The sequence below is a fragment of the Cherax quadricarinatus genome, chromosome 91 (assembly GCF_038502225.1).
Source record: "Cherax quadricarinatus isolate ZL_2023a chromosome 91, ASM3850222v1, whole genome shotgun sequence".
In the NCBI taxonomy this organism is placed as follows: domain Eukaryota; kingdom Metazoa; phylum Arthropoda; class Malacostraca; order Decapoda; family Parastacidae; genus Cherax; species Cherax quadricarinatus.
The window spans coordinates 5,389,844-5,534,022 of NC_091382.1; the positions used below are offsets into that span (position 1 = coordinate 5,389,844).

The window sequence follows — 144,179 nt, forward strand, 5'->3', positions numbered from 1 at the left end:
GACAGACAGACAGAGACAGAGACAGACAGAGACAGAAACAGAGAGACAGACAGACAGACAGATTGACATAAAGAAGGGGAGAGAGACACACATACACACAGACAGAGACACAGAGAAGAGGAGAGAGAGACACACACAGACAGAGGCACAGAGAAGGAGAGAGAGAGAGAGAGAGAGAGAGAGAGAGAGAGAGAGAGAGAGAGAGAGAGAGAGACAGACAGACAGACAGACAGACAGACAGACAGACAGAGACAGAGACAGACAGAGACAGAAACAGAGAGACAGACAGAGAGACAGATTGACATAAAGAAGGGGAGAGAGACACACATACACACAGACAGAGACACAGAGAAGGGGAGAGAGAGAGAGAGAGAGAGAGAGAGAGAGAGAGAGAGAGAGAGAGAGAGAGAGAGAGAGAGAGAGAGAGAGAGAGAGAGACAGACAGACAGACAGACAGAGACAGAGACAGACAGAGACAGAAACAGAGAGACAGACAGACAGACAGATTGACATAAAGAAGGGGAGAGAGACACACATACACACAGACAGAGACACAGAGAAGGGGAGAGAGAGAGACACACAGACAGAGGCACAGAGAAGGAGAGAGAGAAAGAGAGAGAGAGAGAGAGAGAGAGAGAGAGACAGACAGACAGACAGACAGACAGACAGAGACAGAGACAGACAGAGACAGAAACAGAGAGAGAGACAGACAGACAGAGGCACAGAGAAGGAGAGAGAGAGAGAGAGAGAGAGAGAGAGAGAGAGAGAGAGAGAGAGAGAGAGAGAGAGAGAGAGAGAGAGAGAGAGAGAGAGTGGGAAAGACTCCCGGTAAAAATTTTAACTTTTTTTATTTTAGGGGAAAGAGTTCAAAGATATATACAAATGAAAATCCTTTCACACTACCAGAGGCAGTAGTGGAGACAAACTCAATACACAGCTTGACGAGTGGGTAGGATCAGCTCCAAGATGCCGATCAAAGCAGTCTAGGAGGCGGGGTCAGGAGCTGAGTCTCAACTCACAAGCAATTCGGCGTCAGAAAGCAGGACAAGTGTTTCCTAACATGGGTCTTAGTCAAATAACCCACAGCTGGAGCTTTTGGTCATCTGATCGAGGCCTTCCGCTGGCTTACCGGCCCATCCCTTTAAAAATTATGGTTACAGTTATAACCGTTTGTTCCTAATATTGAAAAAATTAAGTTCAAATCTGTGTAGAGCTTTATCAAGTTAGGTTTAAATCTGTGTAGAGCTTTATTAAGTTAGGTTTAAATCTGTGTAGAGCTTTATCAAGTTAGGTTTAAATCTGTGTAGAGCTTTATCAAGTTAGGTTTAAATCTGTGTAGAGCTTTATCAAGTTAGGTTTAAATCTGTGTAGAGCTTTATCAAGTTAGGTTTAAATCTGTGTAGAGCTTTATCAAGTTTTACTCTGTAGAGTTTAGTCATGTTTTACTCTGTGTTTAAAGCTCTGATCAAGCCATATTTTGCTCTGTGTAGAGCTTTATCAAGTGATCTTTCACTGTGTAGAGCTTTAATCAAGCCGTATTTCCCTCTGTTGTTTAAAGTTTTGTTGATAATAATAAGCATAAAAGGGACATTTAGAATTTAATGAAGACAGACGCTATTTTCCATCTATATCTTAAATATATTAAGTCGATAATAAAATGTACATAACACAAAATTTAGAAAAAAAATAGAGCCCATTCGGAATAGTAGAAATATTATAGTTATGCCTTAAATATTCCTTATTTTTTCCCCTGCATTTTCCCTATATTTTCCCTGTTTATTCTCTAAGTATTCCCTACACATTAAGGATAAACTATTTTAAGATGGTAATAAGCTCTTATAATTACTAGATTTGTGAAATACTATCATTTTATGAAACTAGAATGAGTTAGGAGGCAAGAGAGATATATAACATTCCTCTCGACATTCCAATATCAGTATATCTTAGCTCAGTCTAGCGTCAGTGATGGAGGGGAAATGTCTGCCCGTTTTACCCGAGAATTCTGTCTCCTGTCTTACGAACAGGAGACAGGGATGAGATGATGTATTTTTCGATGTAAAAGAAATGAACGTGCTTTATAAATGAGTAAGGTGATTAGAGTATTTATTATGTGAACGAATAGAATAATGTATTTAAGGAGGTGCTGGACAGGCCCCTGAAATCAGTACTTCATCAGTCCGGCTGTGGTTCATACGTCGGTTTGCGTGCGTCCAGCAGTGGCAACGTAGTTGATCAGGTTCTGATTCACCGCCAGGCCTCGTCATAGACCAAACCGCGGGGGCGTTGCTCCCCGAAACCCTCTTCAGATATAGCATCCTCTGGAGTGGAGTACACACTACGGGTAAGCCAGCCAGTGAAAGACTTGGTCAAATGACCTTTCCGTCCTTTGTAACTAGTTCAGCTATCATAACTTTGGGGTCCAGTCCCTGGACCCATTATGTACCTCTGTTATCTTTTGGCTACCGCCCACAGGATGGGTATGGGGTGCATAATAAAATATTAAACTAACGTTAGCCACAGTATGCTTTGCTTTTGAATAAGTAGCTGTACCTCCTTCCTAGGTTCCTCCAGGTAATCCTTCACCTGAAGGATCTGTTGCTCAAAACTTACAGAAGATATCCTGAGTATTTCAATATATTATAACCTTGCATAGCTTGTAATGGTAAAGTCCTACCTCAGTATGTTAGGTGGGTCCTAACGGCCCGTGTGAGGCAGATGGAACTGTCCCATCCTAGTTAGGCCTTACTGCCCAGACCGACCTGCGGGGGCGTTGACCCCCCGAAACCCTCTCCAGGTATAATCCAGGCATGCTACACAAGTAGTTTAGAAAATATTCTAGGCAGGTCCTACTGCCCATGTTACACAAGTCGTTAAGAAAACATTCTAGGCAGGTCCTACTGTCTATGCTACACAAGTCGTTAAGAAAACATTCTAGGCAGGTCCTACTGTCTATGCTACACAAGTCGTTAAGAAAATATTCTAGGCAGGTCCTACTGCCTATGCTACACAAGTCGTTTAGAAAACATTCTAGGCAGGTCCTACTGCCCATGTTACACAAGTCGTTTAGAAAACATTCTAGGCAGGTCCTACTGCCCCATGCTACACAAGTCGTTAAGAAAACATTCTAGACAGGTCCTACTGCCCCATGCTACACAGGTCTTTTGACACATTCTAGACAGCTCCTAATGCCTATGCTAACTCGTAGTCAAGTTCTATCCACAATCAAATATTTCCTCCCATATTCTCATTTATCTCTGAAGATTTTTAAGACAACTCGTTATACGAGGAGGCCTGGTCACAGACCGGGCCGCGGGGGCGTTGACCCCCGGAACTCTCTCCAGGTAATACGTTTAAAGTATACTATTGTGCAAGACAGGTATACAATACCGACAAGATGAAAGTTAAGACACATGTGCAACATCTGGTTATCTTCATTGTAGACGTTTCGCCATCCAGTGGCTTTATCAATACAAATTCTTGGACATAATAAGAAAACAGAAGAACTATATACAAAAGATGAGTAATCAGTCCCTCAGCCTTGTAAATTGTGAATTCATTACCTCTGTAACTTGCTCAGCTATCAAAACTTTGGAATCCAGTCCCTGGACCCATTATGTACCTCTTTAATCTTTTGACTACCGCCCACAGGATGGGTATGGGGTGCATAATAAACATATTAAACTAAAAACTAAGCCTTGAAGGTGGTGTTTAGAGCACCGTGGTTGTAGATATTAACCAGGTTACATTGTCCTGCTTCTAATTGCAGTAGAGATAATTATCAGAATAAAAATTTATCTTGATTGCTGAAAAAAAGTTATAATTAAGGCAGGAACTAACACTGTGGCCGGAATTTTTATAACAGGATTTTGGAGACATGTGGGTGGTAATGGTGCAGGGGAGGAGGGGAATTTTATTTTTGAAGTGGTGGTGGTAGTGGTGATAAACGGTAATGGTGGTAATGGCGTTAGTGATAGTTTCCCCCATGATGTATTGCTCTTCTGCTCTAAGATTTGCAACGTTTCACACACACACGAACGCACTATTACTATTACTAATATTGTTTGACAAAAGATGGTCAGTCCTTCAGCCTTGCTAGGAGGTGGTCAGTCCGTAAGCCTTGACATAAGATGGCCACTCTCTCAGGCTGAAGCATCTACGATCTCCTGACTAACAACCTCAAAACTTACACCTGCTACTGTCTCCAGCGTTATATTCAACAATGTTGGACTGAAGAAGCCAGTGACGGAGGCGAAACACGTCACCAACAATATACCCAAGTGTTACACGCATTTCTTACTTTATCATCACTATTCCCGACCTCGGTTGGGATCCAGCCAATGTGGTAAAAGCGAACAAAAGGTGAGAAAGTTTGCTGGTGTCGACACAAGGTGAGGCATTAGGAAAGTCACGAGTTGGGACTTTGTCTCTCAATAGCTGCTGGCGTTTGTCAATACCAGCCCTGGTGAAGAGAAGTGGTATACCAGTGTCCTGGTGGAGAAGAGTGGTATACCAGTGTCCTGGTGGTGAAGAGTGGTATACCAGTGTCCTGGTGGAGAAGAGTGGTATACCAGTGTCCTGGTGGTGAAGAGTGGTATACCAGTGTCCTGGTGGAGAAGAGTGGTATACCAGTGTCCTGGTGGTGAAGAGTGGTATACCAGTGTCCTGGTGGTGAAGAGTGATATACCAGTGTCCTGGTGGTGAAGAGAAGTGGTATACCAGTGTCCTGGTGGTGAAGAGTGGTATACCAGTGTCCTGGTGGTGAAGAGTGGTATACCAGTGTCCTGGTGGTGAAGAGTGGTATACCAGTGTCCTGGTGGTGAAGAGTGGTATACCAGTGTCCTGGTGAAGAGAAGTGGTATACCAGTGTCCTGGTGGTGAAGAGTGGTATACCAGTGTCCTGGTGAAGAGTGGTATACCAGTGTCCTGGTGGTGAAGAGTGGTATACCAGTGTCCTGGTGGTGAAGAGTGGTATACCAGTGTCCTGGTGGTGAAGAGAAGTGGTATACCAGTGTCCTGGTGGTGAAGAGTGGTATACTAGTGTCCTGGTGGTGAAGAGTGGTATACCAGTGTCCTGGTGGTGAAGAGAAGTGGTATACCAGTGTCCTGGTGGTGAAGAGTGGTATACTAGTGTCCTGGTGGTGAAGAGTGGTATACCAGTGTCCTGGTGGTGAAGAGAAGTGGTATACCAGTGTCCTGGTGGTGAAGAGTGATATACTAGTGTCCTGGTGGTGAAGAGTGGTATACCAGTGTCCTGGTGGTGAAGAGAAGTGGTATACCAGTGTCCTGGTGGTGAAGAGTGGTATACCAGTGTCCTGGTGGTGAAGAATAGTATACCAGTGTCCTGGTGGTGAAGAGTGGTATACCAGTGTCCTGGTGGTGAAGAATGGTATACCAGTGTCCTGGTGGTGAAGAGTGGTATACCAGTGTCCTGGTGGTGAAGAATGGTATACCAGTGTCCTGGTGGTGAAGAGTGGTATACCAGTGTCCTGGTGGAGAAGAGAAGTGGTATACCAGTGTCCTGGTGGTGAAGAGTGGTATACCAGTGTCCTGGTGGTGAAGAATGGTATACCAGTGTCCTGGTGGTGAAGAGTGGTATACCAGTGTCCTGGTGGTGAAGAATGGTATACCAGTGGCCTGGTGGTGAAGAGTGGTATACCAGTGTCCTGGTGGTGAAGAATGGTATACCAGTGTCCTGGTGGTGAAGAGTGGTATACCAGTGTCCTGGTGGAGAAGAGAAGTGGTATACCAGTGTCCTGGTGGTGAAGAGTGGTATACCAGTGTCCTGGTGGTGAAGAATGGTATACCAGTGTCCTGGTGGTGAAGAGTGGTATACCAGTGTCCTGGTGGTGAAGAGTGGTATACCAGTGTCCTGGTGGTGAAGAATGGTATACCAGTGTCCTGGTGGTGAAGAGTGGTATACCAGTGTCCTGGTGGTGAAGAGTGATATACCAGTGTCCTGGTGGTGAAGAGTGGTATACCAGTGTCCTGGTGGTGAAGAGTGGTATACCAGTGTCCTGGTGGAGAAGAGTGGTATACCAGTGTCCTGGTGGTGAAGAGAAGTGGTATACCAGTGTCCTGGTGGTGAAGAGAAGTGGTATACCAGTGTCCTGGTGGTGAAGAGAAGTGGTATACCAGTGTCCTGGTGGTGAAGAGAAGTGGTATACCAGTGTCCTGGTGAAGAGTGGTATACCAGTACCCTAATGATGAATAGTATAACAAGAGCCCTGGTGAAGAATGGTATACCAGTGCCCTGATGATGAGTGGTATAACCAGTGCCCTGGTGAAGGGTGGTATAACCAAAGTCCCGGTGCCTGGACTTATTAAGTGCGTGATCAACACCAGCCCGGCTGAAGAGAGACGATATAACCAGAGTGGGTATAAAAAACCCATAATCACGATATATACACACAGAGGTATATTTCTATCAGCGTATATACGCTGAGAATTTAAACCCTAATTTTTGAGATTAAGGTATTTTTGTCTGGTGGTGAGAAGGTCACGAGCAACCTTAATGACCTTACTATGGTAATAGGCAGTAAATTCTCATTAATTTGCTACCTACGTTATCATTAATTGTTTCTGACCTAAACCTTTTGTCTAATAGGTTGGTTAATAGGGCTTAAAGCCTGTCGATTACACTAGGGTTCCGTGGCCTGGTAGGTAACGCTCTAGCCTCACACACTGAGTGTCCGGGGTTCGTTCCCTGGCAAGGGTGGGAACACTGGGCGTGTTTCCTTATACCTGTTGTACCGTTCATCTAGCAGTAAGCAGGTACCTTGGCGTTATCCACCTTACACCTGCTGTCACTCCACCTACCAGTAAGTAGGCACCTGAGTGTTAATGAACTGGTGTAGGTCGCATCCTGGTGGACAAGACTGAAGGACCACAGTGGAAATAAGACAGACAGTTCTCGATGACGAACTAAGCCAGTGGAAGGCCTCGGTCAGATGACCAAAAGGTCCAGCTGTGGGTCATTATATGACTAAGACCCGAGTTACTTCTCCTGTTTCCTGACTAATCTTCGTTAACCTAACTTCTTGTGATGCCAGCCACAACACTCACCTAACACCCAGGCACCTATTGACTGGTAAGTAAACAGGAGGTAGCAGGTGTTAGGAACTTGTTTATACGTTCCGCCTCGCCCAGGAATCCATCCTGGGTGCTTTCAGTTGTGAGCTAAACCGTGTAGAAGTGACCTGCTTCCTCCACACGCATCTGATTTCCCCCATCACACCCCTCAGATTTCCCCCACCATACCTCTGATTTCCCCCACCACACCCCTCAGATTTCCCCCACCATACCTCTGATTTCCCCCACCACACCCCTCAGATTTCCCCCACCATACCTCTGATTTCCCCCACCACACCCCTCAGATTTCCCCCACCACACCTCTGATTTACCCCACCACACCCCTCAGATTTCCCCCACCACACCTCTGATTTTCCACACCACACCCCTCAGATTTCCCCCACCACACCTCTGATTTCCCCCACCACACCCCTCAGATTTCCCCCACCATACCTCTGATTTCCCCCACCACACCTCTCAGATTTCCCCCACCACACCTCTGATTTCCCCCACCACACCCCTCAGATTTCCCCACCACACCTCTGATTTTCCACACCACACCCCTCAGATTTCCCCCACCACACCCCTCAGATTTCCCCCACCACACCCCTCAGATTTCCCCCACAACACCTCTGATATCCCCACCACACACCTCAGATTTCCCCACCACATCTCTGATTTCCCCCACCACACGCCTCAAATTTCCCCCACCACACCTCTGATTCCACCACCACACCCCTCAGATTTCCCCCACCACACCCCTCAGATTCCCCCCACCACACCCCTCAGATTTCCCCCACCACACCCCTCAGATTTCCCCCACCACACCCCTCAGATTTCCCCCACCACACCTCTGATATCCCCACCACACACCTCAGATTTCCTCCACCACACATCTCTGATTTCCCCCACCACACCTCTGATTTCCCCCACACACCCCTCAGGTTTACCCCACCACACCTCAGATTTCCCCCACCACACTTCTGATATCCCCACCACACACCTCAGATTTCCTCCACCACACACCTCTGATTTCCCCCACCACACCCCTCAGGTTTCCCCCACCACACCTCAGATTTCCCCCACCACACCTCTGAATTTTCCCACCACACACTTATATAACTTTCTTTCCCCACCACATGCTTTTAAATTTCCCCAGGACGCACCAAATATATTGAGAGAAAGAGAGAGGGAGAATGAGAAGTGAGAAAGGAGAGAGAGAGAGAGAGGGGAGGAGAATGACGTGTGACAGATGGGAGGTATAAAGAAGAGAGACAGATGGTAGAGGGGAACAAAGAGAGAGAGAGAGAGAGAGAGAGAGAGAGAGAGAGAGAGAGAGAGAGAGAGAGAGAGAGAGAGAGAGAGAGAGAGAGAGAGAGAGAGAGAGAGAGAGAGAGAGAGAGAGAGAGATTAATAAAACATAAGAAAGCGAAGAATATAACCCACAATACCGTGGCTAGAAGAACCCACAATACCGTGGCTAGAACAACCCACAATACCGTGGCTAGAACAACCCACAATACCGTGGCTGGAACAACCCACAATACGGTGGCTGGAACAACCCACAATACCGTGGCTGGAACAACCCACAATACCGTGGCTGGAACAACCCACAATACGGTGGCTGAAACAACCCACAATACCGTGGCTGGAACAGCTCACAATACCGTGGCTGGAACAGCCCACAATACCGTGGCTGGAACAACCCACAATACGGTGGCTGGAACAACCCACAATACCGTGACTGGAACAAGTCACAATACCGTGGCTGGAACAACCCACAATACCGTGGCTGGAACAACCCACAATACGGTGGCTGGAACAACCCACAATACGGTGGCTGGAACAACCCACAATACGGTGGCTGGAACAACCCACAATACCGTGGCTGGAACAACCCACAATACGGTGGCTGGAACAACCCACAATACCGTGGCTGGAACAAGTCACAATACCGAGGCTGGAACAACCCACAATTCCGTGGCTGGAACAACCCACAATACGGTGGCTGGAACAACCCACACCCCTCAAGGAAGGTTCCTTGATGTTGGTGAGGGGCTCTTGATTTAGGGAATTGGATCTGTGCTCCAGTTCCCCGAATTAAGCCTGAATGCCTTCCACATCCCCCCCCAGGCGCTGTATAATCCTCCGGGTTTAGCGCTTCCCCCTTGATTATAATAAATAATAATAATGGAACAACCCACAATACCGTGGCTGGAACAACCCACAATACCGTGGCTGGAACAACCCACAATACCGTGGCTGGAACAACCCACAATACGGCGGCTGGAACAAGTCACGATGCCGTGGCTGGAACAAGTCACGATGCCGTGGCTGGAACAAGTCACGATGCCGTGGCTGGAACAAGTCACGATGCCGTGGCTGGAACAACCCACAATACCACAATACCGTGGCTGGAACAACCCACAATACCGTGGCTGGAACAACCCACAATACCGTGGCTGGAACAACCCACAATACCGCGGCTGGAACACAGTCCCAGGAAGACACAAACTCCAGACATATAACACACAACATCAAACCTAACAGTGTGCCTGCTGCCAACTCTGGCTGTTCCACAAGACTGTTGGTATCACCCACTGCAATAAACAATATCCTGCCGCAGCAGGAAACGAACAATAAACCAGATATTGCCGGAGTTTTTTAGGGCACCAACTTCGTCAAAAAAGGCGACTGGGAAGAACTGCAAGTCTCCAGAATAGCGAAAAAAAGTCCGCCAAAACCTGTTATTACAAAAAATAAGTTTCCCTTACTGATGACACTTTTTCCCTGCTATACGATACTTGAGCTGGCAGGGAAGAAAGTTTGTTTTGGTGGGGGAAAACTTGAAGGCTGGATGACCGGAGTCATGAGATACGACAGGAAGATGTCGAAAGCTTTTGGCAGGCAAGTTAAAGATGGATGATCTTGTTTAACAATTCGGAAACGAGCGGAATTATTTACAGGTGTCCCGTGGCCTGGTAGACAACGCTCTCGCCTCACACGCTGAGTGTCTGTGGTTCGATCCCCGGGAAGGGTGAAAATATTGGGCGTGTTTTTTTTTAAACCTGTTGTCCCCGTTCATCTAGCAAATAGGTACCTGGGTGTTAGTGGACTGGTGTGGGTGGCATTCTCTTCTCTTCTCTCTCTCTCTCTCTCTCTCTCTCTCTCTCTCTTGACATAATCTCTCAGTCCATAGCAGGATTCGAACCCGTAAACTCGGCATCAGAGTACACAGTACTTTGTGCAAGAATGGCATATAATACCGACAAGGTAAAAATTAAGACACATGTGCAACATCTGGGTATCTTCATTGTAGACGTTTCGCCATCCAGTGGCTTTATCAATACAGAATCTCCACGACTATGGTGCTCTTCGCACCTACTCCTAGGTTGAGGGACTGATTACCTCATCTTCTGTATATAGTCCTACTGTCTTCAAGTTATGTCCTAGAATTTGTATTGATAAAGCCACTGGATGGCGAAACGTCTACAATAAAGATACCCAGATGTTGCACATGTGTCTTAATTTTTACACAGTACTTTATCCACACGGACTCCAGACGCCAGGAGTCCGGAGTCTGTGTGGATAAATTACTCTGTACTCTGAAACTGAGTTTGCAGGATCGACTCCTGTCGTGGACCGAGGGATAATATTTATGAATGATCTCACTGGCAGCGACCTGCCTTTTTGTTGATGCTGGTGGTGTTTTGTTCGTCAGGAAACCGAGCAAATGGTCCCTGACCTAAGTGTCAGTCTTACGACGACCCACTCAACACGGGTGTTAATGTAATGACCCAACCAGTAGAGCTTTTGGTCACTTAACCGAAGCCTAACCCTGGCTTACCAGTCTCCAGATGCTGGTGCTAGTTACACGACGCCCCTGAAGGCTCTTAACCAATAGCAATGCTTCACGTATTTGCCTCATTTCTGCCTTGTTTGTTAACGCTAAATTGGAAACGCAAAAGAGGGCAAGACACCAATCAAAGAACAAGAATTCTGTCTTCCAGTTCTGGAAGGAAAAATTTACATGTAAATGAATGTGTATACCTCACACAGAACTGAGGACATTGCAAACAGATTTTCTGACTTGCTCTCATGCATGTTGATAGCTGCTGGAGTGTCTGGGTGTCTTGGTGATGCGACATCTTCATAGGTGAAGCATCCGGATGTATTGGTGACATCAGGTGGGGGTGATAGTTCCGCTCTCTATAGGAGCGTTACGATTTTATCAAATCCCATGGCTTGATAAAATCGTAATTTAATTAAATTACACAGAGTCATAAGTCAGTATAGTATCCCGTGTTGTTCCTTCGTAATAATAATAATAATAGTAATAATAATAATAATAATAATAATAATAATAATAATAATAATAATAATAATAATAATAATATCTTTATTTCTACCAGTACATGTACAAGGTATACAGACCATAGCTGACATCAATGACATACTACTATATAGAAAGACCGTTGTTATGCTGAGCATTTCCCGCAAATTAGATCAATTATGTCCCCAGGATGTGACCCACACCAGTCCACTAACACCCAGGTTCCTGTTTTACTGCTGGATGAACAGGTACGGCAGGTATCTTCAGAGCCACGGACTTCTGTGTGAGCTGAGTGCGCTACCAATCAAGCTACGGGACACATCATGATGGATTGTAAATTGACTGAACTGTAAACAGAGCGATAAGTTAGTAATGTACCCCGTTTTCCGTTTATCAAACTGTTTTTCTCCTCTATCATACCAGTTATACCTCACATGCAGACTACTCACTCCCAACCACTCCCACATATCCTCGTCCAAGCTATATTTAAAGCAAACTGCAGTTTTCGCCTCAGTGATGCTGCCTGGGAATCTTCCACTGGTCTCCCAGGCAGCTCTTGTGTCATATAATCTAGACTCCAGAACCGGGTCAAAGTTTTCTAAAACGTTTTAAGCACCAACATTGTTGAAATCTGTGAAGAATAAGACACAATATCGTAGCTGGAACACTTCACAGCCCACGAAGAGAATTACTATAAATACCGTGGCTGGAATAAATCACAACTATCCCACAAGGACAATTAGTAAGAATACCGTGGCTGGAACAAATCATAACTATCCCACAAGGACAATTAGTAAGAATACCGTGGCTGGAACAAATCACAACTATCCCACAAGGACAATTAGTAAGAATACCGTGGCTGGAACAAATCACAACTATCCCACAAGGACAATTAGTAAGAATACCGTGGCTGGAACAAATCACAACTATCCCACAAGGACAATTAGTAAGAATACCGTGGCTGGAACAAATCACAACTATCCCACAAGGACAATTAGTAAGAATACCGTGGCTGGAACAAATCACAACTATCCCACAAGGACAATTAGTTACAATACTGTGGCTGGATTATTATTATAATCATGTGGGAGCGCTAAACCCATAGGATAATACAGCGCATGTGGGGGGGATGGAAGGCACTGAGGCTCAATTAAAGGAACTGAAGCACAAATCCAATTCCCTAGATCAAGAGCCCCTCACCAGCGTCAAGGAACCTTCCTGCCTGAAGGTTATATACACTGAGAGGTGTATGTCTCTCAGTGTATACACTGAGAGGTGTATGTCTCTCAGTGTATACACTGAGAGGTGTATGTCTCTCAGTGTATACACTGAGAAGAGTATGTCTCTCAGTGTGTATACTGAGAAGAGTATGTCTCTCAGTGTGTATACTGAGAAGAGTATGTCTCTCAGTGTATAAATACTTCGAGTTCATTTTAAATTCTCTTTTAAGGATTCAAATTCCCTTAATTGCTGGTGAACAAATGACATACAGTGTTAATGACCCTCGTGTAGTCCATAGGTAGATTTGATTAATAGTTTTTATAAGCCTATCAACTACACGAGGGGTCGACTGCACATTACCTGTTCACGACCATTCAGGAATATTAATATACACACTGGGAGATATACACCTCGCGATGTGTATATCCTGCGTCTCTCCCGAGGGTATACTCGCTTGTCAAGGTACTACCAGTATACGACTCTAACTCCGACACATACACAGTCGTATAATCTGACTTATCAGATAACTCAACACTGCGGTAACCTTAATTGTAAGACATCTTTCTCCTGCCTCTAAATTATTATTATTATTATTATTATTATTATTATTATTATTATTATTATTATTATTATTATTATTATTATTGACAAGGAACTGACAAGGTGGACAGAGACAGGATGTTCCAGAGATGGGACACAGAAACAATGGGTCACAATTTAAAGTTGAAGATTCAGATGAGTCAAAGAGATGTTAGGAAGTATTTCTTTGGTCATAGATTTGTCAGTTGTCAGTCTGGCAAGTGATGTAGTGGAGGTAGGAACCATTCATAGTTTTAAGATGAGGTATGATAAAGCTCGCGGAACAGGGAGAGAGAGGACCTAGTAGCAATCAGTGAAGAGGTGGGACCAGGAGCTGTGAATCGACCCCTGCAACCACAAATAGGTCAGCACACACACACACACACACACACACACACACACACACACACACACACACACACACACACACACACACACACACACACACACACACACATACACACACACAGCCTGCACATTCACAATGGATTTCGGAGTTATGCTTTTCAAATTACCTTCGTTTTCGTCAGAGAAGAAATGACTTACAATAAGCGAGAGAGAGAGAGGGGGGAAAGAGAGAGAGAGAGAGAGAGAGAGAGAGAGAGAGAGAGAGAGAGAGAGAGAGAGAGAGAGAGAGAGAGAGAGAGAGAGAGATGACAAACTACAAACACAGCAAAATCCATACACAGCCTGAAGAAGAGGAACGATAAACCCCTTGGACCACAGAGAGTGGACCTAATAGCCACCAACAAAGTGGCGAGGACCAGGAGCTAGAACTCGATCCCTGCAATCATCACACCAACCATCATTCGCTAACACCAGAAAAGCAAAAAAAAAAAAAAAAATACGAACACTCATAAATTATCGAAACAGGTGGAACACAAGACGATAAAAAAAAATCATGAAATAAATCAAGAAATATTTCCTCTCTGTTTTGATTTACAACTTCGTAAATCATATTGACTCTCTCCTTTGTATTTACACGTTAAATGTCAAAGGTTAAATAATGTTGTAAACATAGGTATCAGAAGCCATTGTAACTAATGTTGAAATGTATATTCATGCTATGGATATTGAATGTGTGTTAAGAATGTGTATACACTCTGAGAGGTGTGTATGGTTATATGTATATAATACTGCTGCTGCTCCTGTTACTGCTACTGCTGCTATTACTGCTACTACTGGTAGTAATACTACTACTACTAGTAGTATTAGTAGTAATACTAACCCTCCCTACCCCGGGTTATCCTGGGTGGCTAACACTCCCTACCCCGGGTTATCCTGGGTGGCTAACCCTCCCTACCCTGGGTTATCCTGGGTGACTAACCCTCCCTACCCTGGGTTATCCTGGGTGACTAACCCTCCCTACCCCGGGTTATCCTGGGTGGCTAACACTCCCTACCCCGGGTTATCCTGGGTGGCTAACCCTCCCTACCCTGGGTTATCCTGGGTGACTAACCCTCCCTACCCCGGGTTATCCTGGGTGACTAACCCTCCCTACCCCGGGTTATCCTGGGTGGCTAACCCTCCCTACCCTGAGTAGTCCTGGGTGACTAACCCTCCCTACCCTTGGTAATCCTGGGTAACTAACCCTCCCTACCCTTGGTAATCCTGGGTGGCTAACCCTCCCTACCCTGGGTGACTAACCCTCCCTACCCCGGATTATCCTGGGTGGCTAACCCTCCCTACCCTGGGTAGTCCTGGGTGACTAACCCTCCCTACCCTTGGTAATCCTGGGTGACTAACCCTCCCTACCCCGGGTTATCCTGGGTGGCTAACCCTCCCTACCCTGGGTAGTCCTGGGTGACTAACCCTCCCTACCCTGGGTAGTCCTGGGTGATTAACCTTCCCTACCCTGGGTTATCCTGGGTGACTAACCCTCCCTACCCTGGGTTATCCTTGGTGACTAACCCTCCGTATCCTGGGTTATCCTGGGTGACTAACCCTCCCTACCTTGAATTATCATGGGTGACTAACCCTCCCTACCTTGGGTTATCATAAGTGACTAGCCTTCCCTACCCTGGGTAGTCATGGGTGGCTAACCATCCCTACCCTGGGTAGTCATGGGTGGCTAACCATCCCTACCCTACTAGTGGTACAACAGTAGTGGAGTTTAGCGCCTCTGGTGGTGAGAGTGGTGGTTTTGAGAGAGGTTCCTTGAAGGCGGTGGTGAGGGTCTCTTGATCCATGGAATGTGATCTATGTCACCTAGGAGTGAAGTTATCCTCCCAGGTGGTCCATGAACCCCACGGGTTGAGCGCTCCACTACGAGTAGTATTGATAGTGAGGGTGAAGTAGCGCTATCTAGTGATGGTAGTGGTGGTGTGTTAGTGCCATCTAGTGGTGGTAGTCAGAGTTAGTCAGGTTATCAGTGATGGTGTTATAGTGAGGGTCAGGACAGTGACCAACCTCAAGGTCACTAAAGGTCAGTTGAAATTCTGTGGTCGTACAGAAGAGACGTGTTGCTCCTCCTCCTGCCGCTCCGCCGGCTTTACCGCTTCCTCAGCCTTTTAATACACCTAAATAACGTAAGTATTGTCTGGTGACGTATTTGTCAGTACAACAGCGGAGTTGAGCTGCAGCTCCTGGTCCCCACCACCAGTTTGGTCACTAAATTAATATTTTAATAATCTTACTTTTCTTTGGGGTCTAATATATTAGAGGGAGGCCGGAGGGGGGGATGATTAACCTTAGTGGAAGGGTTTTGATGCGAGGAACTGGAGCTACTCCCCTTCCTCTGATCAAACGATAACTCTCACGTTACATAACTCATAATGATGTATCCAGTTCTGGGCTATTTAACATAGTGAAGGTCTCTTGATCCAAGGAACTTGCACCTTATGATCCAGATTTAGACTTCTGTTAACAAATTGTTAGTTATCAGGTTTATGTGAAATAAATATTAAAGAAAAAAATAACTTTACTATGTTAAACATTAATGTTTATATCAGTAATGTTACTAGTTTATATTAATGGTAATGTTTATATAAATGTGTGTAATGTTCAAGGTTATAATGTGAATGTTTTGTTGCAGGTGTGATAACTGAGGGGTGCTGTGCCTGGCTGTGTCTGCTGCAACATTGACCAGTCTGAGGGATGCTGTGCCTGGCTGTGTCTGCTGCAACATTGATCAATACAGCAACATTGACCAGTCTGAGGGGTGGAGACAGCCACATTTGTAAATGGTCTGACTCGTAACATTTAGTGTTATATGGAGATGCAGCAGTTGGAGGCGTCGTTAGAGGTGGGCAGGACCCACTTGTAAGGTATTTCCAGGTTACAAGTCCACTAAAGTTTGGTTACTGAAGCAGATAGTTATTGTATTGAGTGGGAAGGTGGTGGGGAGAGTATAGGAAAGACTAAAAAACTGATATCAAAAGTAACTTAGTGGGAAGAATTAACTTATCTCCCGACCAGAGATGAAATCTCTGGCCAGGAAATAATGAGGAATGTATTCAATAGGTTACCTTGAATGGGGTGGAAATAAAAATTGGAGAAATGGGTTGTAAAGTTTAGAATTGAAGTCTGATTAGATTTTAGGACGTTTTAGTTAGAGTAATATAATTATTATGTAGTTTATTATACCCATCCTGCAAGATTGTAGGAAGCAGAGATTAAATGTGTAAGTGATGTATCATGGCTCAGTCGGTAGTGGAATCAACTGAAGAACCGGGATTCGATCCCGGGCACAAGTGGGCATGTTCCCTTGTATCCATTGGCACTGTTCACACAAGAAAGGAAGAACATTGCAGCAGGCCTCCTGGTAGGGGTCGCATCCTGGGGAGTATAAATACCCTAATGAAAATGTCATTGTCATCCTAACTTGTGTAATTGTGTTAATCTACCGGGTTAATAATTATACTGAGATAGTTTAGTGAGGGTAATGGTAGAGGTCTTGATGCCGGGTGTAAGGAAACCCTGTTAAATCAGGCATATCCATTATTAAGACGAGAAAGGAATACTGAAGCAGGCCTATTGACCCATGTTAGGCAGGTCTAACTCTCAACCACTCGTTTGTCTAACCTATTTTTAAAACTAAAGAGCCAGAGTTTTAGCTTCACATGATGGGATAAATTTTACATAGACCCCTTGATCTTACCTTTACCTCCCTTGATCCTCCCTTGCGCCGCCATTGTTCTGCAAATTAGTAAGGCCTATACCTGGAGTATGCTGCAAAGGTGTATGGTTTGAGTCGTGTAATGAATATATAACACTTAGTAATTCTACAAATAATTAGTTTATACTATCAACATAGAATTATGTGGTGTTAAGTAGGATAAGGAAGGTTTAAAATTGGAGAATCTGCTATATGCATTATGAGTGCATATAGCAGGGGAGAGTAATCTCCCCTGAAGGCATAGATTACGTAGAACTGTTGGCCTGGGAACCCACCAACGACCTTCAGTAGCTGTCTGCAATCTGTTATTGCATGTGGTTTCCGTGGGGATTTTGGTGGGTTTCGGGCTTCGGGTAGTGGTTGTGGTGGGTGTTCTACGTTTTTTATGCCTTTGGCCAAACTGTACAAAGTTAAATATTGATTCACTTTGTTTACACAATTTCATCATTTTGTAAAATTTAAGCGGCGTTCAGGTTCCTATGAATATAAAAGTATTAGCGTTCAGAATTATAGTTCGTTTGATAGTTTGTAAGTAGTGAAGTCTAACGCTTCTGGCAGTAGTCGTTATTGATGAAAATAATAAAATAATGATCAAAAGTGAAGTGTTAGTCGGCAGAAATGATTCACTAACATCAGATGCTGATGAATATAGTTAGGGGGGTGATTTAGATTGGAATTAGTGAGAATAGGATTATTAATCCTGCTGGGTTAGAAACCCATAAAAATAGAGGGGTAGTGTGTGAGGGCTTGAACGTAGTGGTCCAGAGGTTGTGTCTAGGATCCTGGTTTACGGCAGGTCTCCAACTGGTTAGATAGCCCATAGTGTTGGTTATTAGCCTAGTGTGCTATGAGGGATGTGGAAGTGTAGGGGAAATACAATGTTGTCTTAATGATCGTAACTACCTTCATGTTAAACCTGGGTGCCCTTCAAGGGGTGTCTTCGTATTAGTGAAGGTATATTGATGCAAGCAGTTGCAAGTGCCCTCCCCTTCCTTGGATCAAACATGATTGCCTAACATTCCCCAAGCTGCGTATAACCCCTATGGATAATATATCTAGTTATTGGAAATTTTATTTGGGTAAATGTGCACATAGGTAAAATAAATTTTGAATGGGGGGGTAATCTCATGGGGGACAGGTCGATGAGAGTCAATCAGGCATGATTCACCGGAGAGTATTGCGAGTTGACTGTCTACATAGATTTTTTTTCCAGTTAAACGCCTGTATTTAAGAGATATTATGAGTAGGTTTGGGTAGTTTGTAATATGTCATGGAGTTTACCCTCCAACTTGCTTAAATGCAGCAGAATCCTCCTGTTGATTGATGGGTCTTACCCAGACCCCCTTGATCTTATCTAGACCCCCTTGATCTTACCGAGACCCCTTTGATATTATCTGGACCCCTTTAATCTTATTTATACCCCTTTGATCTTATTAATACCCCTTTGATCTTTCCTAGACCCTTTTGATCCTTCCTAGATCCCTTTGACCTTATCTAGACCCCTTTGATCTTGCCTAGACCACCCTTGATTTTACCTAATCCCCCTTGATCTTGCCTAGACCACCTTGATCTTACCTTTACCCCCTTTGATCTTTGCGCTACCACTTTTGCAATTTAGTAAGGCCTATACCTGTTGGATGCTGCAAAGGTGTTATGAATATGTAACACTTTGTAAGTCTACAATTATTTAGTTTCTACTATCAAAATAACTTAGAGAATTAGATGGTGGTAAGTAGGATAGGGAAGGTAAAGAAATGGAAAATCTGCTATATGCATTATGAGTGCATATAGCAGGGGAGAGTAATCTCCCCTGAAGGCATAGATTACGTAGAACTGTTGGCCTGGGAACCCACCAACGACCTTCAGTAGCTGTCTGCAATCTGTTATTGCATGTGGTTTCCGTGGGGATTTTGGTGGGTTTCGGGCTTCGGGTAGTGGTTGTGGTGGGTGTTCTACGTTTTTTATGCCTTTGGCCAAACTGTACAAAGTTAAATATTGATTCAGTTTGTTTACACAATTTCATCATTTTGTAAAATTTAAGCGGCGTTTAGGTTCCTATGAATAAAAGTATTAGCGTTCAGAATTATAGTTCGCTTGATAGTTTGTAAGTGAAGTCTAACGCTTCTGGCAGCAGCACGTTAATGATTATAACGAAAACCTCTCAGATCTGATCTGAAGTGAAGTGTTAGCAGAAAGGATTCACTAAATTCTGATGCTGATTATAGTTAGGGAGGATGGGGTGATTTAGATTGTTATTATTGAGAATAGGATTGTTAACCCTGCCTGGTTAGAAACCCATAAAAATAGAGGGGTAGAGTGTGGGGGGCTTGAATGTAGTGGTCCAGAGGTTGTCTAGGATGCCAACTATAACTGGCAAGTAAGGTAGGTTATGAATACAGGCTAGATCAGTAGTGTGTGTTAGGTAACTGATTTACGGCAGACATCCACCTGGTTAGATAGCCCATAGTGTTGGTTGTTAGTCTAGTGTGCTATGAGGGATGTGGAAGTGTAGGGGAAATACAATGTTGTCTTAATGATCGTAACTACCTTCATGTTAAACCTGGGTGCCCTTCAAGATGTGTCTTTGTATTAGTGAAGGTATATTGATACAGTTGCAAGTACCCTACCCTTCCTGGGATCACACATGATTGCCTAACATTCCCCCAAGCTGTGTATAACCCCTGTGGATAATATGTCTAGTTATGGGAAATTTTTATTTGGGTAAGTGTGCACACGTGTAAAATAAATTTTGAATAGGGGGGGGAGTGGTAATCTCTTGTGGAACAGATCGATAAAAGTCAATCAGGTATGATTCACAAGAGTAGTGAAAGTTGACTGTCTATATAGATTTTTTTTTCAGTTAGACGCCTGTATTTAAGGGATATTAGGAATAGGTTTGGGCAGGTTGTAATATGTTAAGGAATTTACTCTCCATCGTGTTTAAATGCCGCAGAATACTCCTGTTGATTGATTGGTCTTACCTAGACCCCCTTGATCTTAACTAGACCCTCTTGATCTTACCTAGATCCCCCTTGATCTTACCGAGACCCCTTGATCTTACCGAGACACCTTTGATATTATCTAGACCCCTTTAATCTTATTTATACCCCTTTGATCTTACCTAGACCCCGTCGATCTTACATAGACGCCCATGATCTTACCTAGACGCCCTTGATCTTATCTAGACCCCCTTGATCTTATCTAGACCCCCTTGATCTTATCTAGACCCCCTTGATCTTATCTAGACCCCCTTGATCTTATCTAGACCCACTTGATCTTATCTAGACCCACTTGATCTTACCTAGACCAACTTGATTTTACCTAGACCCCCTTGATTTTACGTAGACCTCCTTGGTCTTACCAAGACCCCTCTGATCTTCACGAACCCCTTGATCTTAGCTAGACCCCCTTGATCCTACCTAGACCCTCTTGAGCTTACCTAGACCCCTTTGATCTTACCTAGCCCCCTTTGATCTTACCTAGACTCCATTGATCTTACCTAGACCCCATAGATCTTACCTAGACCCCCTAGATCTTACCTAGACCCCCTTGATCCTACCTAGACCCTCTTGAGCTTACCTAGACCCCTTGATCTTACCTAGACGCCCTTGATCTTACCCAGACGCCCTTGATCTTACCTAGACCTCTTTGATCTTACCTAGACCTCTTTGATCTTACCTAGACCCCTTTGATCTTACCTAGACCCCTTTGATCTTACCTAGCCCCCTTTGATCTTACCTAGACTCCATTGATCTTACCTAGATCCCCTAGATCTTACCTAGACCCCCTTGATCCTACCTAGACCCCATTGATCCTACCTAGACCCCCTTGATCCTACCTAGACCTCATTGAGCTTACCTAGACCCCTTGATCTTACCTAGACGCCCTTGATCTTACCTAGACCTCTTTGATCTTACCTAGACCCCCTTGATCTTACCTAGACCCCTTTGATCTTACCTAGACCCCTTTGATCTTACCTAGATCCCTTTGATCTTACCTAGCCCCCTTTGATCTTACCTAGACTCCATTGATCTTTCCTAGACCCCCTTGATCTTACCTAGACCCCCTTGATCTTGCCTAGACCCCTTTGATCTTTCCTAGATCGCCCTTGATCTTACCTAGACCCCCTTGATCTTACCTGGACCACCTTGACCTTACTTATACCACTTTGATCTTACCTAGACCCCTTTAATCTTACCTAGACCCCTTTAATCTTACCTAGACCCCGTTGATCTTACCTAGACCCCGTTGATCTTACCTAGACCCCCTTGATCTTACCTAGACCCCCTTGATATTACCTAGACCCCCTTGATCTTACCTAGGCCTCCTTGATATTACCTAGACCCCCTTGATCTTACCTAGGCCTCCTTGATATTACCTAGACCCCCTTGATCTTACTTAGAGCCCTTTGATCTTACCTAGACCCCCTTGAGCTTACATTGACCCCCTTGATCTTACCTAGATCCCCTTGATCTTACCTAGACCCCCTTGATCTTACCAAGACCCCCTTGACCTTACCTAGACCCCATAATGTTACCTAGACCCCCTTGATTTTACCTAGGTCCCTTGATCTTACCAAGACCCCCTTGATCTTACCTAGACCCAATTGATCTTACCTAGATCCCTTGATCTTACCTAGACCCCCTTGTTCTTACCTAGACCTTGATCTTACCTAGACCCCTTTGATCTTATCTAGACCCATTTGATCATACCTAGACCCCTTTTATCTTTACAAGACCCCTTTTATCTTATCTAGACCCCTTTGGTCTTACCTTCACCCCTTTGATCTTGCCTAGATCCCCCTTGTTCTTACCTAGATCCCCCTTGATCTTACCTAGATCTCCCTTGATCTTACCTAGATCCCCCTTGATCCTACCTAGATCCTTTTGATCTTACCTAGGCCCCCTTGATCTTACCTACACCACCTTGATCTTACCTAGACACTTTTGATCCTACCTAGACCCCTTTGATCTTATCTAGACTCCTTTGATCATACCTAGACCCCTTCGATCTTTCCTTGACCCCTTTGGTCTTACCTTGACCCCCTTGATCTTTCCTAGACCCCCTTGATCTGGCCTAGAACCCCTTGATCTTACCTTTACCCCCTTTGATCTTTGCGCTGCCTCTCTTCTGCAATTTAGTAAGGCCTATACCTGGAGGATGCTGCAAAGGCGTTATGAATATGTAACACTTCGTAGATCTACAATTATTTAGTTTCTACTATCAAAATAACTTAGAGAATTAGGTGGTGGAAAGTAGGATAGGGAAGGTAAAGAAATGGAAAATCTGCTATATGCATTATGAGTGCATATAGCAGGGGAGAGTAATCTCCCCTGAAGGCATAGATTACGTAGAACTGTTGGCCTGGGAACCCACCAACGACCTTCAGTAGCTGTCTGCAATCTGTTATTGCATGTGGTTTCCGTGGGGATTTTGGTGGGTTTCGGGCTTCGGGTAGTGGTTGTGGTGGGTGTTCTACGTTTTTTATGCCTTTGGCCAAACTGTACAAAGTTAAATATTGATTCAGTTTGTTTACACAATTTCATCATTTTGTAAAATTTAAGCGGCGTTTAGGTTCCTATGAATAAAAGTATTAGCGTTCAGAATTATAGTTCGCTTGATAGTTTGTAAGTGAAGTCTAACGCTTCTGGCAGCAGCACGTTAATGATTATAACGAAAACCTCTCAGATCTGATCTGAAGTGAAGTGTTAGCAGAAAGGATTCACTAAATTCTGATGCTGATTATAGTTAGGGAGGATGGGGTGATTTAGATTGTTATTATTGAGAATAGGATTGTTAACCCTGCCTGGTTAGAAACCCATAAAAATAGAGGGGTAGAGTGTGGGGGGCTTGAATGTAGTGGTCCAGAGGTTGTCTAGGATGCCAACTATAACTGGCAAGTAAGGTAGGTTATGAATACAGGCTAGGACAGTAGTGTGTGTTAGGTAACTGATTTACGGCAGACATCCACCTGGTTAGATAGCCCATAGTGTTGGTTGTTAGTCTAGTGTGCTATGAGGGATGTGGAAGTGTAGGGGAAATACAATGTTGTCTTAATGATCGTAACTACCTTCAAGTTAAACCTGGGTGCCCTTCAAGATGTGTCTTTGTATTAGTGAAGGTATATTGATACAGTTGCAAGTACCCTCCCCTTCCTTGGATCACACATGATTGCCTAACATTCCCCCAAGCTGTGTATAACCCCTGTGGATAATATGTCTAGTTATGGGAAATTTTTATTTGGGTAAGTGTGCACACGTGTAAAATAAATTTTGAATATGGGGGGAGTGGTAATCTCTTGTGGAACAGATCGATAAAAGTCAATCAGGTATGATTCACAAGAGAGTAGTGAAAGTTGACTGTCTATATAGATTTTTTTTTTCAGTTAGACGCCTGTATTTAAGGGATATTAGGAGTAGGTTTGGGCAAGTTGTAATATGTTAAGGAATTTACCCTCCATCTTGTTTAAATGCCGCAGAATCCTCCTGTTGATTGATTGGTCTTACCTAGACCCCCTTGATCTTAACTAGACCCCCTTGATCTTACCTAGATCCCCCTTGATCTTACCTAGATCCCCCTTGATCTTACCGAGACCCCTTGATCTTACCGAGACACCTTTGATATTATCTAGACTCCTTTAATCTTATTTATACCCCTTTGATCTTACCTAGACCCCTTCGATCTTACCTAGACGCCCATGATCTTACCTAGACGCCCTTGATCTTATCTAGACCCCCTTGATCTTATCTAGACCCCCTTGATCTTATCTAGACCCCCTTGATCTTATCTAGACCCCCTTGATCTTATCTAGACCCCCTTGATCTTATCTAGACCCCTTGATCTTATCTAGACCCACTTGATCTTATCTAGACCCACTTGATCTTATCTAGACCCACTTGATCTTACCTAGACCAACTTGATTTTACCTAGACCCCCTTGATTTTACCTAGACCTCCTTGATCTTACCAAGACCCCTCTGATCTTCACTAAAACCCCTTGATCTTAGCTAGACCCCCTTGATCCAACCTAGACCCTCTTGAGCTTACCTAGACCCCTTTGATCTTACCTAGACTCCATTGATCTTACCTAGACCCCATAGATCTTACCTAGACCCCCTAGATCTTACCTAGACCCCTAGATCTTACCTAGACCCCCTAGATCTTGCCTAGACCCCCTAGATCTTACCTAGACCCTCTTGAGCTTACCTAGACCTCATTGAGCTTACCTAGACCCCTTGATCTTACCTAGACGCCCTTGATCTTACCTAGACCTCTTTGATCTTACCTAGACCCCTTTGATCTTACCTAACCACCTTGATCTTATCTAGACCCCTTTGAGCTTACCTAGACCCCTTTGATCTTACCTAGACCCCTTTGATCTTACCTAGCCCCCTTTGATCTTACCTAGACTCCATTGATCTTACCTAGACCCCCTAGATCTTACCTAGACCCCCTTGATCCCACCTAGACCCTCTTGAGCTTACCTAGACCTCATTGAGCTTACCTAGACCCCTTAATCTTACCTAGACGCCCTTTGATCTTACCTAGACCCCCTTGATCTTACCTAGACCCCCTTGATCTTACCTAGACCCCCTTGATCTTACCTAGACCATTTTGATCTTACCTAGACCCCTTTGATCTTACCTAGATCCCTTTGATCTTACCTAGCCCCCTTTGATCTTTCCTAGATCGCCCTTGATCTTACCTAGACCCCCTTGATCTTACCTGGACCACCTTGACCTTACTTATACCACTTTGATCTTACCTAGACCCCTTTAATCTTACCTAGACCCCGTTGATCTTACCTAGACCCACATGATCTTACCTAGACCCCCTTGATATTACCTAGACCCCCTTGATCTTACCTAGGCCTCCTTGATGTTACCTAGACCCCCTTGATCTTACCTAGACCCCTTTGATCTTACCTAGACCCCCTTGAGCTTATATTGACACCCTTGATCTTACCTAGGTCCCCTTGATCTTACCTAGACCCCCTTGACCTTACCTAGACCCCATAATGTTACCTAGACCCCCTTGAATTTACCTAGGTCCCTTGATCTTACCAAGACCCCCTTGATCTTACCTAGACCCCCTTGATCTTACCTAGACCCCCTTGTTCTTACCTAGACCTTGATCTTACCTAGACCCCTTTGATCTTATCTAGACCCATTTGATCATACCTAGACCCCTTTTATCTTTCCAAGACCCCTTTTATCTTATCTAGACCCCTTTGGTCTTACCTTCACCCCTTTGATCTTGCCTAGATCCCCCTTGTTCTTACCTAGATCCCCCTTGATCTTACCTAGATCCCCCTTGATCCTACCTAGATCCTTTTGATCTTACCTAGGCCCCCTTGATCTTACCTACACCACCTTGATCTTACCTAGACGCTTTTGATCCTACCTAGACCCCTTTGATCTTATCTAGACTCCTTTTATCATACCTAGACCCCTTCGATCTTTCCTTGGCCCCTTTGGTCTTACCTTGACCCCCTTGATCTTTCCTAGACCCCCCTTTGATCTTGCGCTGCCTCTCTTCTGCAACTTAGTAAGGCCTATACCTGGAGGATGCTGCAAAGGCGTTATGAATATGTAACACTTCGTAGGTCTACAATTATTTAGTTTCTACTATCAAAATAACTTAGAGAATTAGGTGGTGGAAAGTAGGATAGGGAAGGTAAAGAAATGGAAAATCTGCTATATGCAATATGAGTGCATATAGCAGGGGAGAGTAATCTCCCCTGAAGGCATAGATTACGTAGAACTGTTGGCCTGGGAACCCACCAACGACCTTCAGTAGCTGTCTGCAATCTGTTATTGCATGTGGTTTCCGTGGGGATTTTGGTGGGTTTCGGGCTTCGGGTAGTGGTTGTGGTGGGTGTTCTACGTTTTTTATGCCTTTGGCCAAACTGTACAAAGTTAAATATTGATTCACTTTGTTTACACAATTTCATCATTTTCTAAAATTTAAGCGGCGTTCACGTTCCTATGAATATAAAAGTATTAGCGTTCAGAATTATAGTTCGTTTGATAGTTTGTAAGTGAAGTCTAACGCTTATGGCAGCAGTCGTTATTGATGAAAATAATAAAATAATGATCAAAAGTGAAGTGTTAGTCGGCAGAAATGATTCACTAACATCAGATGCTGATGAATATAGTTAGGGGGGTGATTTAGATTGGAATTAGTGAGAATAGGATTATTAACCCTGCTGGGTTAGAAACCCATAAAAATAGAGGGGTAGTGTGTGAGGGCTTGAATGTAGTGGTCCAGAGGTTGTGTCTAGGATCCCAACTATAACTGGCAGGTAAGGTAGGCTATGAATTCAGGCTAGGACAGTAGTGTGTGTTAGGAAAGTGGTTTACGGCAGGTCTCCAACTGGTTAGATAGCCCATAGTGTTGGTTATTAGCCTAGTGTGCTATGAGGGATGTGGAAGTGTAGGGGAAATACAATGTTGTCTTAATGATCGTAACTACCTTCATGTTAAACCTGGGTGCCCTTCAAGGGGTGTCTTCGTATTAGTGAAGGTATATTAATGCAAACAGTTGCAAGTGCCCTCCCCTTCCTTGGATCAAACATGATTGCCTAACATTCCCCAAGCTGCGTATAACCCCTATGGATAATGTATCTAGTTATTGGAAATTTTATTTGGGTAAATGTGCACATCGGTAAAATAAATTTTGAATGGGGGGGGGCGGTAATCTCATGGGGGACAGGTCGATGAGAGTCAATCAGGTATGATTCATCGGAGAGCATTGCGAGTTGACTGTCTACATAGATTTTTTTCCAGTTAAACGCCTGTATTTAAGAGATATTATGAGTAGGTTTGGGTAGTTTGTAATATGTCATGGAGTTTACCCTCCAACTTGCTTAAATGCAGCAGAATCCTCCTGTTGATTGATTGGTCTTACCCAGATCCCCCTTGATCTTATCTAGACCCCCTTGATCTTACCGAGACCCCTTTGATATTATCTGGACCCCTTTAATCTTATTTATACCCCTTTGATCTTTCCTAGACCCCTTTGATCTTTCCTAGATCCCTTTGATCTTATCTAGACCCCTTTGATCTTGCCTAGACCACCCTTGATTTTACCTATTTCCCCTTGATCTTGCCTAGACCACCTTGATCTTACCTTTACCCCCTTTGATCTTTGCGCTACCACTTTTGCAATTTAGTAAGGCCTATACCTGTTGGATGCTGCAAAGGTGTTATGAATATGTAACACTTTGTAAGTCTACAATTATTTAGTTTCTACTATCAAAATAACTTAGAGAATTAGATGGTGGTAAGTAGGATAGGGAAGGTAAAGAAATGGAAAATCTGCTATATGCATTATGAGTGCATATAGCAGGGGAGAGTAATCTCCCCTGAAGGCATAGATTACGTAGAACTGTTGGCCTGGGAACCCACCAACGACCTTCAGTAGCTGTCTGCAATCTGTTATTGCATGTGGTTTCCGTGGGGATTTTGGTGGGTTTCGGGCTTCGGGTAGTGGTTGTGGTGGGTGTTCTACGTTTTTTATGCCTTTGGCCAAACTGTACAAAGTTAAATATTGATTCAGTTTGTTTACACAATTTCATCATTTTGTAAAATTTAAGCGGCGTTTAGGTTCCTATGAATATAAAAGTATTAGCGTTCAGAATTATAGTTGGTTTGATAGTTTGTAAGTGAAGTCTAACGCTTCTGGCAGCAGCACGTTAATGATTATAACGAAAACCTCTCAGATCTGATTTGAAGTGAAGTGTTAGCAGAAAGGATTCACTAAATTCTGATGCTGATTATAGTTAGGGAGGATGGGGTGATTTAGATTGGTATTATTGAGAATAGAATTATTAACCCTGCCTGGTTAGAAACCCATAAAAATAGAGGGGTAGAGTGTGGGGGGCTTGAATGTAGTGGTCCAGAGGTTGTCTAGGATGCCAACTATAACTGGCAGGTAAGGTAGGTTATGAATACAGGCTAGGACAGTAGTGTGTGTTAGGTAACTGATTTACGGCAGACATCCACCTGGTTAGGTAGCCCATAGTGTTGGTTGTTAGTCTAGTGTGCTATGAGGGATGTGGAAGTGTAGAGGGAATACAATGTTGTCTTAATGATCGTAACTACCTTCATGTTAAACCTGGGTGCCCTTCAAGATGTGTCTTTGTATTAGTGAAGGTATATTGATACAGTTGCAAGTACCCTCCCCTTCCTTGGATCACACATGATTGCCTAACATTCCCCCAAGCTGTGTATAACCCCTGTGGATAATATGTCTAGTTATGGGAAACTTTTATTTGGGTAAGTGTGCACACGTGTAAAATAAATTTTGAATAGGGGGGGGGGGAGTGGTAATCTCTTGTGGAACAGATCGATAAAAGTCAGTCAGGTATGATTCACAAGAGAGTAGTGAAAGTTGACTGTCTATATAGATTTTTTTTTTTCAGTTAGACGCCTGTATTTAAGGGATATTAGGAGTAGGTTTGGGCAGGTTGTAATATGTTAAGGAATTTACCCTCCATCTTGTTTAAATGCCGCAGAATCCTCCTGTTGATTGATAGGTCTTACCTAGACCTCCTTGATCTTAACTAGACCCCCTTGATCTTAACTAGACCCCCTTGATCTTACCGAGACCCCTTGATTCTACCGAGACCCCTTGATTCTACCGAGACCCCTTTGATATTATCTAGACCCCTTTAATCTTATTTATACCCCTTTGATCTTACCTAGACCCCTTCGATCTTACCTAGACGCCCATGATCTTACCTAGACGCCCTTGGTCTTATCTAGACCCCGTTGATCTTATCTAGAACCCCTTGATCTTATGTAGACCCCCTTGATCTTATCTAGACCCACTTGATCTTATCTAGACCCACTTGATCTTATCTAGACCCCCTTGATTTTACCTAGACCTCCTTGATCTTACCAAGACCCCTCTGATCTTCACTAGAACCCCTTGATCTTACCTAGACCCCCTTGATCCTACCTACACCCTCTTGAGCTTACCTAGACCCCTTGATCTTACCTAGACGCCCTTGATCTTACCTAGCCCCCTTTGATCTTACCTAGACCCCTTTGATCTTACCTAGACCCCTTTGATCTTACCTAGACCCCTTTGATCTTACCTAGACCCCTTTGATCTTACCTAGACCCCTTTGATCTTACCTAGCCCCCTTTGATCTTACCTAGACTCCATTGATCTTACCTACACCCCCTTGATCCTACCTAGACCCTCTTGAGCTTACCTAGACCCCATTGAGCTTACCTAGACCCCTTGATCTTACCTAACCACCTTGATCTTATCTAGACCCCTTTGATCTTACCTAGACCCCTTTGATCTTACCTAGACCCCTTTGATCTTACCTAGACCCCTTTGATCTTACCTAGCCCCCTTTGATCTTACCTAGCCCCCTTTGATCTTATCTAGACTCCATTGATCTTTCCTAGACCCCCTTGATCTTACCTAGATCCCTTTGATCTTACATAGACCCCTTTGGTCTTGCATAGACCCCTTTGATCTTACATAGACCCCTTTGATCTTACCTAGATCCCCCTTGATCTTACCTAGACCCCCTTGATCTTACCTGGACCACCTTGACCTTACTTAAACCACTTTGATCTTTCCTAGACCCCTTTAATCTTACCTAGACCCCGTTGATCTTACCTAGACCCCCATGATCTTACCTAGACCCCCTTGATCTTACCTAGACCCACTTGATCTTATCTAGACCCCCTTGATATTACCTAGACCCCCTTGATCTTACCTAGGTCTCCTTGATCTTACCTAGACGCCCTTGATCTTACTTAGAGCCCTTTAATTTTAACTAGACCCCCATGATCTTACCTAGACCCCTTTGATCTTACCTAGACCCCCTTGAGCTTACATTGACCCCCTTGACCTTACCTAGACCCCATAATCTTACCTAGACCCCCTTGAATTTACCTAGGTCCCTTGATGTTACCAAGACCCCCTTGATCTTACCTAGATCCCCTTGATCTTACCTAGACCCCCTTGATCTTACCAAGACCCCCTTGACCTTACCTAGACCCCATAATCTTACCTAGACCCCCTTGAATTTACCTAGGTCCCTTGATCTTACCAAGACCCCCTTGACCTTACCTAGACCCCCTTGTTCTTACCTAGACCTTGATCTTACCTAGACCCCTTTGATCTTATCTAGACCCATTTGATCATACCTAGACCCCTTTTATCTTTCCAAGACCCCTTTTATCTTATCTAGACCCCTTTGGTCTTACCTTCACCCCTTTGATCTTGCCTAGATCCCCCTTGTTCTTACCTAAATCCCCCTTGATCTTACCTAGATCCCCCTTGATCCTACCTAGATCCTTTTGATCTTACCTACACCACCTTGATCTTACCTAGACGCTTTTGATCCTACCTAGACCCCTTTGATCTTATCTAGACTCCTTTGATCATACCTAGACCCCTTTGATCTTTCCTTGACCCCTTTGGTCATGCCTTGACCCCCTTGATCTGGCCTAGAACCCCTTGATCTTACCTTTATATACTTTGATCCTTGCGCTGCCTCTCTTCTGCAATTTAGTAAGGCCTATACCTGGAGGATGCTGCAAAGGCGTTATGAATATGTAACACTTCGTAGGTCTACAATTATTTAGTTTCTACTATCAAAATAACTTAGAGAATTAGGTGGTGGTAAGTAGGATAGGGAAGGTAAAGAAATGGAAAATCTGCTATATGCATTATGAGTGCATATAGCAGGGGAGAGTAATCTCCCCTGAAGGCATAGATTACGTAGAACTGTTGGCCTGGGAACCCACCAACGACCTTCAGTAGCTGTCTGCAATCTGTTATTGCATGTGGTTTCCGTGGGGATTTTGGTGGGTTTCGGGCTTCGGGTAGTGGTTGTGGTGGGTGTTCTACGTTTTTTATGTCTTTGGCCAAACTGTGCGAAGTTAAATATTGATTCACTTTGTTTACACAATTTCATCATTTTGTAAAATTTAAGTGGCGTTCAGGTTCCTATGAATATAAAAGTATTAGCGTTCAGAATTATAGTTCGTTTGATAGTTTGTAAGTGAAGTCTAACGTTTCTGGCAGCAGACGTTATTGATGAAATTAACGAAAACCTCTGTGATCTGAAGTGAAGTGTTAGTCGGCAGAAATGATTCACTAACATCTGATGATAATGAGTATAATTAGGCAGGGGGGGAGGTGATTTAGACTGGTATTAGTGAGAATAGGATTATTAACCCTGCTGTTTTAGAAACCCATAAAAATAGAGGTAGAGTGGGGGCTTGAATGCAGTGGTCCTCAGGTTGTGCCTAGGATGCCAACTATAACTGGCAGGTAAGATAGGTTATGAATACAGGCTAGCACAGTATTGTGTTCGAAAACTGGCATACGGCAAGCCTCCAACTGGTTAGATAACCCACAGTATTGTTTGTTAGCCTAGTGTGCTATGATGGACGTGGAAGTGTAGGGGAAATACAATGTTGTCTTAATGATCTTAACCACCATGTTATATTGGACGTCCTTCAAGGGGTGTCTGTACTAGTTTAGGTATATTGATACAAGCAGCTGCAAGTACCCTCCCTTTCCTTGGATCTAACCTGATAGCTTGGGGAATGTTAGGCAGTGTATAACCCCTATGGATTACTACATATATTATGAGAAATTTTATTTGGGACATGTGCACGTTTGTAAAATTTTGAATGGGGGGGGGAGCAGTAATCTCTTGGGGGACAGTCGTTGAAAGTCTATCAGGTTTGATTCAACTTGCACTACTCTCCGGTGAATGTCTATATAGATTTTTTTTCTTCCAGCTAAATTTAGACGCCTAAGGGATATTAGGAGTAGGTTTGGGCAGGTTGTATTATGTTACCTAATAAGTTAGAGGGTAAACGCCGTAAGACGGATATGGAACAGTCGGGTATCTTCTGAACGTTTCGCCTGCTCAGTAGGCTTCTTCAGTCGAGTACAGGAAATTCGATCAGTCAATCAACCTTTTAGTTTTGAGGTGGTCAGTCCCTCAGACTACTCTTCTCCAGTCTGAGGGACTGACCACCACAAAATTTAAAGGGTGATGGACTGATCGACTTTTCTGTACTCGACTGAAGCTTACACAGTAAGCGAAACGCTCCGAAATAAAGATACCCAACTGTTGCATATGCGTCTTGCCTAATAACCTGTCGGTATTTTATACCATTTTAATGTTATGGGGTGAATTTGTTTAAATGCTTCAGAATCCTCCTGACAAACAAGACAACACTGGCTACAGTGTTGCAACACTACAACACTGCCCAGTGGACAGTACACTTCCTGACAAGACAAACAGCATCCTGAAATTTTGAAATGTATCATACCTCAAACTACTACTAATGGCAGTATTGAGGTTATCCGCCTCATTACTACTATTGTTAGTAGGGTTGGGGTAGGTATATATTTTTTTTTTCCCGAGCTTAAAGCTCCCGAATTGTGTGAATGTTGTCCTGCTGCTGACAAATACAGTAGTTGAGGCATATCTCAAAGTTTTCCTTTTTCTATTTATTTTGTGTTCTTTGAACACCTTTATGTGTGTGTTCCTTGACCATTGTGATAAAGAAATACAAGATCATTTTAATTTATTTATTGCATTAAGTTTATTGCATCTTGTAGGTTGAAAATATTCCGTATGTTGTGGGCAGCTGCTGTGTGGTGAAGTCAGTGTTGTGGGCAGCTGCTGTGTGGTGAAGTCAGTGTTGTGGGCAGCTGCTGTGTGGTGAAGTCAGTGTTGTGGGCAGCTGCTGTGTGGTGAAGTCAGTGTTGTGGGCAGCTGCAGGTCTTCAGAGATGCTATCACCAGGAGCAACACCCCAAAACAATGTCTGCAAAAATAAAAGTATGGACATTACTAGATTATCCATGAAACTACAGTAAGTAATAGTTTGAAGTTATGTATTTAGAATGTTTCCTTCAACATTTTGTAGAAATAAAAATTGCCAAAATATTTTCAAAGCTGATCTATCAAAGATTACCATGAAATTGAAATAATCCAAGTTTTTCTTTAAATTACCAGAAGTTGGTGGAACTGGAAGAGCTGGAGGTGCTGACGGTGTGGTGGCTGGCAGAGGAGTGACTAGTGGCGCCACTATTCTTGACCTCCATGGCTAAATGGCGCCATTGACCTGAAGGAGGGGTGATGACGTCAGTGGTTTGTGGGGAGGGGGAAGGTCGTTAGGGGAAGTGTCGGTGGTTGGCTGCTGGTGGAGGGGCGAGTAGTTGTTACTGGTGGGAGGGTGAAGGGGAGGGGGGTAGGGATGGTTGTCACTTGGTAATTACTAAGGAACTAACACAGTCTTGTTACTGTGTGTTAACATGGCTTGAACTTTGATATTTGAGACGCCCTGGACACTAGCCCAAACACATTCGTAATTCTAATGAACAATGTCCATGGACTCGTGTTGAAAACCGTCTCGATGTTGGGCTTAAGTGTTTGACATCTCTTGTTGGTTTAGTGCTTAGTTTTGATCAGGGCCGGATTTAGACCTTGGGGGGGCCCTGGGCACTTGAGGTTTGGGGGGCCCTAAACATGGACATTAAATTGAATTTCAAATATGAAATGAACTAAAATGAATAATAAACAGCAGTTACCCTGTGTGGCTAACCCTCCCTACCCTGGGTTATCCTAGGTGATTAACCTCTCTTATAATAATTCAAACAGAATATACTTCCTCTCTTTATTCCCCGTTTTCTGTTTATCTCCCGTTGCTCCTGCTTTCCCTACCCTTTTCCGTCCCGTTTTATCCTATTTGTCTTCCCTGTTTCTAATGGGACCTCTTCAAGGGGGGCCCCTTGGCGTGGTGAAGAGGCTCTTGGTCTGAGGAATTAGACCTGTCGGTCTCCTTCCTCAGACCGAACCTATTACCCCCCAATCCCCCGTTCCCTATCCCATCCTCCCCTTTTTCCTTTCCTCCTCCTCCCTGCCCCTCCCTTTTGCCCTTCCTTTTTGACCTTTGGGATTTTTTTTTTTTTTTCTTCTCCCACAGGCACACTAGTTCCTAGGTAGGGGAAAGGGTACCGGGGTCCATCCCATTCCGTTGAGGTTCTTGGCGGTGGCGTAGTTTGCCGTGGAATCTGGATTGCCTGGGGATGTCCCGATCCCTCTCCGGAGGGTGGCTTTGGGCGTCTCTCGGGCGACGGGTGTATCTCTGGAAGCCACCTTTCGGATTCCGGGAGTGGTGGCCGAAGGAGGTATGCTTTGTGGTGGATTTCTGGCCGCCCTCTCTTTTGTCCACCGAGGTAGCTCGGCAGATGTGAGGTTGCTATCCCGGATTGCCGGTTTACTGGCATGATGGGTAGGGTATGGCACGGGTTCCATGCTGCATCTGCGCTACTTGTGGTGCTGAGGTCCTCTTGGGCGCGGAGGGAGATTTCTGGCCCTTTCATTCCTCCTAGGAACTATCCCTCCCCAGTCCCCCCCTTTTTTATTCTTTTTTTTTTTTCTTTTTTATTTTCTTTCTTTTTTTTTCTTAAAAACAAAAAGAAAAGTAACCTAACCATGGCAGCCCTAGTCCATGAACCTGCTACCCCAGGACCCCTTCTTGATACTGCACCCCGTTCTGACCCCGCCTCATCTTTGGACCACTCTTCGGACACTCCTCATGCCTCTGTACCTCTTGCCAGTGCTGTTTCCTCACCCTCTTCAGGTACTGAGGCCTCGACTGACTCCTTCAATTTATCTGACCTTCGCTCTCCTCTGACTATGCTTCCGGCCTATCCCTCTACGGTGTGGCAATCTTCGAATCACCGGCCCGTTCCACGTCGGACCAACTCTGGTCCCACGCCTAAACGCCAATGACAATTACCTGCTGATGATACTTCTCCACCTTCTCGTTCTTCTCATAAAAGATCGACATGTACTTCACTACCTTTCCACGCTCAGTCCTCTTCAAGGGGGGCTCCTTGGCGTGGTGAAGAGGCTCTTGGTCTGAGGAATTAGACCTATCGGTCTTCTTCCTCAGACCGAACCTAATTACCCCCCAATCTCCCCTCCCCTATCCTCTTTTTGTCCTTTGGGATTTCTCCCACAGGCGCGCTAGTTCCTAGGTAGAGGAAAGGATACCGGGGTCCATCCCATTCCGTTGAGGTTCTTAGCGGTGCCGTAGTTTGCCGTGGAATCTGGATCGCCTGGGGATGTCCCGATCCCTCTCCGGTATCCCGGAGTAGCTTTGGGTGTCTTTCGGGCGACGAGTGTATCTCTGGAAGCCACCTTTCGGATTCCGGGGGTGGTGGCCGAAGGAGGTATGCTTTGTGGCGGATATCCGGCCGCCCTCTCTTTTGTCCACCGAGGTAGCTCGGCAGATGTGAGGTTGCTATCCCGGATTGCTAGTTTACTAGCATGATGGGTAGGGTATGGCACGGGTTCCATGCTGCATCTGCGCTACTTGCGGTGCTGAGGTCCTCTTGGGCGCGGAGGGAGATTTCTGGCCCTTTCATTCCTCCTAGGACCTATCCCTCCCCGGTCCCCCCTTTTTTTTTCTTTTTTTTATTTTTATTTTCTTTTCTTTTCTTTTTTTTTCTTAAAAACAAAAAGAAAGAAGTAACCTAACCATGGCAGCCCTAGTCCATGAACCTGGTACCCCCGGGCCCCTTCTTGATACCGCACCCCGTTCTGACCCCGCCTCATCTTTGGACCACTCTTCAGACATTCCTCATGCCTCTGTACCTATTGCTGGTGCTGTTTCCTCACCCGCTTCAGGTACTGAGGCCTCGACTGACTCCTTCGATTTATCGGACCTTCGCTCTCCTCTGACTATGCTTCCGGCCTCTCCCTCTACGGTGCGGCAATTTTCAAATTGCCGACCCGTTCCACATCGGACCAACTCTGGTCCCACGCCTAAACGCCAACGACAATTACCTGCTGATGATACTTCTCCACCTTCTCGTTCTTCTCAGAAACGATCGACACGTCCTTCACTACCTTTCCACGCTCAGTTTCAGACTGAACAGTGGACTAAATTCTTCACTTTACGACCAACTTCCTCTACTGCCTATCTTTCTGACCATAGTATTGGCAAGGCACTCCTACGCCATGTTGGTAAAGATATTTCTTTTCATGCTCTTAAGAGTGGTATGTGCATCATTACCGTACAGAATGCTACCCAGGCTCATGAGCTCTCTCGTCTTTCCCATATCGATACTGTTCCTGTCACTCTTGAAAAACATCATTCCCTCAATTCTTGTAGTGGTACCGTCATTCTGCCCCATACCATAGTTCAACAAAATTTCCAGACATGTGGCACTGACATTCTAGAACAGCTGGAACTCCAAGATCTCCCAATCCTCAAGGTAGACACTTACGTTCTTCCTGCCCGTGGGCGGAGATGATACCCTAGCAATGTGGCTCGTTTAACTTTTGACAGCCGAGAACTCCCATCCTCAGTTTATATAGCAGGACATCGGTTACAAGTTCGAAAGGTGATCCCTACACCACAACAGTGTAGAAATTGCTGGCGATTTGGCCATCCAGCGAAATATTGCAGATCTATCGCCGAATGCCCAGTCTGTGGTGCCGATGACCATTCTAATACGTCTTGCAATCGATCTCCCTCTTGCCTTAACTGTCATGAGGCTCACCCTTCGTACTCTCGCCGTTGTCAGGTCTATTTAAATGAGCAGGAAATCCGTTACCTCAAAGAGACAGAAGGTCTCCCTTATGCCATGGCAGTTTCTCATCTCCGCCTCCAAGGGAGACTCCCACGTGTTTCTTATTCCCGTGTTTCAAAACGTCCCCCCACTTCTGGTATCCCATCTTCTACACCCACCTCTGTGGTTACCTCTCGCATAATCACTCCTGTATCTAATCCTTTTGCTGTCCTCGGCTCAGACGTCCCTACTTCAACGCCTCAGTCTAATCTCGCTTCTTCGAGTTCTCTCTCACAAGCCTCAGTATCGACGAGACCTCGTACGACACCTCCTCCCAATCGTCCCTCTACTTCTCAAAAGTCAAAAAAAGGTCCGGTAACACCTCCTACCCATCTTCCCCCTCCTCATTTTACCCTCCCTGTCTCTGTCCCTAGTTCTTCCCCTCTCACTGGCTCAGTTACAAGTGCAGAGGTTCACCCTCCTCCTCGTAATGTACCTTCCTCCCCTGTTCCCTCCCAAGTTTCTTCCTCTTCTGCCACCTCCCAGGTTCCTGCCTCTTCTGTCCCCTGCCACGCTTCTCCAGTTCCCTCCACCCTACCTTGGTACAGTCCAATACAGTTCCAATCTTTACTCATCCTCCCCCTACCATTCCCAATATTGTCTCCCATACGACATCTCTGAATTCCGAAACACTTGAAGCAATCTCTGAATATATTGCAGAGACCAAACCATCAATGGACACTGATCCACCTTCCGCTCTTTCTCTCTCCTCTGCTCCATCTGCGCAACTCCTTTCTTCACAGCGCACCGTTCCTTCGCTGCTTGAACATTTTCCACTGCCTCCGCATGTGGACTTTTCTAACCCTTCTAGTCCGTAGGAACCCTTACCTGCGGATTTCAAGTATCTTTATCATTGCCAATCATGGCCTATTTACAGTGGAATATACGCGGCCTCAGGGGTAATCGGGGTGAGCTTCAGATGTTACTCTCCCAGTTTGCCCCTGTTGGTGTTTGCTTACAGGAACCAAAATTACACTCTGCTGTTATTTCTCACATCTCAGGCTATAATTTATTGTATTCTTCAGATCCTTTTCCTGATGGGACCTTTAATGAAAGTGCCCTTCTTCTCCGCACTGATATTCCGTACCATCAGCTATTTGTTCATACTTCGCTGCATTACACAGCAGCCCGTATCCACTTACATAGGTGGTATACGCTCTGTTCTTTATATCTCTCTCCTTCTCGGGCATTATCTATTCCGGATTTTGCCTTCCTTGTTTCGTCATTACCGCCACCGATTCTGTTACTTGGTGATTTTAATGCCCACCATTTCCTCTGGGGGGGGGTCTCACTGTGATTCCCGTGGAATTCAGTTAGAGGCTTTTCTTGCCACCCACCCCCTCCATGTTTTAAATACAGGTACTCACACCCATTTTGATCCTCGGACTCATACTCTCTCTTGCATCGATCTCTCAATCTGCTCTTCCTCCACCGCATTAGACTTCACTTGGTCTGTTCTCCCGGATTTACATGACAGTGATCATTTCCCAATCATTCTTACTTCCCCTTCATATTCGCCACCTCTTCGCACCCCACGCTGGCAATTTAATCGGGCAAATTGGAACCTTTACTCACACCTAACTGTTTTTAAAGAGGTTCCTTCTTCGTCCTCCATCGATGAGCTTTTACACCTCTTCTCGTCCTCCGTTTTCACCGCAGCTTCTCATTCTATACCCCAAACTTCGGGCAGGCATTCTCAGAAATGCGTGCCTTGGTGGTCTCCTGCTTGTGCTCGTGCAGTACGTTTGAAACGTGCTGCATGGGGCAGGTACCGGTACAATAGAACCACAGAGCGACTCCTTGATTTTAAACAGAAGCGTGCGATCGCTCGCCGTGTCATCCGTGACGCTAAACGCACTTGCTGGCGAGATTATGTCTCCACCATCACCTCTGCTTCCTCTATGAGTGCAGTCTGGAAAAAAGTACGAAAACTGAGTGGTAAATATTCTCCTGACCTGGCTCCTGTTCTGCGGGTTGCCGGTGTTGATACAGCAAACCCACTAGATGTTGCCAATGAAATTGGCAATCATCTGGTCCGTATTTCTCAGGGACTCCATCTATGCCCCTCATTTCTTTCCTCAGTGTCTGCCAGAGAGTTAGCACCCTTGGACTTTTCTTCTCTCAGAGAAGAACAGTATAATGTGCCTTTTACACTTCAAGAACTGGAGGCAACACTCTCAGCTTGTCGATCATCGGCAGCTGGGCATGACGACATTCATATTCGTATGCTACAACATTTACATCAGTCAGCCCTTGCAGTCCTATTACGCCTTTACAATCTTATTTGGTCACAAGGAGTTCTTCCACAGCTGTGGAAATCCGCCATTGTTCTCCCTTTCCGCAAACCAGGCACTACGGGACATGAAACCTCCCACTATCGTCCCATTGCTCTTACCAGTGCAGTTTGCAAAGTAATGGAACGCCTAGTAAATAGACGTTTAGTTATTGCCATATTTTTTGACCTTGAGAAGGCATATGACACAACTTGGAGGTATAATATTTTAGCCCAAGCCCACTCCTTAGGCCTTCGAGGCAATCTACCATCCTTCCTTAAGAACTTTTTAACTGACAGGCATTTCCGTGTTCGGGTTAATAATGTGCTCTCCCCGGACTTTATCCAAGCTGAAGGTGTCCCCCAGGGATGTGTTCTGAGCACAACACTTTTTCTCCTTGCTATTAATGATTTGGCCTCTAGTCTTCCATCAAATATTTGGTCATCACTCTATGTTGATGACTTCGCTAATGCCTGTGCAGGCGCTGACTGTCACCTCCTTACAGTTTCTCTCCAACATGCAGTCGACCGTGTTTCCAATTGGGCCACCACACGTGGGTTTAAATTTTCCAGCACTAAAACCCACCAAATCACTTTCACTAGACGCTCTGTCATCTCCGATCATCCTTTGTACCTCTATGGCTCCCGTATCCCTGAACGTGATACAGTCAAGTTTCTGGGCCTCCTCTTTGATCGTAGGTTATCCTGGAAATCTCACATTACCTCTCTGAAGGCAACTTGTCACAGCCAGCTGAACCTTCTTAAAACCCTTGCTCATCTTTCATGGGGAGCTGATCGTCGAACCCTCCTTCGCCTACATTCCACCCTTATTTTATCGAAACTTGATTATGGTGACCAGATCTATTCAGCGGCATCTCCTGCTACTCTCTCTAGCCTTAACCCCATTCATCACCAAGGATTACGTTTATGCCTTGGTGCTTTTCGCTCTTCCCCTGTCGAAAGCCTCTATGCAGAAGCGAACGTTCCATCCTTATCCGATCGCCGTGATGCCCATTGCCTGCGCTACTATGTACGCTCTCATGATCTCTGCAATCCTTCCATTTATAGAATGGTCACTGATATTAGTAGACATTCTTTATTTGTTCGCCGCCCCTGTTTACTCCGTCCCTTCTCTCTTCGCCTTCATTCGCTCTTGTCTTTTCTTCAACTACCACCTTTCTATGTACATGTAGCATCTCACTTTTTCCTACCCCCCTGGGAAGTTCCAGCTGTTCGAGTCTGTTCTTTCTCCCTCCCTTGCTCGAAAACCCAACTGTCTACGGCCGCTTCCCGCTCTCTTTTTCTTGACCACTTTCATTCTCATTCTCATGCCATTGCTGTGTACACAGATGGCTCTAAGTCTTCTGACGGCGTAGGATTCGCAGCAGTGTTTCCGGACAGCGTCGTACAAGGGCATTTACTATCTTCGGCTAGTATTTTTACTGCTGAATTATATGCCATCCTTACAGCACTTATCCGTATTGCATCTATGCCTGTGTCATCATTTGTGGTTGTCTCAGACTCCCTTAGTGCTTTACAGGCTATACAAAAATTTGATACACCTCACCCCTTAGTCCTCCGTATCCAACTTTGGCTACGCTGCATCTTTACCAAGCATAAAGATATTGTTTTTTGTTGGGTCCCTGGTCATGTTGACGTACAGGGCAATGAACAGGCAGACACTGCTGCGCGGTCAGCAGTACATGACCTACCAGTTTCTTATAGAGGTATTCCATTTACGGACTATTTTGCTGTAATATCTTCCCACCTTCACACCCGTTGGCAACAACGTTGGTCTACTATGCTCAGCAACAAACTTCAGTCTATTAAACCGAGTATAGGTTACTGGCCGTCTTCTTATCACCAGTGTCGAGGTTGGGAGACTACTCTCTCCCGTCTTCGCATTGGCCATACTCGTCTTACTCATGGATATCTCATGGAGAGGCGTCTTGCTCCTCTCTGTGAGAATTGCCAAGCTCCATTATCAGTCAGCCACATTATGTTGGACTGCCCACTTTATCAACGAGCACGCAGAATTTACCTCTGTCGTCGTCTTCGCTCCGCTGCTCTCTCTTTACCTTCCCTTCTCGCTGATGGACCCACCTTTCATCCGGACTCTCTCATTGACTTTTTGACAACGACTGACTGACTTCACAAATTCTGATACTTTCAGCCCTTTCTACTTCAATCTCTTGCTACCCTCTACCCCCGTACTATCCCCTGCCCCGCTGTTTTCTGTAACCTGCTGATCATCCCCCCTCCCTTCTGCCATCCAATTCCCTTGCTTCCTTCCCTACCCTACAGCGCTGTATAGCCCTTGTGGCTTAGCACTTCTTTTTGATTATAATAATAATATACGAAAATTTGATACATCTCACCCCCTAGTTCTCCGTATCCAACTTTGGCTACACCGTATCTCTACCAAGCATAAAGATATTATTTTTTGTTGGGTCCCTGGTCATGTCGACGTACAGGGCAATGAACAGGCAGACACTGCTGCCCGGTCAGCAGTACATGGCCTACCAATTTCCTATAGAGGTGTTCCATTTCTGGACTATTTTGCTGCAATAGCTACCCACCTTCACACCCATTGGCAACAACGTTGGTCAACTCTGCTTGGTAACAAGCTTCATTCTGTTAAACCGAGCATAGGTTACTGGCCGTCTTCTTGTCATCAGTGCCGTGGTTGGAAGACCACTCTCTCCTGCCTTCGCATTGGCCACACTCGTCTTACTCATGGGTATCTCATGGAGAGGCACCCTGTTCCTCTCTGTGAGCAGTGTCAAGTTCCAGTATCGATTTGCCACATTCTGTTAGACTGCCCTCTCTATCAACGAGCACGCAGAATTTACCTCCAACGCCGTCTTCGTTCTACTACGGTCTCTTTACCTTCCCTTCTTGCTGATGGACCCTCCTTTAATCCTGACTCTCTCATTGACTTCTTGACAACGACTGATTTACTCCACAAACTCTGATGATGATACCTTACGCACTCCCCTCAGCCCTTTCTAGCTCAGTTTCTTGCTGCCCTTTACCCTTTCACCATCCACTGCCCCGCTGTTATCCGTAACCTATTACTCATCCACCTCCCTTTTGCCACCTGATGCCCTCGCTTCCTTCCTGCCCTGCAGCGCTGTATAGCCCTTGTGGCTTAGCGCTTCTTTTTGATTATAATAATAATCTATTCAAAATACAGTTTAGAACAACAGTAATGCATTAATCATGTATATTTACATTATAAAAATATATACAGTATAATTATGGGAACTTATTTTCCACAAGGGGTATTGGCCTCTATATATGTACTTGGTATCAGCCGGTTGGATAGGAGTTAAAAATATACTTCAAAGTGGAAGGATCTTGATTCGAGTAAGTGGAGGAACTGTAGCTTGATGCCAATGAGGGCTCTTGATCCTAGAAACTGGAGCTGCCCATTTCTTCTTCCCTGGATCAGACCTGATTACCCTAATGAGGCAAATTGCAGTCGTTTTTCAGGCTAATTACCGTGTAAATTATCCATGGATAACTCGGTAGCCATGGATAAAGTGCCATTTTCCCCACAGGGTGACAAAAATATCCACTGGGTTCCCAAAAATATCAGTCCAATACCTCTCGACCTAAATAAAGGGGATATTTACCCTTTTGCTTAAATTTCATCCAGTCAGTCTATCCATTAAGTCAGTATGTTATCCATCAGATCTATCCATTAAATCGATCTATTGTCTTTCAGATCTATTCATTATCTATCAGATCTGTACATTAAATGAGTCCATTATCCATCAGATGTATCCATTAGATCAATCCATTTATCAGATCTGTCCATTAGATCAATCCATTTATCAGATCTGTCCATTAGATCAATCCATTTATCAGATCTGTCCATTAGATCAATCCATCTATCAGATCTGTCCATTAGATCAATCCATCTATCAGATCTGTCCATTAGATCAATCCATCTATCAGGTCTGTCCATTAGATCAATCCATCTATCAGGTCTATCCATTAGATCAATCCATCTATCAGGTCTATCCATTAGATCAATCCATCTATCAGGTCTATCCATTAGATCAATCCATCTATCAGATCTGTCCATTAGATCATTCCATCTATCAGATCTGTCCATTAGATCAATCCATCTATCAGATCTGTCCATTAGATCAATCCATCTATCAGATATGTCCATTAGATCAATCCATCTATCAGATATGTCCATTAGATCAATCCATCTATCAGATCTATCCATTAGATCAATCCATCTATCAGGTCTATCCATTAGATCAATCCATCTATCAGGTCTATCCATTAGATCAATCCATCTATCAGGCCTATCCATTAGATCAATCCATCTATCAGATCTGTCCATTAGATCATTCCATCTATCAGATCTGTCCATTAGATCAATCCATCTATCAGATCTATCCATTAGATCAATCCATCTATCAGATCTATCCATTAGATCAATCCATCTATCAGATCTATCCATTAGATCAATCCCTCTATCAGATCTGTCCATTAGATCATTCCATCTATCAGATCTGTCCATTAGATCAATCCATCTATCAGATCTGTCCATTAGATCAATCCATCTATCAGATATGTCCATTAGATCAATCCATCTATCAGATATGTCCATTAGATCAATCCATCTATCAGATCTATCCATTAGATCAATCCATCTATCAGGTCTATCCATTAGATCAATCCATCTATCAGGTCTATCCATTAGATCAATCCATCTATCAGGCCTATCCATTAGATCAATCCATCTATCAGATCTGTCCATTAGATCATTCCATCTATCAGATCTGTCCATTAGATCAATCCATCTATCAGATCTGTCCATTAGATCAATCCATCTATCAGATATGTCCATTAGATCAATCCATCTATCAGATATGTCCATTAGATCAATCCATCTATCAGATCTATCCATTAGATCAATCCATCTATCAGATCTATCCATTAGATCAATCCATCTATCAGATCTATCCATTAGATCAATCCATCTATCAGATCTATCCATTAGATCAATCCCTCTATCAGATCTATCCATTAGATCAATCCATCTATTAGATCTATCCATTAGATCAATCCATCTATCAGATTACCTGTGTACTACATCAATCCATCCATCAGATCAGTCATATCAGTTCGCCGCATCAGCCCATCTATCTAAATTCTGTCCAGTCGAGCTATCCATGCAGTCAATCCATCTATCCATCCATTTGCTCAATTCACTCGCCCATCTAATCAACCAGTCTATCGCCTTTACCTGATCATTCAATTCGCTGAACTCAGCATTTTACTACTAATACTAATTCTTGCTTTCAATAAAATTGATTTATTCTTATAGCTTTATTGCTAAGCTATTGTTTAGCTTCAATCTTGATTTATCCGTTTCTATCCTCAAATTGATTAGATCGCTCGTAGCAGTATAGAAAAATTTAATACACACTTACAATAGGTAAAGACAAGATGGGGCCCACTTTACAGCATTTTACTTTTGTTTCGCTAATACAGCAGTTTTCGGTTATACCCATTCTTCGTTTATTCAAACTTGCTACAATAAATAAATTCACCAATCACTATAAGCTAAAGACGAAAATATTTTAAGGTCTTCAAGAGGGAGCTGGTCAGGGCCAGCTCCCACTTGAAGACAGCCAGGGGTCTGTTGGTAATCCCCCTGATGTATGCTAGGAGGCAGTTGAACAGTCTTGGGCCCCTGACACTAATTGTGTTGTCTCTTAGTGTATTTGTGGCACCACTGCTTTTCATTGGGGGAATGTTGCACCGTCTACCCAGTCTTTTGCTTTCATTGGGAGTGATTTCTGTGGGAAGATTTGGGACTGGTCCCTCTAGGATTTTCTGAATGTGCATTATCATGTATCTTTCTCGCTTGTGTTCCAAGGAGTACAGGTCAATCCATTTTAACCGTTCCCAGGAATTTAGGTGCTTTATGGTATTTATATGTGCAGTGAAAGTTCTCTGTATATTCTCCAGGTCTGCAATTTTGCCTGCCTTAAAAGAGGCCATTATTGTACAACAATATTCCAGCCTAGAGAGAACAAGCAATTTGAAGAGAATCATCACTGGCTTGGCATCCCTAGTTTTGAAGGTTTTCATTATCCATCCTATCTTTTTCTTAGCATATAATGACATTGCTTTGATCTTTGAAAGTGAGATCCCTTGACATTACAGTACATCACTGCAAAAATTTTGATGTCTTGATGTTTACATTAATTTTTATTTCAGTAGCACTTGGCATAGCATTTCTTGTGTTGAGAACATTGTTATTAGTTAAGGATAATTGTTTAAAAAATATATGTTAAAAGCCACTTTATCAGTGATACATAGACATAATCTTTTAAAAATTATATCTTCAGTACTTGTGGTTGGGGATCAATGCTAAAGTGGGTAAAAATGTTATGGAGGGAGTAGTAGGTAAATTTGTGGTGCCAGGAGTAAATGTAAATTGGGAGCCTTTAATTGAGCTGTGTGTAGAAAGAGATTTGGTAATAAGTAATACATATTTTATGAAAAAGAGGATAAATATACAAGGTATGATGTAGCACGTAATGAAAGTAGTTTGTTAGATTATGTATTGGTGGATAAAAGGTTGATGGGTAGGCTCTAGGATGTACATGTTTATAGAGGGGCAACTGATATATCGGATCATTATTTAGTTGTAGCTACAGTTAGAGTAAGAGGTAGAAGGGACATAAGGAAAATGGCAACAGCAAGTAAGAGAGAGGTGAAAGTGTAAAAACTAAGGAAGGAGGAAGTTAGGGTGAGATATGAGCAACTACTGGCAGAAAGGTGGGCTAATGCAAGTACGAGTAGTGGGGGGTTGAAGAGGGTTGGGATAGTTTTAAAAATGCAGTATTAGAATGTGGGACAGAAGTTTGTGGCTATACGAAACTGGGTGCAGGAAGAAAGAAGAGTGATTGGTGGAATGAAGAAGTAAAGGGTGTGATAAAAGAGAAAAAGGTAGCTTATGAGAGGTTTTTACAAAACAGAAGTGATATAAGAAGGGCAGAGTATATGGAGAGTAAAAGAAAGGTGAAGAGAGTGGTGAGAGAGTGGAAAAGGGGAGCAGATGAAAGAGTGGGAGTGGCTCTGTCAAGAAATTTTGCTAAAAATAAGAAAAAATTTTGGAGTGAGATAAGCTAAGAAAGCCTAGGGAACAAATGGATTTGTCAGTTAAAAACAGAGTAGGGGAGTTAGTAGATGGGGAGATGGAGGTATTGGGTAGATGGCAGGATTATTTTGAGGAACTTATAAATGTCAATGAAGAAAGGGAGGCGGTAATTTCATGCACTGGCCAGGGAGGTATACCATCTTTTAGGAGTGAAGATGAGCAGAATGTAAGTGTGGGGGAGGTACGTTACGTGAGGCATTACGTAGAATGAAAGGGGGTAAAGGAGCTGGAACTGACAGGATCATGACAGAAATGTTAAAAGCAGGGGGAGACATATTGTTAGAGTGGTTGGTATTTTTGTTTAACCTTTAAACAGTCTTAACATATATATACATTCACCTGCGCAACACCCGAAATATTTTGAGAAAAAACAATCGTTTTTTTTTAATAGGAAAAAAGGGCATGTGTTACCAAGGCATCCCCAATTTTTTTCCATATGGTGCACACTGAATGCGCACACCCATTCTCTCGTGTCTAGGCGACTCAGGCCTATCGTGCCAATGTTGAATAAATGACAAATGAAACGTATATACGTTTGGGGCGCTACTCGAGAGAACATATATGTAGGTTTGGACCGTTTAAGGGTTAATAAGCTGTATAGCCCTTGTGGCTTAGCGCTTCTTTTTGATTATAATAATAATAATAATAAGGGTTAATAAATGTATGAAAGAGGGGAAGGTACCTAGGGATTGGCAGAGAGCATGTATAAAGAGAAGGGGACAAAAGAGAATGTAAAGATTGTAGGGGAATAAGTTTACTGAGTATACCAGGTAAAGTGTATGGTAGAGTTATTATTGAAAGAATTAGAGGTAAGACCGAGAGTAGGATTGCAGATGAACAAGGAGGCTTTAGTGGGTAGAGAATGTGTAGATCAAGTGTTTACATTGAAGCATATATGTGAACAGTATTTAGATAAAGGTAAGGAAGTTTTCATTGAATTTATGGATTTAGAAAAGGCATATGAAAGAGTGGATAGGGGAGCAATGTGGCAGATGTTGCAAGTACGTATATGGAATAGGTGGGAAGTTACTAAATGCTGTAAAGAGTTTTTATGAGGATAGTGAGGCTCAGGTTAGAGTGTGTAGAAGAAAGGGAAACTACTTCCCGGTAAAAGTAGGTCTTAGACAGGGACGTGTAATGTCACCATGGTTGTTTAATATATTTATAGATGGGGTTGTAAATGAAGTAAATGCTAGGGTGTTGGGAAGAGGGGTGGGATTGAATTATGGGGAATCAAGTACAAACAGGGAGTTGACTGTTACATTTTGCTGATGATACTGTGCTTATCGGAGATTCTAAAGAAAAGCCGCAAAGGTTAGTGGACAAGTTTGGGAGTGTGTGTAAAGGTAGAAAGTTGAAAGTGAAAATAGATAAGAGTAAGGTGATGAAGGTATCAAATGATTTAGATAAAGAAAAATTGGATATCACATTGGAGAGAGGGAGTATGGAAGTGAATGTTTTCAGATATTTGGGAGTTGACTTGCCAGAGGATGGGTTTATAAAGGATGAGGTTAGCCATAGAATTGATGAAGGAAAAAAGGTGAGTGGTGCATTGAGGTATATATGGAGACAAAAAAGTTACCTATGGAGGCAAAAAAGGGAATGTATGAAAGTATAGAGGTTCCAACACACTTCTATGGGTGTGAAGCTTGGGTTGTAAATGCTGCGGTGAGGAGGCGGCTGGAGGCAGTAGAGATGTCGTGTCTAAGGGCAGTTTGTGGTGTAAATATTATGCAGAGAATTCGGAGTGTGGAAATTAGAATGTGTGGAGTTAATAAAAGTATTGGTCAGAGGGTTGAAGAAGGATTGTTGAGGTAGTTTGGTCATCTAGATTGAATGGATCAAAGTAAAATAACTTGGAGAGTGTATAAATCTGTAGGGGAAGGAAGGAAGGTTAAGGGTCATCCTTGAGAAGATTGGAGGGAAGGGGTGACAGGTTTTGTGGACGAGGGGCTTGGACTTCCAACAAGTGTGTGTGAATGTGTTGGATAGGAGTGAATGGAGACGAATGGTTTTTGGGACCTGATGAGCTGTTGGAGAGTGAGCAGGGTAATATTTAGTGAAGGGATTTAGGGAAACTGGTTAGCCAGACTTGAGTTCTGGAAATGGGAAGTACAATGCCTGCACTTTAAAGATGGGGGGGAAGGGGGATATTGACAGTTTGGAGGGACTTCTAAACTGTCATATCTGAGTGCCTCTGCAAGGACAGTGATTATGTGAGAGTGAGGTGAAAGAGTTGAATGATGAAAGTATTTTCTTTTTGGGGATTTTCTCTCTTTTTGGGTCACCCTGCCTCGGTGGGAGATGACCGACTTGTTGGAAAAAAAAAACTTGAAAGCCAAAGTTTATCAACGTTACTTTGTCATAATCCTTTAAGAAATGTGTATCTGTTAAAAGCCAAATTTTATTAGTGTTACTTAGACATAATCCTTTAAAAAATATATCTGCACCGTATTTTACACAATGTTCTCATCAACAGGGTAACAACGGCAGGACTCAAGAAGTGTGTGATCTGCATGGGCGTTCTTGAAGAGTTCAGCAAGAAAGGTCACAATCTGCTTCCATTGAATTGTTAAAGGTATCTTATACTGTGCAGTATTTACACCTTCACTCTGCACTGAGGGGGACTTCCTAACAGCCTGATTGGTCAGGCTTCATTGGGGATGGAGGATGTAGCTTTCATAACTCCTTGCACTGAATGATGTGATGGGTTTAGGGCTGCCACAGTAACTTATTTAGCCCGTAAACGGTCCAACAGATCTACATTCACATGTACTCACCCGCCTCTGTAGTAGTGCTACAAAAGTAGATCTACGTTGTTTTTACATATTTTCAAATATAACAAAAAAAAAGATCAAACTTTTTTACACATTTTCAAATGTATAAAAACAAAAAGATCTATTTTTTTTTTTTACATACTTTCAAATGTTGAAAAAACGTATATATACGTTTGGACCGTTTACGGGTTAATACCATTGTCTCTTAAATAATTGTTCAAATGTACTGGTACGGAAGGTGCTTTATTATACTTTATAACACACTAGCCATCTCCCACCAAGGCAGGGTGACCTGAAAAAGAAACACTTTCACCATCACTCACACTCTTGCCAGAGGCACGCATGTACAACAGTTTAGACGTTACTCTAAACAGTATATATCTCAAACCCCTCCTTTAGAGTGCAGACACTGTACTTCCCACCTCCTGGACTCGAGTCCGGCTAACCGATAAAATGATTTATGTAAATTAGTCCCTGATTGGTTTATTTAATTTCTCCAGTCATATTAATGTCCACTTCTAGACGAGATAAGGTTTAAATAGGTTTATATTCCGTGAAGCTATCCCCAACTGGAAGTAATGTTATGACTAGTGAAACCTTAATGACACGATTGCAAACAATCTACGGAACAGGCGCTGTATAGCCCTTGTGGCTTCGCGCTTCTTTTTGATTATAATAATAATAATACGGAACAGGTGGGTGGGGTTTGAATCCATGTCAAGCAAGTTCTAAAATCCACAGGCTGAGTGGCTTATGCACTGGTCTGGAGTTTACAAATCTCTCACCACAGGTTCAAATCCCATCTGTTCCATGGTTTGGAAGTAATATTACTTAAATATCTCGTGTATCTTCCTTGACTTAAAGGAATTGGTCTTGTTTTACACTGATAATCACATGTGCAGGAAACCATGAGGGAGAAATGGTGTATTCAAATTCAAAGTTTATTCTCTATAAAGATTACAATGTTGAATTTACAGAATTTGGTTGTTGTGTGGTTTACATGTAGTTAAATAATGATTACAGAGTGTACCACTAGAACGCCTAGCATGGATAGGCATTTCGGGCAGACTTAGTTTAATTCTTTATTTTAAAATATTACAAATTATGAGGTAAGTTGGTATTATGGCTAAGTGACTAAATACTAGTTTGTGAGTTTAGCAATGTGAATGCTTTTGTTTTGGCACAGTACATAGTTTCAGTATTGGAGTATCATAGGATTCATTATTTTAAGATTGAGATTAATATTTCTGTTTGTGGTCAAATGGGCGAGTGAGTGTAAGTGTGAACCACCAGGTGGTATTCGTGTAGTTAGTTGATGGGGTTTATCAGGGAGATAAGATGTTTTCTAATGGTAGTTTTGAAGGTGATGAATGTGTCTGCAGTTCTAGAGTTCTCAGGTAGGGTGTTCCAGATTTTAGGGCCTTGGACATACATTGAATTTTTGTAAAGGTTTAGTCGGACATGGGGAATGTCGTAGAGATGTTTGTGTCTGGTGTTATGCCTGTGGGTTCTGTCACAACTATCAAGAAAGCGTTTGAGGTCAAGGTTGATATTGGAGTTTAAGGTCCTGTAGATGTAGATTGCACAGTAGTAAGTGTGGATGTACTGAACAGGGAGTAAGTTTAGATCTATGAAGAGTGGGGGTGTGTGTTGCCAGGGATGGGATTTAGTGATTATTCTTACTGCAGCTTTTTGTTGGGTTATTATTGGCTTTAGGTGTGTTGCTGCAGTTGATCCCCAAGCACAAATAGCATAGGTGAGGTATGGATAAATAAGTGAGTGGTATAGTGTGAGAAGGGCATTTTGCGGCACGTAGTATCGTATCTTGGAGAGGATCCCAACTGTTTTGGATACTTTTTTGGTTGTGTTGGATATGGGCGCTGAAATTCAGGTTGTTGTCAAGGTATAGGCCTAGGAATTTGCCCTCATTATGTCTGGTAATTAGAGTGTTGTCGATCTTAATGTTAATTTGTGCATCTCCTGCTCTGCTACCAAACATAATATAGTAGGTTTTTGTCAGTGTTAAGCGTAAGTTTATTGGCTGTCATTCAAGTCGATATTTTGATCAGCTCCTCGTTAACAATGGTGTTGAGGGTGGCAAGATTAGGGTGAGAGATGACATAAGTCGTGTCGTCAGCGAAGAGAATGTGTTTCAGGTATTGGGATACGTTTGGAAGATCATTGATGTATATGAGGAAGAGCAGGGGACCAAGGACACTTCCCTGCGGAACTCCAGTATCAAGTGGCCGTGTTGTAATAATAATACACTATTTCTACATGATACAACTTATACAGACCATAGCTGACATCAGTGACATAATATATAGAAAGTCTGTTTATGCAGAGCATTTCCTGCAACTTAGGTTAAGTTTGTCCCCCCAGGATGCAACCCACACCAGTTGGCTAAAATCCAGGTACCTTCTTACTGCTAGGTAAATAAGGACAGCAGGTGTAAGATGACTAACTTCCAGGTACATACCTACTTCCTGCTAGGTGAGCAGGTGTCTTAAGGAAATACCCCCAATGTTTCCACCTGTCCTGGGGATAGAACCATGGACCTCAGTGTGCTACCAACCCAGGAGTTTCCTTTGACTACAAGACTCTCCACCTCTGGAATGAAAGTTGACATAATTGCTGTCACCTTTGTGAATGATTTGAATGTGATCTTTAAGGTCCTTTGAGCGAGCTTTACCTGTACAGCTGAATATCTGAACTTTTATGGATTATTCCTCAGAGAATTTCACAGTTCTTTTCTGTACTCAGGGTGATTCTGATACAGGAAGGTCCTACATATAAAGCATCTACATTTTTGTTGCCTTCAGATTGAGTTATTGTTCATTATGTTCTACGTGCCAGCGATTGTCACCAGAGGGTGGAGCGATAGCTCAGTTGAAAATCAATTAAAACATGAAACTGAAAAGAGGTGCTGTATATGCATGACCCTCATGTACTCTGTACATGGCTTAGAGATCTGTCCAGTCATTGGCCTGCCAACAGCCCTATTAGGCTTATGTCCCATGTATGGGGATGTAGGCAAGTGCAACTTCAAGGCAGCTTTCTTAAACTCTCATCCCAAAAAAAGAATGAGAGAAATTTCTGAGCAGATTCAATTTGCCAAGACAGTTAATCTTTAAAAGAGACTGTGATATTTCTGCACTAAAGGGCAATCAAAGATAACTAAGTTCTATTTACGTACAGTTACACAATTATAATTATCATACATAATAATGCATGTTAATTACCTAAGAGAACTCAAAAAACTCGGCGACTTACAGCGGAACCTCGGTATACAACCAGCTTCCTACTCGAACAAGGCTCAGCACTCGACCAAACAAATACAGTGGTAACTTGAGTTACGAGCAGCTCCCAACTCGAACAATTATGCTAGTGTATTTTTGGGGGTCTGAAACGAATTAATCTAATTTTCATTATTCCTTATGGGAACAGATTCGTTCGGTATCAGCACTCAAACAGCCTTCTGGAATGACTTAAGCTCGTAACTCAAGGTACCACTGTATGACCTGCCAGAACTTTGTTGTACACAGGGCAACATGGGTTTAGAACAGGTCGCTCCTGTTTGTCTCAACTATTGGATCACTACGACAAGGTCCTAGATGCACTAAAGACGAAAAGAATGCAGATGTAGTATATACAGACTTTGCAAAAGCCTTCGACAAGTGTGACCATGGCGTAATAGTGCACAAAATGCATGCTAAAGGAATAACAGGAAAAGTCGGTCGATGGATCTATAATTTCCTCACTAACAGAACACAGAGTAGTAGTAGTCAAAGTCCGAGGCAGCTACGGTGAAAAGCTCTGTTCCACAAGGCACAGTACTCACTCCCATCTTGTTCCTCATCCTCATATCTGACATAGACAAGGATGTCAGCCACAGCACCGTGTCTTCCTTTGCAGATGACACCCGAATCTGCATGACAGTGTCTTCCATTGCAGACACTGCAAGGCTCCAGGCGGACATCAACCAAATCTTTCAGTGGGTTGCAGAAAACAATGTGAAGTTCAACGATGAGAAATTTCAATTACTCGGATATGTTTTTTTTTTTTTTTTATTTGCCGGTATTCTCCCGGCCCGGGTCTTTTCCAAGTAGTGGTGACCTGGCCTTGGCTCCCTATCTGGGGAGTGTCTCGAGACGTAAGTCTCCCATGGGAGGAGGTACAAGTACCCCCTCATCTTTGGGACCAAGTGTCCCCAGGCCTAGCCACATTCCCCGCCCTCACGGGGCTCGTAGGGAGAAGCTAGGCCTCTGGTCTGCCATCTACCCCGCCTCAAAGGGGCTCGTGGGGATGGCAGTCTTATGAGCTGCAGGTGGTAACAAGCTCAGGCTCCATCTTCTCTCAGATATGGTAAACACGAGGAAATTAAATCTTCATCAGAGTACAAAACAAATTCTGGCCACAAAATAGAGTGAAACACCAACGTCAAAGACCTGGGAGTGATCATGTCAGAGGATCTCACCTTCAAGGACCAAAACATTGTATCAATCGCATCTGCTAGAAAAATGACAGGATGGATAATGAGAACCTTCAAAACTAGGGAGGCCAAGCCCATGATGACACTCTTCAGGTCACTTGTTCTATCTAGGCTGGAATATTGCTGCACACTAACAGCACTTTTCAAGGCAGGTGAAATTGCTGACCTAGAAAATGTACAGAGAACCTTCACGGTGTGCATAACGGAGATAAAACACCTCAATTACTGGGAGCGCTTGAGGTTCCTAAACCTGTATTCCCTGGAACGCAGGCGGGAGAGATACATGATTATATACACCTGGAAAATCCTAGAGGGACTAGTACCGAACTTGCACACGAAAATCACTCACTATGAAAGCAAATGACTTGGCAGACAATGCAACATCCCCCCAATGAAAAGCAGGGATGTCACTAGCACGTTAAGAGACCATACAATAAGTATCAGGGCCCCGAGACTGTTCAACTGCCTCCCAGCATACATAAGGGGGATTACCAACAGACCCCTGGCAGTCTTCAAGCTGGCACTGGACAAGCACCTAAAGTCGGTTCCTGAGCAGCCAGGCTGTGGCTCGTACGTTGGTTTGCGTGCAGCCAGCAGTAACAGCCTGGTTGATCAGGCTCTGATCCACCAGGAGGCCTGGTCACAGACCGGGCCGCGGGGGCGTTGACCCCCCGGAACTCTCTCCAGGTAAACTCCAGGTAATTTTTTTTTATATGTATAAATAAATCGCCATGGGGCCTACGAAGATTAGTGATAACAGCCAACCAAGCAGAAAATTGGTTGGGAAGAACTTGTTCGATACTCAAACGGAGCGGCACTCGAACAGTCTTCCGGAATGAATTAACGCCGCATACCAAGGTTCCACTGTATTTCCATTTGGGATCCTTGTAATATCTTATTATTTAAGGTCCAAAAATTTTATTCTAAGTTGTTTTTGGAAATAAATTCACAGCAGGGTATGCTAATGGTTAATTGGGTTTAAAGCCTGTTTACTGCATTGTCATTAACGCTACTTGCAACTTGTTCACCCCCAATCAAGAATATGTACTTAATCCCTATAATATGAAATAGTTACACTTTGTTATACTGGCCCCCTTCCCTTCATGCTTTTGTATGACCAGTTAATGGTCCAAGTAGGACCAAAACATCGTCCTAAGTTTAATTCTTCTGCATGCGGGGTTATTTGTGTATTGTTCCAGTCATGGTATTGCGCTCTTTTATTCTTTAAGGATTAAAGTTAGATGTACATCAAGATATACACCTCTGAGTGTACACAGTAGTCTCCCTATATCCACGAGGAATATATTCCAAGACCTACCATGAATATCTGTAACCATGGATAGTGGCAAACCTTATATATGTCATTTTTCATTTACATACATACCTATGATAGTTTAATTTGATAAATTCTGCAAGGTAAGTCTAGAATTATTACTTTTTCACTGCTGGGAAACATTTTGCAGCTTCTCTTAGGCTTTGAAGAACTGTCAGCATCACTACTTTTGCACTTTGAGGACATTATTAAGCAAAATTAAGAGTTATTTTTAGGTCTCAGTAAACCTTGGATAACTGAAACTGCAGATAGTGAATCTGTGGATTAAGTAAGTTCTACTGTACAGTGGTACCCCAAGTTTCGTACATAATTCATTTGAGTGCCATCACTGAATGAATTTGTTCCCATAAGGAATAATGTAAATTAGTCCATTTCAGACCCCCAAAAACGCACTTTCAGTAATACACTTAATTGTTCAAGTTGAGAGCAGTACAAAACTCGGGGTACCACTGTATATTCAGTGGAAGGACAAGGTTGAAGTGTGCATTTATTGTTTCTGGGAAATGTGCTCTGAGTCCATACTACTGAGAAGTAGTCATGGTCAAACTGGTCATGGAGTCTTGATTTTTCTTTTCTTTCTTTCATTCTTTCAACACACCAGTCGTATCCCACAGAGGCGGGGTGACCCAAAAGGAAAAATTAAAGTTTCTCCTTTTATATTTAGTAATATATACAGGAGAAGGGGCTACTAGCCCCTTGCTCCCGGCATTTTAGTCGCCTCTTACGACACGCATGGCTTACGGAGGAAGAATTCTGTTCCACTTCCCCATGATTTTTCTTTTATAGATGCAAAATTCTCTATAGTTACCTAAGTTAATCAGAGTCTTGGGCGTTGGGAAATGTCCACAGTTAGAATTTCACAGTTCCTCGCATTTTTGGGGGATTTGTGCCCCAGTTCACAATCTTCTATTTCTATGTCAAGATGGACAGCTGTACTTCCACACGTGTGAAAGTACAACTATACCTGTACAGAAGTACTTTCCCGAGTGGAGTATTACAGCTGTGCCATTTGCCAGCGCCTACACACATTATTACATTTGCCTCGCCCATCTTTCTAAAAAAAAATTTTCTTCTGCTTCAGGTTATGAAAATAATGATTTTGAATGTACATATTTTTTTTGGTTTTACTGCCATTCTTGCTTTTGTTTTTGTATGGTTCATGAAAGTATATTTGTGCTTTTATGCATAATTGCATTTATGGGTGTAATATATATTATAATTAGATCTTTTTTTTAATTTTATTCTTGCATAGAATTAACTGCCTTAATTTGTAAAGCAAGTTTTTTTATTACCCATATAGAGTATACTGTACAGTTTACTTTTTCGAAATTATAAAAATTATTAATTTTTATCCTAGGTAGTAGGTTGGTAAAGAGCAACCGCCCAGGGAGGTACTACCGTCCTGCCAAGTGAGTGTAAAACGGAATCCTGTAATTGTTTTACATGATGGTAGGATTGCTGGTGTCCATTTTTCTGTCTCATAAAAATGCAAGGTTTCAGGTACGTCTTGCTACTTCTACTTACACTTAGGTCACACTACACATACATGTACAAGCATATATATACACACACCCCTCTGGGTTTTCTTCTGTTTTCTTACTAGTTCTTGTTCTTGTTTATTTTCTCTTACCTCCATGGGGAAGTGGAACAGAATTCTTCCTCCGCAAGCCATGCGTGCTGTAGGAGGTGACTAAAATGCCGGGAGCAAGGGGCTAGTAACCTCTTCTCCTGTACATATTACTAAATGTAAAAGGAGAAACTTTAGTTTTTCCTTTTGGGCCACCCTGCCTCGGTGGGATACTGCCGGTGTGTTGAAAGAAAGATTAATTTTTATTATTAAGCATTAGCACTGCATGTTGGATTCTTGGTATTTCTCGACCTTGTGTGGGCAGGTTTACATTTTATTGAACTTCACAGACAGTTTGTAGTGTATGACCCAAGTTCCGGCATACAGACTGGCTCGTCCACAACACATGCTGACACAAGCCTGCTGGATGTCTAAGCCCCTAGCACTCAAAACCACATTTACCTCTTCCCTTCAAGCAAATATCGTGTGAGAAACCATGTTTTTTATTAATGTTTAAAATTTCTTGTGGTTCAGTTCCCTGAAAATAATTGTATTATTTTATTAAAAATTTAGTATTATGGTTTCTTACTATAATACAGGTAGGCCCCACTTTACAGCATTTCACTAATACAGCAGGTTTCATTTATACCCATTCTTCATTTATTCAGACTTCCTACAATAAAAATATTCGCCACTCGCCATTAAGCTAAGGAAAATATTTTAAGTAATGTGTGTTCTGTATGTTTTTTTTTTTAGGCATAGCTCTATTGCTTACTTAATATGATAGCGTAAACATGTTATCAGGCTTTTATATGCATTTGAAAGTATAAAAAAAGAAAAAGGGCTATGTTTCATTCTACAGCAGTAGCCCAGAACCTAACTTGCTGTATAATTGAGGCCCTACAGGAGCCCAGAACCTAACCTGCTATATAAGCAGGGCCCTACAGGAGCCTGGAACCTAACCTGCTATTTAACCTGTAAACGGTCCAAACATATATATATGTTCTCTCCCGTAGTGCCCCAACTTTTTTGAGAATTTTTTTATAGGAAAAATGATCATATGGTACCCAGGCATCCCCAATTATTTTAATATGGTGCACAGTGAATGCGCACACCCATTCTCTCGTGTCTAGGCGACTCAGGCTTATTGTGGCAATATTGAATGTATCAAAAAAACGTATATATACGTTTGGGGCACTAGCGGTAAAAACATATATATATACATTTGGCCTGTTTACAGGTTAAGCGGGGCCCTACAGGAGCCCGGAACCTAACCTGCTATATAAGTGGAGACCAGAACCAAACATGATATACGTACAGCGAAACCTCGGTTTGCGACCTTAATTCATTCCAGAAGGCTATTCGAGTGCCGCTTCGTTTGAATATTGAATAAGTAAGTTTATTCAGGTATACACAAATACAGTTACACAGAGTATCATACATAGCAGCATGTGTGTAGAGAACCTGGGATAACCCAAAAAAGTCAGACAGTGACTTAATTCCATTGGGGTCCTTTTAATACCTTATTATTTTACTATGAAGGAAATCTTCTTCTTTCAACAAACCGGCCATGCCCCACCAAGGCGGGGTGGCCCAAAAAGAAAAACAAAAGTTTCTCTCTTTAAATTTAGTAATTTATACAGGAGAAAGGGTTACTAGCCCCTTGCTCCCGGCATTTTAGTCGCCTCTTACAACACGCATGGCTTATGGAGGAAGAATTCTGTTCCACTTCCCCATGGAAATAAGAGGAAATAAACAAGAACAAGAACTCGAAAGAAAATAGCAGAAAACCCAGAGGGGTGTGTGTATATATATGCTTGTACATGTATGTGTAGTGTGACCTAAATGTAAGTAGAAGTAGCAAGACGTACCTGAAATCTTGCATGTTTATGAGACAGAAAATAGGACACCAGCAATCCTACCATCATGTAAAACAATTACAGGCTTTCATTTTACACTCGCTTGGCAGGACGGTAGTACTTCCCTGGGCGGTTGCTGTCTACCAACCTACTACCTAGGATGAAGGAAATATCTTATCATTATATTTTAAAGGATATACAGCGGACCCTCGACCAACGATATTAATCCGTTCCTGAGAGCTGATCATTAATTGAAATTATCATTAGTCGAGTTAATTTTCCCCATAAGAAATAATGGAAATCAAATTAATCCGTGCAAGACACCCAAAAGTATTGAAAAAAAAAATTTACCACATGAAATATTAATTATAATACACACAAACTGAAGAAGACATGTACAATTACATGACACTTACCTTTATTGAAGATCTGGTGATCATTGATGGGATGGGAGGAGGGGAGACTGTGGATGGTATTAGTGTTTAGAAGGGAAATCCCCTTCCATTAGGACTTGAGGTGTCACATCCTTTTCCGGGGTTACTTCCCTTCTTCTTTTAATGCCACTAGGACCAGCTTGAGAGTCACTGGACCTCTGTCGCACACCATATCTGTCCATAGAGGCCTGTACCTCCCGTTCCTTTATGACATTCCTAAAGTGTTTCACAACATTGTCAGTGTCACAATTAAACACTTGTTCAGGTTTCAATTCTTCACTGTCTATGTACTCCTTGAATTCCTGCACATATTTTTCAGCTGCTTTTTGGTCCAAACTGGCAGCCTCACCATGCCTTATCACACTATGTATGCCATTACAATTCTTAAATCTCTCAAACCAACCTTTGCTGGCCTTAAATTCACTCACATCAACACTAGTTGCAGGCATTTTTCTAATTAAATCCTCATGCAACTTCCTAGCCTTTTCACATATAATCGCTTGAGAGATGCTATCTCCTGCTATCTGTTTTTCATTTATCCACACCAATAACAGTCTCTGAACATCCTCTATCACTTGGGATCTCAGTTTCGAAAACATAGTTGCACCTTTGGCAAGAACAGCTTCCTTGATTGCCGTTTTCTTGGCCACAATAGTAGCGATGGTTGATTGGGGTTTTGTGTACAACCTGGCCAGCTCGGAGACACACACTCCACTTTCATACTTAGCAATGATCTCTTTCTTCATATCCATAGTAATTCTCACCCTTTTTGCTGTAGGGTTGGCACTAGAAGCTTTCTTGGGGCCCATGGTGACTTATTTTGCAGGTGCAATCACTAAAAACGCTGTGATAATATGAAATGTTCCGATTGTATGTTTGGATGGGACCGCGGTGGCTAGCTGGCTTGTAAACACTGGCCACAAGTGGACGCCTCTCAGATGGAACGAATCGTGTTGGTCGAGTTTTTTAGCGCTAGTCTAGGCAAAATTTTTGCATTAAAATGTATCGCTAGTCGGATTTAACATTAGACCATGGCATCGTTGGTCGAGGGTCCACTGTAAATTTATTCATGTATACACAGTTACATTGATTATCATACATAGCAGCATATGTATAGAGAACCCAGGATAACCCAACAAAGTCAAAGTGACTTATTTCCATTGGTGTCCTTGTGATAAGTATTAATTATATTTGAAAGTTAAAAGCAGGTAAGTACCTTAGTTATGTAAAAGCAGTTACAATAAAAAGATATACCAGGGGAGAGGTAAAATTAGTTATTTTAATACAAGCAGTCACTCTCCTTATTTTCTGTAGCCTTATTCATGAGGTACATTTTGACTCTCTTCTTGAACTGGCTCATGCTATGACAGGCTTTGACATATTAAACATCTGTCAATCCACCCCTCAAGGGAGGTTCCTTGATGCTGGTGAGGGGTTTTTGATCTAGGGAATTGAATCTGTGCTCCAGTTCCCTGATCTGAGCCTGAATAGCTTCCATCCTCCCTACGTGTGCTGTATAATCCTACGGGTTTAGCGCTCCCCCATGATTATGATGATAATCATGGTACGACAGGCTTTGACATATTATATGACCTCTAGTCTGTTAAACATCTGCCAAACCATAAAATATTTCTGGTTTGAACCATTAATTGTAATGTTTTTATTGTGTGCAACTTCAAGATATTAAGATAAAATAAAGATTTATTAAAAAGTTAGTCACTCTTATCGTGTCTAGACTTAAGTAGTTATTATGTACTAGGATTAGTCTGCCCAAAATGCCCCGACGTGATAGTGACTTTGTTTATACTTAACAAATCAAACTTGTAATTATGTGTTGTAACCTTTGTAAATAAATAAAATCTTTATTCTTTATGTGCAGGCAATCTATTCCACGCTTTTATTGCTGTATAGAAAAATGTCTTTGAAGTCTGACTACTGACTCTAGGTACTACAAAATTGTTCTCCCTCACCCTAGCTCTGTAATTGCTCTGGTTCCCAGCCTTAATAAAATTGGCACTAAGATACTGAGGACATTGGTCGTGAGCAATTTTATAAATGTAATTTAGCTTTAGTTGATTTACTCTATCTTCAACATTCAGCATATCCCTTTGTTGTAATCCATCCTGGCCTACATGCTCTCCTGGACCATTCTCTTCAGGCTGATTTGTAGACTATCTTTCAGTTTTTTTCTTGTTAAGGCTGAGTACCATGAAGAGCAACAGTAGTCTATAATACATTGTATGAGAGCTAGACATAGGGTCCTGCAAGCCTCACTTGGTAGACACTGTGCCTGTATGTAGAGGAACTTTACTCTGGCAATTTTTAAGTTTAAGGACCCCAATAGAAACAAGTCATGATTTTTTTTTTTTGTGTGGGGGTCTTCTAGGTAATTTCACATGTTAAACCATGTATGATAATTGTACTTATGTGTACCTGTACCTAGGTAAACTTACATACTTAGTAGGATAGATTAACCCTTCCAGGGTCCAGCGGCTAAATTTCAAAGTGCACACCAGTGTCCAAGAATTTTTGAAAAGTAATTTTGCTATTTTTTTCTTATGAAATGGTAGAGAATCTTTTTCTGAAGGTAATAAAACAAAAAGTATGAAATTTGATGGAAAATTGATGAAATTATGCTCTTGCAAATTTTGATGTGTCAGCGATATTTACACATCGGCGATTTTGCCAACTTTGACTCCCATTTTAGGTCAATTAAGTTATTCCAGTCGACCAAATTCTTAGCTATTTCACTAGTATTACTTCTTCTATCGACTGAGCACAAGAAATCGCCAGCTCAACTGTTTCAACTACAAAATAAAGTGATTGGAAATTGGTAATTTGGCCAATTTAGTGCAAAGTTCAAAATATTCCAATTTCAAAATAGGGTCCGGAATAAACAATGCAGGCATTCCTGGAGGAAATTAACATTTCCTCTGTTAATATTTGTTTTCAGGTCCATTTTGATTTTTAATTCACATAATGATTTTTTATTCAAGCCAAAAAATATTAGATTTACTGTCATGCAGTATTGTAATGTATAAATATATCAGCTCATTTGTGAACGTATATTAGACCCACCAACTGGCGTGTATTAGACATGTGCGGTCATTTGTTTACTCTTGAACATCAGCAAAAATTTAACATTTTCGCTACTTTGAGCTCAGTTTCAAGCCATTTTCAGCACTAAAACCAATCAAAATCATCTCTGTTTCTGTAATATATCTAACATTCTATCAAATGAGACCAAGAAATCACAAATACAACTATAAAAAACATACGAAAAAACACTGCAAAGTTGCTGTTTTAATAGAAAATTACGGTCCCTTTTTTTTGTCTCTCATTATGCACTGTGTGCTGTAGGATTTGTTTTATGTGGTACACACACACCACATAGATGTATTCGCTCATATCTAGGTCCAAATTTACCGCTCGCAGCTTATCAGAGTGAGCTGAACTCATGGTGTAGATCTACGGTTTGGACCCTCAATGTAAAGCCGTAGATCTACGGCACGGACCCTGAAAGGGCTAGAGAGATGTAGGCTACATTCATCTGAAAAATGTGATTATCCTTTTAGTCAAATTAACAAAAACTTAAACTTATCCTTGCAGCAGAATTAACAAAAGCTTGAAATTGCTTCATATTATTTTATAGTCTTCCTAATCTCTCTCTTCTTTTCCAGCTCATCCTTTTATACACCTTCAAGAGTTTCAAGAGTTTTCTGACTCCTGCATCCTGACCCTGGACCAGGCTTGTCTGATCAACCTGGCTGTTGCTGTTGGCAGCTCTGGTCCACTTATCCACCACAGGCTATTTGATCCGACACTTGGCAAAGAACTGTACATACTACGCTAAGAGTAAGACCCATCCTGCATGTGTTCAGTGGTAATATTACATATATTCAATGGTAATACTACAAGTATTTAGTGGTAATACTTCTTACATTCAATGGTAATTCAGTGTCACAATGCACACAAGTGTCAGAGATGCAGTATTATTTCCTGTATTTTGGTCTTTCAAGGTTGCTTACAGAAATTTCCTTTAAAAAAAGCTTCTGAATTAGTGCAAATAGTTTTTTTAAATTTCATTGGGTCTAGTTCATTTAATAAAATGCTTGACTCGCATATATAACATGTGGGAGTATTTATAGGAGAAATACAATTTATGCTAGTGCTTTCTCATAAAAGAAAGTTCTTCAGTGTACCTACGAGCATTAGGCAGGTAAAAAATTTAATTTCACAGCCTATTACATGTAAAGAGCATGTTTGATATGCTCTAAATGCTTTGTAAAAATATTGTATTTGTATGGAGGAGGAAGCATGTTTGAGGTTTGTAGTGATACTGCTCCTGTGGGGAGCAGCAGCAGGATAATACTGCACCACCTCTCGGGGCCCTTAACAACAACAACAGTTTGGTGTGTGTCATGGGTGCCAACACATGGTGTGTGATTCTCTTCTCTTCTATCCCTATATTAGTGATGCAGATTACATGGTGAGTTTAAATATGTGGCCTGTAGTTATAACTCTTCTCTTGACATATGCAAGACATCACCATCCCTGTAGAAGCCGTTATTAGATGTACTAGTCATTATATTTTGTTGTTGCAGAAGTACTCTGAAGATTCTATGCACAATAAAGTCTAGAGATAAGGCCTGTGTTTCTATCACAACAAGGTTATTATTCAGAATTCAAATTCAAAATATTTTTTTCTTTGTGCAGTATACAAACTGTAGTTTACATGTAATAAAGTATTGTTAAGCACAAGAAAGCCACTAGCATGTACAAGCAGTTAGGAGTAGTCAACTTCACTAATGGATATGAGCCCTTGCCCTTCTCGGTTTCTGTTTTGTGCCACAGCTGCATGGCTTCCGTTTTCCAGAGGTGTAACGATAGTTTGTCTACTAACCATTTAATGCAGGACTCCAGTTCTTGTGTTATTACATTAGCTATATCTTGTGGATCTCTATCTGAACAGTCCTCAGCATGCAGTAGGAGTTTGCACTTGACACTGATAAGCATGCCGTTAACATAGAAATGATAAGGGACCCAGAATACTACCTTGGGGAACTCCACATGCTGTCAGCAGGGTTCTGATTCTGTTTTGTTGATTTTGACAATTTGTTTCCTATTGCTAAGATAGGACTTAAACCAGTCTATGGAACCTATGCTGATAGCTTGAAGTTTCTTACATGATATATTGTGATTGACAGTATTGAAGACCTTTTGCAGGTCTATGGTTACCATTCCTATGAGGTTCCCTATCAACATTTCAGTTCTCATGAAATGCATCAGATTAATTAGGGAGGTGTCGGTTGAGTAAGATCTCCTAAAGCCTGATTGGCAACTATGAATAATGTTGTCATCAATAAGATACTTAACTACTTGACAGTACACCGCCCTCTCTAGAATTTTGGATATTGCACTGAATGTATTAATAATTTTCTAAAAAAAACCCAATACCTCTATAACAAGCACTGCCCTAAAAAAACTAAACAGATGACAGCAAAGAGACTGAACAGTCCCTGGCTAACACCCAGCATTCTCAAATCCATAAATACAAAACACCAATATGAAAAACAGTATAGAATGGGTCACATAACCAGAGACCAAACAAAACGTTACTCGTCAATCCTAACCAGCCTGATAAGAAGGGCAAAAAAATTGTATTATGAGAACAGATTATCCAACTTACGAGGTGATATAAAAAAGACCTGGAAAACCCTATCAGAAATTCTGGGAACAAAAAAGATATCACGAAATAGCGAAATAAAATTAGCAAAATCAGATGAACCCCAACTCCCACCAACAGAAACAGCAAACAGACTCAATGATTTCTTCTTCACTATAGGACAAAACCTTGCCAATAAAATCCCAAGCTCAGATACCCCACCAAATGACTACCTCACCGGCAACTACCCGAACACACTGTTCCTAGCTCCGACTAACCCATATGAAGTCTCCCTTATTATCAACGCACTAAAAAACAAGGCAGGAGATTTAAATACCTTACCACCCTTTATATACAAAAAAGTGTCACAAGTGCTATCACCAATCATTGCAACACTCTTTAACAAATCCATTGAATCCTCCACCTTCCCTACAGTACTCAAAATAGCAAGGGTCACCCCGATCCACAAAGGAGGAGACCAAACAGAGTTGAATAACTATAGGCCAATATCCAACTTACACCCTCTCTCAAAAATCTTCGAAAAATTAATTCATAAACGAATCTACTCCTACCTTATCTCCCAAAACATACTCAACCCCTGCCAATTTGGATTCAGGCCTAATAAAAATACTAATGATGCTATTATACACATGCTAGAACATATATACACTGCAATAGAGAAAAAAGAAGTCCCACTGGGGATCTTCATTGACTTACGTAAAACTTTTGATACAGTTGACCATGACTTGCTCCACGTAAAATTGTCACACTATGGTATAAGAGGGCACTCCCTCAACTACCTCAAGTCATACCTCAGCAACAGAAGCCAATATGTGTACGCAAATGGGGCAAACTCTTCTGCGCAACCAATTACAGTTGGTGTCCCACAGGGAAGTGTCCTTGGCCCTCTTCTCTTTCTCCTATACATAAATGACCTTCCAAATGCTTCGCAATTACTCAAACCCACACTATTTGCAGATGACACTACATACGTCTTCTCTCACCCGAGCCCAGTCACGCTAGCCAATACTGTAAATACCGAATTACAGAAAATATCTACCTGGATGAAGACTAACAAACTTACACTAAACATAGACAAAACCTACTTCATTCAGTTTGGTAACAGAGCTACAGATGTCCCTCTTAACATAATGATAAACGGATCACCTATCACAAAACTAACAGAGGGAAAATTCTTAGGAATCCACCTTGATAATAGACTCAAATTTCATACACATATACATCAAATTTCTAAGAAGTATAGTAACAGGCCTGTAGTTGCCGACATCAGTCCTACTATTTTTCTTGAAGACAGGAGTAACTCTGGCTTCCTTGAACCCCTGTGGTATGGTATTAGTGGTTATGGACAAATTTGTTATATGGACAATGGGGGATTTGCAATTCAGAAGCACCATCTTTTAGAAACTTAGACGGGATGTTATTTGGGTTGGTGCTCTTAATTGGGTTTAACCTGATTAGTTCTTTGTACATGAATTCATGAGATACACTTACTAGTTGACAACTGTTTGGGGTTACCCCTTTACTGGTATAGTATGTTTGAAACTTATCAGAGTCTGTGTTGAAGGTATTTGATGCAGCTCGTAGTTTATTTACTAGTGTTAATGCAACAGTTGTGTAGTATGAATTAAAACAATTTGCCACTTTAGTTGTTTTGTGGCATACCTCATTATCAATATTTAGTACTAAGTTAGATCTATCTACGGGCTTATAGCTATAGTACCTCAGTTGTTTTAGCTGTTGCCAGAGCTTTCTATGGTTATTCTTGTACTCTTTGATTTTTGAGCAGTAGTGCCTTGCTGCTTTTACAAGCCTCTGCACTCTGTTCCTCACCCTCTGGTATTCATTTAGCACTGCAATATCCTGTCTGTCTGTTTTAAATGTTTTTAGCAACTGGTCTCTGAATTTCATATTATCTAATATCTCGGTAGTCATCCAGGGTTCGGTTTTCCGTTTAATCCTAACCTCTTTCACTGGTGCAGTATTATCAAGGATGGCAGTGAACGTTGTTTTGAATTTTTCCCAGGCATCATTTACATCTATGCAGCTTATCGCTGTCCAGTCACAATTGTGTAGCCTATTTACCAGTGTTTCTTTACTGTAGTTTGTAGTTGACCTCATTTTTATTGTGCTGTGTAGGCCTATCCATTCCGTAGTGATCACTAAGACCTGTGGTAATGATACCTGACTGACTGTTCTCAAAGCAGTTAAAAACTATGTGGTCAGTTAGGGTGGCTGAGAGCTGTGTGATCTGGGTTTGTGTATTAATTAGTAGTGTTACTATTTAAACCCAGAATTTGCTTATACCTTTTACATAGCCTGTTATTTTGCTGTTGAAAACAGATATTGTAGTCTCCCAGTATTACTGTCTAGCAATCGTTATCCAGGCTGGACAAGACCCAAAAAGTCCTCTAAGAACTGGTCATGGGTGGGAGGGCAGTAACTAGTTGCTACTAAGATGGGTTTGGTCTTGGGAAGCAACACTTCAAACCACAGAATCTCCAGTTTGTCATTTAAATTAGGTCATGGATTATAGGCTAAGTCATTTCTTATGTAGGCACATACCCCACCACCTTTTCTATTCCTATCTAAACATTTTATATTGTAACCTTTTATTTTAACCTCGTCATCATATCATCCAGCCAGGATTCATAGATGGATACAACTGCTGCCCTAGTTCTGTTAGCTAGAATCCTAATCTCTGCCAATTTTGGAAAAAGTGATGTTGTGTTGACATCAATAAAGTGAAGGCCTGTTTTCATAAAACAATCATAATCATCAATACATGGCAAGGGGTCATTTGTGTTAAAATTAGGTAAATCAATGTCACCAGTGCTAAAGGGTAACTGTGCCAAAGTGCATTTGTTACAAACAAAATGAAATCTGGCACCATTACCATAATCATACACATCCATTATGTACCCACCCCTTACACAATTTACATAAGGTATATTAATGATATTCTTTCATAACTTAGTACAGTGTATACATGTCTGGTGGTGTCTGAGATGATAAGAATGGTTCTGTTGTCACACATTGACCAATCTGTGCATTGTACATAGAGCTAAGGTTGTCATTCCTAGCTACTAGACTGCCATTATCACTGTCACTTATCTCTGTTTTGCACCTGTACCAGAGTTTGAGGTCCTGAATTAATTTGGATATCACCACTTAATAGTGCCACTGTAAGAGCTGTGCACCACTGTTTTTGTTTGGGTATGCAGTGTTGCCATACCTTGCGGCAATAGTGACATTTATGTTTCTGGTAAGATGGCAACTGCTGGGCTTTTACTGTCTAGGGTCCTATCACCTCATTTGCCTTTTCCAGTCCCCATGATCTATTTCCTTTTTCAGAGGATTGCAGGATAAGGATAAATATAATTATTGTAGCCTTTACCCCTCTAACGCCAGCCATGTTCACTCTTGACTACTGATCGCTATCAGTCACCTAGCAATGGCCTAGTAGGTACTCTAGCAATCACCACTGATTACTAGTTTATTTCCTGTTATCTTATTCACAAATCCCCTTTACTTCACAAACCCCTTTCACCTCTTCTTATCCCTTTATTTCACAAGCCCCCTTCACTCCTCACTTCACGGTCCGGCTTCACCTATCACAACTGTAGCTCATTTCCATCCTGTCGGTATTTTATACCATTTTAATGTTCACTCTGTCAGACACTGCAACACAAGGGTATCTTGGTACAGACTTGAAATCAACTTCGACAACCTCTACTAGTGAGAATGGCTGGATTTGAGAGGGGCCTGACCTCCCAACGTCTACGTTCTTACCTCTACTAGTGACCTACGTCTCGCCTCCTGGCGCTATATAAGGCCCCATCCTATCACTTCAACTCCATATTGTTTCAGACTATGGAACAATACTCTTCTCCAGACTGAGGGACTGACCACCTCAAAACTTTAAGGGTGATGGACTGATTACATCGTCTTCAAGTCTCTTCTGCTTCTATCAACTTTTCTGTACTCGACTGAAGAAGCCTACTGTGTAGGTGAAACGTTTCGAAATAAAGATACCTAACTGTTGCATATGTGTCTTACCTAACAACCTGTCGGTATTTTATACCATTTTAATGTTCAATTTTGTTCAAGTAAGGAGCTGGTCGTATACCGAGGTTCCACTGTATAAGCAGGGCCCTGCAGGAGCCTGGAGCCTAACCTGCTCAGTCAGCTTTTACAAGTTTCTCTGTACACAGTAACCTGCACTTAGGAGTGAAACTTATACCGATGTTTTGGTTTGACTTGGACATCAACAAACTGGTCAGAAATGTTGCCATAAGCTGCAGTCTCCTAAGTGATGGTTATTTGTGTATTGTTGCAGCTGTGGTATTATAACTATATATTCTTCAAGTTTATTTATACACAGCAAGTTTTTTTTTAAGGTGCGATTGAAAAAGTGTGTCTAAAATTGAATTGCTTGTGAAAATATTTCATAGTACAATAGAATCCTTGTATCCAACCCTTAATTTTACTTGCTTAATAATGGCCACAAAGGACAAAAGTAGTGATGCTGGCAGTTCTTCAAAGCATATGAGAAACTGCGAAATGCATCACATCAGTGACAAGTACTAGTTCTCGACTTGTTGTTCGTAACTTATCAATTAAACTATCGCAGGTATGCATGTAAATGGAAAACGACATATATAGGGTTTCCTCCTATCCACGGTAGTCTTGGAATGTATCACCCACAGATACTGCAGGGACTGCTGTATATGCCATTCAGTTTTGGATACACTTTTCTAATCGCATCTACAAAAATTGTCTGCTATTTTGACGTTTCAGATTAGCTGGAGTTGTTTTCTGACATGCTTCATTCTTTTTAGCTAAAAAACATTGATTGTCGCATTTCTAATTGAAACTGCTGATAATTTACAATTTTTGGGATTATTTCCTGGTTTCCAATAAAATTAAATTATTCTACAAGGGATCATAACATAGTCACATTAGTAATATGATTTTAAGTGAGAGTTTACAAAATGTGTACAGCCTCTCCTCGCTTAATGACGGGGTTCCATTCCTAAGACCACGTTGGTAAATGAATTCGTCACTAAATGAGGAGCACACTATAATGGTAGTGGATTTGTGTCAACCATCTTTGAAATTGTTTTAATGTCACCTTTGCACCATTTATAACATTTCTGGTATTTTTTAAATGTTTATACAGTAGTGTAGTGTACAGTGGAAAACTGAATATTGGCCAAATCAAATTTAGGCCGCTTTTTGGGCGGAAATTTTGCTCTGTATTTCGTGCTTTGCAAATCTGCTGTATTACACGCGTCAGCCGCAGGGACGCTGCGCGTGGGCGAGTCAGTCGCCCTGTGAAAGAGCATATACTCCGTGCATTTATCCAAACATTTCCTTAAAATCTGTTGGTTTTTGTGCTTGTTTATTAAGTGCAACTGTGAAATGAGCCACCGTGGGCCCAAAGTAAGTTCCTAGTAAAGCTCCTTTGGTAAAGAAAGTGAGAAACACGATAGAATTGAAGAAAAATACAAGAGTGGTGTGCTTGCCAGGATGTTTGACAAAAATAAATCAACAGTCACTTTTATCCTGGCAGAGAAAGAAATCAAGGAAGCTGATGTGGCGGAAGGGGTAAACATGTTAACGAAAAAGAGATCACAAACAATGGAAGATGTGGAGAGAGGCAGGGAGTGTGGAAGGGAGGGAGTGTAGCATGGAGGGAGGGAATGAGTGAGTGTAGCAGGGAAATGAGGGAAGTGGTAAGGAAACAGGGAGTGTAGCAGGCAGGATGAGAGAAGGAATGTAGTAGGGAAACAGGGATTGTGGAAGGGAGGCAGGGAAGTAACCCCAGAGAGAGTTTTGATTCCTGAAGTCCTTATGGAGGGGGATTCCTTTTCCCAACAATAATCAGTCCTCCCTCTCTCCTCCTCCGTGTCTTCCATAAGCCAATAAGAGTCTTCAGTAAAGGTATGTAATAGTGATATAAATATTCATTTATTTATTTTATTTAGTTCTCATTATTTTGTGTATGTAAAACTATAATTAATCTTTAAAAAATGTATTTTTTGTTAATATTTTTGGATGTCTGGAATGGATTAATTGTACAGTGGAACCTCAAAAATCAAACTGCTCCCAACTCAACCAATTATGTAAGTGTATTTTTGTAAGTGCTTTTATAAGTGTATTTTTGAGGGTTTGAAATGGACTAATCTAATTTACATTATTCCTGATGGGAATAAATTCATTCGGTAACGGCACTTGGACAGCCTTCTGGACTGAAGAAAGTTTGATATTTGAGGTTCCACTGTATTTACATTAAATCTTACGGGAAATATTGTTTCGAATTTAGGCCGACCTTCTGGAACGGATTACGGCCAATATTTGGGGTTCCACTGTATATTGTAATAAACAGAGTAGAGGAAATCAGCTCTAATATACAATATTTAGGCATGCATACTGGTCAGAGAGCCCGTCATAAGTCCGGGTTGTCAGTAAACAAGTACATCGCTAAGTGAGGAGAGGCGGTGTTTAATTTGACTTATTCTTGCAGTAATGGTATTGGCTCAGATTCCTTGTAACATGTTTTGCCCAAGGCTGGGTTTTTAGAAAGTGCATGTTAAAAGAGGGTGGGGATATATTGCAGGTTTTGAACTGTAGTGTAGGCACACCTCTGGCAAGACAGTGATGCTGAAAGTATTTCTTCTTTTTCAGGTCACCCAGCCTCGGTGGGAGACTGTTGTGTTAAACGATTTCTCTAATACCAGGGTCTAATTCCGCTGGTTGGAGTCTACCATTGCTGATGAACCTGACACTGACCACAGGTAGTGTTAATGCTGACCAAAGGTGCTGACAATGACCAGTATCTTCCTTTTCTTAAGGGACATGTTCTTGTAGCACACAAGAATGTTTCCCCCTAAGATAATCCTCAAAGACACTAACAGATAAATCCTGGGAAAAGGTCTGTACTATTCATGTCACCAGGATGAGTATTCTCACAAGTCAGTGATTTTATAACAGTGACTTGTGAGAGATTCCTTCATATACAGTAGTCCATCTGTTGTCTCTCAGAAATCTTCATATTATTCAGGAAACTCAAATTACTGGCATATAGTGGTACCTCAAGCTTTGAACAGCTCCCAACTCGAACAATTATGCAAGTGTATTTTTGGGGGGTCTGGAACGGACTAATCTAATTTGCATTATTCTTTATGGGAACAAATTCGTTTGGTATCTGTAACTAATTAAGTTCGTAACTCGAGGTTCCACTGTATTTTCATTTGTTTATAATCATGTTGTCAGTGTGTTCTGGAACTTAAAACACCATATTTTTAATGCTCTTTATTGGTTGAACTTCGGGATGGGAATTGTATGCTCTAAAGTTTTCTAGGTTGAGTTTTTATTTCAGATATCAGGAAAGGTTGACTAGGGTTAGTGGTCAACTTTATGCAAAGCTTCACACTTGAGAAGCCCCTCGTTCTGCAGCTCCTGGATTCATCTCGCTTAGTTCCAGCAGTGGATAGAATGTTGTACCTTCACACACTTCTACAGTTTTAAAAGTACATGCAGAAGTGTGTGATGGTACAGTTGCATTTCCCACTCATTCCTGCACCCTCTCATCACACTTGATTGAACCTCTGAAGCTGAAGTTCTGTCTCTGGACACATCCAAGTACAATATGCTTCAATGTAAACATTTGATCTACACATCCCCTACCCACTCTGAAACCTCCTTGCTCATCCGCAATCCTACATTCTGTCTTACCTCTAATTCTTTCAATTATAACCCTACCATACACTTTTTCCTGGTATACTTATTCCTCTATAAATTTTACAATCTCTTTTGTCCCCTTTCCCTTTATATAAAGGGACTATACATGCTCTCTGCCAATCCCTAGGTATCTTCCCCTCTTTCATACATTTATTAAACAAAAGTACCAACCACTCCAACACTATATCTCCCCCTGCTTTTAACATTTCTGTCATGATCCCATCAGTTCCAGCTGCTTTACCTCCTTTCATTCTATGTAATGCCTCACGTACCTCCCCCACACTTACATTCTTCACTCCTAAAAGATGGTATACCTCCCTGGCCAGTGCATGAAATAACCGCCTCCCTTTCTTCCTCAACATTTAAAAGTTCCTCAAAATATTCTCGCCATCTACCTAATACCTCCATCTCCCCTACTGTTTTTAACTGACAAATCCATACGTTCCTTAGGCTTGTTTAACTCACTCCAAAATTTTTTCTTATTTTCATTAAAATTTCTTGACAGTGCCTCTCCCACTCCATCATCTGCTCTCCTTTTGCACTCTCTCACCACTCTCTTCACCTTTCTTTTACTTTCCATATGCTTTGCTCTTCTTATAACACTTCTGCTTTGTAAAAACCTCTCATAAGCTAACTTTTTCTCTCTTATCACACACTTTACTTCATCATTCCACCAATCACTCCTCTTTCCTCCTGCCACCACCCTCCTATAACCACAAACTTCTGCCCCACATTCTAATACTGCATTTCTAAAACTATTCCAACCCTCTTCAACCCCCTCACTACTCATCTTTGCACTAGCCCACCTTTCTGCCAATAGTCACTTATATCTCACCCGAACTTCCTCCTCCCTTAGTTTATACACTTTCACCTTCCTCTTTTCCCATCTACCTCTTACTCTAACTGTAGCTACAACTAAATAATGATCCGATATATCAGTTGCCCCTCTATAAACATGTACATCCTAGAGCCTACCCATCAACCTTTTATCCACCAATACATAATCTAATAAACTACTTTCATTACGTGCTACATCATACCTTGTATATTTATCCTCTTTTTCATAAAATATGTATTACTTATTACCAAATCTCTTTCTACACATAGCTCAATTAAAGGCTCCCCATTTACATTTACCCCTGGAACCCCAAATTTACCTACTACTCCCTCCATAACATTTTTACCCACTTTAGCATTGAAATCCCCAACCACAAGTACTCTCACACTTGGGTCAAAACTCCCCACGCATTCACTCAACATTTCCCTCTCTCGTCTACACTTCTCTCTTCTCCAGGTGCATGTACGCTTACTATAACCCACTTTTCACATCTAACCTTTATTTTACTTCACATAATCCTTGAATTAATACATTTATAGTCCCTCTTTTCCTGCCATAGCTTATCCTTCAACATTATTGCTATTCCTTCTTTAGCTCTAACTCTATTTGCAGGAATTCAAGGTCTACATAGAGGCTGAAGGACTGAAACTTGAACAAGTGTTCATTTGTGACAAAACAGGCCTCTTTTGGAAGAAAATGCTAAAAAGAGAATGTACATTACTCAGTCATTACTAAGTCTGTTGAGTATACCTGGTAAAGTGTATGGTAGAGTTATAATTGAAAGAATTAAGAGTAAGACGGAAAATAGGATAGCAGATGAACAAGGAGGCTTTAGGAAAGGTAGGGGGTGTGTGGACCAGGTGTTTACAGTGAAACATATAAGTGAACAGTATTTAGATAAGGCTAAAGAGGTCTTTGTGGCATTTATGGATTTGGAAAAGGCGTATGACAGGGTGGATAGGGGGGCAATGTGGCAGATGTTGCAAGTGTATGGTGTAGGAGGTAGGTTACTGAAAGCAGTGAAGAGTTTTTACGAGGATAGTGAGGCTCAAGTTAGAGTATGTAGGAAAGAGGGAAATTTTTTCCCAGTAAAAGTAGGCCTTAGACAAGGATGTGTGATGTCACCGTGGTTGTTTAATATATTTATAGATGGGGTTGTAAGAGAAGTAAATGCGAGGGCCTTGGCAAGAGGCGTGGAGTTAAAAGATAAAGAATCACACATAAAGTGGGAGTTGCCACAGTTGCTCTTTGCTGATGACACTGTGCTCTTGGGAGATTCTGAAGAGAAGTTGCAGAGATTGGTGGATGAATTTGGTAGGGTGTGCAAAAGAAGAAAATTAAAGGTGAATACAGGAAAGAGTAAGGTTATGAGGATAACAAAAAGATTAGGTGATGAAAGATTGAATATCAGATTGGAGGGAGAGAGTATGGAGGAGGTGAACGTATTCAGATATTTGGGAGTGGACGTGTCAGCAGATGGGTCTATGAAAGATGAGGTGAATCATAGAATTGATGAGGGAAAAAGAGTGAGTGGTGCACTTAGGAGTCTGTGGAGACAAAGAACTTTGTCCTTGGAGGCAAAGAGGGGAATGTATGAGAGTATAGTTTTACCAACGCTCTTATATGGGTGATGAATGTTGCAGCGAGGAGAAGGCTGGAGGCAGTTTAGATGTCATGTCTGAGGGCAATGTGTGGTGTGAATATAATGCAGAGAATTCGTAGTTTGGAAGTTAGGAGGAGGTGCGGGATTACCAAAACTGTTGTCCACAGGGCTGAGGAAGGGTTGTTGAGGTGGTTCGGACATGTAGAGAGAATGGAGCGAAACAGAATGACTTCAAGAGTGTATCAGTCTGTAGTGGAAGGAAGGCGGGGTAGGGGTCGGCCTAGGAAAGGTTGGAGGGAGGGGGTAAAGGAAGTTTTGTGTGCGAGGGGCTTGGACTTCCAGCAGGCATGCGTGAGCGTGTTTGATAGGAGTGAATGGAGACAAATGGTTTTTAATACTTGACGTGCTGTTGGAGTGTGAGCAAAGTAACATTTATGAAGGGATTCAGGGAAACCGGCAGGCCGGACTTGAGTCCTGGAGATGGGAAGTACAGTGCCTGCACTCTGAAGGAGGGGTGTTAATGTTGCAGTTTAAAAACTGTAGTGTAAAGCACCCTTCTGGCAAGACAGTGATGGAGTGAATGATGGTGAAAGTTTTTCTTTTTCGGGCCACCCTGCCTTGGTGGGAATCGGCCAGTGTGATAATAAAAAAAAAATAATAACATTACTCAGGAAGAAAAGGCACTGCCAGGACACAAACCTATGAAAGACAGGCTGACGCTCATGTTCTGTACTAATGCTAGTGGGGATTTCCTCCTCCAGTCTTCCATACACTAAGAAGAATCGCCAATAAAGGTAAGTGTTATTCTGTTAATGTTTTATTCATCATGTCTCAATGTATTGTTTATGTACTACATCTATATTTCATGTAAAAAAAATTTTTGGTTTAATACTTCTGGGTGTCAGGAACGGATTAATTGTATTTACATTATTTCTTATGGGGAAAATTGATTCGAAAATCGTCTATTTTGATAATAGTCCCAGGAACGGATTAAGGACAATAATTGACGGACCACTGCATAAAAAAGCTGCACACGAGCTTTCACCCATTATTACAACATTAACGAATCTGTAGCGTCCTCAACCTTCCCATTCGTACTTTTTTTTTTTAGGTCTAAACCCAAACTGGCATGGGTTAATATGCTGTTGGATATAAGGTGTATTATTTTTTTTAATATTTTGTTAAGTTAGGGCAATTTGTCCAAGTCAGTTGTATCACCTCTTTTGTGGATGGGGGTGATACAACTTGCCCTTACTTAACAAAATATTCAAAAAAATAATATATCTTATATCCAACAGCATATTAACCCATGCCAGTTTGGGTTTACACCTAAAAAAAAGTACGAATGATGCTATTATACAAATGCTTGAACTAATATATACTGGTCTTGGAAAAAAAAAAAAACATCTGGGGCTCTTCATTGACCTAAGGAAAGCATTTGATACAGCCGACCACAATCCCCTGCACCTAAAATTAAACCATTATGTCATCAGAGGACATTCTCTTAATTACCTAAAATCCTACCTCAATGACAGACATCAGTATGTACGTGCAAATAGTCAACTCCACTATCCGGCCTGTAACTGTAGGAGTACCCCAGGCCCACACTTTCTCATCTACATCAATGATCTCCCAAATGCATCCCAACTTCTTAAATCAGTTCTGTTCACAGATGACACTACTTATGTCTACTCCCATTCAAACTCAGCTGTACTTAGAAACACTGTAAACGACGAGCTGCTAAAGATATAACTGGATGATGTCCAACAAACTCACTCTCAACATAGACGAAACATACTTCATGCTGTTTGGAAACAGAGCCTTAAATATCCAACTTAACATATCAATAAATGGTTCATTTATATCCTTACCTCACCTATGGTATTTGTGCCTGGGGATCAACCACCTTAAGCCTTTAATAACCCAACAAAAATTTGCTGTGCAGATGATTACCAGTTTCTGTGCTAGACAGCACACTGCAACTCTTTTCAAAAGCCTGAACTTGTTAAATATAATACAAGACATTCAATCATATTATTTTGCCTTCTGCATATATACAATATTAAATTCCACTATAAACCCTCCACTTTAATTACTACTTGACAGTTACAACACATGGCACTCTTCAACATCCCTTTTGTCAGTCTCCTGACTGCTTAAAAATTTAGGACTTTGCTAAAAATACATCTTATCTCTCAATACTAACTAGTTATTTTATGTGGCCTCTTTGACTACCTTGCATTAGTTTCCAAGGATAATCTTGAAGTTGTACATAAAAAATATTACAATTTATGGTTCATTCAGTAATATTTCATGGACTGGCAGACATTTAAAAGTATAGAGGCCACATAAAATAACTAGTCAGTATTGAGAGAAGATGAGCTTTTAGCAAAGTCCTAAATAGTCAGGGGATCCTTTACTGGATCTATGGAGTATCATCTTGTGTAGTTACTATGTATTAGGATTAATCTGCCCGAAATGCCCTGGCATGATAGTGGCTTTCTTTCTACTTAGTGAACCAAAATTGTAACCTTTAAAAAGAATAAACCTTTACAGGAGCCCCTGAAGCTGTGGAGTCGGGGACATACGCTTGGATCTGCACCTCAGTTCCAGCAGTGGATGAACAGTTGTACTTTCACACACTCCTACAGTTTGAGAATTGCATGCAGGTGCAGCTGTCTTGCCACGCACTCACCACTCAACAAAACGACCAAAATTGAAGTTTTCCTATGGATGCCAGATTAGTTTTGTTTAAAAGTTCAAAAACCCCACTGGAAATAGTCACTTTGACTATTTAATTTTTTTTAACACATTGGCCATTTCCCAGTGAGGTAGAAAGACTTGAAATTGAAACACTTTCACCATCACTGTTGTGTATGTAAATCTCCACCCTTTCTTCAGAGTGCAGGCATTGTACTTCCTATCTTCAGGACATGACTCCAGGTAACCAGTTTCCCTTTGTGGGATATCCTAGGTAATTTATACACGTTAATGTATGATATTTCGTGTACCTGTACTTAAAAATCTATTACACCCTTAATGGACCTTCATATTTTATTTACCTTGAGAGTGTTCCGGGGGTCAACGCCCCCGCAAGCCAGTCTGTTACTGCAATCAATCCAACGTATGAGCCACAGCCCGGCTGGTCAGGTACCGACTTAGGTGCTTGAAGACAGCTAGTACAGGGATATTGTTGGCACGCAGGACCCTCCATACGCAACTGCATTTAGGTACAGGTACACAAATTATCATCATAAGTGTAATTACCTAGGATAACCTAAAAAAGTCTAAGTGACTTTATATTTGGGCTCTTGATCTGAGGTGGGTCAGTTCAATGAGAATGGGTTCTATATCCAGATAAGGTTGATTAATGGGTTAATTTGACAGTTTGTGTATGAGTAGGGTTGTATAGCCTAGTACAAACACATTGAAATGTTAGGCAAGATCTACCACAATTTCTGTCTGGAGGGTGATGTACAAATATTGTTTGACGTCTATGGTGGAACCTTGCTGTTAATACCTTCATTGGAGTGTCCTAGTAGTGGTACAAGAATTTGTAGTCACCATAGGGCTGTGACTGGTGTGTTTGATTTCATCAGACATGGAGGACAATAGAGTAGACTCGAAACCCAATTAATCAGCCTTAATGACGCTTGTGTAGTAGATAGACTTTAAACCCCATTAACCAACTTTTAGGTTTCATTATGTTGTGATAGAAACACAGGCCTTATCTCTAGGCCTTATTGAACATAGAATCTTCATAATACTTCTGCAACAACAAAATATAATGACTAGTACATCTAATAACGGCTTCTACAGGGATGGTGATGTCTTGCATATGTCAAGAGAAAAGTTATAACTACAGGCCACATATTTAAACTCACCATGTAATCTGCATCACTAATATATTGATGTAAAAGAAGAGAATCACACCATGTGTTGGCACCCATGACACAAAATAAATTGTTATTGTTGTTAAGGGCCCCGAGAGGTGGTGCAATATTATCCTGTTGCTGCTCCCCACAGGAGCAGTATCACTACACATTATAAGTTGGTTTTGTGGCTTAGCGCTTCTTTTTTATTATAATAATAATACAAGTTGGTTAATGGGAATAAATAATGGAAGACCGGGAAAATCTGATATGAGTAGAGTTCTTTGACAAGGTGACATCTTTTAAAACTATTATAAAGGCTAGTGGTATGAGACCCATGTGGGTTTAGTGCCTAGTTATAATTATTTGTACAAGTATGTGATTTAATTTATACAGACCATAGCTGACATGATGTATACAATGCGTTTCAGGCTCTTTATCAATTCCAAGGCTGAGGGATTGATTACCTGGCCTTTGCATATAATTCTACATTCTTCCCACAGTGTTGTATGACCCAAGTAGGTTTAGAGCTTTGGTTAATAATATATTGTTCCCATTATATCCTTGAATTTGTATTGATAATCACTGTATAATGAAATGTCTATAAAATAAATATAACCAGATGCATGTTTGTCTGATTCTTCATCTTGTACCATATATGTTCAGTTCTGATAGACATGGCATAATATTCTCCTTGATCAAAGTTATATTTACCATATATATTGATTGTTAAAAGTTGCACTAATATAAATGTCTGGGAAAATAATATTCACTGCCATCCTTGATAATATTGTACTAGTTAGAGGTTAGAATTGAACCCTGGATGATGATTGAGATGTTAAATATGAAATTAAGAGATCAATTGTTAAAAAGATTATAGTGTTAAATAAATTCATAAGGGTGAAGAAGCAAGGAAAGATATTATTGTTGAAAAAAAGGAAAATAGTTGGGTAATGCCATATCTAATATCGTAAAAATCGATATGTAGGTAGGCCACAAAATAATTGGCAAATCATTTCAATTCATGTACACAACTGACTCATCAACATTAAACTATTAATGGCATCGAATACCTTTAACACATTATTATTATAATCAAGGGGGAAGCGCTAAACCCGGAGGATTATACAGCGCCTGGGGGGGGGGATGTGGAAGGCATTCAGGCTTAATTCGGGGAACTGGAGCACAGATCCAATTCTCTAAATCAAGAGCCCCTCACCAACATCAAGGAACCTTCCTTGAGGGGACCTTTAACACAGATTGAAAGTTTTAAACACTATACTAATAAATCTCTTATAAATTCGTTCAAAAAGATTTAAGAGCACTGGACCTGATAACCTCTTAGAAGATGGTGGCTCAATTGTGAATCCATTATTCATAATAGTCAATCTATTTATAATATATTAGAGGGGTTCAAATATTCTAGCCGCAACAAGGCTGATCCTATATCTTGCCGTCCCCTGGGCCTATCCGAACTCAAGTGATGGCCAGATTTCCAAATACTGCTGCAACATGAAAGGAACCTATAGTGACAAAAATTGATGACGACAATGAAATGGACTAAATATGACAAAAGAGGGACCGGCATTCAAGTACCAGACATGACACGTTTTCCACTATAATGAAATAAATGACCTCCATATCAAATGCACCAGTGTTTAAAGGGAAGACAACATGGCAGAAAACCTGATCAAATAAATCTCAAAGGAAATGACAGGTCTGTAGTACTTTTTTCTTCAGTGCCAAACGAGGGAAAGATTTGAGCATTTAAACATGGCTGACCGGCATCCATACAGCCGTTACTGCTATGTTTGTTAACTGCTCATTACTCTGTAATTTGTCTATGATTGTAATCATGTCATAACGTGTTTATCATTCATTACCTTTGAAACTTGTCATGATTTTGACCAGCTCATTACCTTTGTAAATTCTCATGATTAATGTGTTTATGATTCATTACCTTTGCAATTATTCATGAGTGTGACCAGCTCTACCTGGAGCTCATTACCTTTGTAACTTGGTCATGATTATGACCAGATCTAGTTCATTACCTTTGTAACTTGCTCAGCTATCAAAACTTTGGAGTCCAGTCCCTGGACCAATTATGTACCTCTGTAATCTTTTGACTACCGCCCACACCATGGGTATATATTAAACTAACTGCCAGACGTACAACTATTATTATTATTATAATCAAAAAGAAGCGCTAAGCCACAAGGGCTATACAGCAGACGTACAACTAGCGAAGTGAAATTCTCATCTTTACTGACGTTCATCTGTTGACAGTAGCATCATATCACCTGTACCAGTGCTAACGAGAGGGAAACACAGGAGACATCAACAGTACAAAACTCCAAGGTTATAGGTCAGATATCCCTCAATCCCAGTCGTGATTATCAAGGGGGAAGCGCTAAACCCGGAGGATTATACAGCGCCTGGGGGGAATGTGGAAGGTATTCGGGGAACTGGACCACAGGTCCAATTCCCTAAATCAAGAGCCCCTCACCAACATCAAGGAACCTTCCTTGAGGGGAGTCAGGTTGTAGGTGGCGTTACTCCCCTCTGTTTTAAAAATGGCTGAGTCAGCAGAACAGGTCAGGCAGACAACCCCCGATAAATGGAATTGAGGGGGATTTGGTAACCTAAGGCCTTCGATACTGTCAACCACAATATATTATGTAATAAACTTCAAGCTATCGGTATAGGTTCTGTACACTGGTTTAAGTCCTACCTTAGCAACAGGAGACAAAGACAGAATCAGAACCCCTGCCGATAACATGTGGAGTTCCCCAAGGTAGTATTCTGGGTCCCTTATTATTCTTATGTCAATGATATGCCTATCAGTGTCAAGTGCAAACTCCTACTGTATGCAGATGACAGTGCTCTGTTAGTGTCAGGTAAAGACCCACAAGATATTGCTAATGTTTTAACACTGGAACTGGAGTCCTACAACAAATTATCATTACACCTAGGGAAAACTGAAGCCATTGTCTTTGGCACGAAACATAAACTGAGAAGGGTAAATAATTTTAATGTTCAATGTAATGGGGAGCCCATCACTTTGGTTTCATTAATAAAATATTTGAGAATCCCCTTTGACCCATGCATGTCAGGAGAATTGATAGGGAACAGTGTAATAAAGAAAGCGAATGCCAGACTGAAGTTCCTGTATAGACAAGCACAGTGTACCTACTGAGGCTCGCAGGACCCTATGTCTAGCCCTTACACAATGCCATATGGATTACGCTTGCTCTTCTTGGTACTCTGCCTTGACAAAAAAACTGAAAGATAGACTGCAAATCACCCAGAACAAAATCGTAAGATTCATCCTGGGGCTGGGACCAAGAGAACATGTAGGCCAGGATGAATTACAGCAGTTGGATATGTTGAAGACAGTAAAACAACTGAAGCTAAATCATGTTTATAAAATTGCTCACAAACAATGTCCAGAATATCTTGCTGTCAAGGTTGGGAACCAAAGCAATCATAGTACTAGGGGGAGAGAGCACAACTTTGTAGAACCCACAGTAAGTGGCCAGGCTTCAAACACCTTTTATTGTACAGCAATAAAGGAATGGAACAGACTGCCCGCACATGTCAAAGCCAGTCATAGCATGAACCAGTTCAAGAGTGCCAAAAGGTGTCTGATGAATGTAGCTACAGAAACGGAGGGGAATGATTTTCTATTTTTTAGCTAACGTAAGTGTAAATTTTACCATATTCCTAGTAATGACCCTCGTATTGTAGATAGTCTTAATGACCTTGGTGTAGTAGTCTTTTTATGATAATAAGATGTTATCTTCATTGTAGAATAAGTTAAAAGGACCCCAATGGAAATAAGTCACTCTTTTGGGTTATCCTAGGTTCTCTACACATATGCTGCTATGTATGATAATTCTATATAACTGTATTTGTGTATACCTGAATAAACTTAATTATAAGCAACTGTGGGCTTGTTAGTATACTCATTCTTGAGTAGGTGGTGTACTTTTAAGTACTTCACTTTGGGTCACGCCATGTAGGGAAGGCTGGTGGCTCACCTTGCCCCATAATGCTCTAATGTTATTAGAGGGAAAATATAAAGGTTGTAGGGTGACAACGTACGTAGAGTACAAGCACTGTATTTCACACCTCTAGGAGTGAAGCGACTGTCTAGTCATGCTTCTGAAGTGTTGATTACAACATCAGAGCTATCATTCTGTTTTACATGTGGCTGGCCAGTCTAGTAGTAAGCTCTCATGGCACCTCTGCTTTTCATTCTGGGATGCATATACACCTCTAGGTATCGTAATGGGTTTAGCGCTTTTTTATGAATAATCTTGAAAATATAATTAAAGATGACAATGATATTACTATCAACGTGAAGATGATTAAAAGAAATTTATTATTTTATAATAATACACAAGTAGTGATCAACAGCAGATCATTAAACGTTAATATGTTGACCAACCATTATGAAGTCAACAATAACCAATCAGCACTCATCTTGCAAGTCCTTCAGGTACTCATGCTGCTAAAATACTTTACCCTCACTGATTGGCTACAATGACACATGTAAACAAAGTTCCTAGCAATGAAATGGGAATTTTTGAGTGAAGTCACGTGGTACTTAGCAACCTTCTCTTATGACTTAGTGGTCCATCTCACTTGATGGACCACCATAAATATGCACAAATTTACCTAATAACCTTTTATATATAGAAAAATAGCTAGCTAGCAAACAATGTACATACATGTAGACACCTGGCTACATAGTTTATAATTAAAGAGAATATGTGGATAGACATAAATGCATCTAAATAAGACAACTCGGATATTTCAATCCTCCATCTATAAGAAAGAACATTATTTACTTGGCGAAATAAAAAGATGCAATTTATGGTGTAATGACGAACGAAGCTTTGGCAGGTTTTCTGTGTATTTTTTAGAGTGCCATCTAGTGAGAGAATTTGTCACTAAGATGATCAACAGCAAGTCATAAGAGAAGGTTGCTAAGTTGAACAACTCCCACGTAACGTCACTCAAAAACTCGCATTTCATTGGTAGAAACTCTTTGTTTACATCTAGAATTATACCCAATCACAGTGAGTGTAAAGTACTCTAGCAGCATGAGTACCTGAAGGACTTGTAAGGTGAATGCTGATTGGTTAAATGACTCAGCTTTGTCATATTTAGCCCTTAGTAGTGATTATAATAATAATGTCATTAATTATCATCACTAATAGAGAAGCAGTGAGCAACAGCAGATCATAACAGAAAGTTAGTGTTGACCAACCATTATGACGTCAACAATCACCATTAACCTTACAAGTCCTTCAGTTACTCATGCTGCAAGAGTACTTTACTGTCATTGGCTATAATTCCAGATGTAAACAGAGTTGAGTGACATTACGTGGGAGTTGTTCAACTTAGCAACCTTCTCTTATGAATTGATCTTAATTCTCACTAGATGACACTCCACACAAAATGTGGTTTTATTTATATAGCTACCTAACACGATAGATAAATTACAGACATTAATCCTGATATAAATAGAATAAGCATGAGTGGTAGTAGTGTCGATGGTACCAGTGTTGTGAAAGCTACACAGGTAGAACTAGTGTTGCCAGTAGCACTGTTGTCAGAGATACAGTGGTTCCAGCATAGTCAATGGTGCAGTGTTATTAATGGCACAAAGGTACCAGCGTTTTCGATGGTTCAGGGGTACCAATGTTCTCCATTTTACCGTGGTAACACTTGTCACAGATGCAGTACTACCAGTGTTAATTAATGGTACACTTGTAGCATTGTTCTCAAATGACAGTGGTAGAAGTCTTGTGAATAGTACAGTGGTACCAGTCTTGTCAATGGAACAGTGTTTCCAATGATCCAGTGGTTGTAGTATCAACTCATATTTCAATCCTCCATCTATAAGAAAGAACATTATTTACTTGGCGAATTGAGATAAAATAAAAAGATGCAATTTATGGTGTAATGACGAAGCTTTGTCATGTTTTCTGTGTATTTTTATGGAGTGTCATCTAGTGAGAGAATTTGTCACTAAAATAATCAACAGCAAGTCATAAGAGAAGGTTGCTAAGCAGAATAAATCCCACGTGACGTCAATCAAAAACTCGCATTTCATTGGTAGAAACTCTTTGTTTACATCTAGAATTATAGCCAATCACAGTGAGCGTAAAGTACTCTAGCACCATGAGTACCTGACTTCTAAAGAGAATGGTGATTGGATATTTCTGATTAAATGACTCAGCTGTCATGTTTAGCCCTTAGTAGTGATTATAATAATAATCTGTCATTAATTAACTATGATCACTAATGCGCAACAGCAGTGTTGAGCAATCATTATGACGTCAACAACAACCATTAACCTTACAAGTCCTTCAGTTACTCATGCTGCTAGAGTACTTTACCCTGACTGTGACTGGCTATAATTCTAGATGTAAACACAATTTCTACCAATGAAATGCGAGTTTTTGAGTGACGTCACTTGTTAGTTCAGCTTAGCAACCTTCTCTTATGAGTTGCTGTTCATCATCTTAGTGACAAATTCTCTCACTATATGACAGACACTGCACAGAAAATGGGGTTTTATTTATATAGCTACCTAACACGATAGATAAATTACAGACATTAAAACCTGATATAGACAAAGAAAGAAAAATATGTAGATATAAATAAGCAACAGTGGTAGTAGTGTTGTCGATGGTACAGTGGTACCAGTACTGCCAATGATACAGTGGTACAAGTCTCGTGAAAGGTACAGTGGCACCAGTGTTGTCATTGGTACCAGTCTTTTCAAATTTAAAGTTTATTCTCTATAAGGATTACAATGCTGAGTTTACAGAACTTGGTTATTATGGAAAATTTTACAGGGGTGATCACTTGTACGTACCTCAACATCACATACATACGAGTAATCTCATTGGGAGACAATAACTATATCGTTTACCGCAGTCACCCCGTGTAGACGTGTGAGAAAACTTAACCACCTCTGGTCACTGCAGGTGGCCCCCTCGATCCTCACAATCTTATCCATATCTGTCCGAGTAACAAATCCACTATACCACAACTAAACAAGAAATGTAAAGCTAGGCTAAATGCTCTCAAAGCTGTTGCTGGCTACAATCCCAACTATGGTGCAAATGTGAGAATCGTGAGAATGATGTACATAGCCTATGTTAGGTCCTTAATTGATTATGCTGCTCCCATGTTGATATTAGCTAGAGAAAGTTCTCTCCGACCCTTGGAGTTAATGCAAAATGAAGCTCTCAGGATTATTCTTGGCTGTCCCAGATCTACAAAAGTTCTTAACATGAGGAAGGAGCTTGGTATTTCTAGTATCAGTGATAGGATTGTTGAAATTAACACTGTACTCGGTATTAGAATGTTGAGAAACGAACCAGACACTGTCACAGTGAATCTTACCAAGTGTCTAGAGGTAAATACACACAGATCTAAATGGATTGTGAAAACGTGCAGTTGCATTAAGTTTTATAACCTGCATGAACTGTATCACTGTAGGCAACAAGAGCATTTCACCCCTCCATGGAAGATGTGTTCATTTAATATCACATACCTACAAGTCCCTCCCAAGAAGCTCATTGCTAGTAATCCCTTCCTTAAATCTCTTGTTAGAGCAACTGCTCAAGAAGAAATTTCTCACCTAGCTGGTAGTAACAAGTTATCACAAGTTATATACACTGATGGATCTAAACAGGAGTCTTCTGGCAGGGCTGCATCTGCTCTTGTTGCCACCTCCCTAGTTAAGAACGATAATAAATTTGTTGAGTTAGGCATAAGAATTAACAACTGGGCGTCTACACTGCAAACTGAATTGTTTGCAATCCTAATGGCGCTAAAGCTAACCTATGACACTGAGCTTGACTCTATCATCATTACTGATTCTATGTCATCACTGAAGGCTCTTGACTCATATAATGACTCCAACAACATGCTCATTGGAGAACCCAGGTATAGATACTCAAAAATTAGGGACAAAGGAATTAATGTACAATTGCTATGGATCCCATCACACATTGGATTACTCCTTCATGATAAAGTTGATATATTAGCCAAGAAGAGTATCGAGAAGGAGAATGTAGAATATAACTTTGGTATAACTGTGTCTAGCATTAGGAATAATATTAGGAGAGAAGTAAATAATGAAAATGATTGTTATAGGAATGCAGTTAGAAGCCTGAGTAGATCTATAACCCACTATGATAACATGAACGTAGATAAGTATGTTTATGGAGCAACTTGCAATGTGAACAGACTGACTGATGTTGTAGTGGCCAGGCTTAGGCTTGGTTACAAGTACTTCTGGCAGTTTGGGAGACACACAGATGATGATCAAACTAAATGTAAATTATGTGATCAGGCATATGGTCACTCTCTTGAACACTATGTGCTTAATTGTCCACTTATTGAGGAATACAGAGACAGACAGTATAATAACCTATGTGACATGTCAAGATATCTTATTAATGAAAATAAGATACCAGATATACTAAGCAAATTTCCTAAATTTGCTTGTAACAGATAAGTGAACTATAGATATGTAGATATAAATCCATATGTATTCCTGTTAACCCTTTGGGGCCTAGTTCCTAGGCCTTTTGTGTATCCATATGCTCTCGCGCTACCGTCCACAGGATGGATATGGGGTGCACAATAAACTAGCCACTTCGGTGGCAAAATCTAATCTGTCCGAGTCCAGTATAAATTGGATAGCACGGCACTACTAATTAATTGTGGACTGTATAGATTTATTAGTTTAACTGAATGAAGGGAGGGGGGGGTAGGTTACACATGGATATTGTGTTAAATACTGTATATGTTTTCCAGAAATTCAGTATTTATATGTATATAGATGGCCATGCTGTATTCAATAACATTTGTCATAGAAAATGGGAAACTCAGCCTGGGGAGAAGGGACAGTGGCCATTGTTCTGTTTGAATTGGAGTAAGATAAGATAAGATTTCGTTCGGATTTTTAACCCCGGAGGGTTAGCCACCCAGGATAACCCAAGAAAGTCAGTGCGTCATCGAGGACTGTCTAACTTATTTCCATTGGGGTCCTTAATCCTGTCCCCCAGGATGCGACCCACACCAGTCGACTAACACCCAGGTACCTATTTGCTGCTAGGTGAACAGGACAACAGGTGTAAGGAAACGTGTCGAAATGTTTCCACCCGCCGGGAATCGAACCCGGGCCCTCCGTGTGTGAAGCGGGAGCTTTAGCCACCAGGCTCTAGAGGTTAAAATTGGGTTGACACCTCTCAAATAGGAGGCAAAATTGTTCGATGTGTATAACTTGAGATATCAGGCGACTGGACAAGACAGCTCCAGGAACCCCAGCTAAGTCATGTCTATATTATGTTTATAGTTCTCGCCAGTATTATCATCATGAATGTAGACAGGGGGGTTTTCTGAGTATGATACACCTTAATCTCCAGTCAAATTAGTGAGTTTTTAAGATATTCTCCTTTTATGTAAATGTGTTTATGTATAATTATTTTTTAATTTTAATATAGTCCACAAATTTACATATTTACCAGTATTCCTAGTGATGTATATTTCATTTAATTAATAGGTCCAGAGCAACTTGTGGATATGACAGTTGTAGGTATCGAAGGGGGACATTTTTTGCGACCTAGGTGTCCCAAATTCCTACTTGTCTAACTGATGAATAATAATTATCAATGTTCATTTACTGTTATGTACATAATTAGTTACATTCAGATAAATGCAATTTTCCACAGATATATCCATCAAGGAAAAACACTTGTACATAATCCCACCACTTACCAGATATTCTCTGGTGGTCACTTGATGTAGCTGGATCACCCATCCAATTACAACGTACCTAACTGGCCAGTATCAGTCTGCTATAACTAGAAAGGTTACTTAGCTGTGGGTGATTGATGTTCCTTATTTCCTCCATTCACCATCTCATTTCGATGTCCTGTTACACCGACATGGTTCTTATTCCAGCAGGACGAGGTATCCGTTGGTTTGTCCCGGTTTAGAAGTCGTGACTCCATAAAAACTTCACTATCCTCGAGACAGGAACGAGGTAAACATGTGCACACACACTGGGAATGGCAGCTCATATCGCTTCAACGATTCCTTAACTTAGTGTTATTATCACTGATTACATTACGATTTAATGTCTCATAATTATTATACACATTAGAGGTCACTCCATTAAGATCTGAGACCGATGAGTGACGATTAACTCACGGGTGATTTCCCCTGGACACATTCCATGGCGGCGCACCCGTCACCCCCGGTCCTACTATTATCCACTCATTTTACCACTTTATTACGGTGATCACGTTACCTCACTCTTCACCAGGAACAGTTACCACACTTCCTATTATGAAGTGAGGCCTATATTAATCCTTAGGCCTCTGTGAATGCCAATTTCCTGATCCCATGTTTTCACAGCCTCCTCACTACATTCAAAACACTGCCGTCGACCTGTGAACCCGGTTCACATTTCACCCAAATCAACACATTAAACACTTATTAGGCACTATAGATTCGGAAATTAAATAATTTCCACAGTTATTGTGTGGTTTACATGTAGTAAAATACTAATTACAGAGTGTACCACTAGAACACCTGGCATTTCGGGCAGACTTATATTAATTCTTAAATTTAAAATATTACAAATTATGAGGCAAGTTGGTATTGTGACTAAATACTAGTTTGTGAGTTGAGCAATGTGAATGCTTTTGTTTTGGCACAATACATAGTTTCAGTATTGGAGTATCACAGGCCAACTTATGACTAGTTAGGAATCATTATTTTAAGATTAAGATACGTATTTCTGTGCTTATATTCAAATGGGTGAGTGAGTTTAAGTGTGAACCACCAGGTGGTTTTTATGTAGTTAGTTGACGGGGTGTATCAGGGAGATAAGATGTTTTCTAACGGTAGTTTTGAAGGTGATAAATGTGTCTGCTATTCTAGAGTTTTCAGATAGGGTGTTCCAGATTTTAGGGCCTTTGACATACATTGAATTTTTGTATAGATTTAGTCGCACACGGGGAATGTCGTAGAGATGTTTGTGTCTGGTGTTATGCTTGTGGGTCCTGTCACAACTATCAAGAAAGCATTTTAGGTCAACGTTAATATTGGAATTTAGGGTCCTGTATAACTAGATTGCACAGTAGTAAGTGTGGATGTTCTGAACAGGGAGTAAGTTTAGATCTATGAAGAGTGGGGGGGGGGGGTGTAACAGTGGTAGCAGTATTGCCTAAGATAGTGTTTGCAGTATAGTCAATGGTGCACTGTTATTAATGGCACAAGAGTACCAGTGTTTTCGATGGTACACGGGTACCAGTGTTGTCCGTTTTACCGTGGTAACACTTGTCAGAGATGCAGGTGTACCAGTGTTAATGGTACAGTAGGCGTTGTGGAGGAAAGGCAACGTGAGGTGGAGCATGAGGGTGCTGTGAAGCAATTGAGGGTGTGGCGGACAAGGACGTAACGAATGATGTAGAAATTGACGTACTGCAGATGTTCCCTAAATAGGAGGAAACCCTGGCAGAGGTAAAGCGTGTCAGCGTGCCTCCTTGTGCTCCGGGTTTTCACGTTCGCTCTTACGTGCTAGAACTTTAATTTGTGCCATCAATCCTATACGATACATCCCTCTAGCGCCTTGAACCAATCATGGGCGGAAAACATTATATACTGAGTCAAAAAATGAGAATTAGTGTACACTACCTAGCAGAGTTTACTGCCAGAGGGGAATCATAGGCCTGTTCCGTGTGCAAAATAATAATAGAACTTTTCTTTGTCAGAGGAAAGAAAGTCTCCCTGATAACATTGTGTATACTACAGTGGCTCCCTAGTATATAGATGATAAAGGCTATAGTGTCAGTTGAAAACAGGTGAATTTGTAAATGAAGTGATAAGCCTATATTATTATTATAATCAAAAAAAGAAGCGCTAAGCCACAAGGGCTATACAGCGCTGCAGGGTAGGGAAGGAAGCAAGGGAATTGGATGGCAGAAGGGAGGGGGGATGATCAGCAGGTTACAGAAAACAGCGGGGCAGGGGATAGTACGGGGTAGAGGGTAGCAAGAGATTGAAGTAGAAAGGGCTGAAAGTATCAGAATTTGTGAAGTAAGTCAGTCGTTGTCAAAAAGTCAATGAGAGAGTCCGGATGAAAGGTGGGTCCATCAGCGAGAAGGGAAGGTAAAGAGAGAGCAGCGGAGCGAAGACGACGACAGAGGTAAATTCTGCGTGCTCGTTGATAAAGTGGGCAGTCCAACAGAATGTGGCTGACTGATAATTGAGCTTGGCAATTCTCACAGAGAGGAGCAAGACGCCTCTCCATGAGTAAGACGAGTATGGCCAATGCGAAGACGGGAGAGAGTAGTCTCCCAACCTCGACACTGGTTATAAGAAGACGGCCAGTAACCTATACTCGGTTTAATAGACTGAAGTTTGTTGCCGAGCATAGTAGACCAACGTTGTTGCCAACGGGTGTGAAGGTGGGAAGATATTACAGCAAAATAGTCCGTAAATGGAATACCTCTATAAGAAACTGGTAGGTCATGTACTGCTGACCGCGCAGCAGTGTCTGCCTGTTCATTGCCCTGTACGTCAACATGACCAGGGACCCAACAAAAAACAATATCTTTATGCTTGGTAAAGATGCGGCGTAGCCAAAGTTGGATACGGAGGACTAAGGGGTGAGGTGTATCAAATTTTTGTATAGCCTGTAAAGCACTAAGGGAATCTGAGACAACCACAAATGATGACACAGGCATAGATGCAATACGGATAAGTGCTGTAAGGATGGCATATAATTCAGCAGTAAAAATACTAGCCGAAGATAGTAAATGCCCTTGTACGACGCTGTCCGGAAACACTGCTGCGAATCCTACGCCGTCAGAAGACTTAGAGCCATCTGTGTACACAGCAATGGCATGAGAATGAGAGTGAAAGTGGTCAAGAAAAAGAGAGCGGGAAGTGACCGTAGACAGTTGGGCTTTCGAGCAAGGGAGGGAGAAAGAACAGACTCGAACAGCTGGAACTTCCCAGGGGGGTAGGGAAAAGTGAGATGCTACATGTACATAGAAAGGTGGTAGTTGAAGAGAAGACAAGAGCGAATGAAGGCGAAGAGAGAAGGGACGGAGTAAACAGGGGCGGCGAACAAATAAAGAATGTCTACTAATATCAGTGACCATTCTATAAATGGAAGGATTGCGGAGATCATGAGAGCGTACATAGTAGCGCAGGCAATGGGCATCACGGCGATCGGATAAGGATGGAACGTTCGCTTCTGCATAGAGGCTTTCGACAGGTGAAGAGCGAAAAGTACCAAGGCATAAACGTAATCCTTGGTGATGAATGGGGTTAAGGCTAGAGAGAGTAGCAGGAGATGCCGCTGAATAGATCTGGTCACCATAATCAAGTTTCGATAAAATAAGGGTGGAATGTAGGCGAAGGAGGGTTCGACGATCAGCTCCCCACGAAAGATGAGCAAGGGTTTTAAGAAGGTTCAGCCGGCTGTGACAAGTTGCCTTCAGAGAGGTAATGTGAGGTTTCCAGGATAACCTACGATCAAAGAGGAGGCCCAGAAACTTGACTGTATCACGTTCAGGGATACGGGAGCCATAGAGGTACAAAGGATGATCGGAGATGACAGAGCGTCTAGTGAAAGTGATTTGGTGGGTTTTAGTGCTGGAAAATTTAAACCCATGTGTGGTGGCCCAATTGGAAACACGGTCGACTGCATGTTGGAGAGAAACTGTAAGGAGGTGACAGTCAGCGCCTGCACAGGCAATAGCGAAGTCATCAACATAGAGTGATGACCAAATATTTGATGGAAGACTAGAGGCCAAATCATTAATAGCAAGGAGAAAAAGTGTTGTGCTCAGAACACATCCCTGGGGGACACCTTCAGCTTGGATAAAGTCCGGGGAGAGCACATTATTAACCAGAACACGGAAATGCCTGTCAGTTAAAAAGTTCTTAAGGAAGGATGGTAGATAGCCTCGAAGGCCTAAGGAGTGGGCTTGGGCTAAAATATTATACCTCCAAGTTGTGTCACATGCCTTCTCAAGGTCAAAAAATATGGCAATAACTGAGTGGTTATTCGCAAAGGCATTACGAACATACGTATCCAAGCGCAGTAAGGGGTCTATGGTAGAACGTCCCTTACGAAAGCCATATTGACGAGTGGAGAGACTGTTGTGTGTCTCTAAATACCACACTAAACGTCTATTTACTAGACGTTCCATTACTTTGCAAACTGCACTGGTAAGAGCAATGGGACGATAGTGGGAGGTTTCATGTCCCGTAGTGCCTGGTTTGCGGAAAGGGAGAACAATGGCGGATTTCCACAGCTGTGGAAGAACTCCTTGTGACCAAATAAGATTGTAAAGGCGTAATAGGACTGCAAGGGCTGACTGATGTAAATGTTGTAGCATACGAATATGAATGTCGTCGGGCCCAGCTGCCGATGATCGACAAGCTGAGAGTGTTGCCTCCAGTTCTTGAAGTGTAAAAGGCACATTATACTGTTCTTCTCTGAGAGAAGAAAAGTCCAAGGGTGCTAACTCTCTGGCAGACTTTGAGGAAAGAAATGAGGGGCATAGATGGAGTCCCTGAGAAATACGGACCAGATGATTGCCAATTTCATTGGCAACATCTAGTGGGTTTGCTATATCAACACCGGCAACCCGCAGAACAGGAGCCGGGTCAGGAGAATATTTACCACTCAGTTTTCGTACTTTTTTCCAGACTGCACTCATAGAGGAAGCAGAGGTGATGGTGGAGACATAATCTCGCCAGCAAGTGCGTTTAGCGTCACGGATGACACGGCGAGCGATCGCACGCTTCTGTTTAAAATCAAGGAGTCGCTCTGTGGTTCTATTGTACCGGTACCTGCCCCATGCAGCGCGTTTCAAACGTACTGCACGAGCACAAGCAGGAGACCACCAAGGCACGCATTTCTGAGAATGCCTGCCCGAAGTTTGGGGTATAGAATGAGAAGCTGCGGTGAAAACGGAGGACGAGAAGAGGTGTAAAAGCTCATCGATGGAGGACAAAGAAGGAACCTCTTTAAAAACAGTTAGGTGTGAGTAAAGGTTCCAATTTGCCCGATTAAATTGCCAGCGTGGGGTGCGAAGAGGTGGCGAATATGAAGGGGAAGTAAGAATGATTGGGAAATGATCACTGTCATGTAAGTCCGGGAGAACAGACCAAGTGAAGTCTAATGCGGCGGAGGAAGAGCAGATTGAGAGATCGATGCAAGAGAGAGTATGAGTCCGAGGATCAAAATGGGTGTGAGTACCTGTATTTAAAACATGGAGGGGGTGGGTGGCAAGAAAAGCCTCTAACTGAATTCCACGGGAATCACAGTGAGACCCCCCCCAGAGGAAATGGTGGGCATTAAAATCACCAAGTAACAGAATCGGTGGCGGTAATGACGAAACAAGGAAGGCAAAATCCGGAATAGATAATGCCCGAGAAGGAGAGAGATATAAAGAACAGAGCGTATACCACCTATGTAAGTGGATACGGGCTGCTGTGTAATGCAGCGAAGTATGAACAAATAGCTGATGGTACGGAATATCAGTGCGGAGAAGAAGGGCACTTTCATTAAAGGTCCCATCAGGAAAAGGATCTGAAGAATACAATAAATTATAGCCTGAGATGTGAGAAATAACAGCAGAGTGTAATTTTGGTTCCTGTAAGCAAACACCAACAGGGGCAAACTGGGAGAGTAACATCTGAAGCTCACCCCGATTACCCCTGAGGCCGCGTATATTCCACTGTAAATAGGCCATGATTGGCAATGATAAAGAAACTTGAAATCCGCAGGTAAGGGTTCCTATGGACTAGAAGGGTTAGAAAAGTCCACATGCGGAGGCAGTGGAAAATGTTCAAGCAGCGAAGGAACCGTGCGCTGTGAAGAAAGGAGTTGCGCAGATGGAGCAGAGGAGAGAGGAAGAGCGGAAGGTGGATCAGTGTCCATTGATGGTTTGGTCTCTGCAATATATTCAGAGATTGCTTCAAGTGTTTCGGAATTCAGAGATGAGGTATGGGGTAGAATGACGGTACCACTACAAGAATTGAGGGAATGATGTTTTTCAAGAGTGACAGGAACAGTATCAATATGGGAAAGACGAGAGAGCTCATGAGCCTGGGTAGCATTCTGTATGGTAATGATGCGCGTACCGCTCTTAAGAGCATGAAAAGAAATATCTTTACCAACATGGCGTAGGAGTGCCTTGCCAATACTATGGTCAGAAAGATAGGCAGTAGAGGAAGTTGGTCGTAAAGTGAAGAATTTAGTCCACTGTTCAGTCTGAAACTGAGCGTGGAAAGGTAGTGAAGGACGTGTCGATCGTTTCTGAGAAGAACGAGAAGGTGGAGAAGTATCATCAGCAGGTAATTGTCGTTGGCGTTTAGGCGTGGGACCAGAGTTGGTCCGACGTGGAACGGGTCGGCGATTTGAAAATTGCCGCACCGTAGAGGAAGAGGCCGGAAGCATAGTCAGAGGAGAGCGAAGGTCCGATAAATCGAAGGAGTCAGTCGAGGCCTCAGTACCTGAAGCGGGTGAGGAAACGGCACCGGCAATAGGTACAGAGGCATGAGGAATGTCTGAAGAGTGGTCCAAAGATGAGGCGGGGTCAGAACGGGGTGCGGTATCAAGAAGGGGCCCGGGGGTACCAGGTTCATGGACTAGGGCTGCCATGGTTAGGTTACTTCTTTCTTTTTGTTTTTAAGAAAAAAAAGAAAGAAGAAAAGAAAATAAAAATAAAAAAAAGAAAAAAAAAGGGGGGACCGGGGAGGGATAGGTCCTAGGAGGAATGAAAGGGCCAGAAATCTCCCTCCGCGCCCAAGAGGACCTCAGCACCGCAAGTAGCGCAGATGCAGCATGGAACCCGTGCCATACCCTACCCATCATGCTAGTAAACTAACAATCCGGGATAGCAACCTCACATCTGTCGAGCTACCTCGGTGGACAAAAGAGAGGGCAGCTGGATATCCGCCACAAAGCATACCTCCTTCGGCCACCACCCCCGGAATCCGAAAGGTGGCTTCCAGAGATACACTCGTCGCCCGAAAGACACCCAAAGCTACTCCGGGATACCGGAGAGGGATCGGGACATCCCCAGGCGATCCAGATTCCACGGCAAACTACGCCACCGCTAAGAACCTCAACGGAATGGGATGGACCCCGGTATCCTTTCCTCTACCTAGGAACTAGCGTGCCTGTGGGAGAAATCCCAAAGGACAAAAAGAGGAAGGGCAAAAGGGAGGGGTGGGGAGGGGGAGGAGGAAAGGAAAAAGGGGAGGGTGGGGAGGATGGGATAGGGGAGGGGAGATTGGGGGGTAATTAGGTTCGGTCTGAGGAAGAAGACCGATAGGTCTAATTCCTCAGACCAAGAGCCTCTTCACCACGCCAAGAAGCCCCCCTTGAAGAGGATAAGCCTATAGAGGCAGGTGCCAGAAACTTACCAACACAGGTGGGCTGATTTAATAATCTTCCTGGCCTGCTAGTGTACTCGCATATAATCTAGTGATAGCAGAATACAGTGTTGTAGTAGCAACTAACCAGTATTATAATGGTACTTAGTGGAGCGGAGTGACTTTCATTAGTTTCCTTTTTCTTGAAATACCCGACGTATACTGTGAATTTCATATAACCTGTAGTTACCAGCGGTCGCAATATACACAACGAGAAGCAATTATTACTACAGAAAAAGCATCCTTTCTCCAAAATTTCCACCAGTCAACTAGTGATAATATAACATTTATTGTGGTGGAGACGAAAAAAGCTAGATACAGTGATTGATAAACAAGGGTTGAGGCTCGACCGTTCGTCACTGTAGGAGCTGCCACCAATCACCGGTTCTTCAACACACAAGTTATACTTTTGTATCAATTAAATCACATATTACTCGGGTACATAACTTCCAGTAGATCCTCCATGTGTTAGCCCAAATCACCGCCCAGTATGTTTAAAATAAGTGACCCACTGGTTCCGAACCCTTGACTGCTTTCAAAGGATTCGTTGGACAATAAAGCAGACTGTAAATGGATGGGGTTGTAGGCGCCCTTATCAAACACAAACAAATATAAATCAGGAACGTACACCGGTAAGCTGTCCAATATACAAGTACAGTAGAAATAGAAATACAAATAGCTAGAGCTTCATTTAAGGAGGTTATTAATAGAGTATTCAAGAGGCTGCTAGTAGAATTACAGTAAATCAACCGTTCAAATCATTATGAAGCTCTGTGTGGTCTGCAATCAAACAAACGGGCTTCCACATGTATAAATTGTCATTTTTGTGGAAATTGGTGTCACGCCCCTTGTGCAGATATCCAAGAACTAGCTACAAACAGTATTAAAACAGGGAAGTGTTTTTGGGTATGCCCAAATGAGATAAATCTGTGGACTAAAACCAGGCCATGGGAAAACCTGGGTAGCCACAACCACTCAAGAGGGAGAGGTTTTTTAGTGCCAGGAAGGAAAAAAAACTGGCAGGAAATGGCAGAAATCGTACAAAAAATCCAGTCATTCCTGGAATGGAACCACAGTCGATGGCCTCCACTCCAAACCAACAGATACAGACACTAATGCCGGAAAAAAAATCCCCCCCCCAGTACCAACAATACCACCAGTCTGATAACATTCTTCTTTGCAAATATACAGGGTCTAAAGCCAGCAACAAACAACAAAATACCTTTCATCCGTGGACTGCTTGCAGAGGCAATGTTCGCGGCTTTCACTGAGACCCACATAAAGGATCACTTGGACAACAAAATATGGATCCCAGGTTACAACCTATACAGATGTGACAGAGTGAACAGGCAAAAGGGGGGGGGGTTAACCTGTACATTGCAGAGTCACTTGTTTGCACAGAACTGCTTAATGCCTCAAATGATGTAGCGGAAGTTTTAGCAGTAAAGGTCGAGAACCAAAACCTAGTCATTGTGGTAGTCTATAAGCCTCCGGATGCAACATCCCAGCAATTGACTTAAGAAATCGTAATGACGCGACGGGCTGGAGTTTTGAGACTATGACCGCGGGTTCAATCCCGGCCGGGGGTATGGTTTCCCAGCAATTCCAGGAACAGCTGTTAAAAATTGACCACAGTCTGGAAAATCTTCCAGCTCCTGCACCCAACATCTTGCTCCTGGGGGATTTCAACTTAAGGCACCTAAAATGGAGGAATATAGCAAATAATATTGTTGCAGTAATAACACCAGGAGGCAGCTCTGATGAAAACTCACACTCACGCGAGCTTTTAAATCTCTGCACAAAATTCAATTTAAATCAGCAAATAATAGAGCCTACTAGACAGGAGAATACACTAGACCTCATCTTCACTAACAATGATGATCTGATAAGAAATGTCACCATATCAAAAACAATATACTCAGATCACAACATAACTGAGGTTCAGTCATGTATGCGCGGAGCCCCAGACCGACATAATGAGATTAGTCACGAGGGAGCATTCACCAAATTCAACTTCAATAACAAAAACAAAGTGGGACCAAGTAAACCAAGTCCTAACTGATATAAGCTGGGAATATATACTAAGCAACACACACCCCAACTTATGCCTAGAACAGATTAACTCGGTGGCACTCGACATATGCACAAGGCTTATTTATCTAAGAAAAAGGAGGAGTAGATGTAAAACAGAAAGAGACAGGCGCTCCCTTTACAGGCGACGGAAAAGAATAACAGAGCGGCTAAAAGAGGTCAATATATCTGAAATGCGTAGGGAGACACTGGTCAGAGAAATAGCAAGCATCGAACTTAAGCTAAAAGAATCCTTTAGGAGTCAGGAATCGCGGGAAGAACTAAAAGCCATAAATGAAATCGAAAGAAACCCAAAGTATTTCTTCTCCTATGCCAAATCAAAATCGAGAACAACGTCCAGTATTGGGCCCCTACTTAAACAAGATGGGTCCTACACAGATGACAGCAAGGAAATGAGTGAGCTACTCAAGTCCCAATATGACTCAGTTTTTAGCGAGCCGCTAACCAGACTGAGAGTCGAAGATCAAAATGAATTTTTTATGAGAGAGCCACAAAATTTGATTAACACAAGCCTATCCGATGTTATCCTGACGCCAAATGACTTCGAACAGGCGATAAATGACATGCCCATGCACTCTGCCCCAGGGCCAGACTCATGGAACTCTGTGTTCATCAAGAACTGCAAGAAGCCCCTATCACGAGCCTTTTCCATCCTATGGAGAGGGAGCATGGACACGGGGGTCGTCCCACAGTTACTAAAAACAACAGACATAGCCCCACTCCACAAAGGGGGCAGTAAAGCAACAGCAAAGAACTACAGACCAATAGCACTAACATCCCATATCATAAAAATCTTTGAAAGGGTCCTAAGAAGCAAGATCACCACCCATCAGTTACACAACCCAGGGCAACATGGGTTTAGAACAGGTCGCTCCTGTCTGTCTCAACTATTGGATCACTACGACAAGGTCCTAAATGCACTAGAAGACAAAAAGAGTGCTGATGTAATATATACAGACTTTGCAAAAGCCTTCGACAAGTGTGACCATGGCGTAATAGCGCACAAAATGCGTGCTAAAGGAATAACAGGAAAAGTCGGTCGATGGATCTATAATTTCCTCACTAACAGAACACAGAGAGTAGTCGTCAACAGAGTAAAGTCCGAGGCAGCTACGGTGAAAAGCTCTGTTCCACAAGGCACAGTACTCGCTCCCATCTTGTTCCTCATCCTCATATCCGACATAGACAAGGATGTCAGCCACAGCACCGTGTCTTCCTTTGCAGATGACACCCGAATCTGCATGACAGTGTCTTCCAATGCAGACACTGCAAAGCTCCAGGCGGACATCAACCAAATCTTTCAGTGGGCTGCTGAAAACAATATGAAGTTCAACGATGAGAAATTTCAATTACTCAGATATGGTAAACATGAGGAAATAAAATCTTCATCAGAGTACAAAACAAATTCTGGCCACAAAATAGCGAAACACCAACGTCAAAGACCTGGGAGTGATCATGTCGGAGGATCTCACCTTCAAGGACCATAACATTGTATCAATCGCATCTGCTAGAAAAATGACAGGATGGATAATGAGAACCTTCAAAACTAGGGAGGCCAAGCCCATGATGACACTCTTCAGGTCACTTGTTCTATCTAGGCTGGAATATTGCTGCACACTAACAGCACCTTTCAAGGCAGGTGAAATTGCCGACCTAGAAAATGTACAGAGAACTTTCATGGTGCGCATAACGGAGATAAAACACCTCAATTATTGGGAGCGCTTGAGGTTCCTAAACCTGTATTCCCTGGAACGCAGGAGGGAGAGATACACGATTATATACACCTGGAAAATCCTAGAGGGACTAGTACCGAACTTGCACACGAAAATCACTCACTACGAAAGCAAAAGACTTGGCAGACGATGCACCATCCCCCCAATGAAAAGCAGGGGTGTCACTAGCACGTTAAGAGACCATACAATAAGTGTCAGGGGCCCGAGACTGTTCAACTGCCTCCCAGCACACATAAGGGGGATTACCAACAGACCCCTGGCAGTCTTCAAGCTGGCACTGGACAAGCACCTAAAGTCAGTTCCTGATCAGCCGGGCTGTGGCTCGTACGTTGGTTTGCGTGCAGCCAGCAGCAACAGCCTGGTTGATCAGGCTCTGATCCACCAGGAGGCCTGGTCACAGACCGGGCCGCGGGGGCGTTGACCCCCAGAACTCTCTCCAGGTAACTCCAGGTAAACAAGGGTATTAAAAGAGGATAACATCAAAGCTGCTTTCATAGACAACCTGGAAGCTTTCTACAACAGATGGGAACATAAAAAGTCTGGGCTGAATGGTACTGCCCTTGATACTGGCCATGTAGTCACAAACTGTAAGGCTGGAGGTGATGCCCTGGTAGTCAGTAAATGTGGGGCTCATAGTGCTGTCCTGGGAGACAGTAATGGTGAAGCTGGAGGTGCTGTCCTGGGAGACAGTAATGGTGAAGCTGGAGATTTTCTCCAGGTAGTCGGGAATTATACGCAGGAAGGAATACATATAAATGACCTCATACGGGACAGAAGCCATAGTGGGGAAACAAGTGTAGTCAAAGATAAGATAAAACCAATATTGCAAACTAAAAATAGCAAACAAGACGACTCCACTAGCAATAGTGAGGATATATTACCAAAAACAACTGGTGGGAGCTCCATTGTTGGTGCTAGGGAGGATAGGAATAAGACAGGGAATACAGTCACGGAAACCAAGCCTGTGCACATACTATGCACTTGGTATCTGCAGACATGGGAAATCTGGAAAAACAGACGGGACGTGCAACTATGACCACCCTAGAAAATGCCGTGCCCATATGACAACAGGAAAATGCAACTCCCTACCTGTAATCTTTTTCACCCTGAAATGTGTACCTCTTCAGTACAGGAAAGACTGTGCTATAACTTAAATTGCCAGGCATACCATCTAAAGGGGACAAAAAGATACAAAACATCCAGGCCATGGGGAAACCTGGGTAGCCACAGCCACTCAAGAGGGAGAGGTTTTTTAGTGCCAGGAAGGAAAAAAAAAACTGGCAGGAAATGGCAGAAATCGTACACCAAATCCAGTCATTCCTGGAGTGGAACCACAGTCGATGGCCTCCACTCCAAACCAACAGATACAGATACTAATGCCGAACCCCCCCCCCCAGTACCAACAATACCACCAGTCCGATGACATTCTTCTTTGCAAATATACAGGGTCTAAAGCCAGCAACTAACAACAAAATACCTTTCTTCCGTGAACTGCTTGCAAAGGCAATGTCCGTGGCTTTCACCGAGACCCACATAAAGGATCACTTGGACAATGAAATATGGATCCCAGGTTACAACCTATACAGATGTGACAGAGTGAACAGGCAAAAGGGGAAGGTTGGCCTGTACATTGCAGAGTCACTTGTTTGCACAGAACTGCTTAATGCCTCAAATGATGTAGTGGAAGTTTTAGCAGTAAAGGTCGAGAACCAAAACCTAGTCATTGTGGTAGTCTACAAGCCTCCGGATGCAACATCCCAGGAACAGCTGTTAAAAATTGACCACTATCTGGAAAATCTTCCAGCTCCTGCACCCAACATCTTGCTCCTGGGGGATTTCAACTTAAGGCACCTAAAATGGAGGAATATAGCAAATATTGTTGCAGTACTAACACCAGGAGACAGCTCTGATGAAAACTCACTCACACGAGCTTTTAAATCTCTGCACAAAATTCAATTTAAACCAGCAAATAATAGAGCCTACTAGACTGGAGAATACACTAGACCTCATCTTCACTAACAATGATGATCTGATAAGAAATGTCACCATATCAAAAACAATATACTCAGATCACAACATAATTGAGGTTCAGACATGTATGCGTGGAGCCCCAGACCGACATAATGAGATTAGTCACGAGGGAGCATTCACCAAATTCAACTTCAATAACAAAAACAAAGTGGGACCAAGTAAACCAAGTCCTAACCGATATAAGCTGGGAAGATATACTAAGCAACACAGACCCCCAACATATGCCTAGAACAGACTTTGCAAAAGCCTTCGACAAGTGTGACCATGGCGTAATAGCGCACAAAATGCGTGCTAAAGGAATAACAGGAAAAGTCGGTCGATGGATCTATAATTTCCTCACTAACAGAACACAGAGAGTAGTCGTCAACAGAGTAAAGTCCGAGGCAGCTATGGTGAAAAGCTCTGTTCCACAAGGCACAGTACTCGCTCCCATCTTGTTCCTCATCCTCATATCCGACATAGACAGGGATGTCAGCCACAGCACCGTGTCTTCCTTTGCAGATGACACCCGAATCTGCATGACAGTGTCTTCCATTGCAGACACTGCAAGGCTCCAGGCGGACATCAACCAAATCTTTCAGTGGGCTGCAGAAAACAATATGAAGTTCAACGATGAGAAATTTCAATTACTCAGATATGGTAAACATGAGGAAATTAAATCTTCATCAGAGTACAAAACAAATTCTGGCCATAAAATAGAGCGAAACACCAACGTCAAAGACCTGGGAGTGATCATGTCGGAGGATCTCACCTTCAAGGACCATAACATTGTATCAATCGCATCTGCTAGAAAAATGACAGGATGGATAATGAGAACCTTCAAAACTAGGGAGGCCAAGCCCATGATGACACTCTTCAGGTCACTTGTTCTATCTAGGCTGGAATATTGCTGCACACTAACAGCACCTTTCAAGGCAGGTGAAATTGCTGACCTAGAAAATGTACAGAGAACCTTCACGGCGCGCATAACGGAGATAAAACACCTCAATTACTGGGAGCGCTTGAGGTTCCTAAACCTGTATTCCCTGGAATGCAGGCGGGAAAGATACATGATTATATACACCTGGAAAATCCTAGAGGGACTAGTACCGAACTTGCACACGAAAATCACTCACTACGAAAGCAGTCTTCAAGCTGGCACTGGACAAGCACCTAAAGTCGGTTCCTGACCAGCTGGGCTGTGGCTCGTACGTTGGTTTGCGTGCAGCCAGCAGTAACAGCCTGGTTGATCAGGCTCTGATCCACCAGGAGGCCTGGTCACAGAGCGGGCCGCGGGGGCGTTGACCCCCGGAACTCTCTCCAGGTAAACTAACAGTGGTACCAGTGTTGTGAATGATACTCTGGTTGCAGTATTGACAATGATACAGTAGTACCAGTGTTGTCAATGGTGCAGTTACCTGGAGAGAGTTCCGGGGGTTCAACGCCCCCGCAGCCCGGTCTCTGACCAGGCCTCCTTGTAGACAGCCTGTACTGTCTGCACAGACAGCCCTTGCTGTCTGCCAGCTTAGTTCATATTTCGCGCCATGCTGGTGCTGCCACCTATAGGCGTTGCTACTTCAGCCTGCCTGCCCTTAAGATAAGATAAGATAAGATTTCGTTCGGATTTTTAACCCCGGAGGGTTAGCCACCCAGGATAACCCAAGAAAGTCAGTGCGTCATCGAGGACTGTAACTTATTTCCATTGGGGTCCTTAATCTTGTTCCCCAGGATGCGACCCACACCAGTCGACTAACACCCAGGTACCTATTTGCTGCTAGGTGAACAGGACAATAGGTGTAAGGAAACGTGTCGGAATTTCCACCCGCCGGGAATCGAACCCGGGCCCTCCGTGTGTGAAGCGGGAGCTTTAGCCACCAGACCCCCTTGCCACGCTCTCTCTCACACAGCGGCCTAGCAGGAAGACACAAGACCTACTGCCTAGCTCTCTCTCGTGGGCATGGCCCTCCCGGGCCATGGGCACAACACACAATCCTGTGTACCCACCACGACTTAACAATAAAGTAAGCCTCCGAAGACATTTATCATTAACCACCCGCTTACAGCCTACCAAATAAACCCATTAAACATCCTGGTGGATCAGAGCCTGATCAACCAGGCTGTTACTGCTGGCAGCACGCAATCCAATGTACGAGCCGCTGGTCAGGTACCGACTTTAGGTGTTTGTCCAGCAGTAGTAGTGTCAATGGTACACTGGTACCAGTGTTGCCAAAGCAACAGTGGTACACGTGCTTTCAAAACTACAGTGTTGTCAGTGGTACAAGGGTACCAGTGTTGTCAATTGTACAGTGGTAACACTTGTTAGAAGTGCAGTAGTACCAGTGTTGTGAATGATACAGTGGTATTGAAAACTAAGCAATAAACCCACAAGATGTGTCAAACACGTAAGCCCAACATCGAGAGAATAAGATAATAAGAATAAGATTTCGTTCGGATTTTTAACCCCGGAGGGTTAGCCACCCAGGATAACCCAAGAAAGTCAGTGCGTCATCGAGGACTGTCTAACTTATTTCCATTGGGGTCCTTAATCTTGTCCCCCAGGATGCGACCCACACCAGTCGACTAATACCCAGGTACCTATTTGCTGCTAGGTGAACAGGACAACAGGTGTAAGGAAACGTGTCGAAATGTTTCCACCCGCCGGGAATCGAACCCGGGCCCTCCCTGTGTGAAGCGGGAGCTTTAGCCACCAGGCCACCGGTCCACGGACATTGTTCATTAGAATTACGAGTGTGTTTGGGCTAGTGTCCAGGGCGTCTCAAATATCAAAGTTCAAGCCATGTTAACACACAGTAACAAGACTGTGTTAGTTCCTTAGTAATTACCAAGTGACAACCATCCCTACCCCCCTCCCCTTCACCCTCCCACCAGTAACAACTACTCGCCCCTCCACCAGCAGCCAACCACCGACACTTCCCCTAACGACCTTCCCCCTCCCCACAAACCACTGACGTCATCACCCCTCCTTCAGGTCAATGGCGCCATTTAGCCATGGAGGTCAAGAATAGTGGCGCCACTAGTCACTCCTCTGCCAGCCACCACACCGTCAGCACCTCCAGCTCTTCCAGTTCCATCAACTTCTGGTAATTTAAAGATTATTATTATTATTACAATCAAGGGGGAAGCGCTAAACCCGAAGGATTATACAGCGCCTGGGGGGTTATGTGGAAGGCATTCAGGCTTAATTTGGGGAACTGGAGCACAGATCCAATTCCCTAAATCAAGAGCCCCTCACCAACATCAAGGAACCTTCCTTGAGGGGGGTAATTTAAAGAAAAACTTGGATTATTTCAATTTCATGGTAATTTTTGATAGATCAGCTTTGAAAATATTTTGGCAATTTTTATTTCTACAAAATGTTGAAGGAAACATTCTAAATACATAACTTCAAACTATTACTTACTGTAGTTTCATGGATAATCTAGTAATGTCCATACTTTTATTTTTACAGACATTGTTTTGGGGTGTTGCTCCTGGTGATAGCATCTCTGAAGACCTGCAGCTGCCCACAACACTGACTTCACCACACAGCAGCTGCCCACAACACGGACTGCACCACACAGCAGCTGCCCACAACATACGGAATATTTTCAACCTACAAGATGCAATAAACTTTATTACATTAATTAAAATGATCTTGTATTTCTTTATCACAATGGTCAAGGAACACACACACACAAAGGTGTTCAAAGAACACAAAATAAATAGAAAAAGGAAAACTTTGAGATATGCCTCAACTACTGTATTTGTCAGCAGCAGGACAACATTCACACAATTCGGGAGCTTTAAGCTCGGGGGAAAAAAAAAAAATATACCTACCCCAACCCTACTAACAATAGTAGTAATGAGGCGGATAACTTCAATACTGCCATTAGTAGTAGTTTGAGGTATGATACATTTCAAAATTTCAGGATGCTGTTTGTCTTGTCAGGAAGTGTAGTGTTGCAACACTGCCCAGTGGACAGTACAACACTGTAGCCAGTGTTGTCTTGTTTGTCAGGAGGATTCTGCGGCATTTAAACAAATTCACCCCATAACATTAAAATGGTATAAAATACCGACAGGTTGTTAGGTAAGACGCATATGCAACAGTTGGGTATCTTTATTTCGGAACGTTTCGCTTACACAGTAAGCTTCAGTCGAGTACAGAAAAGTCGATCAGTCCATCACCCTTTAAATTTTGTGGTGGTCAGTCCCTCAGACTGGAGAATAGTAGTCTGAGGGACTGACCACCTCAAAACTAAAAGGTTGATTGACTGATCGACTTTCCTGTACTCGACTGAAGAAGCCTACTGAGCAGGCGAAACGTTCAGAAGATACTCGACTGTTCCATATCCGTCTTACCTAATAAGTTAGAGGGTAAACGCCGTAACATAATACAACCTGTCCAAACCTACTCCTAATATCCCTTAGACGCCTAAATTTAGCTGGAAGAAAAAAAAATCTATATAGACATTCAACTTGCACTACTCTCCGGTGAATCAAACCGGATAGACTTTCAACGACTGTCCCCCAAGAGATTACTACTCCCCCCCCCATTCAAAATTTTACAAACGTGCACATTTCCCAAATAAAATTTCTCATAATATATGTAGTAATCCATAGGGGTTATACACTGCCTAACATTCCCCAAGCTATCAGGTTTGATCCAAGGAAAGGGAGGGTACTTGCAGCTGCTTGTATCAATATACCTAAACTAGTACAGACACTCCTTGAAGGACGTCCAATATAACATGGTGGTTAAGATCATTAAGACAACATTGTATTTCCCCTACACTTCCACGTCCATCATAGCACACTAGGCTAACAAACAATACTGTGGGTTATCTAACCAGTTGGAGGCCTGCCGTATGCCAGTTTTCGAACACAATACTGTGCTAGCCTGTATTCATAACCTATCTTACCTGCCAGTTATATTTGGCATCCTAGGCACAACCTGAGGACCACTGCATTCAAGCCCCCACTCTACCTCTATTTTTATGGGTTTCTAAAACAGCAGGGTTAATAATCCTATTCTCACTAATACCAGTCTAAATCACCTCCCCCCCCCTGCCTAATTATACTCATTATCATCAGATGTTAGTGAATCATTTCTGCCGACTAACACTTCACTTCAGATCACAGAGGTTTTCGTTAATTTCATCAATAACGACTGCTGCCAGAAACGTTAGACTTCACTTACAAACTATCAAACGAACTATAATTCTGAACGCTAATACTTTTATATTCATAGGAACCTAAACGCCGCTTAAATTTTACAAAATGATGAAATTGTGTAAACAAAGTTTATCAATATTTAACTTTGTACAGTTTGGCCAAAGGCATAAAAAACGTAGAACACCCACCACAACCACTACCCGAAGCCCGAAACCCACCAAAATCCCCACGGAAACCACATGCAATAACAGATTGCAGACAGCTACTGAAGGTCGTTGGTGGGTTCCCAGGCCAACAGTTCTACGTAATCTATGCCTTCAGGGGAGATTACTCTCCCCTGCTATATGCACTCATAATGCATATAGCAGATTTTCCATTTCTTTACCTTCCCTATCCTACTTACCACCATCTAATTCTCTAAGTTATTTTGATAGTAGAAACTAAATAATTGTAGACCTACGAAGTGTTACATATTCATAACGCCTTTGCAGCATCCTCCAGGTATAGGCCTTACTAAATTGCAGAAGAGAGGCAGCGCAAGGATCAAAGTATATAAAGGTAAGATCAAGGGGTTCTAGGCCAGATCAAGGGGGTCTAGGAAAGATCAAGGGGGTCAAGGTATGATCAAAGGAGTCTAGATAAGATCAAAGGGGTCTAGGTAGGATCAAAAGCGTCTAGGTAAGATCAAGGTGGTGTAGGTAAGATCAAAAGGATCTAGGTAGGATCAAGGGGGATCTAGGCAAGATCAAAGGGGTGAAGGTAAGACCAAAGGGGTCTAGATAAGATAAAAGGGGTCTTGGAAAGATAAAAGGGGTCTAGGTATGATCAAATGGGTCTAGATAAGATCAAAGTGGTCTAGGTATGATCAAATGGGTCTAGATAAGATCAAAGTGGTCTAGGTAAGATCAAGGTCTAGGTAAGAACAAGGGGGTCTAGGTAAGATTATGGGGTCTAGGTAAGGTCAAGGGGGTCTTGGTAAGATCAAGGGGATCTAGGTAAGATCAAGGGGATCTAGGTAAGATCAAGGGGATCTAGGTAAGATCAAGGGGGTCAATGTAAGCTCAAGGGGGTCTAGGTAAGATCAAAGAGGTCTAGGTAAGATCATGGGGGTCTAGTTAAAATTAAAGGGCTCTAAGTAAGATCAAGGGCGTCTAGGTAATATCAAGGAGGCCTAGATAATATCAAGGGGGTCTAGATAAGATCAAGTGGGTCTAGGTAAGATCAAAGGGGTCTAGGTAAGATCATGGGGGTCTAGGTAAGATCAACGGGGTCTAGGTAAGATTAAAGGGGTCTAGGTAAGATCAAAGTGGTCTAGGTAAGATCAAAGTGGTATAAGTAAGGTCAAGGTGGTCCAGGTAAGATCAAGGGGGTCTAGGTAAGATCAAGGGGGATCTAGGTAAGATCAAATAGGTCTATGTAAGATCAAAGGGGTCTATGTAAGATCAAAGGGGTCTAGGTAAGATCAAGGGGGTCTAGGAAAGATCAATGGGGTCTAGATAAGATCAAGTGGGTCTAGGTAAGATCAAGGGGGTCTAGGTAAGATCAAGGGGGTCTAGGTAAGATCATGGGGGTCTAGGTAAGATCAACGGGGTCTAGGTAAGATTAAAGGGGTCTAGGTAAGATCAAAGTAGTATAAGTAAGATAAGATAAGATAAGATTTCGTTCGGATTTTTAACCCCGGAGGGTTAGCCACCCAGGATAACCCAAGAAAGTCAGTGCGTCATCGAGGACTGTCTAACTTATTTCCATTGGGGTCCTTAATCTTGTCCCCCAGGATGCGACCCACACCAGTCGACTAACACCCAGGTACCTATTTGCTGCTAGGTGAACAGGACAACAGGTGTAAGGAAACGTGTCGAATGTTTCCACCCGCCGGGAATCGAACCCGGGCCCTCCGTGTGTGAAGCGGGAGCTTTAGCCACCAGGCCACCGGGTGGTCCAGGTAAGATCAAGGGGGTCTAGGTAAGATCAAGGGGGATACAGGTAAGATCAAGGGGGATCTAGGTAAGATCAAGGGGGATCTAGGTAAGATCAAAGGGGTCTATGTAAGATCAAGGGGGTCTAGGTAAGATCAAGGGGGTCTAGGAAAGATCAATGGAGTCTAGATAAGATAAAAGGGGGCTAGGTAAGATCAAAGGGGGCTAGGTAAGATCAAAGGGGTCTAGGTAAGATCAAAGGGGTCTAGGTAAGATCAAGGTGGTTAGGTAAGATCAAAGGGGTCTAGGTAAGATCAAGGTGGTTAGGTAAGATCAAAGGGGTCTAGGTAAGATCAAAGGGGTCTAGGTAAGATCAAAGAGGTCTAGGTAAGATCAAGGGGTCTAGGTAAGCTCAATGGGGTCTAGGTAAGCTCAATGGGGTCTAGGTAAGCTCAAGAGGGTCTAGGTAGGATCAAGGGGGTCTAGGTAAGATCAATGGAGTCTAGGTGAGATCAAAAAGGGCTAGGTAAGATCGAAGGGGGCTAGGTAAGATCAAAGGGGTCTAGGTAAGATCAAAGGGGTCTAGGTAAGATCAAGGGGTCTAGGTAAGCTCAAGAGGGTCTAGGTAGGATCAAGGGGGTCTAGTGAAGATCAGAGGGGTCTTGGTAAGATCAAGGAGGTCTAGCTAAAATCAAGGGGGTCTAGGTAAGATCAAGTGGGTCTAGATAAGATCAAGGGGGTCTAGATAACATCAAGGGGGTCTAGATAAGACCAAGGGGTTCTAGATAAGATCAAGGGGGTCTAGATAAGATCAATGGCGTCTAGGTAAGATCGAAGGGGTCTAGGTAAGATCAAAGGGGTATAAATAAGATTAAAGGGGTCTAGATAATATCAAAGGTGTCTCGGTAAGATCAAGGGGTCTCGGTAAGATAAAGGGGGTCTAGTTAAGATCAAGGGGGTCTAGTTAAGATCAAGGAGGTCTAGGTAAGACCAATCAATCAACAGGAGGATTCTGCGGCATTTAAACAAGATGGAGGGTAAATTCCTTAACATATTACAACCTGCCCAAACCTACTCCTAATATCCCTTAAATACAGGCGTCTAACTGAAAAAAAAATCTATATAGACAGTCAACTTTCACTACTCTCTTGTGAATCATATCTGATTGACTTTTATCGACCTGTTCCACAAGAGATTACCACTCCCCCCCCTATTCAAAATTTATTTTACACGTGTGCACACTTACCCAAATAAAAATTTCCCATAACTAGACATATTATCCACAGGGGTTATACACAGCTTGGGGGAATGTTAGGCAATCATGTGTGATCCAAGGAAGGGGAGGGTACTTGCAACTGTATCAATATACCTTCACTAATACAAAGACACATCTTGAAGGGCACCCAGGTTTAACATGAAGGTAGTTACGATCATTAAGACAACATTGTATTTCCCCTACACTTCCACATCCCTCATAGCACACTAGACTAACAACCAACACTATGGGCTACCTAACCAGGTGGATGTCTGCCGTAAATCAGTTACCTAACACCCACTACTGTCCTAGCCTGTATTCATAACCTACCTTACCTGCCAGTTATAGTTGGCATCCTAGACAACCTCTGGACCACTACATTCAAGCCCCCTACACTCTACCCCCCTATTTTTATGGGTTTCTAACCAGGCAGGGTTAACAATCCTATTCTCTATAATAACAATCTAAATCACCCCATCCTCCCTAACTATAATCAGCATCAGAATTTAGTGAATCCTTTCTGCTAACACTTCACTTCAGATCAGATCTGAGAGGTTTTCGTTATAATCATTAACGTGCTGCTGCCAGGAGCGTTAGACTTCACTTACAAACTATCAAACCAACTATAATTCTGAACGCTAATACTTTTATATTCATAGGAACCTGAACGCCGCTTAAATTTTACAAAATGATGAAATTGTGTAAACAAAGTGAATCAATATTTAACTTTGTACAGTTTGGCCAAAGGCATAAAAAACGTAGAACACCCACCACAACCACTACCCGAAGCCCGAAACCCACCAAAATCCCCACGGAAACCACATGCAATAACAGATTGCAGACAGCTACTGAAGGTCGTTGGTGGGTTCCCAGGCCAACAGTTCTACGTAATCTATGCCTTCAGGGGAGATTACTCTCCCCTGCTATATGCACTCATAATGCATATAGCAGATTTTCCATTTCTTTACCTTCCCTATCCTACTTACCACCATCTAATTCTCTAAGTTATTTTGATAGTAGAAACTAAATAATTGTAGACTTACAAAGTGTTACATATTCATAACACCTTTGCAGCATCCAACAGGTATAGGCCTTACTAAATTGCAAAAGTGGTAGCGCAAAGATCAAAGGGGGTAATAGTAAGATCAAGGTGGTCTAGGCAAGATCAAAGGGGTCTAGATAAGATCAAAGGGATCTAGGAAAGATCAAAGGGGTCTAGGAAAGATCAAAGGGGTATTAATAAGATCAAAGGGGTATTAATAAGATCAAAGGGGTATAAATAAGATTAAAGGGGTCCAGATAATATCAAAGGGGTCTCGGTAAGATCAAGGGGGTCTAGATAAGATCAAGTGGGTCTGGGTAAGACCAATCAATCAACAGGAGGATTCTGCTGCATTTAAGCAAGTTGGAGGGTAAACTCCATGACATATTACAAACTACCCAAACCTACTCATAATATCTCTTAAATACAGGCGTTTAACTGGAAAAAAATCTATGTAGACAGTCAACTCGCAATGCTCTCCGGTGAATCATACCTGATTGACTCTCATCGACCTGTCCCCCATGAGATTACCCCCCCCCCATTCAAAATTTATTTTACCTATGTGCACATTTACCCAAATAAAATTTCCAATAACTAGATATATTATCCATAGGGGTTATACGCAGCTTGGGGAATGTTAGGCAATCATGTTTGATCCAAGGAAGGGGAGGGCACTTGCAACTGTTTGCATTAATATACCTTCACTAATACGAAGACACCCCTTGAAGGGCACCCAGGTTTAACATGAAGGTAGTTACGATCATTAAGACAACATTGTATTTCCCCAACACTTCCACATCCCTCATAGCACACTAGGCTAATAACCAACACTATGGGCTATCTAACCAGTTGGAGACCTGCCGTAAACCAGGATCCTAGACACAACCTCTGGACCACTACATTCAAGCCCTCACACACTACCCCTCTATTTTTATGGGTTTCTAACCCAGCAGGGTTAATAATCCTATTCTCACTAATTCCAATCTAAATCACCCCCCTAACTATATTCATCAGCATCTGATGTTAGTGAATCATTTCTGCCGACTAACACTTCACTTTTGATCATTATTTTATTATTTTCATCAATAACGTCTGCTGCCAGAAGCGTTAGACTTCACTTACAAACTATCAAACGAACTATAATTCTGAACGCTAATACTTTTATATTCATAGGAACCTAAACGCCGCTTAAATTTTACAAAATGATGAAATTTTGTAAACAAAGTGAATCAATATTTAACTTTGTACAGTTTGGCCAAAGGCATAAAAAACGTAGAACACCCACCACAACCACTACCCGAAGCCCGAAACCCACCAAAATCCCCACGGAAACCACATGCAATAACATATTGCAGACAGCTACTGAAGGTCGTTGGTGGGTTCCCAGGCCAACAGTTCTACGTAATCTATGCCTTCAGGGGAGATTACTCTCCCCTGCTATATGCACTCATAATGCATATAGCAGATTTTCCATTTCTTTACCTTCCCTATCCTACTTACCACCATCTAATTCTCTAAGTTATTTTGATAGTAGAAACTAAATAATTGTAGACCTACGAAGTGTTACATATTCATAACGCATTTGCAGCATCCTCCAGGTATAGGCCTTACTAAATTGCAAAAGTGCTAGCGCAAAGATCAAAGGGGGTAAAGGTAAGATCAAGGTGGTCTAGGCAAGATCAAAGGGGATCTAGGTAAAATCCAGGGTGGTCTAGGCAAGATCAAAGGGGTCTAGATAAGATCAAAGGGATCTAGGAAAGATCAAAGGGGTCTAGGAAAGATCAAAGGGGTATTAATAAGATCAAAGGGGTATAAATAAGATTAAAGGGGTCCAGATAATATCAAAGGGGTCTCGGTAAGATCAAGGGGGTCTCGGTAAGATCAAGGGGGTCTCGGTAAGATCAAGGGGGTCTAGATAAGATCAAGTGGGTCTGGGTAAGACCAATCAATCAACAGGATGATTCTGCTGCATTTAAGCAAGTTGGAGGGTAAACTCCATGACATATTACAAACTACCCAAACCTACTCATAATATCTCTTAAATACAGGCGTTTAACTGGAAAAAAAATCTATGTAGACAGTCAACTCGCAATACTCTCCGGTGAATCATGCCTGATTGACTCTCATCGACCTGTCCCCCATGAGATTACCCCCCCATTCAAAATTTATTTTACCTATGTGCACATTTACCCAAATAAAATTTCCAATAACTAGATATATTATCCATAGGGGTTATACGCAGCTTGGGGAATGTTAGGCAATCATGTTTGATCCAAGGAAGGGGAGGGCACTTGCAACTGTTTGCATTAATATACCTTCACTAATACGAAGACACCCCTTGAAGGGCACCCAGGTTTAACATGAAGGTAGTTACGATCATTAAGACAACATTGTATTTCCCCTACACTTCCACATCCCTCATAGCACACTAGACTAATAACCAACACTATGGGCGATCTAACCAGGTGGAAGTCTGCCGTAAACCACTTTCCTAACACACACTACTGTCCTAGCCTGAATTCATAACCTACCTTACCTGCCAGTTATAGTTGGGATCCTAGACACAACCTCTGGACCACTACATTCAAGCCCTCACACACTACCCCTCTATTTTTATGGGTTTCTAACCCAGCAGGGTTAATAATCCTATTCTCACTAATTCCAATCTAAATCACCCCCCTAACTATATTCATCAGCATCTGATGTTAGTGAATCATTTCTGCCGACTAACACTTCACTTTTGATCATTATTTTATTATTTTCATCAATAACGTCTGCTGCCAGAAGCGTTAGACTTCACTTACAAACTATCAAACGAACTATAATTCTGAACGCTAATACTTTTATATTCATAGGAACCTAAACGCCGCTTAAATTTTACAAAATGATGAAATTGTGTAAACAAAGTGAATCAATATTTAACTTTGTACAGTTTGGCCAAAGGCATAAAAAACGTAGAACACCCACCACAACCACTACCCGAAGCCCGGAACCCACCAAAATCCCCACGGAAACCACATGCAATAACAGATTGCAGACAGCTACTGAAGGTCGTTGGTGGGTTCCCAGGCCAACAGTTCTACGTAATCTATGCCTTCAGGGGAGATTACTCTCCCCTGCTATATGCACTCATAATGCATATAGCAGATTTTCCATTTCTATACCTTCCTTATCCTACTTAACCCCACGTAATTCTATAATGGATATGCCTGATTTAATAGCACTCCCTTGCACCCGGCATCAAGACCTCTACCATTACCCTCACTACACTAAACTATCTCAGTATATAATAACAAAAAAGGCACAATACCTCTGTAGATGCCTTCCTTTCCCACTACATTGTAAAATGCTCCAAATTTCAGAACACCCGTAATTTAACCTGATTCCTCCTTTTTCTTCTTCTCCCTCCTCCCCTTACCTCTCCTTTTTTCTCCTTTGGGTTGTCTTTCTTCTGCCTTATGTATTTGTTCCTTCATTATTTGTTCTCTCCCTCTGTGGACACCTAGCTCCCATGCAGTGCTCCCCTTTCTTAGTATTTGACTAGCTCCTCCTCTTTACTACCTCCCCCACTACTACGACTACCACCTCCTGCCTCTATATACCCCTCTCTCCTTTCGTTAGTGTGACTTTGTAAATGGTCCAAGTCAGACCGATACGTCGTTGTAAGCTCCTCTCTTCTATGTGCGGGTTATTTGTGTATCTCAGTATAATTAACCCGCTAGATTAACACACACAATCAACTCAGGATTACATCTATGGCATTTTTGTTAGGGTATTTATACTCCCCCAGGATGCGACCCCTACCAGTAGGCCTGCTGCAGTGTCTCTCCTTTCATATGTGAAGTGCCATTGGATACAAGGGAACATGCCCACTTGTGCCCGGGATCGAATCCTGATTCTTCAGTTGACTCCTGGAGAGAGTTCCGGGGGTCAACGCCCCCGCGGCCCGGTCTGTGACCAGGCCTCTTGGTGGATCAGAGCCTGATCAACCAGGCTGTTGCTGCTGGCTGCACGCAAACCAACGTACGAGCCACAGCCCGGCTGATCAGGAACTGACTTTAGGTGCTTGTCCAGTGCCAGCTTGAAGACTGCCAGGGGTCTGTTGGTAATCCCCCTTATGTGTGCTGGGAGGCAGTTGAACAGTCTCGGGCCCCTGACACTTATTGTATGGTCTCTTAACGTGCTAGTGACACCCCTGCTTTTCATTGGGGGGATGGTGCATCGTCTGCCAAGTCTTTTGCTTTCGTAGTGAGTGATTTTCGTGTGCAAGTTCGGTACTAGTCCCTCTAGGATTTTCCAGGTGTATATAATCATGTATCTCTCCCTCCTGCGTTCCAGGGAATACAGGTTTAGGAACCTCAAGCGCTCCCAATAATTGAGGTGTTTTATCTCCGTTATGCGCGCCGTGAAAGTTCTCTGTACATTTTCTAGGTCGGCAATTTCACCTGCCTTGAAAGGTGCTGTTAGTGTGCAGCAATATTCCAGCCTAGATAGAACAAGTGACCTGAAGAGTGTCATCATGGGCTTGGCCTCCCTAGTTTTGAAGGTTCTCATTATCCATCCTGTCATTTTTCTAGCAGATGCGATTGATACAATGTTATGGTCCTTGAAGGTGAGATCTTCCGACATGATCACTCCCAGGTCTTTGACGTTGGTGTTTCGCTCTATTTTGTGGCCAGAATTTGTTTTGTACTCTGATGAAGATTTAATTTCCTCATGTTTACCATATCTGAGTAATTGAAATTTCTCATCGTTGAACTTCATATTGTTTTCTGCAGCCCACTGAAAGATTTGGTTGATGTCCGCCTGGAGCCTTGCAGTGTCTGCAATGGAAGACACTGTCATGCAGATTCGGGTGTCATCTGCAAAAGAAGACACGGTGCTGTGGCTGACATCCTTGTCTATGTCGGATATGAGGATGAGGAACAAGATGGGAGCGAGTACTGTGCCTTGTGGAACAGAGCTTTTCACCGTAGCTGCCTCGGACTTTACTCTGTTGACGACTACTCTCTGTGTTCTGTTAGTGAGGAAATTATAGATCCATCGACCGACTTTTCCTGTTATTCCTTTAGCACGCATTTTGTGTGCTATTACGCCATGGTCACACTTGTCGAAGGCTTTTGCAAAGTCTGTATATATTACATCTGCATTCTTTTTGTCTTCTAGTGCATTTAGGACCTTGTCGTAGTGATCCAATAGTTGAGACAGACAGGAGCGACCTGTTCTAAACCCATGTTGCCCAGGGTTGTGTAACTGATGGGTTTCTAGATGGGTGGTCATCTTGCTTCTTAGCACCCTTTCAAAGATTTTTATGATATGGGATGTTAGTGCTATTGGTCTGTAGTTCTTTGCTGTTGCTTTACTGCCCCCTTTGTGGAGTGGGGCTATGTCTGTTGTTTTTAGTAACTGTGGGACGACCCCCGTGTCCATGCTCCCTCTCCATAGGATGGAAAATGCTCGTGATAGGGGCTTTTTGCAGTTCTTGATGAACACAGAGTTCCGTGAGTCTGGCCCTGGGGCAGAGTGCATGGGCATGTCATTTATCGCCTGTTCGAAGTCATTTGGCGTCAGGATAACATCGGATAGGCTTGTGTTAATCAAATTTTGTGGCTCTCATAAAAAATTCATTTTGATCTTCGACTCTCAGTCTGGTTAGCGGCTTGCTAAACACTGAGTCATATTGGGACTTGAGTAGCTCACTCATTTCCTTGCTGTCATCTGTGTAGGACCCATCTTGTTTAAGTAGGGGCCCAATACTGGACGTTGTTCTCGATTTTGATTTGGCATAGGAGAAGAAATACTTTGGGTTTCTTTCGATTTCATTTATGGCTTTTAGTTCTTCCCGCGATTCCTGACTCCTAAAGGATTCTTTTAGCTTAAGTTCGATGCTTGCTATTTCTCTGACCAGTGTCTCCCTACGCATTTCAGATATATTGACCTCTTTTAGCCGCTCTGTTATTCTTTTCCGTCGCCTGTAAAGGGAGCGCCTGTCTCTTTCTATTTTACATCTACTCCTCCTTTTTCTTAGAGGAATAAGCCTTGTGCATACATCGAGTGCCACCGAGTTAATCTGTTCTAGGCATAAGTTGGGGTCTGTGTTGCTTAGTATATCTTCCCAGCTTATATCGGTTAGGACTTGGTTTACTTGGTCCCACTTTATGTTTTTGTTATTGAAGTTGAATTTGGTGAATGCTCCCTCGTGACTAATCTCATTATGTCGGTCTGGGGCTCCGCGCATACATGACTGAACCTCAATTATGTTGTGATCTGAGTATATTGTTTTTGATATGGTGACATTTCTTATCAGATCATCATTGTTAGTGAAGATGAGGTCTAGTGTATTCTCCAGTCTAGTAGGCTCTATTATTTGCTGGTTTAAATTGAATTTTGTGCAGAGATTTAAAAGCTCGTGTGAGTGTGAGTTTTCATCAGAGCTGCCTCCTGGTGTTATTACTGCAACAATATTATTTGCTATATTCCTCCATTTTAGGTGCCTTAAGTTGAAATCCCGCAGGAGCTGGAAGATTTTCCAGACAGTGGTCAATTTTTAACAGCTGTTCCTGGAATTGCTGGGATGTTGCATCCGGAGGCTTGTAGACTACCACACTGACTAGGTTTTGGTTCTCGACCTTTACTGCTAAAACTTCCACTACATCATTTGAGGCATTTAGCAGTTCTGTGCAAACAAGTGACTCTGCAATGTGCAGGCCAACCCCCCCTCCTTTTGCCTGTTCACTCTGTCACATCTGTATATGTTATAACCTGGGATCCATATTTCGTTGTCCAAGTGATCCTTTATGTGGGTCTAGTAAAAGCCGCGAACATTGCCTTTGCCTCTGCAAGCAGTCCACGGATGAAAGGTATTTTGTTGTTTGTTGCTGGCTTTAGACCCTGTATATTTGCCAAGAAGAATGTTATCGGACTGGTGGTATTGTTGGTACTGGGGGGGGGATTTTTTTCCGGCATTAGTATCTGTATCAGTTGGTTTGGAGTGGAGGCCATCGACTGTGGTTCCACTCCAGGAATGACTGGATTTTGTGTACGATTTCTGCCATTTCCTGCCAGTTTTTTTTCCTTCCTGGCACTAAAAAACCTCTCCCTCTTGAGTGGCTGTGGCTACCCAGGTTTTCCCATGGCCTGGATGTTTTGTATCTTTTTGTCCCCTTTAGATGGTATGCCTGGCAATTTAAGTTATAGCACAGTCTTTCCTGTACTGAAGAGGTACACAGTTCAGGGTGAAAAAGCTTACAGGGAGTGAGTTTGCATTTTCCTGTTGTCATATGGGCATGGCATTTTCTAGGGTGGTCATAGTTGCACGTCCCATCTGTTTTTCCAGATTTCCCATGGCAGCAGATACCAAGTGCATAGTATGTGCACAGGCTTGGTTTCCGTTTGCCTTGGGTTTCTGTGACTGTATTCCCTGTTGGTGCATGTTTCCCTGTCTTACTTCTATCCTCCCTAGCACCAACAATGGAGCTCCCACCAGTTGTTTTTGGTAATATATCCTCACTATTGCTAGTGGAGTCCTCTTGTTTGCTATTTCCTGCGGTATTTCTAGTTTGCAATATTGGTTTTATCTTATCTTTGACTACACTTGTTTCCCTACTATGGCTCCTGTCCCCTATGAGGTTATTTATATGTATTCCTTCCTGCGTATAATTCCCGACTACCTGGACAAAAACTCCAGCTTCACCATTACTGTCTCCCAGGCCAGCATCTTCAGCTTCACCATTACTGTCTCCCAGGACAGCATCTCCAGCTTCACCATTACTGTCTCCCAGGACAGCACCTCCAGCTTCACCATTACTGTCTCCCAGGACAGCACCTCCAGCTTCACCATTACTGTCTCCCAGGACAGCACTATCAGCCCCCCATTTACTGACTACCAGGACGTCATCTCCAGCCATACAGTTTCTGACTACATGGCCAGTATCAAGGGCAGTACCATTCAGCCCAGACTTTTTATGTTCCCATCTGTTGTAGAAAGCTTCCAGGTTTTCTATGAAAGCAGCTTTGATGTTGACCTCTTTTAATACCCTTGTGATTTTAGTCCACAGATTTATCTCATTTGGGCATACCCAAAAACACTTCCCTGTTTTAATACTGCTTGTAGCTAGTTCTTGGATATCTGCACAAGGGGCGTGACACCAATTTCCACAAAAATGACAATTTATGCATGTGGAAGCCCGTTTGTTTGACTGACTCCACTACCGACTGAGCCATGATACATCACTTGCACATTTAATCTCTGCTTCCTACAATCTTGAAGGATGGCTATAAACTGCATTATAATTATATTACTCTAAAACGTCCTAAAATCTAATCAGTCTTAAATTCTAAACTTTACAACCCATTTCTCCAATTTTTATTTCCACCCCATTCAAAGTAACCTATAGAATACATTCCTCATTATTTCCTGGCCAGAGATTTCATCTCTGGTCGGGAGATAAGTTAATTCTTCCCACTAAGTTACTTTTGATATCAATTTTTTAGTCTTTCCTATACTCTCCCCACCACCTTCCCACTCAATACAATAACTATCTGCTTCAGTAACCAAACTTTAGTGGACTTGTAACCTGGAAATACCTACAAGTGGACCCTGCCCACCTTTAACGACGTCTCCAACTGCTGCATCTCCACCCCTCAGATTGGTCAATGATGTGTTGATCAATGTTGCAGCAGACACAGCCAGGCACAGCACCCCTCAGACTGGAGTTTACCTGGAGAGAGTTTCGGGGGTCAACGCCCCCGCGGCCCGGTCTGTGACCAGGCCTCCTGGTGGATCAGCGCCTGATCAACCAGGCTGTTGCTGGTCAATGTTGCAGCACGCACAGCAATCCTCAGTTATCACACCTGCAACAAAACATGCACATTATAACCATGAACATTACACACATTTATATAAACATTAGCATGTAATATAAACTAACATTACTGTATATGTGTGTGTGTGTGTGTGTGTGTCTCAACAATCAATATTTGCACCAATAACTCATTACAGTTGTGACCGGGTGTGGAAGTGTGAATTGCTCAATACACTATAATTTGTTCATGATTGTAGCCATGTATAAACCTAAGTAACCATTCTTACAGTATTCATTACCTTTGTAACTTGAATTCATTACCTTTGTACCTAGTTCAGCCATCACAACTTTGGGAGCCCAGTCCCTGGACCCATTACGTACCTCTGTAATCTGTAAATACCTTTGTAACTTGTCATGATTGTGACTAGACCTACCTGGAGTTCATTAACTTTGTAAATTGTGAATTCATTACCTCTGTAACTTGCTCAGCTATCAAAACTTTGGAGTCCAGTCCCTGGACCAATTATGTACCTCTGTAATCTTTTGACTACCGCCCACAGGATGGGTATGGGGTTGAACATTAAAATGGTATAAAATACCGACAGGTTGTTAGGTAAGACACATATGCAACAGTTAGGTATCTAACTGTTGCATATGTGTCTTACCTAACAACATGGGTATGGGGTGCATAATAAACATATTAAACTAACTACTGATATAAACATTAATGTTTAACATAGTAAAGTTATTTTTTTCTTTAATATTTATTTCACATAAACCTGATAACTAACAATTTGTTAACAGAAGTCTATATCTGGATCACAAGGCGCAAGTTCCTTGGATCAAGAGACCTTCACTATGTTAAATAGCCCAGAACTGGATATATCATTATGAGTTATGTAACGTGAGAGTTATCGTTTGATCAGAGGAAGGGGAGTAGCTCCAGTTCCTCGCATCAAAACCCTTCCACTAAGGTTAATCATCCCCCCCCCCGGCCTCCCTCTAATACATTAGACCCCAAAGAAAAGTAAGATTATTAAAATATTAATAATTTGGTGACCAAACTGGTATTGAGGACCAGGAGCTGCAGCCCAACTCTGTTGTTGTACTGACAAATACGTTACCAGACAATATTTTCGTTATTTAGGTGTTTTAAAAGGCTGAGGAAGCGGTAAAGCCGGCGGAGCGGCAGGAGGAGGAGCAACACGTCTCTTCTGTACGACCACTGAATTTCAACTGACCTTTAGTGACCTTGAGGTTGGTCACTGTCCTGACCCTCACTATAACACCATCACTGATAACCTGACTAACTCTGACTACCACCACTAGATGGCACTAACACACCACCACTAGATGGCGCTACTTCACCCTCACTATCAGTACTACTCTTATGACAGTTGTAGTGTTGCGTGTAAAGTTAGTGGAGGAGGGAATGTGAGTGGTGGTGTCACCTATCATACATTCACACATAAACAGCGTCATGCTCTGGGTTTACGAAGACTCCCACGAGGCCTTACAACTGGAGGTGCATTTACAAAACTCATGGACAAGGGTAGCACTGTTGACATTGATAAGGTCTGCTATTTATATGAAAATTTTTTTCATTATGCTGAGAAACTCAAGATGATCCCAGGACTACTATAATGGATCAAAACTCGTATAAACTTTCTGTATTAAGCTGGAATATTGCATCACTTAGAAAAAGACTTCCTGACCTTCATCATAAAGTAACCACCGAACCCATTGATGTTGTGTGTCTACAAGAGTGCAGAGTCCCTGAAAAATCCCAACCCCCTAAATTACCATCATTTGTTGCATATAACCTCAAATCTACTAACTCTTGTGTTCTATATATTAAAAAATCGCTTCCCCATCAACTTCTTGCACACAAGAAAACAGAGTGGCTACAATATCACGGTGTTAGGATTTATATAGGGAACTCTGCTCTCAACATATTTAACTTGTATGCTCCTGCTGATAAATTTAATTACTTGGAGCTCCCAACTTGTGCTCATTCTGAGCCTACTCTTATTATTGGCGATTACAATGCGAGACACAAAAGCATTGGAAACTCACAGTTTGGTAATCGTAATGGTAATCAACTGTTGTCACTCTTAAACAGTCATGATAATGTCCAAATTGTAGGTGACCTTGAACCCACACATATCTATGGAGGTGTTCTTAATCTGTGCCTGGGCTTCAACATTACTTCTGCCAGCTGTGAGTCATCTATAACCATACCCCCGGCCGGGATTGAACCCGCGGTCATAGAGTCTCAAAACTCCAGCCCGTCGCGTTAGCCACTAGACCAGCTAGCCACAATAAGATTCATCCAACTAGGTATATTTCTACACCATAGGAAAGTTAGCACAGGCACCTCTGTGACCACAAATGCAAGTTTCCTATGGTGTAGAAATATACCTAGTTGGATGAATCTTATTGTGGCTAGCTGGTCTAGTGGCTAACGCGACGGGCTGGAGTTTTGAGACTCTATGACCGCGGGTTCAATCCCGGCCGGGGGTATGGTTTATTTGCAATCGTGTCATTACGATTTCTTGAGTCATGTTGACGGCAGTGAAGGGACTTGAGCTAGAGTTCGTCACGGCCACGCTAGCTGGAGATTCGTCTGTAAAAACTTGCATTTGTGGTCACAGAGGTGCCTGTGCTAACTTTCCTATGGTGTAGAAATATACCTAGTTGGATGAATCTTATTGTGGCTAGCTGGTCTAGTGGCTAACGCGACGGGCTGGAGTTTTGAGACTCTATGACCGCGGGTTCAATCCCGGCCGGGGGTATGGTTTATTTGCAATCGTGTCATTATGATTTCTTGAGTCATAGCGTCTGATCATTTCCCTAGGCTAACCTCACTAGATATTGGTAATACTATCCTTCCTGGTGGGATATTCAAACGGAAACGTTTTAATGTTCCCACTGATCAGCATGATGACTTTGTCGCACATGTGACTGACTGGTATAATTCCTATGAGTGTTCCTCTGTAGAGATCTTTAACAATGATCTTGTGAGCAGTATTCAAAACTACTTAGAGCCGCCACTGAAACCTCTTGGTACTCTAAACCCAACAAACTTCCATAATAATCATACCTCCTTCAAAAACCATACTTATTACAATGATTCTAAACTTCGTACACTGAAACGTACTGCTCGCAGACTAGGCCTAGCCTATAGAAAACATCGTACCCCTGGAATGCTGAGGCTCTTCCAAACTGCCCTTGCTGCTGCCAGAGAGCGTATGACAGAGCTGCGGCAAACAGACTGGGAAAAATTTGTCAACGGTCTTAATGCTCACACCCCACTTAGCCTTAGCCGGGCATGGAGGGACATAAATAGAATTAAGGGTAACAGAACTAGGCAGATCGCGCACCCTCATCCCTTACATAGGGCGAATGAGTTAGTCAGTGCTTGGGCTGCTACATCTAGCTATGATAATCTTCCCAGTACCACACAGGCAAAATTAAATGACAAATATGATGCAAGGGAGAGACTTGTTTGCTTTATGCTCAGCAAGGCAGATGATTGCAACATTCCTTTCACTAATTATGAACTTGATGCAGCACTAAGGGCAACTCCACGTCGCCTGGTGAGGATGGTATTACTTACAACATACTCAGATTGCTGTGTCGAGTACCAGGTAATCCATTACTTGAATTATATAACATGAGCTATGTAACTGGGGAGCTCCCTCAATCTTGGACCAACAGCCTCATCATTCCAATTCCTAAGCCCAATCAACAAAATGCATTTCACCCAATATCTCTTACTAGCTGCTTGTGTAAAACATTTGAGAGAATGATTCTTAATCGTCTCATGTACAGAATCAAACAATTTTTGTCTCCCCGGTTACATGGTTTTATGCATGGAAGGAGCGTGCATCATTGCATAGCCACCTTTCTCACCCTGCACACTGATAGCTCATACACTACCTTCCTTGACCTTAAATCCGCTTTCGATGTAGCCAACCGACATGTAATCATTAGTGAACTTGCCAGAATGGATGTTGGAGGATGGCTTCTCCGCTGGATTAAAGGTTACCTGTCAAACAGAAAATCGTCTGTGTTGTTCCAGGGACATAGAAGTGTAACTAAAGACTTTGAATTAGGAACACCACAGGGAGGTGTGCTCAGTCCCACACTGTTCAATATTCTAATTAATGTATTACTTAATGCTATGCCTAGTCAGCCCCATCATTATGTGATTAGTTTTGCTGATGATATAATGATTCACACCATCGGATTCTCCAACACCCAAAACATTCTTAATCATGTACTAGCCTCGTGTCAGGACCTGGGGTTGATAATCTCTACTGATAAAACAAAGATACTCAATAGGCGTCCTCCTCGACAGAGAGGCACAGTTCGTCAGATCCAGTTGCATGATGGGTCTCTTCTAGAATATGTAAGCAGATACAGGTATCTAGGCTTTGAGGTTCCACTACTTGGACCTGTTGTAACAAGACTTCGTCGCCAATACAAAGAACGACTAAGAGCTCTTAGAGTTGTGGCTGGGTTTCACCCCAGGTATGGTGCTAATGTTAAAATTGTGAAAATGATGTATCTTGCTTATATTAGATCATTGGTTGATTATGCTGCGCCACTACTTGCTCTTGTGTCTGACTGGAAGCTTGGAGGGCTGGAAAAACTGCAGAACGAAGCAATGAGGATCATTTTAGGATGCCCTCGTACTGTCAAAATTTTAAATATGCAAAAAGAACTTGATATTCCAAGCATCAGAGATCGTGTTACTGAAAGAAATATCCTAATTGGGGTTAATATGCTCAGGCAAGCCCATTCAAACCCCTGCACAGAAGCCCTCCAAACTTTCCTCAGCACTGGTGAACACTCCTCCAGATGGAAAAACTGGAACCGACCTCCGCATGAATCAGATACATGATCTATGTCAAGTAAGGCAACAGCGGCACTTCTCCGCTCCATGGATATATTACCCCATTCCAAACTACCATTCCTCCATTTCCCCCCAGACTACTTCTTAAATCACAACCAAAACTTCGCCTTGAAGCCAAACATGAGGCCTTAAGCTGTATTGATAACTTAGTCACACAGCACACACTCTCGCAAATTATTTACGCTGATGGTTCTGTTCACCAATCCACTGGTGCAGCTGGTAGTGCTGCTGTTGTCGTACAGAGTGATAGCTCTCTTAAAGAAATTGGAGCACGCATCAATAATTGGGCCTCTACCCTTCAGACAGAACTGTTTGCCATACTCCTTGCACTGAAATGCATCTATATATCAAAGATTGACAGTTTAATTGTAACTGATTCTCTGTCATCCATAAATGCTCTCAACTCATTAAGCATAAATTGTGGCATGCTTGTGTCAGAAGCCCGACACAGGTATGGTAGGATTGTGGACAGTGGAGTCAGAGTGCACATGCTGTGGATTCCATCTCACATTGGTCTTCAGATGCATGATAGAACTGATAAATTGGCTAAGCTGTATGCTTTCAAAGAGGGAGTAGATTACAATCTTGGCTTGTCAGGTAGTAGTTTGAGAATAATACGAAAAGAACTTCAACTGAATTTTATGGACTTAAGGCTCAGGGAGATTGACACCAGTGAGTCCATCTATCATCACTCTATCATGCAGGAGGAGCCACATGTCTATGGTGCATCCAACAAAATAAGCAGACTCTTGGATGTCACTACTGCCCGGCTCCGGCTGGGTTACAAGTATATTTGGCAGGTTAAATCACCACCACCAGATGTAGACCAAACGAAATGTAAACTTTGCCAGATGGACTATTGTCAGACCCTGCGTCATTATGTACTGGAGTGTGATAAAATTAATGAATTTAGAAACAACTCACTCAGAAATGTTCAAGAAATGGCAAAGTATTTTATCCACAGTGGTATATTGCAGACCATTCTGGAGAAATACCCTGACTTTGCTAGCTGTAAATAAAGCATTACCACATGTGTGTGTGTGTGACTCAACAATCAATATTTGCACCAATAACTCATTACAGTTGTGACCGGGTGTGGAAGTGTGAATTGCTCATTACACTATAATTTGTTCATGATTGTAGCCGTGTATAAACGTAAGTAACCATTCTTACAGTATTCATTACCTTTGTAACTTGTGAGTTCATTACCTTGTACCTAGTTCAGCCATCAAAACTTTGGGGCCCAGTCCTTGGACCCATTACGTACCTCTGTAATCTGTAAATTTACTTACTTACTAAATACCTTTGTAACTTCTCATGATTGTGACTAGACCTACCTGGAGTTCATTACCTTTGTAATTTGTGAGTTCATTACCTTTGTAAATTGTGAATTCATTACCTCTGTAACTTGCTCAGCTATCAAAACTTTGGAGTCCAGTCCCTGGACCAATTATGTACCTCTGTAATCTTTTGACTACCGCCCACAGGATGGGTATGGGGTACATATTAAACTAACTAACTCTTGGTGGAGCGCTCAACCCGTGGGGGTCATGGATCACCTGGGAGGATAACTTCAATCCCAGGTGACATAGATCACATTCCTTGGACCAAGAGACCCTCACGACCACCTTCAAGGAACCTCTCTCCAGGCTACCACTCTCACCACCAGAGGCGCTGAACTCGCTACTATTGTACCAATATTACCAGGGCCAGATTTATAAGGGGCCACTGCCCCAGGCCCCCCCCCTGCCAGAGGGCCCCCAGACGAAGGACTTCATTTATAAAAAAATGTAATAAAAAAAATTATTTGTTAATTCCTTTTATTAATTAAACAAAGTGAATGTGGGGGCCAGGGCCGGATTAAGAAGTCTCCGGGCCCTAGGCTATTCAGATTGGGGGGGGCCCCTTTGAGTTACGGGTAAGCGAAGCACCCCTTCCAGCTTGGGGGGGAGGGTCGGTGTGAGCCTGTTTAAGGTCTAATTAAATACATTCTGGCTATTTAGATTAAATTTAATAGGGAAAGTACATCAAGACAACCAAAACCATTTACCAACAGCCATTATAACTATCTTGTTAAATCATGCATTTTAAAGAGAATAAACTCAAGACAGCATAGTATTACTAGATTAGGCTATTAAAGTAGTGGCATCATGTACCTATTATATTCAGCATAACCACTACAGCACTATTATTCCCTGTATAAATCACTGACCATTATTGTTATCATTGCATCATGCATAAGACTATCAAATCATATAAACTCAAGAAAGTAAAGAATTGTTTATATTCACAGGCACTTCTTAAATAAACTTTTTTCTGGATTTCATATTCGCAAAATCATCAATTATATTCTGAAAATCAATATTTCTTGTTAGATCAGATACAATGGTCAACAAGGCTAGGTTACACAATTTGTCTTAGCTCATTGTTGAACGGAGCTGGTTTTTCACTCTTTTCAAAACATAAAATGAACGTTCTCCTTCACAGTTAGTAGCTGGAAGTGTTAGGTAAAGGCGATACACTATGTCAACATTAGGGAAGGTTTCTGAGATACCTGCATTTCTTAAATGTTTCAAAGCAGCTGAGGGCGCACATTTTTCAGGTGGAGCTTTAATCTGATTCATATACCCAGAAAAATGAACTATTTCTTCAACAAATGTGTCCTGAACATCTGCCGAAAGGTGTTGCTGCAGCTTTAATGCAGCTTCTCTCAATTCTGCATCTGGCATAGTAGTAATTTTGAACAGAAATCCAAACTTGTCATTGAGATTCTGGTAGATTTCTTTTCTTTTCACCAATTCTGTAATCAGTGAATCCAGAATGACGAAGTATGTAGCTGTCTTACATTTCTGCCTTGGTAGCAACACAATTTCATTGTCTGGCTCTTCAAAATTGCGTTTCCTCTTCCTTGACCGCTGATGATCAGCCCGGTAACTGTAGTCTTTCACCAGCAGTTTAGCTTTCTCTTCAAACATTTCAAAAGCTTCATCATTGCGAAGTGAGCTTACAAATTCCACTAAGCCTGCATAGAGGTTACCACAAGTAGCCATTTCAATTTCAATTTTCTGAAGTGTCTTGTTCGTGGCATTTAACCGTTCCAGTATACAGTCCCAAAGCACACACAGTAAGGCCAATTCAAAATCTTCCAATTTTGATGCTAAGCTGGCTGCTTCGCTTCTTGTAGTTGCTGTCTGGTCTTCATCCTCTGCTATTTGGATCAAAGCAGAACGTATTTCAGCAAAGCTGTCTTTCAAAGCATGTGTTGCATCATGCTGCACTGACCACCTTGTTGTTGATAATGATTTGATGACATCTCCATGAATGGTTGACTTGAGTATACTCCACCGATGCGTTGAAGCAGAGAAAAAATTAAAGAGTGCTTGTAAAAGTCCAAAAAATGAAACTGCAGCGACACAACACTCCGCAGCACATGACCCAACAAGATTAAGAGAATGTGCTGAGCAGGGCACATATTCAGCAAGTGGGTTGATTTGCTTGATACGGGCTTGCAATCCATTATATTTACCCAACATGTTACTTGCATTGTCGTAGCTCTGGCCACGGCAATCCATAATAGAGAGATCATGTTCAAGCAGAGTATCCAGTACTACATTCATCATTGTTTCTCCATCATGGCCTGAAAGAGGAATGAATTTTATAAAGCGCTCTACAGGCTTACCACTGGAGTCGACAAAGCGAACAATGAATGTCAATTGATCTGTATGTGAAATATCTGGTGTTGAATCTACACTTATTGTAAAGTATTTTGCAGTTTTCACAGCTGCTATGATGTTATTGAGGACCTTCTTAGTCATCAGTTCAATAAATTCATTGCATATAGTAGATGACATGTAAGTTATTATTATTATTATAATCAAGGGAGAAGTGCTAAACCCGGTGGATTATACAGCGCCTGGGGGGGGGGATGTGGAAGATATTCAGGCTTAATTCGGGGAACTGGAGCACAGATTCAATTCCCAAAATCAAGAGCCCCTCACGAACATCAAGGAACCTTCCTTGAGGGGGATGACATGTAAGATAGTGCCTCTTCCTGCATTCCCAAGGCGTGACACATGATTTGCTAAGAATGGATCGAATTGTGCTAACAGTTCTATGATCCCTAGGAAATTGCAATTGTTTTCTGAACCAAAAACCTCAGTTTCTCCACGGAAAGCAAGTCCTCTTAGAGCTAAGAATTTTACAACAGCAACAACTTTTTCTAGAACTTTTCTCCAATAAGTGCGCTCTTTTTCAGTTTGATTTTCTAAATGAGAATCCAATAAGCCTATTTTCTGTGCACGAAATACACTGGCTAAAATGCAGCTCCTGTGAGTGGTGCTGTTTTCATGTTCCTCGAAACGCTTGGAATTTTTCCAGTCATTGAACCCCTGTGTGAAGGTATTTTCTTTGGTAGAAAACAGCTTGTATGCTGAACAGTACACTTTTCCTGAGCTTTCAGAGTATACCATCCATGATCTTTTCACAGTTTCTGAATTTGCAAGCTTCCTATAAAACATAGATGACTTTAAACAACGACGACTTCCATCATCATAAATCCTTGCTGATTTCCTAAAGTCAATGTTCAGAGTTTGACTGAAGTTTTCTGCAATGAAAGCATTACGTAGAGAATCTGGGATTACATTTGGCCATGAGGCAGGATCTTTTAAGACAAATCCTGTGGATGAAATGTCCGTTGAGACATTGAGAGGAGACACAAAAGAAGTAGATGCTGGCTGAGAAATAATGGAGGGAGGGCTTCCTGTATGATCTGACGTATCTGCAGATTCAACTGTACTGGTAACATCAGAAACTGTTTTCGTGAGCATGTCTGTGATCTTTCTGCAGCTTCCTACATCTTTCTTTTTCTGTTCTTCTTGAATTTTCTTCTTTCTTTTCTGTGACCCACTAGCATAAGAACGTCCAACATCACGTTCACGAGATGCCATAATGAGGATGTATCACTGTCTGTAATCATGCAAATACAAATTTTTCATTATCAATTATTATTAATTTTTTAATTATTAAATTTTTTTTCTGTCAGTTGGGGGGATATGGCCCTTGTAGCCCCCTTTCCTCTGGCTGCGCATCTAAAAATTCAAAACGTTACCAGAAAGGAGTCATATACAGAACTTTTACCATAGATTAGGTTAGTGATTTGGGCTACGAATATTTTACTAATTCATCCTCCTTGATCTCCAATTTACTTAAACAGAAATCATACTGAGTCCAAGAACAATGCACAATGGTATTTATATTACTATTTTCATAACTAAACTAATCATTATGTTTTGCATGATAAATGGCCTACCACCATAGGTAGTAAATTAATTGATGTTCTACATCACTTCCGTCGCAACTTGAAAACTAAGCATTTGCGACGGAAGTGATGTAGTGATGTAGAATAACAACTGGGCGTCTACACTGCAAACTGAATTGTTTGCAATCCTAATGGCGCTAAAGCTAACCTATGACACTGAGCTTGACTCTATCATCATTACTGATTCTATGTCATCATTGAAGGCTCTTGACTCATATAATGACTCCAACAACATGCTCATTGGGGAAGCCAGGTATAGATACTCAAAAATTAGGGAGAAAGGAATTAATGTACAATTGCTATGGATCCCATCACACATTGGATTACTCCTTCATGATAAAGTTGATATGTTAGCCAAGAAGAGTACCCAAAAGGAGAATGTAGAATATAACTTTGGTATAACTGTGTCTAGCATTAGGAATAATATTAGGAGAGAAGTAAATAATGAAAATGATTGTTATAGGAATGCAGTTAGAAGCCTGAGTAGATCTATAACCCACTATGATAACATGAACGTAGATAAGTATGTTTATGGAGCAACTTGCAATGTGAACAGACTGACTGATGTTGTAGTGGCCAGGCTTAGGCTTGGTTACAAGTACTTCTGGCAGTTTGGGAGACACACAGATGATGATCAAACTAAATGTAAATTATGTGATCAGGCATATGGTCACTCTCTTGAACACTATGTGCTTAATTGTCCACTTATTGTTTGAGGAATACAGAGACAGACAGTATAATAACCTATGTGACATGTCAAGATATCTTATTAATGAAAATAAGATACCAGATATACTAAGCAAATTTCCTAAATTTGCTTGTAACAGATAAGTGAACTATAGATATGTAGATATAAATCCATATGTATTCCTGTTAACCCTTTGGGGCCTAGTTCCTAGGCCTTTTGTGTATCCATATGCTCTCGCGCTACCGTCCACAGGATGGATATGGGGTGCACAATAAACCAGCCACTTCGGTGGCAAAATCTCTAAAAATGATGTAGAACATTAATCAATTGAGATCTGTTATTGAAATGATAAAGACTTAAAGACAGGACAAAGTGCTTTTAAAACCTACAAACGGAAGTCAGTTTGCGTTTTTAGGTTTTTCTTTATAGTATTTTTACCAAAAATGCGTCTTTACTGGTCCATGCGTCTTTACTGGTCAAGTAACCCTATCAGGTACCTCCCTTAACATTTAGAGGCAAAAACAAACATTTATCCATACACATCAATGTCTATCAACAACACTTCAGATAATTTGTCACAGTACAAGTCTAGATAACGTGTAATTACTACAGAAAATTGGAGAGGAATCTCCCATACTCACCCATTAGCGGGAAAACACAGCTGTTCTGATGTAAACAAAGGCGTGTTGAGTGTTGCCATCTATGGTTAGGTTAATTTATTTTTATTTTATTTTATTTCATTATTTATTTTTGTTTTGATTAATTTTTAAAAATCAATTTTACTCTCCAAACACTTGAACTTTTTAGGTAGGGACCCCTTTGCACTTGCACCATGTGCACAGTCTTGGATGAGCCCCTGAACCCCTTGGACCGCGGGGCCCTAGGCAAATGCCTCGTTTGCCTATGCGGTAATCCGGCCCTGGTGGGGGCATCAAAAAATTGAAAGGAAGGCTAACTCCCCACCCTCCTAACCAGTATTTCTGGTTAGTGTCAGTTTAGAGGTAAATGACGAGACCATGAGGTCAGAGGTGACCAAGGTGCACACGTGTGTACTCACCTATTTGTAGTTGAAGGGGTCGGTTCATAGCTCCTGGCCCTTCCTCTTCACTGATTGATACTGGGTCCTCTCTCCCTGCTCCATGAGCTTTATCAATCATCTTAAAACTATGTTTGGTTCACACCTCCACTATGCCACTTTCTAGGCTATTCCACTTCATGACAACTCTATGACTGAAGAAATACTTCCTAACATCCCTTCGACTCATCTGAGTCTTCAACTTCCAATTGTAACCCCTTGTTTCTGTGTCCCATCTCTGGAACATCCTGTCTTTGTTCACCTTGTCAGTTCCTTGCAGTATTTTATATGTCATTATCATGTCTCCCCTGTCCTCCATTGTCGATAGGCCAGTATCCCATAACTTTTCTGCGTAGGACAATCCCCTTATCTCTGGGACTAGTCTCGTTGGAAACCTTTGCACTTTCTCTAATTTCTTGACGTGCCTGACCAGGTGTGGATTCCAAACTGGTGCTGCATACTCCAGTATGGGCCTGACATACATGTGTACAATATCTTGAACGATTTCTTACCGAGATATCGGAATGCTATTCTCAGGTTTGCCAGGGACCCATATGCTGCAGCAGTTATCTGTTTGATGTGTGCTTCCGGAGACATGCTCGGTGTTATACTCACCCCAAGATCTCTCTCCTTGAGTGAAGTTTGCAGCCTTTGGCCACCTATCCTGTGTGTGTGTGTGACACTAACTACATTGTCATTAAATGGGTATTGGGTGCATATTACCTGGAGTTTACCTGGAGAGAGTTTCGGGGGTCAACGCCCCCGCGGCCCGGTCTGTGACCAGGCCTAACCTAACCTAAAGCTTAATTGTAATTCAATTTAATTTCCATTTTGAGGGCTCCCCGGGCCCCCCAAGGTCTAAATCCAGCCCTGAGTGGTACTAGTGTTGTCAGTGATATAGTGGTAGCAGTGATGTCAATGATACAATGGTACCAGCATTGTAAGTGGTTCAGTGGTAGCATTGTTGTGAATGGTACAGTGGTAGCAGTGTTGACATTGGTACAGTTGTAGCAGTGTTATGAATGGTATAGTGGTAACAAAGTTGTCAATGGTACAGTGATAGCAGTGTTGTCAGTGGTACTGTAGTAGGAGTGTTGTCAATGATATAGTGGTACCAGTGTTGTCAAAGATACAGTGGTAGCAGGTAGGAGTTGTCAATGGTACAGGTGATATCAATGGAACATTATTATTATGATAATCAAGGGGGAGCACTAAACCTGTAGGATTATGCAGCACCTGTGGGGGGATATGAAAGGTATTCAGGGAACTGGAGAACAGATCCAATTCCCTAGATCAAGAGCCCCTCACCAACGTCAAGGAACCTTCTTTGAGGGGTATCAATGGTACAGGTGTTATCAATGGTACAGTGGTACTGTCACTCTATATGAAATCACAGTTGTGTAATGTCACACATTTGCTGAAGGTTTTATTTGGCCCAGAATTCTAACTATGGTATAATAATAAGTACTAAACCCATGAGGGTCATACAGCTACTTGTGGTATTGTTTAATTTATATCCTGACTTGTGACATGATCTTATTTAGGACGAGTTTCGCATCACTCCACCATCTGGTTGTGATAAGTCTCATGTGCAGTGTAAGACGAGTATTATTATAATCAAATATTAAAGCGATAAACCAACAACGATCGTGTAGCAAGTCGAGTATTATATACTACCTGGCTTTCTTGGCTTATTTTAGGTTATTAAACACCTGAGTTAATTCTAACAGTCTTTCTTCATGGGCCGATATTTTTCAAGCACTTTGACATGTAAGGGTTGGATGCATTTTGTGAATATATTCTTTAATACACATTACAGGTTTAGTGTTTCTTTTTTTATAATAATAATATTAAAGAATAAAAGCTGAACTTGTATAGGACACAACTTGTACAAAATTATTTATGTGTCAGAATCATTAAAATGCATTAATTTCAAAATCTTCATTACTGTCAGAGCAGAAGAATCACACCGTAAATATTACATGACAAAAAGCGTATACATGTATGTGTAATAATTATAATAATAATAATGTTTTTCCAATAAAATATATTTGATACAGAGGTATTTGTATTTAATAATTATATTTGTGATTATTTTACTTCAATAAATAAAAAACATAATTTAAAATAGTCACAAGACTACATTATCGTCACTTAATATCTACGAGTCTCAACACATGTCATAATCATGTTAATCAGGACTAGGTTATTAGTTTTTTAAGTAAAGTTCAACTTACAAAGCTCATATAGAACTGAGATAATAGGGGTTAATCAGGTCTAATACAAGGAAGAGGAAGGGTAACCCAATCTGGGAATATGGCCAGGCTCAGGGAGTAGAAAATCTCATGGAACTCATCAGACGTATATCAAAGGCTTACCTTATCCCCAAACCCCAGAGAGAAACAATGACATAAAATACTAACACGAATGTAGTGTAAAGCAATCTTTTAATGTTACACACACTGGACTTCAACCACAGATAAATATGGTGAGGGAGAATGAGTTATGTATAGGAAGGACAGTGAGGTATAGTCAGATTAATTGTAGTGAAGCTAAGATTTTTGGTAGGCTCAAAAACAGGTTGGACAAACACTATATGATGCAGAAGTAGGCCTACTGCAATGTTCCTCCATTCTTGTATACAATACTTATGCACTGTTGCTATGTGGGGAACATAAGTACTGTACATCAGCATGGAGCAACACTACAGTAGGCTACCCAAGATTTCAGCTTCAACATACCTGACTGTTCCCTTCACTATGCTTCCATAAATATATAGCCTCGGTTTCCTTCTCTAGGTTTGTCTGAATTGATCAATTTACAGTGCATGTGAAACAACAACCACAAAGGCTTGCATTATTCTCCATTTCTCTTGATAGGACTAATTTCTTGAGCTTCTTAAACAAACTACACTACCCCAGGTCACAGAAAATATTGACAATTTCTTAAAGGTTATGCTGACAGCAAAATATGCATTGACTGCCTTAATTATGAGAGAGTACACAGGCCTCACTTTCAACATCGCTGCCTGATACATTCACTCGAATCAATGTTCTCTGTGAAAGCCCTCCGTTCAATGCAGAATCTATGACCTAACGGAAAATAACTAGCTAATAATAATCTATTTCTACAAGTACATGTACAACTTATACAGATCCATATCTGACATCAATGACATACTATATAGAAAGCCCCTGGATATGCAGAGTATTTCAGGCAAATTAGGTTAATTTTGTCCCCAGGATGTGACCCACACCAGTCAACTAACACCTAAGTACCTATTTACTGCTAAGTGAACAGGGACAGCAGATGTTTTAAGGAAACATGTCCCAATTCTTCCACTTGTACCAGGGATCACGAGCTTTTACCATGGGAGAGGGAGCATGGACACGGGGGGCATCCCACAGTTACTAAAAACAACAGACATAGCCCCACTCCACAAAGGAGGCAGTAAAACAATAGCAAAGAACTACAGACTGATAGCACTAACATCCCAAATCATAAAAATCTTTGAAAGGGTCCTAAGAAGCAAGAGTGCCACCCATCTAGATACCCATTAATTACACAACCCAGGGCAACATGGGTTTAGAGCAGGTCGCTCCTGTCTGTCTCAGCTACTGGATCACTACGACAAGGTCCTAGACGCACCAGAAGACAAAAAGAATGCAGATGTAATATATACAGATTTTGAAAAAGCCTTCGACAAGTGTGACCATGGTGCAATAGCGCACACAATGCGTGCTAAAGGAATAACAGGAAAAGTTGGTAGATGGATCTATAATTTCCTCACAAAAAGAACACAAAGAGTAGTAGTCAACAGAGCAAAGTCTGAGGCGGCTACGGTGAAAAGCTGTTCCACAAGGCACAGTACTCGCTCCCATCTTGTTTCTCACTCTCATATCTGATATAGACAAGGATGTCAGCCACAGCACCGTGTCTTCCTTTGCAGATGACACCCGAATCTGCATGACAGTGTCTTCCATTGCAGACACTCCAAGGCTCCAGGCGGACATCAACCAAATCTTTCAGTGGGCTGCAGAAAACAATATGAAGTTCAACGATGAGAAATTTCAATTACTCCGATATGGTAAACATGAGGAAATTAAAACTTCAGAGTACAAAACAAATTTCTTCCACAAAATAGAGCGAAAAACTAACGTCGAAGACCTGGGAGTGATCATGTCGGAGGATCTCACCTTCAAGAACCATAACATTGTATCAATCGCATCTGCTAGAAAAATGACAGGATGGATAATGAGAACCTTCAAAACTAGGGATGCCAAGCCCATGATGACACTCTTCAGGTCACTTGTTCTATCTAGGCTGGAATATTGCTGCACACTAACAGCACCTTTCAAGGCAGGTGAAATTGCTGACCTAGAAAATGTACAGAGAACCTTCACGGTGCGCATAACAGAGATAAAACACCTTAATTACTGGAAGCGCTTGAAGTTCCTGAACCCGTACTCCCTGGAACGCAGGCGAGAGAGATACATGATTATATACACCTGGAAAATCCTAGAGGGACTAGTACTGAACTTGCACATGAAAATCACTCACAACGAAAGTAAAAGACTCGGCAGATGATGCAACATCCCCCTAATGAAAAGCAGGGGTGTCACTAGCACGTTAAGAGACAATACAATAAGTGTCAGGGGCCCGAGACTGTTCAACTGCCTCCCAGCATACATAAGGGGGATTACCAATAGACCCCTGGCTGTCTTCAAGCAGGCACTGGACAAGCACCTAAAGTCGGTACCTGACCAGCCGGGCTGTGGCTCATACATTGGATTGCGTGCAGCCAGGAGGCCTGGTCACAGACCGGGCTGCGGGGGCGTTGACCCCTGGAACTCTCTCCAGGTAATGGACACTCAATGCATGAGCTCAGTGAGCTACCAATCAAGCTTCGAGACAGCAGCTATGAAACCTTTTATACCTAGAACTAACTCTCTACTTGCGTACCCCTTAGCTATAGCATCTCTTACCATGATAACCCTCAGGGATCATACAGGGTCTGAAGTCCTAAAGATGTGCGTTTTCTTAACAGAAACGTGTATAAGAAGCAATAGTTTCAACTGTTAACATATAAGAACATAAGAAAGAAGGAACACTGCAGCAGGCCTACTGGCCCATGTGAGGCAGGTCCAAGTATCTCACTGCCTTAAGCCAATGACCCAATCTAGTCAGGTCACATCCACTTAAGGAAGGAGCATGGCATCAGACCTAGTAGCACAAGCTAGTCAGGTCCAACTCACACACACTCATGTATTTCTTTACCCTATTTTTAAAACTACACAACATTTTTTTTAGCCTCCATGATGGTACTCGGGAGTTTGTTCCACAACTCTATTACCAAACCAGTGCCTTCCTGAATCTGAATTTTTCCAACTTAAAACCATTGCTGTGAGTCCTGTCTTGGCTAGATCATTTTAGCAACTACTTACAGTGTGCTAAAATGGACTATTTTCAAATTTCCTTGACCTGATATTTACTGAAAAATTTTCATGAATTCTTGTGCATCTTGGTAAATTACATACAGCCTCTCCTCACTTACCGACGTACTCGTTTACCGACAACTTGGACTTACGACAGACTCTCTGACCAGTATGCATACCTAAATAATGTACAGTGGACCCCCGCTTAACGATCACCTCCAAATGCGACCAATTATGTAAGTGTATTTATGTAAGTGCGTTTGTACGTGTATGTTTGGGGGTCTGAAATGGACTAATCTACTTCACAATATTCCTTATGGGAAAAAATTCGGTCAGTACTGGCACCTGAACATACTACTGGAATGAAAAAAGTTCGTTAACCGGGGGTCCACTGTATTTTAAAGCTGATTTCCTCTGTTCTGTTTATTACAATATACAGTACACTACTGTATAAACATTAAAATATACCAGAAATGTTATAAATGGTGCAAAGGTAACATTAAAATAATATCAAAGATGGCTGACACAAACCTACTACCATTATAGTATGATCTTCACTTAGCGATGAATTCGTTTACCGACCTAGTCTCAGGAACAGAACTCTGTTGTTCAGTGAGAAGAGGCTGTATTTATAAATACTTTTTATTTAATATGACTCTTCTACTTTAATTAAGAATTCTTATAGTCTTTAACAGAGCTTTATTTGAGTACTTTTCTAGGCAATCTGAACACTGATATGATTGTTCTGAATCAACTTGTGTATGTGTAACAGATGTGGATTTTCGTGAAAAGTCTTTTGCACACACTGAGCATTGATGCGATTCTTCCCCTCCATGAATTATCAAATGTTTTCTTAGTGATGCTCTCTCGGAAAAAGTTTTCAGGCAGATTGAACACTGCTATGGTTTCTCTCTTGTGTGAATTCTCAAGTGTTTTTTTAAAGATGAATTACAAGAAAAGCCTTTGAGACACACTGGACACTTGTATGGTCTCTCTCCTGTATGAAAACTCATGTGGCTTTTTAAGTAAAATTTAACTGAAAACTTTTTGAGACACACTGAACACTGATATGGTTTCTCTCCTGTATGAGTTCTCATGTGGGTTATTAAGGTTGGTTTCAGTGCAAAATCTTTCAGACAGACTGAACAGTGATACGGTTTTTCACCTGAATGAATTCTCATATGTCTAACTAAATGAGCTTTAAGTGTAAATCCTATTAGACATTCAGAACATTTATATGGTTTCTCTCCTGTATGAATTCTCATGTGTCTTATCAGAGAAAAGCTGACTGGAAAGTCTTTGAGACACACTGAACATTGATATGGTTTCTCTCCCGTATGATTTATCATGTGAATAGTTAAATGATATTTTTCTGTGAAGACTTTTGAACACACTGAACACTGATATGGCTTCTCACCTGTATGAGTTTTCTTATGTCTTATTAAATGTGATTTCAGTGTAAACTCTTTCAGACATTCTGAACACTGGTAGGCTTTCTCTTCTATGTGAATTTTCATGTGAGTTACTAAATGAGATTTAACCGAAAAGTCTTTTAAGCACACTGAACAATGATGTGGCTTCTCACCAGTGTGAATTTTGAGGTGCTTTTTCAAATCGTGTATCCGTGGAAATGCCTTGACACACTTGGAGCATTGATGCTTCTTCTCCACATGAGTTTTTAAATGCTTTACTAGAGCTGAGCGATTTAAAAAACGCTGCAGACATAATGAACACTGATGTCGTTCCTCTTCTCTCGTATCCATTAGTGAAGGTGACTCTTCTCCTAACTGCTCGTACATGCTAGTGGCTTTCTTTGTGCTTAACAATACTTTATTACATGTAAACTACAGTTTGTATACTACACAAAGAAAAAACATTTTGAATTTGAATTCTGAATACTAACCTCAAACACGCTTTCTCCTCCATACAAAATACAAATGCGAATAATTTAAAAAAATAAAAAATAATAAATAATACCAATACTCTTTCCTATCTATACACACTCAAACATCTGCTCACAATATTTTTACAAAGCATTTAGAGCATATCAAACACACTATTTATATGTAATGGGCTGTGAAATTAAATTTTTTTCCTGGCTAATGTTCGTAGGTACACTGAAGAACTTTCTTTTATGAGAAAGCACTAGCATAATAAAATGTATTTTTCCTATAAATACTCCCACATGTTATATATGAGAGTCAAGCATTTTATTAAATGAATCTGACCCACTAGAATTCAAAAAAAAAAAAAAATTGCACCAATTCACAACCCTTTTTAAGGAAATTTATGTAAGCAACCCTGAAAGACCAAAATACAGGAAATAATACTGTATTTCTGACACTTATGTGCATTGTTACACTTAATTACCATTGAATATATGTAGTTTACCACTAAATACTTGTATTATTACCACTGAATATATGTAATATTACCATCGAACACATGCAGGATGGATCTTACTCTTAGCGTATTAAGTACGGTTCTTTGCCAAGTGCCGGATCAAACAGCCTGTGGTGGATATGTGGACCAGAAAGCTGCCAGCAGCAACAGCCAGGTTGATCAGGCAAGCACCAGACAAGCCTGGTCCAGGGTCAGGATGCAGGAGTCAGAAAACTCTTGAAACTCTTCAAGGTATATCAAAGATTTATAAAAGGATAAGCTGCAAAAGAAGAGAGAGATTAGGAAGGCTATAAAATAATATGAAACAATTTCAAGCTTTTGTTTTGGTACACTGCAGGGAGGGGTTCTTAGTCCCATGCTATTTAATATTCTGATTAATGCTCTACCTTCCTCACCTAAACATATAGCTATAAGCTATGCTGATGACATCATGATACATACAACAGGGCATGAGAAGATGCGCACCATTCTCAATGAAGTTCAAGCAATTTGTAATCGACTAGGCCTCATAATATCTTCCTCTACAACAATTAACAAGCAAACGACATCCCCCACCCATCTATTTGCAGGGTGAAATCATTAGCTACATTAAAACCTACAGATATCTTGGTGTAGATATACCCTTTAACAAATCCACTATACCTCAACTAAATAAGAAATGCAAAGATAGGCTAAATGCTCTCAAAGCTGTTGGTGGCTACAACCCCAACTATGGTGCAAATGTGAGAATCGTGAGAATGATGTACATAGCCTATGTTAGGTCCTTAATTGATTATGTTGCTCCCATGTTGATATTAGCTAGGGAAAGTTCTCTCCGACCCTTGGAGTTATTGCAGAATGAAGCTCTCAGAATTATTTTTGGGTGTCCCAGATCTACAAAGGTTCTTAATATGAGGAAGGAGCTTGGTATTTCTAATATCAGTGATAGGATTGTTGAGATTAACACAGTACTCGGTATTAGAATGTTGAGAAATGAACCAGACTCTGTCACAATGAATCTTACCAAGTGTCTAGAGGTAAATACACACAGATCTAAATGGATTGTGAAAACGTGCAATTGCATTAAGTTTTATAACCTGCATGAACTGTATCACTTTAGGCAACAAGAGCATTTCACCCCTCCATGGAAGATGTGCTCATTTAATATCACATACCTGGAAGTCCCTCCCAAGAAGCTCATTGCTAGTAATCCCTTCTTTAAATCACTTGTTAAAGCAACTGCTCAAGAAGAAATTTCTCGCCTAGCTAGTAGTAATAAGTTATCACAAGTTATATACACTGATGGATCTAAACAGGAGTCTTCTGGCAGGGCTGCATCTGCTCTTGTTGCCACCTCCCTAGTTAAGAACCATAATAAATTTGTTGAGTTAGGCATAAGAATTAACAACTGGGCATCTACACTGCAAACTGAATTGTTTGCAATCCTAATGGCACTAAAGCTAACCTATGACACTGAGCTTGACTCTATCATCATTACTGATTCTATGTCATCACTGAAAGCTCTTGACTCATATAATGACTCCAATAACATGCTCATTGGAGAAGCCAGGTATAGATACTCAAAAATCAGGGACAAAGGAATTAATGTACAGTTGCTATGGATCCCATCACACACTGGATTACTCCTTCATGATAAAGTTGATATGTTAGCCAAGAAGAGTACCCAGAAGGAGAATGTAGAATATAACTTTGGTATAACTGTGTCTAGCATTAGGAATAATATTAGGAGAGAAGTAAATAATGAAAATGATTGTTATAGGAATGCAGTTAGAAGCCTGAGTAGATCTATAACCCACTATGATAACATGAACGTAGATAAGTATGTTTATGTAGCAACTTGCAATGTGAACACTGACTGATGTTGTAGTGGCCAGGCTTAGGCTTGGTTACAAGTACTGACTGATGTTGTAGTGGCCAGGCTTAGGCTTGGTTACAAGTACTGACTGATGTTGTAGTGGCAAGGCTTAGGCTTGGTTACAAGTACTGACTGATGTTGTAGTGGCCAGATTTAGGCTTGGTTACAAGTACTTCTGGCAGTTTGGGAGACACACAGATGATGATCAAACTAAATGTAAATTATGTGATCAGGCATATGGCCACTCTCTTGAACACTATGTGCTTAATTGTCCACTTATTGAAGAATACAGAGACAGACAGTATAATAACCTATGTGACATGTCAAGATATCTTATTAATGAAAATAAGATACCAGATATACTAAGCAAATTTGCTTGTAACAGATAAGTGAACTACAGATATGTAGATATAAATCCATATGTATTCATGTTAACCCCCTGGGGCCTAGTTCCTGGGCCTTTTGTGTATCCATATGCTCTTGCGCTACCGTCCACAGGATGGATATTGGGTGCACAATAAACTAGCCACTTCGGTGGCTAAATCTAATCTGCTGCAAGGATAAGTTTAAGCTTTTGTTAATTCTGCTGCAAGGATAAGTTTAAGCTTTTAATTCTGCTGCAAGGATAGGTTTAAGCTTTTGTTAATTTGACTAAAAGGATAATCACATTTTTCAGATGAATGTAGCCTACATCTCAATAATCTATTTTAGTAAGTATGTAAGTTTATCTAGGTACAGGTACACATAAGTACAATTATCATACATAGTTTAACACATGTGAAATTACCTAGAAGACCCCCCCCCCCCGCAAAAAAAAAAAAAAAGTCAAAGTGACTTGTTTCCATTGGGGTCCTTAAACTTATAAATTGCCAGAGTAAAGTTCCTCTACAGACAGGCACAGTGTCTACCAAGTGAGGCTTGCAGGACCCTATGTTTAGCTCTCATACAATGTATTATAGACTACTGTTGCTCTTCATGGTACTCAGCCTTAACAAAAAAAACTGAAAGATAGGCTACAAATCAGCCTTAAGAGAATGGTCCAGGAGAGCATGTAGGCCAGGATGGATTACAACAAAGGGATATGCTGAATGTTGAAGATAGAGTAAATCAACTAAAGCTAAATTACATTTATAAAATTGCTCACGACCAATGTCCTCAATATCTTAGTGCCAATTTTATTAAGGCTGGGAACCTGAGCAATTACAGAACTAGGGTGAGGGAGAACAATTTTGTAGTACCTAGAGTCAGTAGTCAGACTTCAAAGACATTTTTCTATACAGCAATAAAAGAGTGGAATAGATTGCCTGCACATAAAGAATAAAGATTTTATTTCTTTACAAAGGTTACAATGCATAATTACAAGTTTGATTTGTTAAGTATAAACAAAGTCACTATCATGTCGGGGCATTTTGGGCAGACTAATCCTAGTACATAATAACTAAAGTCTAGACATGATAAGAGTGATTAACTTTTTAATAAATCTTTATTTTATTTTAATACTAATGTGACGCAGTCAAGGCAAAGGTTTATAAGAATAAATATCTTGATGTTGCACACAATAAAAACATCACAATTAATGGTTCAAACCAGAAATATTTTATGGTTTGGCAGATGTTTAATTGACTAGAGGTCATATAATATATCAAAGCCTGTCGTACCATGATTATTATTTTAATCATGAGGGACCGCTAAACCCGTAGGATTATACAGCACACATGAGGAGGCTGGAAGGTATTCAGGCTCAGATCAGGGAACCGGAGTACAGATCCAATTCCCTGGATCAAAAGCCCCCTCACCAGCATCAAGGAACCTCCCTTGAGGGGTAAATTGGCAGATGTTTAATATGTCAAAGGCTGTCATAGCATGAGCCAGTTCAAGAAGAGAGCCATGAATAAGGCTACAGAAAGGGAGGAGAGTGATTTCCTGTATGAAAATAACTAATTTTACCTCTTTTCTAGTATATCAGCTTTAAAAAAAATACCATACCATACTGCTCTTAATTCACAAGGACACCAATGGAAATAAGTCACTGTCTGACTATATTGGGTTATCCTGGGTTCTCTACACATATGCTGCTATGTATGATAATCTATGTAACTGCGTATACCTGAATAAATTTACTTACTTAAAAGGCTTCTACTTAAAAGGCTCCTCCTTGTTGTTGGGTTTATATAAGGGACACTGACACCTTACACCACTTCTAGTACTGTAAGTAAAATAAATAGTAATAATAATAATCATAATAATAATAAAATAAATATAATAATATCTTTATTTGCTACAAGTACATGTACATGGTATACAGGCCTAGTTGACATCAATG

The 144,179-nt window shown here is 41.9% G+C and overlaps 1 protein-coding gene and 3 long non-coding RNA genes across 7 annotated transcripts; 1 reads left to right on the plus strand and 3 right to left on the minus strand.

The window, feature by feature from the left end:
- Positions 1-32,888: 32,888 nt before the first annotated feature.
- Positions 32,889-79,587, minus strand: LOC138855350 (uncharacterized). Of its 3 annotated transcripts, none has more exons than XR_011394587.1 (4): positions 78,647-79,587; positions 51,687-51,817; positions 33,329-33,440; positions 32,889-33,140 (listed from the first exon to the last, which is right to left on the minus strand). It is a non-coding gene; the product is annotated as an uncharacterized lncRNA (long non-coding RNA). The 3 variants fall into 3 exon arrangements; XR_011394586.1 differs by lacking the exon at positions 51,687-51,817 and adding an exon at positions 77,825-77,982; XR_011394585.1 differs by lacking the exon at positions 51,687-51,817 and having other exon boundaries at positions 78,647-79,567.
- LOC138855351 (uncharacterized) lies at positions 33,073-63,450 on the plus strand. 2 transcript variants are annotated; one of them, XR_011394589.1, is made up of 5 exons: positions 33,073-33,188; positions 33,332-33,451; positions 48,910-49,008; positions 56,950-57,085; positions 62,573-63,450. It is a non-coding gene; the product is annotated as an uncharacterized lncRNA (long non-coding RNA). The 2 variants fall into 2 exon arrangements; XR_011394588.1 differs by lacking the exon at positions 56,950-57,085.
- A 2,292-nt stretch (positions 79,588-81,879) lies between the features above and the next one.
- LOC128705928 (uncharacterized) lies at positions 81,880-120,071 on the minus strand. The gene is made up of 4 exons (XR_011394590.1): positions 119,966-120,071; positions 105,392-105,583; positions 85,527-85,672; positions 81,880-84,541 (listed from the first exon to the last, which is right to left on the minus strand). It is a non-coding gene; the product is annotated as an uncharacterized lncRNA (long non-coding RNA).
- Positions 120,072-133,412: 13,341 nt separating this feature from the next.
- On the minus strand, positions 133,413-139,348 carry LOC128704846 (gastrula zinc finger protein XlCGF57.1; the record flags this gene model as incomplete). Its single annotated transcript, XM_070104352.1, is given in 1 exon segment — positions 133,413-139,348. A coding segment is annotated over 1 exon segment (851 nt), but the record flags the coding sequence as incomplete, so codon positions are not given.
- Between the last annotated feature and the right edge of the window lie 4,831 nt (positions 139,349-144,179).